Source organism: Chlamydotis macqueenii, chromosome 13 (assembly GCF_036417535.1).
Source record: "Chlamydotis macqueenii isolate bChlMac1 chromosome 13, bChlMac1.mat, whole genome shotgun sequence".
In the NCBI taxonomy this organism is placed as follows: domain Eukaryota; kingdom Metazoa; phylum Chordata; class Aves; order Otidiformes; family Otididae; genus Chlamydotis; species Chlamydotis macqueenii.
Window position 1 is genome coordinate 13,099,692 of NC_141568.1, and position 143,167 is coordinate 13,242,858.

The 143,167-nt window shown below is 44.0% G+C and overlaps 3 protein-coding genes and 1 long non-coding RNA gene across 18 annotated transcripts; 2 read left to right on the forward strand and 2 right to left on the reverse strand.

Moving 5' to 3' along the window:
- Window positions 1-39,397: 39,397 nt before the first annotated feature.
- On the reverse strand, window positions 39,398-52,085 carry CCNE1 (cyclin E1). Its single transcript, XM_086757964.1, has 11 exons — window positions 51,810-52,085; window positions 51,606-51,696; window positions 51,305-51,373; window positions 44,778-44,920; window positions 44,562-44,697; window positions 43,602-43,748; window positions 42,684-42,779; window positions 42,180-42,314; window positions 41,979-42,090; window positions 41,738-41,895; window positions 39,398-40,917 (listed from the first exon to the last, which is right to left on the reverse strand). The coding sequence occupies exons 1-11, from the start codon at window positions 51,821-51,823 to the stop codon at window positions 40,795-40,797; spliced, it is 1,224 nt and encodes a 407-aa protein (XP_086614090.1). The 5' UTR covers window positions 51,824-52,085; the 3' UTR covers window positions 39,398-40,794.
- Window positions 52,086-52,482: 397 nt separating this feature from the next.
- On the forward strand, window positions 52,483-108,983 carry C13H19orf12 (chromosome 13 C19orf12 homolog). 13 transcript variants are annotated; one of them, XM_086757968.1, is made up of 8 exons: window positions 52,483-52,553; window positions 52,722-52,797; window positions 53,919-54,001; window positions 61,097-61,277; window positions 68,822-68,972; window positions 71,113-71,240; window positions 77,316-77,411; window positions 77,687-78,245. In XM_086757968.1, the coding sequence occupies exons 2-8, from the start codon at window positions 52,725-52,727 to the stop codon at window positions 77,803-77,805; spliced, it is 831 nt and encodes a 276-aa protein (XP_086614094.1). In that variant the 5' UTR covers window positions 52,483-52,553; window positions 52,722-52,724; the 3' UTR covers window positions 77,806-78,245. The 13 variants fall into 13 exon arrangements, with proteins under 13 accessions (XP_086614094.1, XP_086614095.1, XP_086614101.1 ...); XM_086757969.1 differs by lacking the exon at window positions 52,483-52,553 and adding an exon at window positions 78,247-78,362 and having other exon boundaries at window positions 52,566-52,797; window positions 77,687-77,818; XM_086757971.1 differs by lacking the exons at window positions 52,483-52,553; window positions 77,687-78,245 and adding exons at window positions 78,247-78,362; window positions 103,572-103,702 and having other exon boundaries at window positions 52,567-52,797.
- A 12,879-nt stretch (window positions 108,984-121,862) lies between these two features.
- PLEKHF1 (pleckstrin homology and FYVE domain containing 1) lies at window positions 121,863-129,417 on the reverse strand. Of its 3 annotated transcripts, none has more exons than XM_086758458.1 (2): window positions 129,330-129,417; window positions 121,863-124,159 (listed from the first exon to the last, which is right to left on the reverse strand). In XM_086758458.1, the coding sequence occupies exon 2, from the start codon at window positions 124,145-124,147 to the stop codon at window positions 123,326-123,328; it is 822 nt and encodes a 273-aa protein (XP_086614584.1). In that variant the 5' UTR covers window positions 124,148-124,159; window positions 129,330-129,417; the 3' UTR covers window positions 121,863-123,325. The 3 variants fall into 3 exon arrangements, with proteins under 3 accessions (XP_086614584.1, XP_086614585.1, XP_086614587.1); XM_086758459.1 differs by lacking the exon at window positions 129,330-129,417 and adding an exon at window positions 124,459-124,520; XM_086758461.1 differs by lacking the exon at window positions 129,330-129,417 and adding an exon at window positions 124,290-124,434.
- Window positions 129,418-129,615: 198 nt separating this feature from the next.
- LOC147599102 (uncharacterized) lies at window positions 129,616-136,914 on the forward strand. The gene is made up of 5 exons (XR_015260030.1): window positions 129,616-130,002; window positions 131,233-131,317; window positions 132,614-132,735; window positions 133,362-133,440; window positions 134,835-136,914. It is a non-coding gene; the product is annotated as an uncharacterized LOC147599102 (long non-coding RNA).
- The last annotated feature ends 6,253 nt before the right edge of the window (window positions 136,915-143,167 follow it).

The window sequence follows — 143,167 nt, forward strand, 5'->3', positions numbered from 1 at the left end:
TGTGCATTTTGTGGTTGCCAAGTTATAAGTTTTAAATATAGAAACTTACTTTCATGTAGAAGTAATAATTATTAACAGAGCACAAATCTTAGGGAGCTCTACAGATCATTTTGACAATCCAGAATGAATGGGAGTTTTGCCACTCATTTCAATAGTCAGGCTTTTATTCTACTTTAACCCATGTGTCCCCAAAAGAGAGCGCACACAAATCTGTATAGCCCAGCCACATCTGCCCTGACCTGTATAGGCTGGAAACTTGTGTGTAAGCATCTGCTGATTCCCTGCTCTCGGAGGGAGGAAGAGTCATGGCACAGCTGTAAGCAGCAGCGTGCCAAGCAGCAAACCCTTCTCCAGCCCTCCTTTAAGGCCAAGCCTCCTAATTCACCTTGCTGTCCTCCAGAAGCAGGAGGCTCTTATGGAAGGGGAGTAGTTCCATCATACCTCACCTGCAATTCTGCAGAGCTTTTTTGAGATGAAAGGCACATGGAAACACAGCAGTACAGAACTGCTAGGTAAGAGCAGCCCATGTAGATGGCTGTGCAAAAAGCTTGCACCCGCTCCCGCACACCCCAGGAACCCCTATGCTGCACACCCCTGGCTCGCATGGGAAAAGGGATTTAAATCTGTCAGGCAGCAGCTTTCACTATTAACTTTCAGTTTTGAAACAGCTGAGAAGTGGAGGCTCTGAGGAAATCTGGGTCTGATTTTTATTTTTAGATAAACTGCCGGGGAAATAAATCACAGAATAATGATTTTCAGTAATTTTTATAGGAGAACTGACGACTCACTGTGGTGACTCAGTATTTGCAGAGTACTCTGCAATATTGTGTAAGCACTTAATTTCATCTGTGATTAAAAGAATTCAAGGGATCTGGGCTTTGTTCCTTTAGCACTTTGGAGGTGTTTCAGCACAAAATGGGAAGAAGATAGCAATGGACAGACTTTATCATTCTTGTTGCAATAGACATTTTACAGAATCATGCAAAGTTACCTGGAATTAATATTTTTCTAATATTTCAGAACTTATACCCCACCTGAGAGATACAAAATTCACTTATTACAGAGGTAGAAACTAACCTTAAAGTCACTGGTAAAGTTGGAGTAATACATGGGTTGGTCATGCTCTTGCCCAGGTTCAATGGATCTGTTGGAGAAAAAAAGCTTTCCAGAAAGGTTATCCTAGTAACAAAATACCTTTGTAGTACTAGCAAAGAAAAATCCCTAAAAAGTGAGGCTTTCTTCTCTTTGGGTTTTTTTTTTCTGTGTTTCCTCTGTTTTTTAACTTATCTGTCAAGAAAAAACAACATGTTGAAGTCAAAGAGGAGGGCATGACACCCATCTAAATGGAGGCACAGGCTCCACGGGCTCTGAGTAAAGAAACTGGCATTAGTTCAGTGACTTCAGCCCGGCTCCACGCTGTCTGAAAGGTCCATTCACAGGGAAGTTAATGCAATATCTTAGCCAGAATTACCTCCTTTTTATCACTACCTCCATCCTATTTAGATATAGATTTTTTTTTTTAGTTAAAGGTACATGTTAAATTTTAATGTTCTTTTGAAACACTGATGAATTCAAATACCACTATAGGCAGCTTGCTGGGTCCAAAGAGTCACACAGCAGGAGTAGAGCCACACTCAAGCCATGCTGAAATATTTTAGCTACAGCAGAGGATCTTTTTATTTTCAGTGTAGGCATGATGGAATAACCACCAAGCTAATAAGCTTGAACTAGTTAGCAGTGTCCCATTTTGTTCTTATTAAACACTAGAGTAAGCCATACTTGAAGCAGATCTTCCCCCAAGTTGCCCTACGCTATGGTTTGATTTTCTCCCTCTCACAAAGGCAGATCTTCAGCACCTACAGACACTCAGCTGCCTGCGTGGGACAGACATGCCCTCGTCCGAGGGACTGCACAGGCAGCCCAGTCCCTTTTGTAAAGGCAAGGCTGAAGGCAGCCACCACTGAGTACACACAGCTGCAGCGTATCTGCAATATTGCACAAACTCAGACCTTGAGAAAATTAACTCTTAATGTAGCAGTAATAGGAACAACCAGATTATTTGGAAATTAAAAAAAAAAAAAATATTGAATTCTTTAGTTGCAAGTGTTCTTTTGGTTGAGAAAAGGCTTTGTTCGTGCAACTGAAATGCTAGAAAAATCAAGGAACCAGTAAATTCCTCTTGCACTCACAAAACAGTACCAAATATTTGTTGAAGTTCAACTGTGATGGACAAGGAAGTGTAACACATAGGTCTGAAGATGTTAAGGCAAGAAAGGACTATTAGATCAGCTATCCCAACCCGCGCAGCAAAAGCTACTAGACCGCCAAAATACCTTTGCATTAAGTTTAATACTTATACTTTGATTAACAGCTTCTACGTAACTGAGAGTATCGTTCAGGCACATCTTGCGATGGTCTGAAGGCACCAAGACAGGTAGAACCCATCGCGAATCCCAGCAGAGGGAATCGGCGGGTACTTTGAAAAAGCTGCTTTGTTTCTAATTTCAGCTTCCATCTCCAGACATTGGTTTTTCTGACACATCTCCCTGCTCGGTGAAGAAGCTCCCTAGTACCCTGTATTTTCTTCCCATGAAGGTGCTTATACATTATAATTGAGTCACTTCTCAATCTTCTTTCTATAATGAAAGATAGCATAAAACAACCTGTGGCCTTCAGAGCATGGGCAGGTTTCCAGAAGAGTTTATGAAGGAGTAGAGGAAGTCTTAGTTTGCCTACTTACAATGCAGTATCAGTCATCTCCCTTTTCAAACTTGCCAGAAACTTTTGGTTCGTTTTGGGAAAAGCTATATACTCACATTAAAAAGCATGTAAGCATGTACCAGTTCAGACAGCCCTTGGTATCTCAGCCTGTTTTTGTGGACATGAGCACTATTTATGACAAACCAATTTGGAATTGCATAGCAGGTAGAAATTTAAATCTTGTCTGAACCTAAAGCTCTAGTGCTACTTCTAGCAGCAGCTTTTGTTTCACTGAAGTATTTGTTTTTCATAGAAGTGGATTTCAGCTAATCTTACAGTGATTTGAGAAAACCCTTTGTAGATCCCAGTGTCATTACAGACTGTTTGCAAGGGCTTGCCGTTGATTGTTGCCAACACAGTCATCGGCGGACAGGGCTGCTCCCCCCCACCAGCATCTTCTGGAGGAACTGCCTGGATCTCTGATACAGAGCTGTTTTCTGAACACAAGAGCCAGCGTGGTTTGGTTGCTGACTAGCACAAGTGCCTGTATATGATCTTGTGATTAGAGAAGGAATCGGTGTGGAAGAGCGAGTTGCACCCTCAGCAGCACGTGCAGCATCCCCCAAGCACCATGTCTTAGCCACCCCTCCTGGGAGCCAGCCGCTGCTGGGGCAGCGCAGCCCCACCGACCTGCTCCTGGGTGACCATTTGCCCCTCACTCAGCAACCTGCACCCTCCCACAGAGCCATGTGATGGTTATCCAGACCCATCCCCTGCCCTCACTGGTGCCCATCTGGGGCTCCAGGCCTTGGAGCTCCGTACAAAAGCCGTTCTTTCCCTTCCCACATTGCCGCCCATGACAGCAGCTCTCCCTGCTCATCACTCGAGACCCATTTCCTTGAAATCTAGCATGAGAGGCTTGCCAGTCCCTTTTTCCCCAGCGCCCTCGCTAGCCCTCAACACCTGGCCCGTGACAGCCCTGCGCGCAGCCGTGCAGCAGCGATGTGACTGAGCCACCGGTAATCACAGCTGGTCGGAGGAAAACGCTGCTCGGTCTCAACACACAGCACAACTACTGGCACCGACGGCATCACAAATCCTCTCAGGGCTTCCCTGTCTGGCACTAAAACCGTACCTACCATTTATGGATACCCCTTTTTAAAATTAGATGATTACAAATTAGAAAATACATGTCTTTAAATCTGAAAGTGCACAAAGGGGTTATAAATACGCCAAGTCATTCTTTTATGTGACCTGAATAATTATGGAGACTGTCAGAGTTGCAATTTAAAAGGATTTTCAAAACACATCATCCTTCAAAAGACACATCAGTGGAGGGTCATCTGTGACCCCTCCATTGTGTGGGTTTTTCGGATAGAGTATCTAGACCTAAAATATGATGACAGCTGCCCTTCCATAATTATCAAGTAGGAAGCTGAAACAAGCTGAAAGCCACCCAAAATATCAGTGTCAAAGTACACTCAAATGGACTCAGCATAGAGAGAAGCATTACACTTAAATCTCTACAAGATGCTGTATCTGAGCTTAAAAGAAGACACTGATTTTTTAATGCAGACACAATACATGTGTAGTTATTATATACAATTATATACAACAATTATTATAGCAGCATATGCAAATTGTGTACGTTGCAGTCTGAGACTAGACTGCTCACGCAGACAACTCGTTTGTGCGGTCACGGTAATCACAACGCAAGCAGGAGAGAAAAGCTGCACGTGCACGCCCGTCTCCCTGCGTTTGGGAGCCCGGGCGGATCTGCCCTTCTGTCCCATTAACCGTGCGCCCATCAACCTCCCGTCAGAGCTGCGTTTGTACATTCAAAAATCAGGAGTGTCAATTCTAATGCTAAGGGACAAGTCTCATTGTCTTCTGGTGTATCGCGTTTTCTTTGAAATGACTTGTCCTAGATTTTTAGATTAAAAATAGTGAGTATATAATTCATATATACCACATAAATTTTATATTAAAAAAAACTTAAAACCATACCTACAGTACTTTAGTACCTGACTTGTATATTTATGTGACTATTGTTAGAAGTGACTAATTGGGTTTGATTAGCTTCATCATTAATATTCTGTCCATAATTTAACATGCTTCAATAAAATACCCTAAAGCAGTATAATGATTAGATTTCAGGAATATGTGTTTTGCAATTAAGTTGCTCTTGATTTTGATATGCAGATTAAGAAATGGTGGTCTCATTTTAAAAAAAAAAAACTGCCCTTATTAACTCAGCAGTATACTCTGAAGATTAGGTAAGAAATCCAAGATTTTCTCTTTGTATATGCTAGTTAAAATGTATTTCAATCAAGCATATGTGGGCAAATCAGATTTGATTAGTTTAAGTTCACAGTCATTCTATCTAAATGAATAATGTGTCACCTAACATTGCAGAAATTTGATTAATAGTTTATCAGTTAATTAAAAATGGGGTTTAATTTTTCTTTTTTAGGAAAATGCAAGGTAGATATTCCTTGTCTTCATCATAAATGCAAATTATTTCAGCTTGAATCTATTGTTCCTTGTTCGCTTCTTAGCCAACTGGCAAGAAAATAAAGCTTTTAGAACGATCTCTTTTAGAGAGAAGTAGTAAAACTTTGTTTGCTTACACATATGGCTGCCAGTTGTCTAAGTTTGAGTGGGGTAATCCGTGCACATCCATATTCCTCTCCTTGCCTCTGCAGGGACTTATTGGAGAAGGCCTCGGGCCATCTTTGCTCCATCCCACCCCAGGTCCAGGAGGACCCTGCAAGTGAAGCAGCTGGGTAGGACCCGCTGAATAGTTCGGGGAGAACAGAGGAGGTGTCATCCACTGTGGGGAGTAAAGGGAAGAACCTTGGAGCGCAGGCGTTACCAGCGGCCTGGCTGGCCCCGCGAGCTGGGCGCAGCAGCTGGCAGCCTCGACATCTCCTCTGTCAGCCAGCAAGGGTGCCAGGCAGGTGGGAACCCAAACTGAGGGCTCCCAAGGAAGGAAGGTAATGGGCAGGGTGGGCACAGCTGCTGTGGGGTTGCACCTTGTGTGTTTTTATATATATATACACACATATATATGTGTGTATATATATATGTATACATATATGCACACACACACGTGTGCTCATTCTCACTAGCAAACCTCTGTCTTGCTTAGCCAGAGAGCAGGGTGAAGGTGGTGGCAGCGCCTGCGTTTGTCCGAGCGCTCTATATGTTGGGATCTGGGTTGCCAGCCGTGTGTATATACATTTGGGTGGTGTATGCAAGTGCCTACAGGGAATACATCTTCAGCTTCACTGCTGGTTGGACCTGGGAGCATGGAGCTGTGGCAGCCTCATCTCTCCGGCTGTCAAATCCCACTTGACAGATTTTCCTCCGACATTATCTATGCAGAGCAACTTGGAGAGGAAAGGAAGGGGAATTTCCTCCATCTAAAAAGCTTAGAAAGTTATTTACACTACAACATGACATAAATGATAGTGCTACCAAAAAAATCAAGCATGGAAATTTAAAAACTGGCAAAATTGAGGTTTCCTTCGAGACCTCAGTTCAGTTACTTGGTGCAGCCACATCGTATAGCTTTAATTATATCCTCCCATATTGCGCTTTCTACAGGATTTTACATTATCCAGCACCCAGCATGAATAGTGCTCTCTGAATTAGTAAGCATGAAGAATGTACATCTACACACGACGTATCCAAGTACACAATTTAAGACACTTAGCAGAGCCTCTTTTAAGGATGCTCTTATGAGTCCCCATCATACCCTAGGGAAAACAGCCAGAACTTTAGCAGGGAGCATAGGACAGTCCTCACACTGCAGATAACAGTCACGAGAGATGCCTCTCAGCACTCGGGCTGAGCCTGGGACTGCTGCGCGGAGCAGCCTGTGCGCTCCCTGTAAGCATCACCACCACTGCAGGTGAGACGGGCGGGATGGTGGTTTCTCTGGTAACCATTCAGCAACTACAAAGAACATTTACCTGCTTTTCTTCAAGAACTTGGTTCCTTTACCTTTGTATTTGAATGTTAATGTTAAAACCAGTCTGGAATATTAAGAATACCTTCTCCAATACAGCCAGCTGAGCTCCTCGTGCATCTGAGTTCCTTCCTCCTCCCCAAGGCTCATACACTGCCTCCACTGCTCACAGGATCCAGAGCATCCCACCCTTTTTTATACCACCCAAACATTTCAACATCCCATCTTTTTCAATCTCTCTGCAAATCAAACCTCTTATTTTAGTTCTTACAATTGACTCTTCTGTTCCCTTGTCACCTACACTTTCCATATTTTATATCTTTATTTTTCTCCTTATGGCAGCCTCCCAGAACTGATAGAGAAAACTATTACCCTTTCTCCTTCTCTCTATAGCCACTATTGCTGCCACATCAGGAAGAAATCAGCTACTTAATTACAGCGTATGAGAGAGATAAAATGCCAATTTCACCTCCTATTTATAATGATCACTTAATTCTGCAGGCATCCCACAAAGAGCAGAATTTGCATGCTAGTCCCTCATATTTTCATATTGTTATTAATAATCTGAGCATGAGGGGGGTGAAAGACAGAAGAGATTGTATTTGCTGCTGTACAGTTCTGCACTAGATACCATAACTGTAGCACAATAACCCTGTTTGTGAGCAACTAAATGTATCTACATTAATGGAACTCTGCAAAGCGTCATGCTTTCCTGCCATAAGCAATCCCTTCTGACTTTATGGGCCATTTTCTGATTGATTAAGTAGAAAGCTAAAAAAGGAAAGAAAAGCCTTATTTGATTATCCATTGGATAAAAATGGAAGAAAACAGTTAACAGTAATTAAACATTAAAATCTCCAACCACAACTGGAAATATATGATTACAGTGACACGCTCCCAGATTGTACTAGACAGAGGGCTACGAGTAACCCTGAATAATGGATCCGTCAAGAAACACAATTCACTTCAGTGGAAGCTAGGAATACTCAGACTTCTAAAAATCAGGCCCGTAAAGACTAACACCTAGATAACTGCGTCCCTAAGACAGACAGAAGCTAATTGGTCATGGATAATAATATAACATGCTTGCCCTCCGCCATTAATATGTGGCTATATTAATAGATCATGGCTTGGTAACGCGGTGTGACTGGGATCTATATCAAATGATTATGTCAATGGCCCATTAAGCAAATAGTATATTAAACCAGTAGAAGAGCATCGAGTGTTTGCTCCGTAAATGGGTGTATAACAGCAGGTTTAAGATTTAACTAGATTCTCCAATAAATGAAATACTATATAAGCTGCAGGTTAGCAACAAATTTGCTCTACCTCGTTGGTTTCTATACAGAACCAGACACGAGGAGGCATTTTCTATCCTAAGATTTGTGCTGTAGCCATTTAACATAAAATATTTTCCTATGAAAAGCCATACAAACATGACTATGTAATTCCCTTCTAACAGAAATGTTCCATTAACATTTCTGATGGAGGTCATCAATTCTTCATCATGTTATTTTTGCCATGTCCAGTAGTTATCTGCAACACTGAGGACACCAAACATGCCCTCCCATGCTTTTCCCTTCTCCAGTGTTTGAGTTCAGCTTGCCACAGAAGTTTAGTGAAGATGAAAACTCCCATATGTGAGCCTGGGTCAGCCTGGAAACAGGGCAAGTCTCCCTTTCCCGTATTGCCCCGATGTCGAAAGGCAATTTTCCAGATGAAAGCAGTTTGACTTCTGTGCCCATTCCCCCTGCAGCCTTGCTACGAGGAGTTCCAAACAGGAAAAAAAAAAAAAAAATCAAGTTGTAACGTGGATAGTTGTCCATCAAGGGATGTATTAAAATTGCAACATTTGCATAGGTCGCCGAGTGCTTGTCATCTGGCCACCAGTCCCCAGTCACGCCTGGTAGAAGCTGGGCTTGAACGGGTGTCAAGGTGACAATGGGAAAGTCACAGAAGGAGCCGCTTCCCTCTGACACCGAGCTCGGCCCCTGGGCACAGCACTAGCCCCAGAGCTGCTCCAGCTGCACGGGTTTTGCTGTATGGCCACTGCCAGTGACCGCCCACGCTTGCCTGGCTTCCCACCATGGCTTTCAGAAGGACTCTGTACCTGCACAGCCTTCCAGCCCTCAGCTTCAAACCAACTGCAGAGGAAACCCTTTCCACCTCAGAGGAAACACAGGGACATTTTTCAAACAAACGGAAAGAAACAACAGCTAAATTATAAAAGGCTTTAAGCAGGCCCCTGCGTACTGACCCCCCAGCAAAGCAGAGGGCTGACCCTTCAGCGTGCAGCTAAGTCACAGCCGCAATCGCTCCCTCGCCAGTGCCCGCCCAACCTGCTGATCCTGTATACAACATCAAGAGTCACCTTTTTTGGGTATCCTTTAACAAACCCATGTAAATAAAAACCATGTGGGATTGATAGAAACTATTAGTCTATAACAAAGACTTCAAAAAAAATGACATGGAGAGGAGATGCAGAATCCAAGGATCAGACCAGTTGTTATAAATGGAAAAGGAATTCAAAAATAAACTACCAGGTCATTTTCTACAAGCTGCAGCTGGGGGCCAGGGCCACATCTCCTCCCCCAAGGAGGAGCAGAGCTTTGAGCAGCCTCTGCATCCCAGGGCTTGCCTGCTAGTTTTAGTCCAGTTCAGACACCCAGTCCCAGTTTTGGGCAACTCAGCTGCGGGTTCGTGCCCTGGCCAGGAGGCAGGCAGGCTGCCTGTACTCATTGCCTTGCCGCCGCTCCCAGCCCTGCAGCAAGCTGCTGGTGTTCCCAGCCACAGGTCTCCCCACGTCCACCCACCGCTACCGCAGCCTTAGCTGTCAGGTTTCTGTGCACCTCTGCCGAAGCCTCCCTGCCTGCCCGTTCCCCCTCCTGGGATTTTTCCCAAGCTGACTCCTGCCAGGATGCACAAGTGGCTGCGGTTCTGGTTCTCACACGTTGAGCACAAATCAGTCCCCTCCACATGTGTTTCCTGTTCACCGATACGCAGATCTGGTGACAGTAATACTCTTTATTTTCAAAATGGTTAATGGATTCGGGCTCAATTCATCTCTGCTGCGAGTTCAGCTTGCTGGTCTCTATGAAGTGAGCATAAAACAGAGTTTTAGACAGGTCTGTTCACTGTGCACAAGAATAAAGTGCTTGAGAAGCTGTAAGATAGTGAAAAATCAGTGCAGTGTTTCAGCCTCACTCATGCCTGCCAATATCATTTTTTAAAAAATCAATAGATTGCAATTTGCATTCATTTCAATAAATTTGCATAAACCCAGGCAAATACATTGAAAGCTTTGTCCCTAACAATTTGAAAGTTATGCTGGAGCACAATGCCAGCATCAAGGGCTCATTGCAAGCAGTTGTCTGAGGGGCCGGTTACAGCGGGCAGGTGTTCCTGTCCCTCCACAGCACAACTGCCCTGCCCCTGCCCCACGCTTGGGAAGAACAGGCACATCCCCGTCCAGAGTGTGTGTGTTCAACGCACTACACACTGCTAGGTACCCAAAAATGTAACTTTATGCAATTAGAAATAAAGCAAACATTTGGTGGTAGTATAAGAGAGCCCAGACTTGTTTTGTGACTGCAGCAAAGCACTCACACTCAGATTTTTAAAGTAGCCTGTAATTATTATTTCACTCTCACTTTTTGGAGGCCATAATGAAGGTCCAAGGCACTGATCTGCCCCGTGCTACCTACAGTCATTGAGCAGTAGATAGTTCAGGGACACAGGCAAATGTGGTTTGACATGGGGAGATTTCAGCTTGTGCAGGCTAACACATCTTCCTTCCCTGGACCAAGCCTCTGGGTCAGATCTGCAAGTCCACCTACTCCAGGCTCCCTCAGCAACCTCCAAGCACATGTTTCTCTTTTCAATAAGGCATGTGTCTTGTCTCCCAAATCCAGAACTGGTCAGGTATAGAATTTCTTCCAGGACCATGGAATTGCTGTAAAAGCATCAGGTTTCCCAGCACTCCATTGTGTTCTTCAGCCAGAGACATGTTCCCTCAGCTCGTGGTATAAACTGCTGCATAGCAGGACCGTCCCCTGCAGAAGGGACCATCCTGCTGGTGCAAGGCACCAGGCGCTTACTGGCATGGACCAGGTAAAACCAAGCAGACAGGGCAGTGCGGTGTTGGCAGGGAAAGCCACAAACCACATCCCAACATTGGCACTTTGCGGCTTAGTCCTTCAGCTGGGCAAACAGACCATCACGCCATCCCCCATGAGCAGCCATGCCTCTTGCCTCTCAACATAGCAAGTCAGAGCAGAAACATGACTTCTCCAAGGTTTTTAAGCCATGTTGTTCTGCAAAAGCGATGTAGGTGACAGGCATAGCACACTGCCCTTACACCTCAGCAGTCAGCCACACGCAATGAGCTACCACACCAGAGCCCCTACCAAGATTTAGGAGGGGAAGAAAAATATTGCTGCTTACAGGCCTAAAATCAGAAATACAAGGGTAAAAGTGAAGTGAGTAACTGCTTTTCTGCAAAATGTGTAAAATACCATTGAGATAATAAAATCTGCAGTTGGCTGGAATATAAATAACAAAAGTCTCACAAATACACCAGGGCCTTCAACGTTGCAGCTCAACCAAAGAAGAGCAATGCATTGGAAAAAATTCTTTCAAATCCAGTTCAGAGAAACCAATTTCTGATGTTCTTCAAATCAGAGCTTAGAATGTTTTTTCCCCTGTAGGAACTTAAACAAAAATGGCAAAGAAGGAAAAATATATAAAAAGTCAAGAAATAATGACTTTTTAATCTTTGATGATATCTACTCAGAGGGTAACTATCTGTGAGGATTGCAAAATTTAAGCTATCATTTTCATAGTGACAACAGAATTTATAGATTAAAGATTTATAGATTTTAAACATTTGGAACAAAACCATCTGGCTCTGCGATAGCCAGCCCCAGACTCAGTGCTTCAATAGCTAGAGCACTTCTCACTGGACAAAAGCCAAACCTCAAGTCATCAACAGCATCTGGCTATGATAAAGCCTTGCTCCAACACCAGCTATTCAGCGACGCACTGATAAATTAGCAGGATGCACCCGAGAAGTTGAACTGCGTGAAGGTGAAGACTCAGCAGGGGTCCCCTGGGAAGGCTGGATAAGGTATTGAGCATGTGCCTTACTGGGCCGGGAAGAGGACAGTTAAAACTGTGTAGACAGCCTAAATTTTTTAAGTTACTCTTATAGGGGTCAAACGCTGTCTGGGTGCTTACAGATGCTTCCAGCTGGGGAGGAGGCAGTGGGACGGTGCCATGCCAGGGAGGGTACCAGCACAGCACCCAGCTCTATTCCCCCAGAGAAACCAACTCTGCAGCCATCTCCATCTTGGGGTTGGAGACCCAAAACATCCCGTTGCCCAAGCCAAGGCAGGGAAGCGGCGTCTCCAGGGCCAGGGTGTCCCAGAGGCTCGCGCCCCACCCACCCACAAGCCCATCACACTTGCTTTGAAGCCGTTTCTGTTCCTCAATGGTAAGGTAGAAATAAACTTGAGACAAATATCTGACATTTTATAACTGCGTTTGCACTAACAAATGTAGATGACACATTTATTGACATTATAACAACTCCTCCAGAACAACAACATTTTTTAAAAAGTGGAAGAGTAAAGATAAATCTCCCATAGATATTGCAATGAATCTTACACTGACATCCTAACAGCTCTGATTCAATCCTTGAATAGGGAAGAGCTCATTAAAAATATCTTCCCCCGTCGCTGCATGGGGCCGATGGCTCCTCCAGCCCAGCCCCAGCGACTCCCGCATGCAGCTGGTGATGCCAGACAGGAACAATTTATGGTTTCATGAATTTGATGAAGTGACATCTACACTCAGATTAGTATGTTTGTAAGGCCTGCGAAGGTTTCAGGCCCAGATTTTGTGAACTACAAGTTTAATTGGCCCACGATTACTATGACTGCATATGCAAATTAGAGCTGAACAATTTCACATGCAAATGGCCATCAATTGGGCACGCTGAGTCTGCTGCAGAATCACTGCCACTCTGTCCGTGCGGCTCATGAGCCAGGCCCGGAACGCTCCACACCTGCATCTCACTGGTGCAACCCTTGGGATTCTGTCTACGCAGCAACCACTTTACGTCACAATCCGTACCGCAGACTGCTGTAGAACGTGGCTGAAAGCTCAAGCTGTGGGGTAGGGAAAGCACAGAGCAACCCATGGCCAAGAAATGGGAGGTGAAAGCAGGGAGGGTACAACCGGAAGGGTGAGCCAGTACCTCTCCTCTCCAGGGGCTGCGTCTCTCACCGCCCAAAATCCTAACCCAGGTCTCTGCCAAGGGCCCGCCTGTGCTCATAACTCACCAGCAGCTAGAAGTGAACTTTATGCTAAAGTTTTTCTTATAGACTTGGCCCCTTTTCAGCATTTTCACAAGTTTCACAGACTTTAGCACCTTCCCCCCAGGACAGTCCCTCCCTCCTGGGTCTTTCTTCAAAGCAAGAAGTTCCCGCAGTTATTGGGAACCTCAAGCCGTAGGTACAGAAGTTGAGACAGCCCTCAGGACAATGCGTTTCTGTAGATCTCAGCCTAGAGTTTCCAAATGGCCTGGAGGAGATGAAAGACGAGTTTAAGGCCTGGCACATACATTCTGTCCAGGCAGAAGGTCCCCAGCAAGCTTTAGTTACATCATTAACACAAGCTTTGCTCCTGTGAGTGGGACAAAACCACACAGGGAAGAATGCCATCAACCACTGTGGCAAATCAAACAACGTAATTCAGACAAAACACCCTTCCTGTGGGTCCAGTTCGTAGCTTTGGTGGCAGAGGAGAGCAACTAGGGCACTGTGGGGCGGCACCTTGCCCTTTCTGCAGGGCCACATGCCCACCCGGGGGTGCTCAGCCCCAGGGCTGGGGGGGATGCTGCAGCAGCACCTGCGGACACTGCAGAAGAGCTGCTGGCTCGAGCCCCTGCCCCATTTCCCTCAATATCTCATTTGCACACTGTATTTGTTGTTGTTCTTTTTAATGAAGAAAGACTTTCAGATCTTTGGCTGTGGACTTGAAGCTTTTCAAAAACATGGAAAGGATAAAAGCCTAATATTAATGAAGAAAAACAGAGCTGTGCAAGCCTGAAACAAGTAATAACCTATGCAGAGCTCTACACTGATAAAGATTTGCTGGTCTCTAGTAAAAGTGAAGCACCAAGAGTTTTCATATAATATGCTCTTAAAGAAGACTCCAGCATTCAGTCTATTCCAACAAGATGCTTTAGGCTTAGTTTCCTGAAGACTTTTATGCCATTTATGGACCATTTCTGCATGTAAAACAGGAAATTAGTGCACTAAAAATGACTTATGCACCAAATTAGTCTGTTTTCATACCCACAAAATCCCAAAGCAGCTGTATTTAACTCTGACCCGAGTATTCACCTCAGGGGTGAATTACCTAGAGAAGCTGGAGTCAGATGGAAAAACATTTACAGCTTTAGGAGGCTTATTTTACACATTCACCAGTAACTTCAGTTTGTGGAAACAAGTGTGGATCTGACGCACACCATGCCACGGCCCAGTGTGGCAGGAGGCTTTCCCACAGCACCGGTTCCCCACAGTGCTGCTCCACCTGCCCGTTTCTGTTATTTTCATGTCTTTCTGTTTTAGATGAGTCCTAAAAATATATTTCAACTTAAAAAACAAATCCAAGGTACTCAACCTCAGTAAGCCGCATAGGTAACAGCGCCACGCTTCTCGTGCCCTGCTGCTGCTGGGCTGCAAACCTCACCCGGGGATGGGCACATCGGCCTTGGGATCCCACATCACCCTGCTTCCACGTCATCCCACGCCCAACAATAGGGGCTGAAAGGCACCTCGGAAGCAAAACTAAACCTGGGCCGTGTTGTACAACAGCCTCCCAAGCTGTGGGATATTTTCCTACCTGTTTTCTGGGCGTTTTCCAGAAAGGCGGAGATCCTCTCCGTTTCAGCAGGAGGAACGCCTCAAAACTTTCCTGTAGCTGTTGCTCAGCCTCAGGGTGCGTGTTCACCTTGCAGACATCACAAGCAAGAGCTGGAAGAGGAATTTGCTTCTTTCACTCCCTGTAACTCAATGCAGTCTCCTCTGTTTACATCTGCGAGCTAGACTCAGCAAAAACATCCTGCACAATGAACTCTACAAGTACATAATAAATAAATAATAACAATAACAGTTTGTGTTAATATAGCACCTCTAATCCAATTATCTGAAAGCTCTTTGCAAATACTAATTAATTAGGTCTTGCAACACCCCTGTGACGTAGGTTATTATTATCCCCATTTTACACATGATGAACAGGAGTCACCAGGATGCTGCTTCCCTGGAGCACACGGTTCAGAGCACGGCCAGAGCCCGCAGCCTGTGCTCCAGCACCAGCTGCACTTTGCGTGCAGCTGTAGTGTCACTGAAAAAAAAAAAAAAAAAAAAAAAAAAAAAAGAGTTTGGAGGGAAAGACTGCACACCACAACAACAAAAGGGTGGGAAATGTCCCAGTAATGACAGAGCGCTGGGCCCAGCCCTCACACACAGCAAGCGCCAGGCTCACACTCAATGTTTTCCTGCCCCAGAGGACCCCCAACAGGACTGCAGATCCAGAGGAAAGATGAGATCACACCTTACCTCTCCAGCACGGCGTGAAGCAATAATTGTTTGCCTTGCATCTACTCCAGGGGAGGGATTACAAAACAAATAGAGGCAGAGCAAGAGCTCAAACCCCAAAAGCACTCACATGAGCACGGGACTCTTATATGGGCATCTTTGGTTTCCTCCAGGTGCCATGGATTTAGGCATCCCCAGAAAAATCTGTAGTTGATGCCAGGTGGAGCCATTTGTGTTTAGCTAGGAAATGGCCCTTCCCAAAAGGGCAGGTGGATGGGGGCTGGAAGGCCATGAGTGTCCCCAAAGGGGTCCTGCTCTGGCCTTGCCCATGGCAGCCGGGGAGAATCGGATTCACCACCGGCTGCAGCAGCGCTCGCACAAACAATCTGCACTAATGCCTTTTACGTGTGTCAGCAATTTCAATATTCACTTTATTCATCAGTCCTTTAAAAGAGATTCTAACATCAAGAAAGCAAATCATTTTTTAACTTGCATTTTATGAAAAATTAATTCTTAAAAAGAAAGACAGTTGTTGCTCGCTCTCTGCTGAAAGCAGGTTGTGTTAGTTCCCAGGTCGGGAAAGTCAAGGCAAAAACACCTCTCAATATCACCCTTTTCTGCTCTCTCCTGACAGGGAAACACATTTGACGGGCTTTGCATTTGGTACAACTATTTTACACCCACACTGTTTTTAATTAACTGCTGCTGGCTGTCCAAGTCGGGAACGCTTTGGGCAGGAGCATGGTTGGAGCCATCCCTGACTTTGTTTCAACTTACCCCAACACCAACAAAATTATGCAAAAAAAAGGAAACATTTTACGTTCCTGTTGTACCTTTTTCAGGAATGTACTGGTTTTCTCCCCAGAAGAGCATTGCTGTCAAACCCATCCCCGCTGCGCACTGAGCCGTGGGCTGCTCGGTGGTGACGGGGGAAAATACCCTTTCGTTTGCAATGAAATCCATCTTCCCCATTTTTAACATCCAAGCAATAAAATTCACACAGCTAAATGAAAGATGTTGTTAATTATTTTACGGACTCGTTGCCAATTCATTCTCTCCCGTGTTATACCGAGGTCAGCTACGCGCCACAGCTAGTCCCACGCTTCCCCAGCAGCACCGTGCGTGCGACGCAGAGAAGAGCAGGCGAGAAGGTGTACTGCTTTCAGTCAAACAAGATAGGGTGTGTTTGCCCGTTGATTACTGAACCTAGGAACGATCAAATGGCTCCAGTGGAGGAGAACTGGGTACAGCAGCTCGTAGCAAGTGCTGTGGCTAATTCCAGACCAAAGGGGAAGCAGGATAAGAGGAAATTTATGAGTAAGCTCTTGAAGTAATGAAACGAAAGTAATGCTGATTGGCCTCATTTGCAGCAGTTCAAAAGCTGATCGGCATCGCTGAAGTGGTGAAGGATCAACTGACAATCATTTCCGCGGTGAGGGGTGGCGCTGACCCACAGGACACAGCACGGGGGGTGCAGGCACAGGGTGGGCACAGCTGCCAATCCCCGTGTCCCCTCCCAGCGTGGCCCAGAGGTCCCGCTGGCCCTGCCGGGGCACCAGCCCAGCTTCCTTGGGAAATGGGGTACACAGTGCTGAGTGGTGACCAGAGCAGCTCACTGGCTCAGTTTTTTTTCTCTGTAAGACACGGGGCGAGGCCGGAGAGCGGGTGAGTGCCCCAAAGATACCTGCTGGGAGATGAGCACTATGCGTGGAAAGCATGGTCTCAGTGCAGACAGAAGCCTGTAGCTGGCTGGGCTTCACAGGAGGAGGATGTTGGCTGAGGTCCCACCAAGCGCTTGCCCTGTCCGTGGACCTCACGAGGCCACCCGGAGCTGCGGCAGCCCAAGATGAGCGTGCGCCCTGCAGTACATGGTCCTCCCTGCTCACCCGGCATGGGCTGGGCTGTGCTCAATCACAGCAGACGGTAACCAGAAAATCGAAATAAAAGCCAGTGGATCTTCGATTATTCTGGAGCTTATTTTTAGAATTAAGATGGTTTCTCTCCAGCAGTTTGCAGTGGGCTCACCCAAAAATGGGGCAGGGGGAAAGAACAGCACATTTGTTACTAATATACCTTCGCTTCAAGACTGAATTTGACCCGTGTCTGGGTCAGAGTTGTATGGGAATACATTATTTGTGAACGTGGAGCCATCTGGAAAACACGTGATGCCACTGAATTTGGACAAAGCCATCTGCCCATAGGTTGCACCAATGCGCTGATGGAACACGCGGTTTATGGAAATGTTTGTCTCTTCCTGGCTGTGCTCTGCTATGACTAATTTTTGTAGGCCACATTGCATTAAGTCAGGATGTGCAGTGAAAACAACGTGCCTGATAAAATCTTATGGGAGACAGCGAAATGTAATGTACACATTTTGAAACTGTGGAGAGGAAAACGACCTTTTCCACCTACACATTGGTTTGGGTCTTGATGCAAGCGCAAACTCACTGCCCATAAACCTACAGAGCCAAAACCATGGTGTTTCCAGTAGGATTTCATGTACCTGAGGGAGAAAAAAAGGGTGAACCCCAAATGAGTGGAGCTTTGTGTTTTGATACTGCGCACAGCGCGTGAGTTTCATTTGGTCTCTGTAACGCGGGGAATCCTCATCCGCAGCTGGAGCGGCTGTTTCACAGGACACATCGGTTGCGCCTCTCTGAGTCGCTCCCACTCCATGGGGATAGAAACTCAAACTTTGTGTGGAAAACAAGATCCCATGGGATGACCAGGAGTCTCCTGGTGTCCGTGTGGAGGGCACGGCGGGACCGGGTGGCTTGGCCGGAGGCCAGTGAGGCTCTGCGGGGTGAGGCTGCTCAGCGAGGAAAAACTTATTTTGGGAGGGTGGGGGGGATGCAGCGGCGCGGGTGCAGGCGTGGGGCCGCGGGGGCGCTGGGGAGGACGCGGGGCCGCAGGGGGGAAGCAGGGCGGCGGGGATGCGGGGCCGCGGGGAGGATGCGAGGCCGCGGGGAGGATGCGGGGCCGCGGGGAGGATGCGAGGCCGCGGGGAGGATGCGGGGCCGTGGGGAGGATGCGGGGCCGGGCCCACGAGGTGGCAGCAGACCCTTTGCAATGCGGCGGCTGGGGCGGGCGAGGGCTCTGCCGGGACAGCCCGGTCCCGCGCGGGGCCGCCGCGGGTGGGTTGCCTTCCGCCGGGCTTTACGCGGCCGCGGGACAGGCCTGCCGCGGAATCTCCCCGCAGGGATGGGGCAGTCGGGGAGCCTTTCCAGGCGGTCGCTCGGGCTCCCTCCCAGGTATCCGGGAGGGACAGGTGGGCACCGAAAGGCTTTGGCTGCCGTCGGGACCGGTAACTGCCCCGCTAGCTGCGGCGGGTGCCGCGGTTCTGCGCACCGCGCTCTGCTTTGGCAGGGAACCCCCTCTCTGCAGAGCCCGGCTTTCTCGCTATCGCCGGTGCCTTTTCCCTCCCCTGCCCCGCTGGGAGCCTCTGGGCGCTGGCAGTGGGGACCAAGCCCAAAGCCCCGAGCATCTCACCATCCGCATCCTTCCCCTCTCTGCTCACGGTGACCACCTTTCCGTCTCCAACACATAGACCACTGCCCACTTTCAGTGAGTTCTGGGGATTTGCCTGTATACATGTGAGAAGAAAGTAAAAATTGATGAAAAGGTGTGACCAGCAAGTGTCTGTTACAAGAAATGAGGTGGGTGAGCCCTCCATCCTGCTCTGTTTTCACATTTATTTTTGAGGAAAGCATGGGCACAATGGCACTTTACTCCCACACTGGCTGGCAATATACCTTTGTTTAAAAGGCTGTAAGGAGCAGAGAAGTGAAAGGAGTGAATACAGTTTGAGGTTATTGCTTGGGTGGGAAGGAGAACATGAAAATTCATCTCAGCAGCCTATAGATGTAGGCAAACTCCTGGCTGTTCAGACAACTGGCTGTTCAATAAATGCAAACGGACAAAGCAGAGCATCACTGAACTGGAGAGATAAAGGTCCTAACAATAGAGGCTTTTTACAGTGTAAGTCCAATTTTTTTTGCCTGTTTATATAAGTAAAACCCAATTTGAGTAACTGGAGCATCAGCTCTTTACAGTGAAACAAAATTTGTCTGGAGTAACCAATAAGATTGTGTAAGATCCTCTAAAGAAAGCCTAAAATATGTATCCTCATTTCGTTAATAAATGACTTGAATCCAAGCGTAAAAATGGTGTGACTTTAATGGTTTCTCCAACTGGTAGCCACATTCCTTGCTAGCGAGAGATCTCGTATGGGAACGTTAAAATAAGACGTCCCCACACAGGCTGGGAGTGATGAAACACGACCTAGCAGTTTCAGCACGCATCAGAGGATGGAGCTTGGTAATAAAAAATTCAAATAAGCAGTTCAGCCCTAAATGTTTCTATACCTGCTGGGTGTCCAGATTTTGAAACTGGGATTTAAAGATCCTTATATTCCTAAGTGCCAAGTTTCCATAGGTAAATATGAAACCAAATGTCAAAAGCTGATAATTATGACCCAGTTTGTAGCTGGAAGTCTAACTGGATAATTTAAACTCATATTTTGGCTTAGTCCAGGAAACCCAGCAAAATCTAGCATCTCTTTGTGAATAAATCTTCGTGGAGTTGGCATGCCACAGGTAGGAATGGGATCATGTGATACAGCAGGTTCTCATTTTTTGCTTCAGTAGACTCATTTTTTATTGAATAGCAGAGTAAATATTTAAGCAAAACTAGTGTAAACTGCTGGCAGGTATGCCATGCTAAGTAGCAGTCATTTACTTTTAAATAATTAAAAGTCAATATACAAGCATAGCATTCTTGTTGCAGTGCCGCATACGGTACCACCGCTCTGCCTACGTGTCACTTCGGAGCCTGATTTACTAACAAAACGTTTAGCTTAGCTCATTTTGAAGAAAAAAAAAAAAACCCAACAAAAGCTACCAAGTTTTTAAAAACCAGCCCCGCCCTGTTGTGCAGGTATTTTGGCTACCCAGACACCAGCTATTCCTGGGTGAAGCTGACTCTGCCGTTACTTGTGGGGCTGATGAGGAAAGCCCTGATTTCCTTTCCATTATGCATAGCAGAAGTGTCAGGGTGGCTCTGATGGCGTTTAATTAAATATTTGGCAGTGTTTAATTAATTAAATATTTAAACATTAAATACTAAATAGGATGTGATATCTGCTTAGTGGACATTATGTCTCAATAGCCATTAGTCATTAAATAGGACTCAAATTGGCCCTAGAAGACTCCCCTTAGCTAAGCAAGGTCTTAAGTACATGCACTTTTGGATCTTCATTAATAAGTAATAGAGGCCAATTCAAACTATGTAGCAACACAGAGATCCCTATTAACGGAAATGTTAATGTCTCTGTTTGAGACCAAGCTCTCCAGTCCAGACAGCGGATGAGACGCTCAGAGCGGAGAGGTGGGATGCAGCCCTTTGGGTGATGTATGGGGCAGCGGCCGGGGCGGGAAGGCAGGGACCAGGGTGAGCCCCATCACGGCCACGGGACACCCACCAGCACCTTCGCAGGGAAAGGCAAAGGCACAGCGCTCACATGCCTGTGGTCTACTAGCCCCGCCATGTCTATATGGGAATATTTTGGGTTAACTTCAGGGGATTTTAAATTAATTACATGGGTTAGCATTCGTACACACTTACGCTCGCTGCAAGAGCCCCGCTCACCCAGGGAGCCGTGTACAGCCTCCTCGGCGTAAATGAGAATCAGGCTCTGCACACAACCCTCTGCCAGATTCCCACAGGCGTTTGCCACGGGCTGATCCCGCCAAACGTTACCACATGCCAGCGCTCTAGACGTGTGCTCTTCCCATAGCATCCGCAGAAGGGCTCGCACGCTGAAAACCAAGCATGGGCATAAGCGCCTGGATGAAGCAAGATCTATAAAAAAGTGGGGGACCAATGTTTTAAAGATTTTTCTGTAAGATATTTTTACCAGGGAAACAACATTTTACAGGCTCTTATGGTTTTGAACTTGCTATTTCATTACTCTCTATTCCCTAGACGACTTCCAGTGGCAAATGCTTCATACTTTTCATCTCAGTGATATTTTTGGTAAGATTTATCATTTTTACCGTTAAATCTGAATACTGCACTCAAGTACGCGTTCCCAGTTACTTTCAGCACCGCTTTACTCAGCAGCGGTTTCACAGCCGGCACATCAAATGATGCTAAAGCCAAATTAAAACCCAGCAAGGAGATCCGTGTATCAGCTCAAGGTTCCTTTTCTTTAGGGACTTGCTGTAGCGTGCCATCACTGGGACTGCTGGAGGGGCCGGCCAGCAGCACCACTGCACGGGGCTCGGCACACTCCTGCCCCACGCTTCTCCCCGGTTTCAGCGTCCATAGATCTTCCGCGCCTCCGAGACTGCGTACACGCCGATAATCAGATTGCGCTTCTGCCTAGTAGTTTTTACTTGAAATATCATTGAGTTAGCTCTTGAGGGATTTGTGTCTGGTGACATATATATTGGTACTGAAGTCAGAGGTCGCCTATTGCAAAGATCTTCTTGATAGGATGATTATGAAAAAAGCCGCGCTGGTTAGAAGACCCTCTAACTAGATTTGGTCTTCTTCCTTCAGCCTCACATTAGCGACTCCTGGTTTCTCTCTCAGTTTTAGTGATCCAATCTTTCTTCTTCTGAATATCTCCCTTGGGAGCTTTCTACACAGACATTTTAATATATCATGCTATTCTCTGCAGAAATAATTTGCTCAATATAGAGATGGGATTTTTTTTTTTTAATTGTAACATTAGCAGTGTTCAATAGCAGCCATGATACCTGCACCCACACCTGGCACAGGTTGAGAAGGGCTGATCCTGGATCAAAGCCATCATCGGAGCGGGCCAGGCCTTTCACCTTCATGTTTCCACTGCGCGCCGCTCCCGGGGCAGCAGCTGGGGCTGGCTTGGGAGGAGATGACGGAGCGGCCGGGAGCAGCGCTCTGCAGAAGATGTTCCTCCACCGTTTTGCTCTGGTGGAGGAAAAAAACCCCTCCAGCTGCACCTTCTGCGTGTTTTAAGAAATTGTTTGTGATGGGGTAGGCTCTATAAAGCAAGCAGCTGAACAAATATTAAGCAGCACCGTCCCTCACTGAATTACCAGCTACCTGCCAAACACAGGTTTATTTTTCAGTTTTCATGCTTCTTGCTGCTCAATGTCAAGTTGTCAGAAGACCCCGCCTGCAGAACACAAAACAAATACCAGTGCCCCACATCCTATTAATTCAGACACCCTGCTCAGCATCCCCTGCCCACCCCACCTTCCCAGGCCAGGCGAGGTGAGCCCGCCCCAGCCGGGCTGCTCTGCTCCCCGCTCTCCCAGTTATTCTTCCCGTAGCTTTGCATGCTTGTTGCATACTGTTAAAAGACTTTTCATTTCCTGACAATTTATAAATATGTATTGGGCCTGAAGGATGAGGGTAAAGCAACTGCTGTTTCTTTTTTTAAAGAAAATTAAACATGACAAACTTAGTTATTCATGCAAACCATCCGCCTGTTATCTCTGATTATGCAGGATCCAAATGGTGAAGCTGAGTGAATGAGTGCATTCATCAAAGTAAACTGTCAGAGGCAGGAACACCAGTTTTAACCTACCCCTACCTATTCTCTTTTGTACTTACGTTTCATCATCTTCAACAGTCAGTGCCGTTGCTTGGTACCAAAAGCACCTATTTCACTCCTATCTCTCTATTTTAAGGGGATTAATTATCCTCCAGAGAGCAGAGAAGAAACCCTGAGCAGAGCGCTCTCATGCTTTAAACCATCACTTTATTGGGATATTTTAAGCTCACAGGCCAGAACATATGGTATTTCAGGAAGAGAAGCTGGAAGCACAGTGCACGTGTATTCCTTCACGCAGCCAGCGCGGAAGGAGGTGAAGTGGTTTGTTCAGCCTCTGCATCTGTGCATTTGTACGTCTGCGTGGGAGAAACCAGCAGAAATAAACTTCACGCACCGAAAAGTGGCAGGTCTATTTTCACCCATCCACCAACCTGCCCCACAGCCACAGTGAAAACTTGGGATGCATAAACTTGAGAAAACAAGGAAGATTGTATCATACTGTCTGAAATTTGTGGCCGGTGCTTGTGGGCAGTTCGCTTGTCTGTTTGAGTCCAGAGATGCTGCCTCAGACATCCGGTCTTACCCAGGAACAGAACCCAGACCCCAGCCTGTGCCCACACTGAGAGGCCCACACTACCCTGGGTGTACACATCTAACTCTCAGGAATATTTTTTAATACCTTTTTATTTATCTCAGAGTGGGAAGTGCCGATTACTGTTTAATGTGGCACACTTGGACCAATTAATTGGTTACAAGTCTTCTTTCCCCCAAAAAAAGTTAACATTGTGTTGAACAGTACCTCCTGCCCGGGTGATGCTCAGGAGACCATGGAGGCCCCACCTCTGTCCTGCACTGCCGATCCCGCTCATGTTGGTGCAAGACGAGGACCAGAACGTTAAGCTTTTGGTGGCACTGACAGCAGCCACCAACCCTGTGGTGCTGTGCCGTGCCAGGGGGGTCAAACTGGCCAGGGACTTTTAGGGTGGGCTGGAGGACAAGAACTTGCAACTTGCAGTCCCTCCTGCAGCACAGCATGATGCTTTAGAACCAGGAAAAAGCCACAGCACTCTCTCCGCCGTGATTTACGCTCCGGTTGAGTCAGTATGACAGCAGGACTACTTAACGCTACCCTCCGCCCCCGCTGTTACAGAGTTATGACTTTAAACGCCGAATATGAATCAAGAATTTCCTTTCCATTCAGATCCTCCTTCTGCCCTTCTTATCTGACTCATTTCCAAGCTGCCCACTGACCTTCATGCTAATTGATCATTACTAATAGATAAGGGTAATGCAGCTTTTGAACTGTACTTACTGCCTGCTCTACACTGTTTGATTGGCACAGATTGCTTTTTTTTTTTTTTTTTTTTTGCCTGGACTAAGATCATCTGAAATTAAATCAGAAGCCAGTGGACAATACTTTGAGAACAGCACTGCACGCTGGGAGTGAGCTGCCGCACTGCTACACGCGTTACCCAGAACGACTGGAAAAGCCCAACTCCATCAGAGGTGGGGATTTGCAGGAAGGTGGGTGAGGGGGGCTCTTCTCTAACACCCCCACGTAGCATGCTCAGTGTCACCGAGTCCTCCTACTCACACCACCGCATCTCCCCAGAAGGTGCCTGCATTCGTTGCTTGCAGTGTAAGCGCTTGCTGGCTGCCCTTCCCCAAAGGCTGGGGTGCCACGCAGCACCCCGCGCTCCTGACGAGCTGAGCGATGTCTGCCTTTGGATACAGCGTGGTGCAAAGAATGTAAGTGACTTGTCAGGAGCTAACAGGAGAGCCCGAGGCGCAGCTCAGGACGCGGTTGCTGCCCGGAGCCTCCTCTGCAGCGATCCGATAATGCCAACCCTCCGCGCTGCGCTAATACTGAAGAGCACATTTCATACACAAATGGATTATTGCTGGAATCTTACAGATAAAGCCATTCATCTTCCGAGGCCCTTGGGAGTCTGAGTGGTTAATACAGCTCACAGCAGTAAGACGTATAAAGCACGCAGTACAAAGGCGCAGGGAGAAGCACATGTGGAAGTGTTGAAAAGGAGAGAAGAACCGGAGCAGAAAAGCGAATCTGCATGAGACTCTCAGTTCAGCAGATGTGTGTGCAAGCTGACCGAATAAACCAGATCTGCCAGGACTTCAGGGTGAGGTCTTCAATGTGAGCTAAAAACTTCAAGCTCCAAGTGTTTGGCCGTCAATTTTATCAGAAACGCTGTCAAGGATACAGCAACCATCAGCCCTTATCATCACATTTGGAGGTGCACAGGAACAATGGCACGTTGAAGCAGGTGCTGGTGACTCAGGCCTGGGCTCGCCTGGCCCAGGTGTTTGTGCATCCCCCTTTTATCTGACCCCCGTGACAAAAACAGGAGCAGAAATCCCGACGCCCCATTTTCACCAGAGCTCCTACCCTCATGAAGAGCGCTCTAAGAACCCATTTCAGGCAGAATAGAAAATTAATGAGGGAATAAAAGAGGTTGAGTCACACATCTTACATCTCAACTATGCCTCGCACAAATCGGCCGTGATGAATTGGTGTATGAAGTCTGGGTGAGGCTCCGTGCTGGTCAGAATACAGATAAAGCCTGTGTGGGCTTCTCACTTGTTAAACAGAGCTCATTAAGGGAAAGATGCTGCTTATCCTTTTAATTCTGACCACATCATTCACTCGTCATCTTATTTAGACCCTATTTTTCCCCAGGCTGGCAGGTGATATGATTGCACTGGCCTCCACACAATCACTGCTCACACTCTGCTCCACAGCCCAGCAGCGGTGACCAGAGCTTTTGTGCCGGTGCAGCTGGGAGAGCCGAGCGCCTGTGCGCGGAGATCCCACCCCAGCAAAACCACGCGGCCTGCATGAAAACAAAACCAGGCAACTTTCAGCCCATGAATATACATCTCGTTGGAAGCAAAAAGGAGGCTCTCCAGCAGCAGTGCCAAGCGCACAGATTAATGACAATGCTTTGCCTGTGAAAGTGGCCTTGCTGAGTCCAAACACGTTCCCCTGAGATGCCAGATTTTGTAAGTTAGCAAAAATGTTGAGCTGTCTGTTTGCTTTAAACAATTATGTCAGCTCTGCAAGTAAAATATGTTCCCTTGCCTGACCTCCCCATGCTGCTAGGTAGGGCAGCATGTGGCTGTCTCCCGCTTTAACACAGACATCAGGGGACGGCTGGAGAGCTTCCTCGGGAGAAGCAAGGCACAGCCAGCGAGGAAAGAGGCAGAGGTACTGGAAGCATGGACAGGATCACCTTGTCACCTGCTGCATCCCATCAAAGCCCTCATACCCCAACCTAGGTGCAAGCCCTGGTCAGGTGTGGGTTTAAGGCTTAAGTGCCAAGTGAAAACGGACCTGCTTGGTGAAGGCAGCCCTTTAAATAGATTATGTCTGGTGCCATGCTTGATTAAAAATATAGCCCTAAAGCGGACAAGACGAAGGGGGCTATTATAGCTGCTCCCACCTCTCTCCCCAAAAGGGGAGTTGCAGCAGAAGGAGAGATTAAAGGATTTATTGCAGGTCACAGTAGAAGTTTGTGGCAGAACTGGGAATTGCAGAGGCTCCCCTGGGTGCCTGCCCAGTACATTAAGCACAAACTCAACCTTCCTCTCCACAGCACCAAGTCAGGGGCCAGGTCAGACATCCTCCATACTGGAACAGCCTGTCAGTGCCTGGCACTGGGCTGCTGAGCTGAAAAACGCCCGCTGTCGATAGCGAGGGCAGAGCAGCAGTATTTATATCAGAGCTAATGGAGGCAAACACCAATTGCTTTCTTGTGATTTACACCAAACACGCCATAGCCAAGCTCAGCCAGAGTCCCTCTGTCACCTTTCCTAAGGATGCTCGGCCATGCCCAGGGAAGCTGCACCAGCACTCCGTACTGATGGGAGCAGGCTAGAGCCAGCTTGCCAGGATATTTTCTCATGCAAGCAAGCGCTCACTTGAATTTTTTTTCCCCAGTTCAGTAAAATGAATCACACATGTCATTTACCCTAGAGTTGATACTTGATGTGAGACCACACAAGGCTCCCAGCATGGAAGATGCACGGGGAGCACTGCTGGGACAAACCTGGGCTAGATGGCAACAGCCTGGAGTGACCTTCAGTGGAAATAAAGCTAGAGGGCAACCTCGTGCCAGTGCTAGCACATACACGTATCCCAAATATTTCATTGCCATTATCTCCGGACCCCATCGAGGCAGGCTGCTGGCATGTAGAAGATCGGTTTGGGAAAGCCAGAAACATACTGGGGGTTATACTAAAATGGTTGTTTACAGTACAAGCCCATTTTGAACAAATGGGGAAAAAAATAAAAGGGGGCGGGGGGGGGGGGGGGAGGGAAGAAAAGTAGTTCTTCAGTTTTGCCACTGCATTGGAGGGACTTTGAGATGGCACATCTGGGAATCCCCAGGCCACGCAGCTCCTGGACACGCTGGTATCTCGCCTCACGAAGGCTGAGCCTGCTCCACGGGTCTCTTTGCACAGAGTCTGTCCAGTAGCAGGGACTTCCTGCACCTTTCAACCACTCACCCACAGAAGTAGCTTCTCAGGACATAACTGCACATAAAGCCAGTAGCCATCTTGTCCCAAACACAGCAAAAAAAAATGTGTGCATGGGAATACACAGTGGTTGCAGACGGTATTTCCCACATTATACTCACATGAAGAGAGAGCATCTCTGTGTAACAAATCCAAAAGCTGTGACACTTTTGTCCCTGGTGTTTCCACTTCCAAGCGAGCAGCAGGTGAGAGGACAGCACAGCTTGCTCTTTCCAACATTCACATACAGTTTAGCATCAAAAAGTCTTTCCTAGTGATCACAGTCCAGGAGAATACATCTAATTCCCTCTAAAATAATTTGGAGCTTCACTGGGTAGAAAATTGCTATTTCTGCTCCAATGCCAGAGAATTCCATTTTTAATTATAGAAATTTCTGTTATGCACAATCATAATATTCTTTCATATTCCCTCTCACTCTTAGTTCAAATGTACTATTAGCTTTTTAAACGACAGCTCTGCATCGAGCAGACAGAGGTGACTCCTGCTGCAGAGGAACACTGGCATTCATGCCTCTTGAGTCAACTCAGAGCAAGTAACAAAGGATGGAGCATCTTTGTGTGTTCCAGGACAAGTTATCCTAACAGTCAATGACTATTTGGATGCAACCTTCAGTCAGATTAAATTATAACCAGAAGAATGTTGAATACCTTCTCCAGAGCACAGATAACACCTTGTGGAGTCACCACGAGCTAAGGACCAAATTCAGTGAGTAGGCTGAGAAACCCCACGTGAAGAGTGCGCTGCAGAGTCAGTGAAAAACAACCCTTTGCTACTGTTTGTGTTTGCAGGATCAGGAAATAAAGGCATAAATTCTCATGTCCCAAACCAATAAACAAAATGGCCTTTACACAATGATTAAGCATCCAGTAGAATTAATCAGCTGAACAAGAAAACCCCAAATGTTTCTGAGGAGCTAGCTATTCAAGGGCAGCAGTTGGAGATTCACAGCTCAAATCTGTCCCAGTTGGACAAGGTGAGAAGGCTACAAACACCTAGGAGTTGGTCCAGACCTGCATCCTAAGGATTAGTGAGTGAAGATACAAAGATGAATCAGTTGCTTTAATCTGCAGCTGCAGGTACTAAGTTTAGTACCTGCTTTTTCAGTTTCAACTGGAATTTAGTACTTTTGCTGATCAGAATTGATAACTTTAATTGGTAGTTTAGAGGTAGCTGCAAGGTGCATTAACACAAATGAAAATTAGTTGCTTAATTTGCTGGCCACACAAATTAAAGGGAATGTGCTAGGGCAGGTGTGGGAAAGCAGAGGAAGGCTGCTGCTCTCTGGGGCACAGAGAGATGGGACGGCATGGGACGGCATGCAGGCAACTGGCTGCGTGCGCCCAGAAGCGCAGGCAACGGCTGCATCACTGTGTGAGCAGACACAAGGGCAGAAGACACGGAGAAGTCACTCACCTGCGAGCGCAGGGAAGAGCCACATCCTGGCCCACTGCCCAGGAGGGTCAAGCACACAGCCAGGCTGCTCCGTAAGGATCGGGGCTCTAAATGCTCAACACAGGTCTCTTGCTCCTCGAGGAGGAAACTTGTCCTCCATACACATTCAACACAAGCCACAGCTCTGCAGGCAGGAGGAGGCAGGGCTGTGCCTGTCAGCAAGCTCCCTGCGTCGGGACACCCACCCCACTGCGCCAGAGACCACCCTCAGCCTCTGCTCCAACAGCGGCCGCAGCTCACCCAACTGAAGAGGCCGCACACAAACGCCCCAGTATCTTCCAAATAAGCTCTTTTGGTATGGATCAAAATTAAAACGCAGTCACCTTGCAGGCACATTTGAAGCCCTCGCTAGCCAGCAACGAAAGGGTCCGGGCTGGCCCCTTTTCCTTTGAAGCATGCCTGCTGGCTGCAGGTTTCTATAGTGCTCACTTGCAATTACAGTTCTTTTCAACTTCTCTTTGTCTTTTTCTTTTTTTTTTTTTAATTTAAAGAGATTGAGAGGAATTAAAAAACCCTCATCAATCAGATTTATCAAATAAAACTGTAGAGGTAGGGCCAGCTGCAGCTACACATGTCAAACTCAGCTGCAGATATGAAAGGAAATGCTGTAATTCACAGTTAGGGTGCTCAGCTTTTTGAGCGCTTAGCAGCAAAGATAATCCCGTGGCTATATTCCTACACCTATAGAGAGGCCCGACATCTGAGCTAGGCGAGGGCACCCCAGGATCGGTCCCTGCATAAACGGGTCAGGACTCTGCACCCGTGAAAGGGCATATCTGCACATGGGCACACTCCTTCACACACAGCTGCGATGTCCCCGTCCTCAGGACTCGCGAAGGACTTGAGTCTCATTTGGTTTCTTTCCGTGTCCTTGTACACCATGTGTGGCTGAGCAGCGTGGATACGTCATTTATTTAAGACAGTACGCACAGGTTACTCTGGTCACGAGAGTTCAAGGAAAGAAGAGAATAATGGCAAAACTTCTCACTGATTTACATGGGTCAGTATTTTATCAGCCTTATCAAGTTTGGCCTCACTGAGGTCTACTGTTGTTGAACGCTATTAGCTGAGCAACAATGCAGCCAAAAAAGTTCAAAAGCCAGTAACATTCCTCAGTGCTCACACAAGTATCTCCAGGCGTGGATGAGCAGTGCCCTGAGGGGGCAGGAGCCGAAAATTATGAGGAACAGATGTGATGGGAATAGGTAGAGTCAGAGGTGGAGCAGTTTTCCCTCTTCTGCCTGTAATTACTGTTATTAGAATGTAAACCCCCAAGTGCTGCAGTTCTGGGACAGGACTGGCCACTACTTTTTGCAAAGTCCCTGACCATGACGCTCCTTCTGCTATCGCAAAGTGTCAGAGGAGCACTCAGACCACAGGTATCCTCTCCTCTCCTCTTCTTTGCCACACTGCTGTCCAAATGGGCAGCTCCATGCAAAGAACACCCCAGCAATTGCTGATACTTGCAAACAACAATCCTCTTCCTGTTAAAGACCCCAGGAATTCAGGGAGAAAGACGTGTTTGTGCATGACGAGACACACTCGGTTGCAAAAGTGTGGAGGTGCTTCATGATTTTTGGGATAATGATTTAAAAAAACCCCAAAAAGTTGTAAAAACTAAGAAGAGAAAGGACGAGGAGTTTTCCCACCCCACCTGCTGCTCTGCACAATCACACACAGGCTCTGCCCTGCACTCTCCTGCACCTGAGCATCCACAGAGATGCTCTCCAACACAAAACATCACAGACTGCCTTTAGATAGATGTTATAGCGCTGAGAAGCATCTTGCGTGGAAAGATAAGAGCATGACATTCATTTTCCCTTCAGACCACCCCAGCAGATTTGCCCTGCAGTGTGACTGTGCCAGGGAGCGGCTCCCGGAGCCCTCCCGCATCCCCAAACCCCCGCCCCGCTGCACCAGGCCAGCGATGCTCACCCAGCGAGGCCACAGCTTCCGCAGGGCCCGGAGCAGCTGCTGCGTCGGAGCACACCTCCGGACATCCTTGCTCCTGTACTTCTGTGCTGTTGAATGCAAAGCCGCTAATGCTGAGGAATACCAGTTGGCTGTGCTGGCACCAAGGCCCATTGGTTTCCCACCACCCAGCAGTAAGTGGCAGCATTGGTATAAGCCGTCTTTGGCCGCTCACAGCTAAAGCTCTTCTACCAGTGGAAAAGAATCCCACATTGACTCACCTGGCTTCCCAGCAAAGCTGCTTTCCACAAATGCAGATACTTCAGCCTCAACCAAGTTCTTTAGCAGAGGTTTCCAGACTGCATCTCACATGGGAAGGGTTTTCAGTCATCGCTCGCTTATGAAATCGAGCTGGTTTCTCACGCTGCTGCCAGACCCTCACGTCCTCCAGCAGACTCCATCTGCTGGTTTTTCAGACAAGCAACGCCTGCAAGGACGAAGTATATAGAGTTAAAGAATGTATACTTCATCTCTTGTTTCTCTCAGTAAAACTGCACAGTTTTGGAGATATTTTGTAAATTCAGATTTACAATGATTATTTTTCATACTATGGCTACCACAGTGACCACAGAAAATTTATTGAGGTAATAATGTATTTAAATAGCCAATTTTCAAAAAAACGGAACCATTGCAATGGATTAACATTCAAACCATTAATATTCAAACATATTAAGTCCCTTAAAGGATTTTTGTGTGTGTACGCAGATTTTGGGGTATATTCTCATAACACATGAAGAGGAGATGTGCTTTACTGTTGACATTTAGCACATTTTCTTTATTGCTTTTCATTTCATTATCAGTAAAAGTGTTATTTGTCCACCCAGCCTTCCCTAGGACAAATGCCATCATTACTGTTTGCAGAGGCAACCAAAAATTAAAGGAAATATTTTAGATGTCAACATTAAATGTCAAAAACCAATTTTAAGTAATTACTAATACCCTGGCCCGTATGCATTTTATTCAGAAAATTCCTGTTAAAAATATTCATTGGGGAATATTCAAATTTATTATGTAGAACAACACAGCGTTAACGTGCTAGCTTCTATTTAATGCTTTGGTTCATAGCAACAAAGATACCAATGGGAAATCATTAAACAAATACGCGATTTTTGCAGCATAATAGGTCTGTGTTTGGTATCACTTGGAAAAAAAAAAACTCAGCAAGCTCAAACCGACAGAAAAAAATACAACAATCAGGCAAAGTACAGCAACATTATAGATGTTAACAGATCTCAGAAAGTGATTTTATGTTAATTCAAATGTTAATGCTGTCCGAGGCCGCTGAAAGGAGTGCGGGGCTGCGGGAGGAGATAGACGTCGCGGGCAGGGGAAGGCGCAGGGAACACAAAGGGCAGCCTCTTGGTGTGGGTGGGGGAGTTTTATTAATTATATTTCCTTTAGAGCCCTAACAATAACATGTCAGTAATCTACACATTCTGTACTTAATTGACATTAATGATTTGCCCCGTTCCTGGTCGTCTCTGGCGAGCCTCCCCACGCCGTGAGAATCCCAGCCATCTTGCGTTCCTCCGGCCCCGCGGTGCAGCCCCAATTAAGTCAATGAGTGCGGGGCCACTGAGCTGCTCCCGCCGTCTCCACGGCCCCTCTCCCAGCCAGGTCCCAGCCGAGCATCTTCCAGCCCTCCCTCTGCATCCCTGAAGGAGCACATGGCCCCCAGCGCTGCCCCGCACAAAGGGGTGCATTCATGCTCGTCCCCGCACCCCAGAAAGATGAACACCCAGCACCCGGCCACGGTGGGCAGAGGTGGAAGACATCCCTCTGGTTCCCCTCTGACACCAGCAGCTGGAGCAGAGTCAGGGATTCCTCTAATGCACGTGAGCAACTGGTACCAGAACACACACAGCCATCCCAAACCCAGCATCCCACCTGCCTGCTGCTGCCATCACGGTGATGACCCATCCGTACGCACGCAGCCGAGTCAGGTACGCAGTTATAAGCTATGAACTGATGCCTCTCAGAGCTACCCTCCGTCTGGGTTCCTCTGGTATCTCCACCCTTGGTGCCAGCCAGCAATGCGTCCCAGACTCCCATGATTTACCTTCTCCGGAGTCGGACCTTTCTGTTACATCAGCAGCAGGAAACAAGGTTTCTGCTCAGGTGGGCGGCTGGGGAGCAGAGTCCACTGGGCAGCAGGAGGGCCTGGACCCGCTGCAGCTGCCAGCATGCGCCAGCCCTCTTGCCACCAGTGGACAGCTCTCAAACTGCAGGAGAAAGCTGTAGTCTCACCCCACTTTAAGAGCACATGCATGTTGCAGCAGTGACAAAACCAGGTTGTTCTGGGCAGACTCACGGTGGCTGCTTGGTGCATTCAACCAATGCACTTCTTGCATCATCCCAGGGCAATGGTACCTACAGAAGCCAAGCAAATTTCTCCATGAGCACCAGACTAACAGACCTGCTCTTTTGTATGGTGTTTCTTTCCTCCTTGGAGCAACGCTTAGCCTCTGCTGAGCCCCTTCAATGCCAGATGCACATCACAGCAGCCACTGCTTCACCCTAGTTCCTTCTTCCCCTCTTACCTCTTGCTTCCCACCTTTCATCCTGCCAGTACTGAGTCCCTGCTGTGACTGGGGGCCAAGCACAGAGCACGGTGGCCAAGCCTGTGCCTCCCCTTCCCATGGAGGATCAGCAGCCTGACTCATTTTTCTTCTTACCTATATTAACAGAAGTCAGATCTTCTTGAAGTTGTTCAATGGAGGAAGCCAACAGACAGGGAAGGGGCAAAGGGAGGCGGGGAAACCACAAAAAAAAAAAACAAACCCATGAATTCAGTTTTGATAGGAAATCAGGCAAAAAAAAAAAAAAAAAAAAAAAAAAAGAAAAAAAACCTAGCACACTGTTACTGCAAGCAAATACCATCCTCAATGAGGTCTCCGGACCTGCCATCCAGCAGGAACACCTCTCCCGCTCCCAGCAGAACAGGGTGGCCCAGGCGGCCAAACATTCAACAAATTGTTCTGTTGCCCCTTCACAGGGGAAAACATTTGCTTAAAAACAGTCAGATGAATTTGGAGTGATCTGCAGGGCACTTTGTTATGTTAATGACTGTTACCAACTGTCTCTTCTTTATATTAAAGTGTTGACTCATTGTCAGTTGGGGCGAGACAAGACAGCTTGCTTGTGCCTTGCAGTCCTTTTGCACTCACCCAAGCTACTCATATGAAGACACTTTAATATGAAGAGACACTGTCTGTGGCCATTATTAATCTCCTGACTGAAGCCCAGAATACTAATAAAACCACGCAGGATCAGCTAACCTTTCCCCAGCGCATTTTTCATTCTGCAAGATTCTGACCAAAACTAAAACATTTTTCTTTCATCTTGTAAGCCTGTGGCTGACAACCAGACTTCCCAAACCAAGATGTAAAAAGGTTTTCACTTGCCCAGTAGGTAAGAGGGGGTGCCTCCTGTGAGCCCAGAAACATCAGCTTTACGAACAGCAGAAAGTAACCTTTTGTAGATCTGGACGGGATGAGAGAGCAACTTGTTTATTCTCAGACCAACCTCGAATTGAAGTGTAACAACCAAATCTCACTGCAAGCTGTACGGTCCAAACACTACAGTGACAGCTGGTAAGAACTTCGAAGGTGAATATTGGAGTGGAGTGAGGAAAAAAACCCCACCAAACAAAACCCAAATGTTTTCTTTTAATTCTTGTCACAGTCAATAATTCTTTAACATACAGAAAAACTGGGCTGAGGAGCTGAGCTGCAGAGGCTGGCATCTTGGTCGAGCATCCATACCCACCCACCCCCCTGCTAAAAAAAAAGTTTGAAGCACCTTACATGGAATTATAACAAAGCAGAACATCTTCTGTCTGATGTTGTGACTCTGGGATTCAGTCCAAGAACACTCCAACCATTTATCCTAGCAACACGCAGGGCACGCCGTAGGGAAGTTCATGTAAGTGGAGTCTGAACACGGTAACCTGGCAAATCACAGCTGTCCCTCCTCCTTCTTCTGCTTTGATGGGGGGGACACTCAAACCCTTTCCTACACAGCTTTGTCATCTTTACTGTCATTGCAGGGAGTGCCTAATTTCCAGCCAAGCCACTTATTTTTAGACCTATGGGAGGATTCTTCTATCCCTATTTAAGAAAACAAGCGACGATCCAAGATCCAGAGTGCAGCGGTGAGCTGCCTGCTCATGCTAACCCAGCAGCAGCCTCACCCTCTCAGCTTTAGTGGATTTTGCATCTTTATGCCATCAATGTTCAGAGTGGTTTCCTTCTGAAAGCTCACACCTGTACACAAGTTACTTTGGACCCCTGACCCTAGTGAAAATAAAATAATCTGCCTCCAATGGAAGAAAACACAACATACCAAGATCTGCATTTAGCACCACAAAAATCACATCTCTGGCACAGCCTTTAGCTGCATGATTTTCTAGAAATATTTAGGCTTGTTACTTTTCTCTGTCATGAAAATTGTTTAGCTCATGATTAAAACCAGTATCATTTCAGTTTCAGGGAACTTTGTTGTATACAGTGTGTAAAAAAACCAAGCATTTGCCTTTATAGCTTGAGTCCTTAACATATGTGGCTGAATACTTTTTTTTTTTAAACAAAGACCACCAGCTGGAATATTGTCAGAAATACATTTAATGCATTTATATTTAGAGAATCTTTTCTCCACCACAGCCACTGTCCATAAACGCACTAGCTCCTCCTCTTTCCAATGCTCATGGAAATTTAAGAGAGCAACTAAACCCTTATTTCTCTAGCCAAGCCCAAGGCAGAAACGTAACATTTGAGACTCGTAATCCGTCACTGGAAAACATGCTGATAAAGGGAATACTTCCCCATCAAACAGAGAGAAGGTCTTGTTGGGCAATGGCAGGCTCTTCTCCATCCCAGGAGCAGGGGCTGGTGCGCGTGTCCGGGAGTGCAGGCACCAGTCAGTGAAAGTAAGGCCTTAGTCTTTCAACTGAGGGGTAGGGGATTTTCACACCCCTTACGTGGCGGTGGCACTCTCTTCAGTTCAAACAAGCAGATATTTACCTGAAATTCCTGGAAAGAGGAAGAACAGGTCTACCCAGCCAGGGTCCACCAGCAAAGGAAGGTTGGGGTGAGGCTCTGCGCATCACTTTTCATTATATCCCAGGTGATCGCATATCCTAAGCCAAATAGAAATAGACCTTTCATATTTTTCTGCCTTGAAAATTATTGCAGCACTGCTGAAACGTCAAAAATTGCTATGCTAATCTTAAATTCACCATAAACAGCAATAAAAAGTTTCGTATACAGACTTGTGCTTCTGGGCTTGGCTTGAACTGATTATTTCAAGTGATTAAAAGGAGACAAATTAGATAGTATTGCAATATTCTGCAGTCTTAATTAAGTGTTTGATTAAGTATAAGTTGTGTCAACAGTGGACAATTCAAAACTTGAGAGAAACAGGTTTCGTACTTTAAAGGCAAGACATAATGTGACTTGTTTGCAGGTGGCACGGCAGAAAGAGCCCATCACCAAAACACTTACTGTTCAACAATCCAAGCCAAGTGACACTTCTGGACTCAAAGCACAGAAGTTTCACAAATTGGCTAGAAACCAAGTGCTGTAACGGCAAGAAATGGACATTAAAGTCTTCTCCCCATTTATACAGAGCCATCACCTCCTGCCATCTCACAGACACCAAAAAAAACCAAACCAAAAACCCCAGCCCCCAAAAACATCCAAAACCCTCCTCTCAGTTACTCCACCTTGACTGCCTACCCCACCCTTGACAGCGATGCTGGCAGGGGCAAGGGCAGGAGGAGAAGAGGAAGGAAGAGCCATGCTGCTTCCTGCCACAGGCATCACACCACGAAGCTGCACCCTGATCTACGCACCAAGTCTGAGCAGGAGATCTCCAGAGAGATTACAAAAGCCAAGATCAAGCTGATCTCAGTCTTGCGGGCAAGGAAGAGCTGTGCTTAACCGCCAACAAATTCAAGGCTGGGCGAAGTTTTTGTTAACCTATGTTATTTCATGGTATACGCTAGTGTCGGGTTTTTTTTTTTTGAGGTGAGAGGGTTGTTGGGGAGGAAGGTTTGAAGGATGAGGGTATGAGTAATCTGATGCTTTAAATGCATGTTGTTAAATACCTAGAGGAAGCACGTTCCAAAAATAAGAGAAGATTTATGCCAACAAACAAAGCAAAGTGGGTCCATCCAATGTCAACCTGTGCACTTGTCAATTCGCCCCCCGGACTATTTCCTAACACGCTTTACCCAGCCTTGCAGTGCCCTGACTGGGTGTCACTCCCATTAAAGTCTGGAGGAAAGCCAGGTGCAGGCTTTGGCAATTCCCAAGCTAGAGTTCGGATGCCCCGATGCCACCCCCTGAGAGGCAATGCTGCAGTAAGCCTCCTACACTCGCACCAAGGTCCGACTTCACAACCTGCTTGAAGGAAGAGCGTTTTACCCAGCCACCTGAATTCAGGCTGCTGCTGCAAGCCAGCTGTGCCGCACGTGAAGGAAATAGAAATTTGAGCCAGGCCACGAGAGCTTGCAGGGTCCGCGTCTCCCAGGGGAGACCTGGCTGAATATTTGTGCAAGCACTCCACTGAACTTGCGCCGGCTGCTTACCTCCACCTCATGCAAGCAGGGATGTAATAAAACCCCTCATGTTGTAATGCCTGAGCACCAAGAGGAGATGCTGGCCTGAGACTTGGAAACTCTAGACAGCCACAAGCAGACCTTCCTACTGCTTTACAGAAGACAAGCTATGCAGAACCTTTTCTATGAGCTACTGCTAGATAACTATAGCATTTTCAACAGCTTAGCATCCGGCAGGCTCACACTGCAGATCTCCGCATCTTCATCCTTTCTGCTCCCCAGTGCTCCTCCTCTCCAGCCCCAGCTCACAACTGCAGAGCCAGCTCACTCATTTGGGGCCATTTCCTTCAACACAGTCACAGCTGCGACAAACATTCAATTTTACAGTAGCAGTAATACAGAATCAGCACTGGATTCGTTTCTCTTGTTTTAGGTTTCTCCCATGCCCCCAGCTTTCAGACCAAGGTGAGGTTTGATACATAGTTATAACAAGCCTTTCAGGAGGAGGACTATAATTATATGCCACCAAGTTACTGCAGAATTCAATTTCCTTTGCAGCATGCTTTATGCTGGTCTGTAGCTATTAAAGACAAACAGTTTCCAGTTGAGGAGTGTGCTACACACAGCTAAATTGCTTTCTTGGGGTTCCCCAGTGCCACCGAGCCCCCTGCACTCCTGCACCAGAAAAACAGCCTCACACATGGCCCCAGGGCTGTCACTTCTCAGGGTAACATGCGTAGACTCAGACAGCTTGAGGGAAAACATTATTTTACATTAGCTCATCTTTGTTGCACAAACTTCAGCCCACTTGTAAACACACTAAACCTTTTTCTCTTACCTAGCCAGGCAGAACTGCCCACTTGCTTCTCCACGCCTGCCATGAATTTACCTCCAGATTGGTCTGGGACCAGGGAGAATTTAGGAGAACAGGATCCTCAAAGAAATACAGAGGGAACTCCCTCTTGTTTGGTTGGTTGCATGTGTCCCCCCAACAGGGACAGCTATCTTCCTTAAAATTGGCTGCACGGTTCCTCCCTAAAATAGTTTTCAGCCTGTGGCAACCAGCGCATCATTTTTCAAGCTACTCTAGAAAGACAGCACACTCGGACAGACGTAAGCATCCACATGTGTTGCAAGACAACCAGAAACAAAGATTCTTAAAGCATGAGGTAAAGATGAGAAAGTAAGAAAACAGCTCTTAAGGTAAGTCACCCCTCCTCAGAAGTACCACACCTCCAGCGCTATTGCGTTCCTACCTGGGAGGCTGCAAAGCTGTCATCTCCATGCCTCGGACAAACTGCTTCCCATCGGAATAAAGCAGGTTGACCTTCCAGGAGAGTGGGAGGAGTTATAAAATTACCATCTGAAGAGATCCAATTCAGGAAGAGGCCTGTTATCTGAACAGTTTAATTCACAGACATTTCTCTCTCAGATACAGGTTTCCCACACAGTCCGGAGAACACATGGAACACCTGCATCCACTCTTGAACAGAGATTAACCATAAAGTTATATTTAGCTTAGACTGAAAGTTAGAATTCATCATAACTGTAATGTTATTACTGAATATTTTCCTGAAGAGTTAGAAGTCATGAATAAAATGTAATCCCCATTTGTAAGAGGCTAGTTACAATTTGGGGTTTTTTAAATTTTTTTTTTTTTTTAAAGGAACAGATGAAGAACATACAAAGCACTGAAAAGTAACAGCAAAAGTAGTAACTGAAGCTTGGCTGGTTATTTAGGAATTAAGCCTAGAGACTGCCTTTCAGGAGTGTTATTGTTTCCCACCCCCTCATTTTGTGTTCTAAATTTAAGTTCAAAGTATCAAAAAGTGTCTGACAATTCCTCCAGTGTTACAGACCTTTCCAATAAGACAGACAGACACATACGACATCCTTTTGTCTGTAGTTCTCTGAGGAATTAAAACCTCTCTGAACTGGCACCAGCAAACTTACTCAGCTAACATCTACAATTGTTTTGTTAGCACAGAACCTATTACCATTCATTGCCATGAAAAAAAAGAAAAGCCAGCAGCACCAAATAATTTGCTTACCTTTAGTTACTGTAGGCATTTTTATTACATTAAAAGCTTTAACATTAATCAGAATACTGGGTCAGGGAAGAGCAAAAGGGAGAATAACTTAAACAAAATAATAAAAGCAGCCTTGCTGGGAACTAATGTTGAGAAAAATTAACAAACAGCAGACTAGGAACTTCCTGAAATCTAAGTGTTGTAGCATTTAAATTCTCTACAGGAAGACAAGATGAATCCTGGTAGTCTCACAAACATTTTCAGGGTTGTTGAACAGTCCTTGAAAGTGAACATCACGAGAAAAAGCAACCATTTTTTACATTTATTTCTCTATTCCCCTTTTCTCCAGAACCATGACTTTCCAGAAAATGTATTATGACTTTTCAGATTCTCAGACCTTGCAAAGCTCAAGGACAACTCTTCCTGTAAAAAGGCACATACCATTCCAGAATTCAATTTTGCACAGAACACAACTAGTCAAAGCCAACACAAAAATCCCAACATTTAAATGATTATGTTTTAAGGAAAGGTAGGCTTTTCCTACTGATCACTTCTTGCTATTAAGCATAACAATCCAGACAAGCTGATTCAAGAATTTCCCAATAGACTGATCATTAGAAAGTGTGGTGTGGAAGGATTCCCCAAATACTTGTCATGTTTATTATCCCCTCCCTAGCCACCTGCATCTGGCTAAGGGAAATCCAAGTAGCCCAACATGACAATTTTATCTTACTATCTAAAAAGGAAGCTTTAATTGATAAGCCAGTAGTGGTAAATAAATAGATAGTTACTACATTATTCATCCTCAACTCCCACACTACTAGTGGTCACAGTCTGAAAAAATCTTAGCTCACCATAGTTAAAAGAAAAATAGGAATATATATAAAACCAGCTGTCTTAGACAGCATTTTTATTAAAAATGGATACACAGAGACATAGCAGCATTTACAATAAAGAGTTTCTTTTAAAGGCATCAAGTTGTAAGCCAACCATTTGAAAAAGAGGCTTTGAAATGTTGTCTTCCACAGCACTTTTTGCCCATTTGTCAACAGGGGACAGTATGACTGCAGATCATCCAAAGGACAAACAGGCACAGTAACTAAAACTTCAAGCCCTTTTTCTGAACAGTTGGTCACATCAAGCATCACCCTCCGTAGCAGCATTTGGAGCACTCTTCGGTGTTCTTTTAAGTGGCTGGTGTACTTGATCCATTTCTTTAAAATATTTTAATGTTCAATAAAAATATTTCAAATAGAAAAATTCTTCTGTCAAGAAAAAAAGTAATGTTTCCTTTTCAGATTCCATAAAAGCTTATGAACTTCTTCACTGGCAGCATTTCCGTAATGGAGCAGGAGTCAGAACCAGCAGAACAGGCACTTCAGCAAAATTGTCAACAGTTTCTCAAGTCATACTTGCTTCAGTCCAGAAGACTGTTTCTTACTACTTTGTGGTGGTGTAAGGACACCAGTGGGGAAAGGTGAAGTCCTATTTTGCTCAGCCAATATGGCTTGTTTTGCTTGAGCTTTGTCCTGAAAACACAGGAGGAGAAAAAAAAAAAGTCTTTATTTTGGTATATCTACACACTAGATCAAGACAACTTAGTGCTTCATAATTTGATAGATTGCTCATCTGGGAATGCATCTCTGCACCTTGCATCTCTGAATGCATCATGCAGTACACAACAGATAGCAAATACAAACCCCAAGAGATCAGTAACTTTTGGAATCTGATGACCAGCATTATGGTACTTGTATCTTCAAGAAAGCAAAATTCAGAAGCAACTGAACAGGAAGAGCTTTAGCTTCTATTACAATAACCTAAATAGAAAAAACCCTAATAGCTTAGATTAACTACAATTTGTTGGACGGGATTTTGATCCTCTCCAAGTTTCTCATGCTAGAAACCACTCTTGCTCAGCTTCTTGTCAGTCAGTCACATAATAGTCCCAACAATAGTCCCAAGTGATCAGTCTTTACTTTCTCTTTTTCATCAGACAAGGTTGTATTCTCTGTATTTCCTACAGAGAAAGGTCTACTATACAGTGTTTGGAACATCCCAAAGGGTGGAGATATGCTTCCGATTTCTAGGCTAATTACTTGCTGTTTGAGACTAGAGGCTTAAGTCACAATCACCTTTTTAAACTAAATACTGAACAAGTCAGTCCCAATACAAGCCTCTGTCCTAGGAATGCTGGAACTGGACTACAACCTTATGCCCTTTATCATCAGAATACACTCAGTCTCAATCTGATACTGCTTCACTTAAGTTTACTGTGTGTTCCAACCAAAGAAGAAACAAGACTTAGGAGATCTTACAGAGAGATTTTGTCTTTGTTATGCATATACATACCAGCAAATCCAAGCTATTTATGTGCGTCTGTATATTGTGCAAGTCTTCAGGAGCTATACCTCTAAAGTGTTTGAGTTTGGAGCTTCCTACTTCCCTTATCGCCATCGCAAATGGAACCATCCATTTCACACATTCCTCTATCTCACACCATTCATAACCTGGAAGACAAGACACGCTTACCTGCCTGAATGAAGACTTAACGTTTGTAAACACATTAGACTCCGTTTATAAATGCCAATACCTGAAACTTTCTGCATCAACTCAGATGAGGAGAAGTGATACAAAGCAGAAGCTGCAAGTACTCCATATGTATATTCCAAGCAGCCAATATCCAGCACACAGAGATCCAAGAGCTACAAGACAACATATATTAAATAAGTCTATCACAAGAATAGTTCTTCCCCCAGGTGAAACAGCATTTGAAGGAAGAAATCAGCCTTACCTCTGCTATTTGTACAAATATTTGCTGTGGATATTGTGGCAACAACACTTCATAAAGCTCATTTAAATAAGCAACTTGCATGTAAATGTTTAGCCATGATACTACTGTCAGTGGATTTAAGTTCCAGTTAAGAGCCTGAAAAAGTAGACACACACAAGACTTCAGTATTAATAAAGAGTTCCTAACTTAAACCATGCAACTTTATTTACTCCAGATCAGAAGCTGTAGTTCTAGTTGGTCAAGACATCTTTGAAGTAAGCAAATCTAATCCTCTCCTGTACCTCTTCCTGCTGATAGGGTGGGGGAACTATTCATTTCCTTAATACACACATACCAGTGGATGCTTTAAATCACTTGTTACCTAGAGAACACTATTTTCTAATTAGAAAGAGAAATTGTGCCTCTTAGCAGCACACAGGATTAACTGAGGCGCTCTGCTTTTAGGCTGATTATGCTATACATTTTTAAAAACTAAAGTAGAAATAGTTCCACTTGAAATATTACCTTCATAATGATCAACTCCATACTGAGGATTTCATCTTCTGTACAAGCTCCATCTGTAACATAGGCAAACTGATGCAACTTTGGTGGATAAATTTCCTAGAAGATAGGAGATCAAGTATGTAATTTATGGAATAGGTTGTAACTAGTCCCATGTGCTTAAGAAAAAGAAAAAAAAGAGAACAACTCATCACTACTTCAGCATTTCAAGAAGGAGGGGAAAAAGAAAAAGAACCAACCCCTCCATCCTAAGTCACAGTGTTCTCCTCTGCCTTTAATATACACAGATTTCTTGTTCAACCTTCCTGCCCGTAGTCTTCACCTCTCACTTTTCACGGATCAGTACAACATGCATTATGTTTGACTACAGTACCACTGAGGCAGAATCATAACTGACATCAAGATTTTTTTAACACATCCTAAAGAAAAGGCCTTTTATCCCTTGCTTGAGGAGAACAGATTGAAGAATAATAGCCCTCTTGAAAGACAAACAGTAAGAACTTAAAAAGCACTATGTATTTTAATAGTTCAATTTGTTCCAGTAAATAAATAGCTCAGACTATCATCCAGTAGGCACTCCACTAACACTAGAATTGCAACAAGTAGTCTCTGTTTACAGCAGCCAGCCAAAACCTCATTTAGCAACTGCAATTAAAATTTTAGAATTATTCTAACACTGAAAAGACTATCCTTCTAAGATTAAAGAAATACACTGTGATGCTAGCTAGTCTTAATTTTAGCCACTTCTAAAGGAAAAAAAGAAGGAATTTTGACAAGAAAAAAAAAGGATCTTTTTTTCCTGTCTCTCAGCTAGAAAGTCACAGCAACAAACCCTATAAAGCCTGCTAAAATATGTCTAGGGTACAATAAGTGTGCTGTCCATTCATATTTTTATGTTAAAGTAAAGCTGGAGATACTTACCTCAAGCTTTGCTGCTATGAATAAAGAAGAGATACCAATAAGCTGCAATAGTGTTTTTACAACATTCTGTTGTGTTGCCATAAACCGATCAAAGAAATCTTGTGCTAAATAAAAAGTTTCTCTATGAAGCTTGTAGACTTCACAAACCTAGAGAGACATGAGAGATTACAAGGGTCAAGAAGAGTGTTATAGAGTCAAAACCAGATGCTACAGATGTATTCAAAAAAGAGCTAGACATAAAATTCATATTGGCTTTCTGCTTCACTGCTATTGTGAAGTAATATGTTAACTAAGAGCATAAGTTAAACAGTTTCCTTTGACACAGGATGACTGCCACTACAGTAATTCCCCCCACAAAAGAGATCAGAGTGAAAACCCTTTTAGGAAATGCAAGCACATGTTTTAACAATGTCAGAACATCAGTTCCTCATTTTTGCTAAGGTGCATCATTCCAACACCTCAAGAGATAAAATTCTCACAAATGCTTCAGAATTAAGAGCAGAGACAATGCCACCGAGTCATCCAAGCAGCAAGAAAGACTCACATACAGATAGAAGAGTTGTAGTACATTCTGTATGCCAACAACAGAGGGGCTGCGAGATGCATCTGATCTCTAAGCCACCACACCTTCCTTCTTACAGTGACTTTCACAACCATTTATTCAGCTTTTATCTGCAGTGTGACCTTAAAAAGCTTACATCATGGAGCTTTAGGGACAAATTGATTTATTATTGACTATCAATCTAAATGAATAACAGATTATTTTGTCAGTTTGTACACCATCAACTAAATTCTATTTTTTTTTTTTTTTAAGTTTGGTGCCATTCATTTACAAACTTTAAGACGAAGACAAGTGTCTAGCACTAAATGGGTTACGCAAAGCTCAGGACATGTACCCATGACAGTTACTAGTACACTTCAACAAAAGCATGCTTGAAATACAAGCATGGAAAAGCTTACCTCCATCAGCCAGTCTAGAAGGATTGTTCTCATTTTAGGTTGCAGAAGAGGGTGTCTTTGCATATAAAGTTTATCCCTCACATAGGTCTCTTCTTTGTTTATCATGTTTTTCCATACATCATCTCTGTTTGCCCAGCTAAGACAGATAGATATGTTTAGTCTCAAATAATAAGACAAAAGGAAGGCAGACAAGCAGCAGCAAAATGGCACACTTACCCTAAAACTGGTAATGGGGAAGCTCTAGTTGGAACAACACTCAGGTGTATAAAGTGAGAGTAATCAACACCAACTGGATCGTCATCTTTATCCGGAGTAGGAATCAGCATATGGGCATTTTTGTGAACATTATTCCAGGATGGCTATTAAATGAAATATAGGATTTTACACTGTGCCTTTTAAAATAATAATTTTAGTTGTAAATAGAAGACAACACATTGGCAAGAAACTATGATAAAAACTATGACAACCTCTTTAAACTGCACAGAATCACAGAATTGTTGAGATGGGAAGGGATCTCTGCAAATCATTTTGTCCAACCCCCCTGCTCAAGCAAGGCCACCTAGAGCCAGTGACCCAGGACCATGTCTGGATGGTTTTTGAGTATCTCTAAGGATGGAGGCTCCACAGCCTCACTGGGCAACATGTGCCAGTGCTTGGTCACCCTCACACACACACAAAAAAAAAAAGTGTTTCCTCATGTTCAGAGGGTATCTCCTGTGGTGTGGACTCACCAGTGCTGACTAGAGGGGTATTAGTTATTTGCACAGTAGAAAAAGCTTGCAACTAAAGCTGAAATACATTTACCCTGTGCTCCTTTTGAACGACCACAGCTGTTTATGGAAGAATACCCAAGTCATGTTGCATTTTGTTTTTACCGAGAACATGCTCGCCTTCATGTAAAGAATAAGCAGATGGAACTTTAAAAATCAAATACAAGGTCAGGATTTCTAGTAAGGAATATGTAGATGGAAAGCCTGAAGTCATGGTCCCATGCAAAGCAACCTTGACAATGAACATAGTTTATAGAATTTTTCTTACTTATTCATCTAGCAGCGCTAAGATGAAAAAACAAAGCACTTATGATGCAACTGTTTTCAGAATAAAGCAAATACATGTTAAGCAATTGCCACTAAAGTATCAAGTTGACCATTTCACATACACAATTTTGCCAAGATCCACAATCATCAGACATCCAACACTTCACTCGTCATATCCTTTTATTTTTATTTGGACCAGAACTTAAATTTAGGCTTACTTTCATCCTGCCTAATTCTGTTAAACAAGATCTTGGTGTATGCTTCACATAGTTCCCCCGGAAAACACTGCTTTTTTATTTTGTGGTAGAATACAAAGGCAGCCCCATGTCATCATGCCTAAGCAAATAAAAATTTGGCATTTCTGCCTAACAGTGAAATCAGCCATCTTACTGCAAACTGATCTGTTCTGCACCACTAAAGGGAGAGAACTTCCTAAAAAGACTCCTAATGTGCTTTAACATAAAAAAAAATAAACCAAAACAAAACAGAAGAATCATTAGGTGGTAACAAGTAGAATGCTCTATATGAAATTTTGCCTCTCACAAAGAAGCTTCCACACCTGATTTTTGCCCTGCCCTTGCCACAAATGACATCACTTTCCAGCAAAATGGCTACCTCTTTGCACCAGCTTCAGAAACAGAAACCACTGACTTGATGAAACAAAAACCACATTTCACAGTTCTCTCACAGCTATGACTGCTTTGCACTTTGAGTTACTGACACACAGATGCAGAGTTTTTCTTCTTGAAGTTCTACATGCAAATGTAGTGTAGCTACATACATGCCATACCCATACATGCCATGATTTAATTTGCGTGGAGGAAGGCAGAAAGAGGGTATAGTATCTTTATCTCAAAAATAACAGATTCTTTACAAACTGAAAGTTTGAATCAAACTGTCACATCAGCATTGCTTTAAGTTAACTTTTGTCCTCTGTCAAAAACACACTTTAGTCACAATTTGTCCTCCAAACTGCATGGCAAGCCCAGCTGCCAACAGTCTACGGAGAAATACTGTCTTATCAGTTAATCGGCAAACCAACAGAAAAGTAAAAGATTATATAATATCTCTTTAAAGGTGCCAAATACACCGGCAGCTTCTGAAGCACAAGGGATCTGCTCCACAGAGCTCTCAACCAAATTAGACACCTCGCATAGTACATGGCAGCAACAACAATTGACTTAAGAAATTTCACCACCCCCAGTCTTCTACAAGAAAATATAAATCAAGGGTCAAAAACCTCTTGGGGTGTTTTGAGAAGCGAAAATAAAAGCTTTGACTAGATAATGTCACTCATCAAGACAAGTGGGAAAAAGATGTAAGCAACAGAAAAAGCATATAGCTTAGCTATAGACAAGAGGAAACAAATGCGCGGGGCCCTCAAAAGAATTAAGTTATTGGGAAGGGAGAAAGGAGTCTGAATTAGCATAGGTGAGGGAACACCATAGCTCTGGCATGGATTTTTGTTGAGGGAATGAGTATATTGATCAGACTTGAGTCTTTAAAGCAGATTTAGCAAGACATTCAACCAATACTATGAAACAATATTAAGAAACTGCATTACATCACACTAACTCTAAGGAAATAGGAGCCACCACTAAAAAAAAAAGAAACAGTTTAAGGTGGGGACAGTGTGAAGAAACCATTAAGAGCTTCCTCTGGGCTTGCACAGAGCCAGCCTGAAAGCAGGGAGCTTCCAAAAAGGGACATGTTACAGAGAATCAGTGCAGCCTAATGGAGGAAATCCTGGAGTCCTGGTATTACTTCTGAGGCAAATAGGAGCTGAAGGAGGATGCAAGCCAAAAAATCAGTGGGGAAAATTACCTCTTCAGACCTGCATGGAGCCCAGCAAGAAAGTCTGGTGACACCCACAGTAATATTCCAGATACAGGAGCAGGAACAATTATCAGAGATACAGATCTGCATCTCAGACCTGAGAACTAGAGACAGATGGAGAAACTGATCTGAAGTTCAGGTTGGACGAGGCTCTAAGCTACCTGACCTAGTTGAAGATGTCCCTGGTCCTTGCAGGGGGGTTGGACTAGATGGCCTTTAAAGGTCCCTCCAACCCAAATGATTCTAAGACATGAGAAGGCTTGTTAGGAGAAGGAACACCAAGAAGGGCTGAAGATAGGTGACCAAAGTAGTCCATCAGAGACGTCACACCCATACATCTCCAAACAAAGAAAACCGAGGAGTTCAGAGGGTTTGTTTGTGGTTTTTTTTTAAAGCTGAAATGTTCCCATGCCTGAATTTTCTGCAGCACATCATCATTGACTGATATGTCAAACATTCATTTAAGCTGATCTTTTGGACACGCTTCATGCATACAGGCCAGACAAAATGGAGCAGGCAGCGACCATCTGGGTTATTGGTTACAGGCCACTCACAGCAGACCACCCCCCTTACTCCCCTGTAAGCAGCACCACACAAGCTGCTGAGACACTCATGGATCTCAACGTGAGCTGGGAGCCACCAGGACAAGCTTCCATAGATCCAGGGCAAGGAGGGCAGCAGAAAAGCAGAGGAAGAACTGCATTCAAACAGCAAGGTCAGAAGATTTTCAGCATGGAAATCAAAGGCAGAGGAACAGGTCGGGGGCAGGCCTGGTTGTTTCACTCTAAAAAGCAGCACCTCATAACAGAGAGACATCGATAGCAACTACCAGACTACAGCCTTAGTTTGCCCATCAGAAATAGTAGGATCTATAATTCTATCCATTTTTCATTCACAGGATGTGTTAGTTTGAAGTACAGGGTTTTTCTTTGCCATCAGAAAGGGATTCCAGAATTCATAAATAGGGAAGAGAAGAACAACTCACATTATTAACTTGTTCCTGTTTTTTCCAAATGGCCTAGGAGCTTCTACTACCTCTAATTTTCTAGAGTCTGAATATTGTCCTGCCCTAGATTAGCGCCAAGTCAAGCTCTCAACCTGGATATAGTTTATGCTCTTTATCTGAAGACTTGTAAGCTGATTTGGGGTGTTTTCTTTTGGTTTTTTTTTTGTTTGTTTTGTTTTTTTTTATTTTGTTTTTGGTTTTGTTTTTTTTTTTAATTTGGGTCTTCCAAATATAACCTAGACTTGTTAAAGAAACTTTTTGGAGGATATTTTCAAACCAGTTAGGTGGAACACTTTGACAACAGTAAGACCAGATTCTGGAAAGATGTCTAGTGAGAAATTGTTCAAAACTATTTCCTGAGAGTTTACTCCATCTCCTTTTCACCTGAAAACATTAGTTAGTTTCATCTAAAGAAACTAACTTCTAGATTCAGTTCGCCATTGTAGATGGAGATGGCCATGTAATTTCTATTACAATTGCACAGATGACGCCAATCTAGTCAGATAAATTTTGTTTTACACAGAGCCTTGGAAGTGTATGTGCCCACAGAAAGTAGCCAGACTTAACATGAGAATTGCTAGCAGAATTACAGCAGTGCCAGTTCTCTAAAATCAAACACAGAATTTATGCAGTATTCTGCTGTCACTAACCTGATGACATAGCCACCCTTTCACCACATAAACGGTAATGGCATCCTAATTAAGAACTCAGGCCTTATGTTCAACAGAAGCAAACTAATGAATTGACTATGAAGATGCCGTAAAGTGCGATGTGACTATGATATTTTGCCTTGTGTATAAGCTAGTGTCAGTAAACAATTTATTTAATGTAGAAGTCATGTGGTATAGGCTGCACTGGATTTATAGCTACTTGCATTTTAGAATTGCTGTGCCTCAACAGAATAACTATCTCACTGGCTATCATACAAGCCTGCTATACTGCTGCTGGAACCATAAACATATTCTCATTAGTGGCCCATGGCAATTTATATCAGAGAATAGCTTGTGTCACACCATAGACTGAAGAGCTGCTGCTGTGCAGCCAAATGTTAGCTTTTTTTAAACAGATCTGTAACAATCTGGCTACTTTGTCACAACAAAAAACCTTCTCTGTGTAAGCACAGACACACAGGTACCCATTTTATTTATGGTTTACAAAATCAAAGTGTCAAACCTACCAGTATCCTAAACTTAACTTGAAAAATGCCCAAGTAAATATTTTGGATGCCTACTACCTAAATTATTTAAGTTTTAATTTACCTATCATGCCTGAAGTTAACACTGAATGACTACCAGGCCAGGAACACAAACCAGAACACAAAACTGGAAGCATTTATCTACTTTCTAAGTTGAAGGTCAATGTATGCAAAATATATTTCAAGTTGCTTTCCCCTGTCTTTCTGGAAGAAGGTAAAATTGGGTCCCTGTTGAGGGTTTTTTAACAATACCTTATTATTATGCAATAAACATGCACAAGAAGCCCTTGCTCAGCTGAAACAGAATGAATCTTTTGGTGAAGGAGAGAGCTGTGGTGAAGGACAGGCAGCTCTTCCTTGTCATAAGTGAGAAATTAGTTTAATATACTGCACAAAAGAAAGACAGAAGGGAAGGAGAGATCCCCTCATTAAATGCTCACCATTTGAGCCCTGCTTAATATGTTGACTGATAACTAGTATACACAGTTGCAACAAGCAGAGGCCATTCCAAACAATGATGCCCATCTGTTATGGTAGCACTTTAGTCTTAGAACTTCCAGCTGCCACTTCTGGTTTGATGTGCCACATTATGCATAGCCTTGCGCACCAAATGGGTACGGTCTGTGCTCCCTGATCATGACTTTTGCAGCTTAAGCATCACTCTGCGTGTGCCTTAACAGGCTAAACGCCTAGCGACAGTGACTGAGTGAGCATGTGTGTGCAAAAAAAATAGGAGGGGAATAAACCTATTTCAGAAAACAGGCTACTCGCAGTTTTATTTAGAGCGGGCACCTCAATGTACGAAAGCATCATGATTTCAATACTGTATACCAATATAGCATCCAACAGAGATACCAATAGCATCTCAGGTTCAAAAATTATAGAAAGGCCACTAAGGGTGCTAGAGTACACTACCAAAGTCAGTTTTGACTTTGTAGCTCATATCAATCTAAATATCTTACTGAGAAAACTGGCAGTGGTCCCTCTAACCTTCACTACAGGCCTGATTTCCACAGGTAAGAGACTTTACAGACTTTACTTCTTTTTCCTGTGGAAAAAATGAAGCCTATTTTACTACTGCATTAGCATCTAGTATAAACTTTAACGTTCTAATCAGGAACCCCATTACTCTCTGTCAGTGTGATAATGACACCTGCCAATGGGAATGGAGCTGACAGTGGAAGGAAAACGGGATCTTTCCTCTCTCCCAGGCAACACACAAGTAGAGAGAACCACCTCAAGAGATGATTCTGTTCATCTGCTTAAGTGTCTCATGCTTTGGCCTGCAAAGTACAGCACATAAGCACATCACCGTACTCTTGCAACTCTCTAGAGAGGTCAATGCAGAGTTCCTCTGTGTAGGCCTAAATGCATAATAAGGCTTTTGTAAGGTGCACCCTTGCAATCTCAGGAGAGTTGGATATACTGAAGTATTAACATAATGTTTTAGACAAACACAGGCCTGATCTCTTGCAAAAGACTCCAAAGCAACTTGTATTAACTGAAGTGTTCTGTGTGCTTCATCAGCCAGGGTTGATAGTCCCCCTCGCTCACTGCTGTACATGTGGCAGCTGTGTATCTGTTCGACCATGTTTGTAATAATGAGGTACAGCAAAATAATAGGGTTAAATAAGATTACAGGAGTATGACCTGAAGTCAAATCAGTTACCTGGTTTTCATACTGCTTTTTTCTGGTCATCTCCGTTTTGGCAATTTCTTCATCAGGATCCTGCAAGAACTACAAAAAGCAATATATAATTTCTGGAGACCAACCATGGGACAAGCAACCACGGCCCATGGTGACATGCGCCTGGTCCCTGAGGACCACAGCCCCAAGGCAGACCACCGCATGGCCCCCCAGCAACTCAACAAAAGGAGGCGAGGGCCCGGAGGCCAAGCCCGGCGGCGGGGCAGGCGCGGGCCTGCGGGCACCAGGCGGGGCCGCCGGGCCGGCGCGGGCCCACACTCACCGTGCCCACATCGGCTTTCCTCTTGCGGGTTCGCATGGCGCACTCCGCACCCCCGTCCACCTTGGCGGGAGCCTTCTCCTCCACGCAGTCGCTGCCAAGAGAGGAGAAGCTGAGGGAGCCCCGGCCGCGGGCAGCCTCCTCAGGGGTGCCCGGCGGAGACCTCGGCCTACAGGGCCCGGCGCCCCGCGGGGCCGGCGGACTCACCTCTCCCGGCGCATGGTGCCCGGCTGGGCCGGGTCGGGGCGAGCGGAGCGCGGTGCCGGGGAGCGGCCGAGCAGGCCCGGGCCTCAGCCCCCACAAAGGGCCGCGGAGGCGCGGGCGCACGGCGCGGAAAGGGCGGCCGCAGCCCCGGGCCGGCCCCGCCGGCTCCCCCCGCCCCGCAGCCGGGCACCCCGGGAGGCGGCAGGGGCGCCCGCCGCCCCCTGCCCACACACCGGCTCACTCACCGCCGCGCCGGCCGCCCCGGACCTTCCCGGCCGAGAGCGCTGGGTGGGTGCCCGGGCGGCGTTGGCGGGGCGCTGGGGCAGGGCGGGAGCGCGGCGCGGGCGGGCTGCGCTGGGCACCTCCTGCCTCACGGCGCGGCCGCTCCCGTCCCTGCGCACAGCGCGGCCCGCGCCGAGCGGGACATTTAAACGCGCGGCGCGGGGCCGCCTTCTCCGCCCGCCCGCCCGCCCGCCCGCACACGTGGCCCCGCGCACAGCGCCGGGGGCCGGCGCCCGGCTGGGGCGGGGTCTGCGGGGGGCGCGGCGGGGCGCCGCCGGCGGGCCCGAGGGGAGCGGCGCGGGGCGCCGCGGGGCGCGGGATCCCCGCGCCGGGGCCGGCGGGGGAGGGCGGGGCCGGGGGCGGGGCTGCAAGCACCGACGCGGAAGCGGCAGCGGGCGCGCGCGGCCGCCGCAGGTGGAGAGCAGCGGGCTGACGGCGGCGGCGGCGGCGGCGGGGTGAGCTGAGGTGAGGGCAGCGCTGAAGGGAGGGGGCCGGGCCGCCCCGCCCCGCCCCGCCGCCCCGCCAGCGGGAACAGGAACGGGCCCGGCCCGTCCGCAGCGGGAGGCGGGCCGCCGCCATGGCCTGGCCGGGGCCTGCCCGCCCCTGATCCCCTCCGTGCTTTCCTCCCCGCAGGACATGCGGCCGCCCGGGCTCTTCGGGCGGCTGAAGGCGGCAGTGGTCGGGGTGGTGCACGTGGGAGCGCTGCCAGGTAAGCGGCGGCCGGCGGCCCTGCGCCCGCCCGGCCCCCAGGACCCGGCCCTGTTGCCCCCTCGTCGGCTCACCCGTTAGCCCGGCCTAGGCCCCCGAGGCAGAGCCCGCGCCCCGGGAAGCCTTTGCGTTCAGCCGCCGCTGCGGGCCCCTCAGGAAGCGCCAGGGTTTGGGCATCCCCCCTTGCTAGGGGTGAAAGAGGCAGGAGACACTTCGTGTGGGGAGCTAGGCTGGGAAAAAAAGGGTTTGGGGTTGGTGAGTTGCTGTGTTTTAAGAGGCAATATTGGCTAGAGCTCTTGCTGGTCCTGAGAGACAAGAAGAAACTCAGTCAACACACAGGGTTTGTTCCACCCTGACCTACTCATCCACCTTTCCCGGGGCTCAGGGTAAGCAGCCCAGATTACAGCAGCTGGCCTTCCCCTTGTCAGGCTGGTGCCCGGCCGTCACCATGCTCCACATTTCCCCAGAAGCAACCTCCAGGCGCTATGGCCAGGTTTGCCCATGCTGTGAATTCAGACCATCTAACAAAGTTGTCAGAGGGCTCTTCACAGTCCCCATTTCAGACTCTCAGTGCCTGGCTTTAGGAGCCCAAGTATCAGAAAAAACTTCGGAGCTGGGCTTAAGGGAAACGTGTTGAACTTCAACAAAATCCATGCATGTTCATTTCTGCTATGAAGCACTCATACTGAAGATCAGATAAACTCTAATCTGCAAGGCTGATTGTAAGATAGCTTTAAGTAATTTTAAATTGACTGGTGTTTAGCATAGGTGTTTTGCAGACCAAGAGGTCAGTCTTGCCATAGGTTGCATTGCGTGGAGCATCACTAATGCAGGATAAGCTATAGTAAGTACAGGAATAACAAGCTAAGAACAGATCTGGTGCAATAAGAGATTATAGCAGATATTCCTCAAGTTTATGAATTAATTTTAGGAGCTGAAGATCTATCAAGTTCAGCTAAGGAAAGAGATGCCACCGAGGCATGTCACAAGGAGATACAGCAGCCTCTTACAGCAAGCTTACCCTGTTTCTCCCTATTTCAGTGTGCCAGTGCCTACAGTTATCCTACCTGAAAGCCATTTTGGTTTGTGCATGCCCTGGGGTAAGCAACATTATTCTTGCAGGGACACCAAGAAGTTCTCTTCCATTAACCCGGATCATTGATCAAGCTTGTCAAGAGGCAGAAGCTTACAAGGATGCTGGAGTTGTAAGTTTTGGTTTCCTTCTTCCTATGGCAGCATTTACACAAAGCTGCTTCTGCATAGCCAGTATTTTAAATTGAGTCTATGATTCATCAAAAGCATCTTAAGCCACACAGTTTAGGAAGATATTTAAATCCACATATTTTATTTCAGTGTAGTAATTAGGCCTTCTAGATTACAAAACTTAAAATAAATATCATGTGCACCCAAAACAATTGAAGAAGCTTAGATTCAAATTGTTCAATTCAAATTGCTTAAGTTGGATTACCATCCATTTCTAAGAATCAAGTCAATTTAAGGAAGGGAATAAAAAAAAAGGAAAGTTGACTGCAACATGGATGGTTGCTGGCATTTTAGGTATCTGCCTGTAGAATGCTTCATCATCCAGTCTGACAAGCCACTGTATTTTTAGCTCTGTACAACACTGGTTTCATGAAGTCATGGAGGAATGCCATGTGCACAGCTGAGGCACTGCATGCGTACCTCAGTTCCTTGTAGGGTGCAGAATTGTCCCACATTTGTGTTTGTACCAAAAGAGCATAGATTATTCAAGGATTAAAAGAAAAAAAGCTTAGGCCCTTTTCTGCTCTCTTTAACCCTTCTATCCTAGCCCTCTGGCAGCAAGCGTGCCTGCTTTGCACATCTAGAAGAAGAGGCCCAAAAGGCCAGTCTCAGCCAGAGGCAAGAAGCAGCAGGTACTGCTGGCTGAATTGCTGTTGGCCCTAAAGTGGTGTAGTAATCTTCATAGGTCAGTAGATTTTAACGGGGTCTATGTCCTTTAGAAAGGTCAGATACGTTTTAAACATTTCATTGCGTCTTATATTCGGGTGTTGATGTGCTTTTTCTTTGACCTGCCTACAGTATTATGGACATTTTCTGGCATGGTAAGGTGGTGTCCTAATGTCCAAGGTTTGAAAATGCCTTAAATGAACAAGTGGTCACTGCTCTGAACTGCTGTTTTCTGCAAAACTTTAAGAACAAGCCAGTTGAAACCTTTTGGTGGCATAAATTGGAATGATACTTTACAGACCAAACAAAATTGAATATAAGAACTGTGTAAGTTATAGAAGACCAAGGTCAAAATGCAAGACAAGTCACACAAAGTAGGTTAGGGGCAGAGCACTAGTAAGGCTAAATTAGGAAAGAATCCCAAGAACAGAATTGTTGCAAGGATAGACAGCACTGTGGAAAAATGATGTTTACATAGGTGGGCTTCCGTGCCTGTGAACCAGAGGAGCATGTGCAAGATGTCCACCCAGTTAGAATAATCTCTTAAGTTGTACAGAATGAGTATGTTTTCTTTCTTTTCATGCCCGTTAGAACAGGTGTGCAACAGCTCTGTATTCTGTACTGTGACTTTATTTTGTCTTCACAGTTACAGTATCAACATGAGGTATAACGTGATCTACATCAGAGGAGTGGCAAGTACTAGTCTGTCTTCCTGCGTTAGAGGAAGCGGTTACACAAGTGATCTGTAAAGCCATTGCCCCACATTACAGTGCTTGTTTACCCATTTCACTTCCATACTAATTACACATTGAAACATTTAGCAGCAGGGAGAAAACACCAAGTGTACCTAAAGGTGAGGGAACATACAGAAGCAGTTAGTTTCACTGCTGATGTGCACAAAGATGGAACAGTTTTAAGGCAAGCTTTAAAATCAGTACTAACACAAAATTTTAATTTGTGTTTTATACTTAATTGTCTTTTCAGCAGCTGTAATAAATCCTGCTATTCCAGGTCTAAGTGGTTTACTTTTTCTTCTACTGCATTGCAGTCTCTTAACTTGAATGTGTTTTTAAACCTACTTCTCAGATAGATAGATGGCGTGAATGCAGTCATTTCTCTACACATTTGGACAAATTCAGGGCTTAAAGTTATGCTTAGCCCATTTCCTGTAGAAGTCACAAGAATGTCAGTATATGTTCCCCACCAGTCTTCATTTTAAAGGTCTGTACACAATAATGTTACAGCAGTATGACAAATAAATCCTTTATTAATGTCATAAAGGTCAGAGAGAATCAGGAGAGCTTCCATAAGTATCAGTATCATTGCCTAGCACTTTCTGCAATTCATGTTTATTTTTTCCTGGTACTCTAAGAGCAAGGGAAGTTTACATGACAGATTCTTAAGGAGCTTCCTGGCTTTTGCAGAGATCACCACTCTTCCAAACTAACTGTCCTGCTTCTGTAACGGGAATATATTTGGATATCCCCCTCAGTACTCTGCGTGAACTGTCAAATTGTCTTTTTTGTGGAAGAAAAGCAAGAAACTTAAAGGGTTTTTTTTCCCATGGATGTTTCTACTGACAGTATTTCCAAGAACTGCATACAGTAGCCTTTAAGAAGATATGTAACCATCTTGCTGCTACTAGATGTTTCCATACTGTCTCAAGTTGCTTGAATTGGTGTTAACATTTAAGAATAAATTATATTGTCTTACTCACTCAATATGCGTTGCATTTGGACATAAATCTCAGTATATGCAGAAAAAGGTGACTTGTCTGGCACATTAGCAGCCTAACATAATAAATATGAAAGATTTGTGATATTAGAGCACAGTAATGAAAACAACTGAGTGCTCAGTTAGGAAGCCATCTGCACTCAAAGTGTGTATGCTTTGTACTTCTGTGTTGCTAAACAATGAAATTCCCTAGACAAGATTTTATAAGCAGCAAGCCATGAGGTATTATGATCCCTCTAGTTTGTATCTGCTTTTGTTTAAGGAAAATGCAAAATATATAATCAAGTTAACTTTTATTCATTCCATTAAGCCTGGGTGACACTTTGTAGCCAGAAAATCCAGCACAAGTTCCCTCTCATTTCATTGCTGTAGATCAGTTTACTACTAGTTGCTGTTATCTAGCTGTAGCTACTTGAGTAGCTGATGTTAAAAGACAGTTAGAGATACCCAAGTAAGACTATTTAAAAAAAACAAACCCCAAATTATAAAGGTACATTAAGTTACAAATATTATGGTGCTTCTTACTACACAAAGTTTTAGGTTTGCTTCTTTTACCAGTGCTGTCTCTGGAGATGCCTTCGTTGCCATTCTGATCCTCCCGACCCTTCTTTTGTCTCTGTACCTGGAAAGAGAGTTGCTAATGCATGTTTTACAGTGATGGTTTTTAAAAAGAAAAAATTTCTAGCCTATTACTCTTAAAACCACAATGTTAGTTAGAAATCAAATTACTTAGAATTTACTAACAGTTGAGACAGAACACACTTAATATTTCTGCATAGAAAAATGTAGGTAGTTACCACTTGGATTATGGAAGTTAACATTTCAAGTTTTAGTTATATTACAGTAGAATAAAATGACTAACAAACCTCCCCACAGCTACCTCCTATGATATATGCATGAGAGCATAAGATATCTATTTGCCTCTATTAAGACAGTAATCTCTTGCTCTGGAGGTGGAGTTTTTAAAGGAACTGCCAGGAAGGTGTGCCTAGACACAGCTAATAAATGCTCTACAAAGGCACCTGATTTTCTTTATAAGGGGCACATGAGTAGGGTGGTGGGAAAGGCTGTAATTGTCTTAGTGTACAGCTGAGCCTGTGTAATAAGGGATGTGGTGTGAAAGCCTGCTTTCTTCCTGTAGGAAAGAGTAGTTGTTTTAAGCTTGCAAAGGTTTGTTTTAGTATGTATGTGTTTGTAGGTAAAGCCTTTCTGTTAGGGGGAACCCTGGGGTTAAATTTGCCCTAGGTAAAAGTTTCCTTGGGTGGATGCTGAGTTGAAGCTTGTGTGATTGTTATATCATATAGCATTTTGACTGTTTTTGAGGCTTTTCTGCTATGGTATGCCTGCTTGCAGCTGAAGTGTTTTAAGAGGTCATTCCTATAAGTGGAATAAAGCTAAGGAAACTATTTTTCTATATAATCAGAGAGCTTTTTAAATGACCTGGTTTTGAGTAGCTAACTGTGATACAAGAGGTGCTTTGTGCATACATAGCATTTCAGAAGTCATTCAAAGTAAAAAGGAAATATATTGTTTGATAATTACTTATAATAAGGCTATTATATGTAAGCAACACATTTTAATAATTGATGGAAAAGGAGCATAAAAGGTGTTTGCTAGAGTTTTATCTCATACTATCTAAATAAATTCTGCTTTGGAGGATGTAATACAGTAGCTATTCCCATAGACTTCTAAACTATAAGCTTAAGTTGCAAAAAACTTTAATTTAGCATAAATGTTTTCTTTCCACCATTTTAATTAGCTGTCTGATAGTACTGAAGTCTGTTTTATATACATATCAGTTCAGTAAACACAGAAATCTGTGGTGTTATATTTTTGTAGAAAATATGAAAGAAAGCTTTGAGTTAATGTATCTGTAATTCAGCTCTCTGTATTGCAGAACATATGTTGTTCTTTTTTAATTAAACAAAACATAATATGCGAAAGAACATAGTCTATCGGTTGGTACCAAAAGAATAACACATTATTAAAGTAATACCAAAAATAGTCACTGTAACTGTGGACCTTGAGGCCATGGGAAGAGACAGCTGCTGAAAAGTGAATATAGTAAGTTTAAGGCAGAAGAGAGAAATACTGTAATCCTCCCATATGCCTGCATTTTGAACTGTAATTCAGTCAGATACTTTTTATGCGCAGTAGTATGGCTAGGGTTTCTAATGAACTTTTAAAGGAATTAATTCATTAATGTATCTAATGGAATAATTTGCTTCATGCAAATCCTGAGCTGTTAAAGTAGTAGCAACTCTTGGAAAGCTCAGTTTCACTGCAGAATTTCTGTGGAATTGTGCCAGTCTGTTCTCCTGCTTTTTCGGGTACTAGCTTGATTCTTCAGGAGCTGAGCATCTCAAGCTTCATTCCCAGGTAGCTTTCTTCCTGTGTGTCTCATCGAGGTTGAGTCTTGACTGCCTGAAAGCCAGAGGCTTCTGTTTTGCAGATCCTAGCTCCTTGCTGTTACGATAAGCTTGTAGTTTCCCAGATATCCAGGTTTTGGTGAAGTCTGCCGGGTAGAGCATTCTTGAGCCAAGGACTTCCAGGTTTTGTGAACTCAAGGAGTTACCTGGTTTTGAGGGTTCATTGCATTTTTTGAGTTTGTTTTGTTTCGTTAAAATATTATCATTCTACATGAATCCTTTTGCCACATACTGCGGTGACCGACTTTGCATTCTTGCTTAGACTGGCCTAATATATGTATGTGTACAGAGGGCAAAAGGCAAAGGGATTTCTCTTGCTGTTGGTACTACAAAGGATTCCGTAGTTGTGCCTGAAGTATAAGACTATTTGGTTAGTTCAGGGTTGTTGGAACAGTCCTGACCTCATTCCAGGGAAACAGACTAAAAGTTTGTGATTTTTTTAATTCCTGAAAATGTTGTGGGTTTTCTGTGGACTGGTTGTCATCTTTGTCATATGGCTACCTCCTGTCACAGGTAGAAGTGCGTGGATCTTAAATTATATATTGAATTGGATGTAGAAGCAAAATCGAGGACAGATGTTTTGGTTAGTTGCCATATCGAGTTTTCCTTCACCTAGTTGAGGTTTTCCTGGACTGGAATTCTGTAATTAAATATGCTGATGAATGGCACCAAATATTGTGTAGGTCTAATGTTGGGTGCTCATAATATTAGATCACTTTTTCCATTAATAGGTCGTGTCCTTTTGTTTTTAAGATTCCATGTATTTTGTGTATTTAAATACTGAGCTGTAAGTCATTTGGTGAAGGCAGCTGTACCCCGGTGCACTGACGGTGTGTAGGTCGTGTGCTTGGACTGCCCATACTGATCCACTGGATTATTTCCATTCTCAGTTTTCCCCATCCTCCGTGTTCCATGTTCATTTGTGATGGCTGTGGCTTAGCCAGTAATTCAGCCATTATATGCTGACTGCATTTTATATACTGTCTTATCTTTTACTACCAAGAGGGCATCTATGCTACAACAAAGATTAAAGAAGCGTTACGTATGAAAGTTTTTTTAAAAAGGAAACCTTTTTTCCCCCTTCCTGATTCTCTACGTTATTATTAACCAAACTTTTTTGTCTAATCTCTAGTTGTAATTTTTTCCCCCAAATGTTCTTCTTTCTATTCTGGTTTAGTTAGAATATCTTTGAAATGTAAAGCTCTCATTTTAAAGGATTAAGATGTATGATGAAGCTAGAGAGAGTGGAATTTATACGCAATTATATATGTATATATACACACAATTAATTTGTCTATTAAACTTTTTATACTTTTAAATTGGAGCAGGTGAGAAATTTCTAGCTTATTTCAACATTCTTACTCTAAATGCAAAACGTTATGCTTGAAATTATGTTTCAAGGCTATACTTTTACTCTTGTTATTAGTCCTTGACAAAATTATATACGATTTGCAGTGGCTGAAAACTTTCTGGTGTATACTATACAATGATTGGAAAAGTACAAAGTACCAGATAATGTACGAATATTTTCAATAAATTGAGTAAATTATATCAGCAGAGTATTTTATCATCAGTCCATTGTTTGTTAAGAGTATGTGTGTGTGGAGTGAGAGACATAGTAGGTAATAAATAGCAATATCTTCCTTCAAGTAATTCTTCATCCAGAATGGGAGAGGTATCAATAGTTAATACTGTGGTATTAGACACACTGCAAATAGGCACAATGATAGTCAAACACAAAATTCTTTTATTTATCTAAAATAACACTTATTTTCTGACATGAATTGAATTGACAATGGCCTTGATTATCTCTAAATCGTCTGTTATCCAACCATACTCAATATCCTGTATTCCACTTGGATAATTGAGGTTTGACTCTATACTATTTTTAATGAGGTATAAGATTTAACTCATTTGCCTATAGTTCACATTTTAGGGTGGATCAAAGGAATCCTAATTGATGAATATATAAGTAAAATCCCATTTGTTTCTTTTCATTATTTCCCTGCAAATACCATGCTGTTGATGAAAGTTCTTTTATAAGTGGTTGTATGCGTCAATACAATTTGCTGTAGATAATCCTTCCTTTGAAGGAAAACCTTTAAACTACTGTGTCTTTTAATACAAACAGCATAATGGTGAACCAGCCATGTTTTTGAAGTTCCTTTTTTCCAGTTTAATCATATTTCTTTCTAATCATCTTCACAGGATGGCTTGATAGTAGAAAACATGCATGATCTTCCTTACACGGTGTGTCCTGGGCCTGAAGTAACAGCAGCAATGACAGTCATTAGTGCTGCGGTGAGACAAGCCTGCCCCCATCTCACGCTGGGTGTCCAGATCCTGTGTGCCGCAAATCAACAGGCGATAGCGGTTGCTCTTGCTGCAGGTAATAGAAATAACTCATCAGTTATTACTGTTGTTTGCTATGGCATTTACTCTCTGCAAATTGGGCATTGTACTAACATAGATACCATGAAAAATGAGACATGAAAAGCTCACTGTACCCTGAAAAGCAGAAATTAGATTTTGAGAAAGATGCCTGCTTGATTATAATAGATGATACTTGTGCACTGCTTCAGTAGGAGGCAGCTAAAAATCCCAAGGCCTTTGCTGCAGCTTTCTAGGTGAAACCTGTCTAAATATAATGATTAGTTTAAATCTACTCATGTCTAAAAGCCACCTTTGGTGTAACTCTGTTTACTTCAGTGAAATTGTATTTAAAGATCAATTTAACCCACTGTGGTTAGGCATCCTGTTTCAGCATCTAATTATATGTTGTTGCTACTACTGTTATCCATTAAAACTAAGTTTTCATTGCCTCTTTTGATGAATGGATGGAATGAAGCTTTTTATATAATAACAAAAAATTGAGTGTACAGCTAGCCAGACTACTTAAAATTAAATTGCATTTGAGGCAATTAAATAGAAATGAATCTATCTTTATTGCATGAATCCTGGACTTGCTAACCTTTCTGCTCCTACTGCTCACTGAAGCAGTTTTAGTTTTTCATCTGTAACCTTCCATAATTTAAAGATGGAGGCTGGTTTAATATGGAAGGCTTGTACTTCCTAAATACTTCATAAATTGAGGGTTAATGCCTGTTTTTGCCCAAATTGCATATGGATTACAACAAGGATGCACATTTTGGAATGTACAAATTCTATAAACAGGCAGAATTTTCGAAGAATGCAAAACTAAGATGCTGGTGTTCATTGAAAAACATACTTCAGATAGAATAATGTAGGCTAACTTGTCTGCAGTGGCAGCTTTAATTATGTTGATATGTTCTAAAAGTCTTAAATTCCTTTTTCTTGGGAGAATTCTTTTTGGTAGATGTGTTTTGAACTCAGATTTGGTTTGAATGCTTTAAAATCAGAAGTTGGCACTTTCAGTGTATCTAGCTACTTGACAAACTGACAAAACTCAGTTTTTATTGCTGCAGTGGAACCTATATGAAAACCTAAAATAAAAATGCTAACAGAATTCAATTTTATTTTTAGGGAATGTAGGATAATTGAGGTACGTAGGCATTTGCAGAAATATTTACACGTCTTATTTTTAAAAGCGATAGTCAAACTGTTAGTGAGTTATGCAGCCTTCTAGGAGTGAAATCGATCACTAAATAAGGGATATAGGGTGGGAACAATGTATTTCTCTTACTTCTTAGCAATTATTAATGAGGGAGAGAATTCCTAGAGGGCTCAGATTTTGCTCAGCTCTACTACCGTTCTGCACTATTTGCTCTGTAACTGGAGAATACCAGCTAGGAAAGGCTTGTCTTTAATGCATTTCATTGCACTTCTCTAAAAATTATGGTCTCTGAGTTCACTGAATAGGAAAGCAAAAAGAAAAGAAAATAACTTTAAGCAAAGCCATAGTAAAGTGAGTGCTGCTTTGTACATAGCAAGACTTTGAGTAGTTTTTCTGTAGCAAATTAGTAATGATTTTAATGTTGATATGATTTAAATAGGTGGATATTAATAAAGCAAGCCCTGTATGCTTTCACTACAAAAAATACTTGCTGGAGGTATTTTAGCTAAAAAGCATATGTAACATCTCCTGCTACTACGCAGTCATTTCATTTTCCCTGTGGAAACTCCTATCTTTGATAGAAATAACCATTCTGAAGAGAACTGAACAGGGAAATGGTAAGTGGTCTCTAGGTGTAGGTAATGATTTTGTTTTGTGAAGGGAGTAAACAGTCAGCAGGTTTACAGTGTGACTAGAAGGAGCTCAACAGCAGCAACACATGGTTGTGCTAATAAACATATTTTGGGTAGCTAAATACTAACAGATGAAATTACTGAATTTTCCTAGCATGTTGACAAGGTATTGGATAAATTTGAACATAACAGCAATAAATCAGGGAATAAGGCATCTAAGAAGGTTGAGATTTTTAAAAAAAAAAATTTTAATTCTTTAGGAAACATTTATTTATTCAATTGGGCACCTAAAGGAAGGAATGTCAGCTAAAACATGTTCATGCTGGGTGCTTCAGCTGAGGTATAGGGCAATGGTAGGAAAATAGTGGGGGATCTTGAGGAAGAAAAGGGAACCACTGTCTCTCCAATCTTCTGTCAGAAACAAGCAGTTCCTCACATTATCAAAAAACAACTATTGAGCCAAACAGTTGTTGCCAACATCCTCCACCTCCAAAACATTATTGCAGACGGTTACACCAGTGCTGAATGCTCTTGGTTTAGCGCACCGAGAGCTCCACCACAGCAGGTTGGGTGAGGTGGTTGCCCAAGGGCATTCATCCAGCAGGGCAGGGCATCCTTCTGCTGTGGGGCCTTGCTGCAGGGCCCACATTCCCCCGAACTGCCCCAAAAACCAGCATCACTGTGCCTGATCTTTTGCTTCTGCTTGTGACTTCAAGAGGTTATGTTGAAAGCTGCCAGATTTCCCTCTGTTCCTAAGGACAGAGGGCAATGTCAGCTCACTCAAAAATTAGTGTCATTATATAGCCAAGTAGTGGGGGAGATTCATGTTGCACCTTTCTTAATACTAAGTCCTCTGCTGCTCTACTTTTATACTCTTCTAATGTAGGCATTTTAATATGAAATACAGTCATGTCCCGAAGGAACTGTAGACCACAAAACCTAGAGACGATACAGAATAGTACAGTTTTGTATTTGTCTTTGACTGGAAGCCATCTTAATCTCAAATACTTATTCTCAGAAAAACACCCCTTCTTAATAGTTCATTTTAATGACATTCTCCAAAGACTGTATTATCTTCCTTCTTTCCTAAAATGCTCTTTGTGGAGAAGCAAGACAGAATTTGTTTGCTACGGTTACTTTTCAATGGTTCATTATTAACAGGTGTACCATGTGTTTTTGAGGTGTATAATTTCCTGTTTGTAGTTTCTGATTTAATTAACTACATCTGCTTGAAGTTGAAGCAGAATGATGTCTATAAGCAGGTTCTATGAGCATTTGTAGAGGAGATAAAAATACAAATGCTCCCTTACTTATTTTTGTTTAGCAAATATTACTGGTTATCATTTCTTAGTGCTCAGGAATGTCATATGTTCACTAAGCCGGGGTCAGTTTTTGGTATAGTGTTTGGTTTTTTTTATTTATGTATCAGTGTCTTGTTTCCTGAAGTTAACTATTGCATTAATTTCATATACTCATGTTTGTTGTTGATCTACTTCCAAATTACAGAGCTTTTCTTTTATTGAAAGCTTGCTAATTATGAAGCACTATTCATATTAGAGGGGACCGTTGTGTCAAAAAGAATTGTACAAAAGCTGCTATTTGTGCTTTTCCTTGCACCAGTGAGATGTTCTGCTTGGCTGTAATCTCTCAGTCCAGGTCTTTGCAGAGGAGATGCAGAGCTGTTATAATACAGGGAGTATATGCTGGTGAAACTCCCTTTATTATTTTGCACATTCTGCATGCTCTCTGTTACCAACATGTAGCAGTGATTGAGAAGAAATAAATAACTGGCCTGTCATTAACCTAATGGAGAGAAAGTTAATGGTGAGAAGAAGGATTTCAAGAAATATTGCTGGTGTGGAATGTTGGCCTGGCCATCAAGGCATAAAACAGTCCTCAAAGCTGTATCTCTCTAGTGATGCATGGGAATACTTCTGGTATTCCAGGTACCTCTCCCTGTTGTATCTTGACTCCATGGAGTCGAAAGCCCGGGCACATGGGCCAGAGGCAAGTTATGATCTTGTATTCTGACCAGAGCTTCAGTCTGGGTGCCGGGGAGCAAGGACTCTAGGGTCTACTGGAGAGTGCAGCTTCTCTACACCTAGGTGAGCCTGTATTACACTCGTGAACCAGGGCTCAGTTTTTAAGTTTGTCTTCTCTCATCTCAGATTTAGAATAGAATAGTTCAGCTGGAAAGGACTTAAAATAATCATCTAGTCCAACTGCACCTCCACCTGACTGTAAAACTGTCCTTTTTTTCCTTTAAGGATCATGTTACTGAAATCCTATTTCTGAATTAGTCTTCATCAATGATAATGACACAGTTGGTAGCTGATTAAGTGAGGCTTCATATCAGAAGATATCCCAGGTGCCCAGATATCTCCATGTCTTTTATAAATACAGCTCTGCTGTCTGAGACCATTCCCCTCCCTCACACACCAGCAGAGATATCCTCCGCAGGAATTCACTTGCTGCAGACTGTGTTACTGTTTAAGGTGGGATAGAACTGGGCAGAATTGTATACTGCTTTTTTTGCTTTTCTTTTTAACTGCCACTGTATTAATTCTGGGAGCAGGAGTGGGGGGAGGCGGCTAAGCTGAGTACTGCCGCAGAGGTGTGCATGCCTCGGGGAGCATCGGCAGGTGCTGTGGAGCAAGGCAGTGAGCGCTGTGAGCTCTGCTGCAGATGCTTCTCCCAGGCCTCCCATGCTGAGCATGGAAGGAGCTGCTGCAAGACAATGTCCTGAGTAGTAGAAGGTCTTTGCAGCATGGAGACTGCCTCTAGCATCAATAGCAGGTGAAGTTGATACTCCTCTGAGTTTCCATTTTCAGCACAAAATCAGTCTTTTAGATTCTTTTTGAGTTAGGAAGGCAAGAAGAGCTGGGAGCCAGGATTTACTGTGTGTGTAAAACAAGATATCAGCAGTGAAGTTACCTGCAGCATCTTGCCTTTGTGTAAAGGCAAAGATGTTTGCCTGTAGTCCAAAATTCAGCAGCAACCAGGAGCTGCTGCCTTACAGAGGCCAGATCCTATTTCTGTGAAAGCAGTAAATCCTAGCTCCCAGCTCCTTTTCACTTCGTAAGTGAAGGAAGGAACATGCCTGAGAAAGGGCTTCTCAATGTTTACATCCAATTCACTGTTTTTTGGTGTTAAAATGCAGTAATACACACATTTGCAGCATGTAAGATGGATAAAATAAAAGTACTATTTCCTCCATCAACTCAGTCTTGCAGTATTTTCTCAGCAGAAGCAATGTTTCAGTCTGTCATTGTTTTCCTTTTAATAATAAATTATCATGGGAAGGAAAGAAAAAAAAATAAAACTTTTCTCTACAAGCTGTTTAGGTAAAGCTGTTCAAATAGGATTAAAGTAAGTGGAGTAACACTCTTGAGAAAGAGACAAGCTCTGGTTCTTCAAACAGGCCATGCAGCATCTGGTTACTTGATTCTATATTCTTAATATAGTCTTGAAGTTCTCTTTATTAGGGTTCGTTGGAGATTTCCTGTTCTTGTTTTCCAGTGACATTACCAATTTTTTTTTTGTTCCCATGGAAGTCAGAAATGGGACTGCCTATTAACTATTCAACGGCTATTACTTTTCAACTATCCAAATGTGAAAGTAAGCAATAGTATCATTCTCACAATTTTATGAGCGTAAAAATGAATTCATTAGCAGAATCTGATTATGGCTTCATAAAACAGAAGGGTAATTATTTGGTCCCTGCACCTATTACAGTTGGATAAAATTTGTATTTTCATAGCCCCCAAAAACCCAGGTAGAGGGTGCAGCCTTGTTAAACTGAGTACAATCCTAATGTTTAGCAGAAAGTCTTAAATTATGAAGTTAAGGAAACACAAACGAAGCATCAATAAGCAGTGATTTCAATAAATGAAATTACTCAATGAATAGCCTCTGTCCTGAGTGAGACATTGTATGCTGTGAAAATGTAACATATCTCTGGACTCATTGATAGTCTTATGACTGGATGAGAAGTAATTTTTCTTATTTAACTCTGAATTGCACTGTAAACTCAGGTGATTTAAGTAGAACCTGTAGCTTTTGTTCCTAGATGCAGAAATCTCAGTCTAGTTATTTGCACTGTGTTTATTACCCAATATGTACTAGCACTTGTAACTGTACTTGTGGCATACTGTTGTCTGAATCCTGAGAATACTCCATGCTTTTCACCCGCGAATCTCAAGGCACAGGACAGCTCGTATTTGATTTGGCATCCATCTGTGATGTTTCTTGTTAGCTGGGATCTGTGTTGCTAAGCAATACAGGCTCTTCTCTATCAGGCATAAGCTTCTGTTTCTGCAACTTCAGGGCTTTTGGAATGAAACTGAAATTTTAAAATAAACAGACACCTTGTCATTTGGTAAATACATTGTAAAGATCGTTTATGTTTATATTTGAAATGTGCTGAGGTGAGGCCTCTGTTGCCGAAGCAGTTCTCTGCTGGGTGGGATTGCATCCTTGATGGCTGCGTTCACATGCGTTGGTTTCCTTGGGATGATGTCAGCTCTAATTGAATGTGCAGCTGATTCCAAAGCTGGAGCCACAGCAGAGCTTCAGAAGGGCTTGGAAAAGACCTCTAAAGCAAATGGGAAGAACAGCAAAAGCTGCACAAGATGAGTGCAGAGCTTTTACACGTATGTTAAGTGACAAGTGAAATAAACTTCAAGGCTATGAAAGACTGGAGAGAAGAGGGGAATACAACAAAGGAGTCAGAATTCAATCTTTTTCTTCACAAATGTGGTCTTATGGCCCAAGGCTTCAGTATTTCAATACAGAGATATTTCAAGGCTGTGTAGGGGGTCCATGAGAGTAGATTAATAGCCTTTGTGAACTCATTGCTACTTGTAGTCTTTCTCTTAAGTATCCATCCCACAAAACCTTCCAAGTGCAATAAAATGAATGAATGTGGTGGAAACCACGTTGCTAGGACATGGTGGAGTTGATGGTCAGATTAAGTCTGGGATAGAGTAGAAAATGTTCCCTTCTTCACAAACCTTATCTTTTTGTACCTTTGCCACAGGTCCAGAAGTAATTTGTTGAGGTGCTGCTGTGTAGAAAACACATGCTACATTCAGATGGAGAGTCAAACTGGTTGTATATAATGTGTTGCAGGCTGTTTTCTCTTGCCTCATTTCCTAAAAGATGAAGACTTAATGCTATTCCTCTGTCTGTGTCCTTGATCTTGATGCTTTTTTTGACCTGATGGCCAACTTTAGGCATATTTAACAGGGAAATAGAGGCTGGGAAAGAAGTAATACAACGAAAGAGTATCTGGAAAGATGGAAGACACCCAAGTTCATGGCCCTTTTTGGAGAGCAGGCACACCGTTTGGACAAAGGAGCTGTGTTTTGACCTACTTGCTCTTCTGTCAGCTCGTGCCTAGTGGCACGTCATGGCAAGAGGCAGGACAGGGTGTGCAACCACCCATTCTGGGGCACACAGGAACAAACTGATAGAGGCTGAGAAAGAGAAGGGAACCGTGGGGATAGGGAGAAAGCTGGCAGGCTCTATGGAAGAGACAGGAATTGAAGGTGGTAAAATGGAAATAAGTTGGAGAGAATATGGGTGAAAATAAAGAATGTAAAATTTAAATATGTGGAAAAGCAAGGCTGAGTAGTCCTAGAGCATATGGAACAACTTGTGTTGGGATCAAATAAGAGGGGCAGTAAGGTGGAGTTTTGTTTGGTTTTAGTGTTTCTGTTTTTCAGTCTTCAGTTTTAGCTAACAGATTGCTAATTTGGTTTTCAGGTCTTGATTTTATCCGGGCTGAAGGGTTTGTGTTTTCTCATGTCGCTGATGAAGGGATTATAAATGCCTGTGCAGGTAACCTGCTACGATACAGAAAACAAGTCGGAGCAGAGAACATTCAGATTTTTGCTGATATTAAAAAGAAACACAGGTAAGTACAAGCAATATTTTATGTAAAAATGAATTTCATGATCTTACATTTTTCTCCATTTTTCTAATTTTTTAAATGCCTGTTTAGTGTCAGGAAAGTTAATGATATAGGGAGAACTTTATTGTTCAAGCAAGGTCTTGCAGTGCTATTAGGGGAAATGTTTAAAAATAAATGTGCACCTGCAAGCTGCAGGTTGCTGCATCTGTGAAGTCTGCAGTTGTTTAACCTTCAGAATTTATAGATACAGACTGTAAAAGTTTTGTATCTGGTGTTAGGTGAGTTTTTCTATACTTGTGTATATGCCTATTATGTTTAAATAAATTTTGTTTCTGGAGGCTAGACATCAAGGTTATTTTTAGTTATGCAAGCAGCTGCTGTGTAAAAGCATCCAAATCATAATATTTTGGCACTTTTTAAAAGCTATTGTCTTTCTTCTCCTTCCTGCCAATAATACTGTTTTCTTCTACTTAAATCAATGCTGTCTATGTACAGATTATGTTCTATGACTATCAAACAGAAGGAACTTATGACAGATGAATCCAGTTTCTTTTCTACTGATTCTGTATCATTACTGTCACATGGTACTTTCAGCTATTTAGGTGTCACTCTTTGGGTTCTTTTTCCTCAGAAGAACTGCTCAAGTGTTATGTATTATACATGCTAAATAACCTAATTAAAATGTTTGTGTGTAGTATGTGGGTAATCATGAGAACAACCAAGTCAGGAAGATCTTAAATACCTAATAAACAGGTAATAAATTTCAAAATAGGAGCAAAACAATGCAGAGTGGTCAAATTAAGCTTTTAAGGTCCTTTCAGAGTGGTTTCTTTCTAATGATTTCTTTATATCTATATGTATGTATATATCTATAAAAATAGAAAGTACATTGTGTTAGACTTTTTTTTTGTTAAAAAAATGATTGCATCATGTGACTTTTTTTTCCTTTGTCTTGACAATTGATGAATTAATATTTGGATTGTACTTCCTATTGTTCAAAATATTTGCTTTTTAAGAAAGGAAAAGGGGTTTTTGTTCAGGCAGATTCATAAGCTGAGAAGGAAATGTTAAAGGACTTGTTGGTTGAGTTTTTTAGTGTAGAAAAACATGCCTGCCACTGAGAGCTGCTAGCCTCCTGTTCTTTAAATGGAGAGAAACTATTTTTGTCGTCTACTCGCTGTGTTACAGCTACCCTCCACACACTAGTTTTAGGGCGCGTACTACTCTTAAGCCCCATTTCAACCTCATTTTATGTATTAGGTACTTAGAGCTGCCTTTATCCAGCTGCAGAAAGGGCATTAGTGTGCTTCCTTTTGCCTCCATCGCCATGAGTGGAAGGCACTGCATGCACGTGCTACCTCTGAATGTGGCCAGAGTGTGCCCCCCTCTCAAGAGCGTTGTGCATCCAGGTCAATCCAGGAAAAGATCTGCTCCATCAGCACTCATCGGTACAACACATTGGAAATATAGAAACAACAAAGTCAGGTGTTGAACCAGCAATGGCTGGAATTCTTTCAAAGTTTAAAACTGATCAAATTAAAAGCTGCTGTTGGTATAGGCGTTAGACAAAGTGCATCACCCATATATCGAAGCCTGCTGTTGAAAAGCTATGTTGCAGATAATTGATGTTTGTAACTGCTGTGTAAGATGATTCCTGTGATTATATAGGTAATAACTATACTTTCTGTTAGCTGGACTTCGTGAAATGAAGTGTAGGGTGTTAATTCTGTTCTAGGCAACAGAATCTGATTTATGAATGACTGCACATCTACAGCTCCCACTTGAAGTCAAAGAGCTGTGTGTGCTCAACGTTTCTGAAATACAGGTGCTCGACATGTAAGCAGCTGTCTCAATTGACACTTGGTAGTTCACACTTAGCAATCACTCTTTAGAAACAGGAGACCCAGAGCAATAGACCGATCAATTATGGTTCCCTCATGGAAAAAGTTGCATTTTTTCCTCTTGTTCGTAATGGAATTTTACTTCCCATTTTAAAAGAGGACGCTTACCCGCTCTCACAAAGCCTGCCTTTCATTGTTCTGACAGCGGGGAAGATGAAGAAATGTAGTCTAAACATTCAACAAGATGGATAACAAATGTGTGTGCCGTCAGTAACCACAGGGTACGTTCCCACTGTTTACAGTGCTCACGCTCTGACGGCAGATGTCAGCGTGGCCGAGACCGCGTCGGCTGCCGAGCTCTTCCTCGCTGATGGGGTTGTACTGACTGGCACGGCTACCGGATTGCCTGCAGATCCTCGGGAGCTGAAAGGTGAGAGCTGTCACACGAAGGTCGGACAACAGGCAGTGAATCAGCTTCTGGATTAATGTAGAAAGAAATCTATATATGCACTGTTCCTTAAGGAAAAAAAAAAGAGGGAAGAAAAGACTCTCACTGTAGGGTTTGATTTGATGCAGCAGAACTAATGTGACTGAGGTGCTATTCAGATTGGCTGTCGTATGTTTCTAAACAACAATTTGGTGGGACAAAAATGAAAATTAATTCAAGCTTTTATAACTGAGTGATGCTGAGGCTTAAATGAAAAAAATGTATGTACAATTATATTAAAAAAATGACTGTTGCACTTCTAAAAAGTCCTAATATAAGAAAAAGATACTTTATAGCCTTATTAGGAAATGAACTAACTATAAATCTTTCCATTGAAGATTTCCATTTTTATCTTTCACAATGAAAATGGAAGTCCTGCAAGAAAAGGGGCATTTTGATAAGGCAACATTCCAAAGAGTAATAGCAGGGAGACTACTGCTTAAGAGATTTTCAGAAAGAATACGAGTTCACTGGTAGATAGAAAGGTATTACATCAAAATAATTTTTAAATTATGTGGACTTTTTATCAAGGGAGAATCATTTGAACCGTGAGTCCTGACCTTTGCAAATGTGCTGTATGATTCTTCATATTTTTACGTTGGCCTAAGTTTGGGCTGTTTTCATGAAACTGGATTGCTCCCATGCTAAGATTAAAGTTCTGTCATGGGGACGTTGAGGTTTCATCACTAATTTTAATTTAGATAATAGCTTGAATTTGAGGGTCTCACTACATAAAACAGAATGTATATTTTTTTAGGTTTTATTTTTGCTGGCGTACTTTAACTTAGCGTGTTTTGAGGTTCTAGTGTAGAGTGTATAGTTTTCAACTTACATTAGCTGATCATGGTGAAAGCCATACTTTTCTTGCCATAGGTATCTGAACCTCAAACATCTTTTGAAATAACATGAAATGATTCAGTGTTCCAAGGTTTTATCTATATCATATACGCTTAACAGCATTTAAAATTAATGTTGAACTTGTCAAAATGAGTTCCTATTTCATAGGTGTTAAACTTTTTCCCAAATAATAGATTATAAGTTACTATGCTTCAATTACCAATGTTTAAAAAGAATGATGGTTTGGTGTGAACACTGAGCTCTTGAATTAGTTGGGTCTTTTGGTACAGTAAACTGGAATGATACATGAAACAGGTGACCCTGAAAGTTAGGCATGTTTTAGAGACTGCAGAATTTCGTTAATCTAGAGCTCCATCCCTGCCTGCAATTAATGTCCCCATCACTCTTAATGCAGATTAAATAATTTTTTAAAGGATTTGACAAGTCTTAGGGCAAAATTCTATGTTAAATTCTGCTTTCATATATGCTTGTGCAACCTCCATTGATTGCCTGCATCAGAGAGCAAAACCTGACCTCTAGGCCCATAGGTTTTTGTTTTTTTTTATTACAGGACTCCAACCAGACAGCACCATGGCTTTTACTTCTCTTTCATGTGAACAAACATGTCAGTCTGTCTTGCTTTCTTTCTGAGTCCAAAGAACAAAATGAATCAGAGCTGGCAGCTGTAATGAAGTATGCATGTTACCTTTGTGTTTAGATTTGTGCTGTGAAAGCAACAGTCTGCAGATCATGGGTTTATTTTACTTAGGTCACAGTGTTTTGGGTGTTAGCAGACCCTCTCATGGGAAGGATGCTGTCTTAAAAGAAGAGAAGAACTTAAAAATCAATATTCCAGGGTATAAGGAAATGACAAATTAGGCATATCTGTGTCAGCGGATTCTTAAAAGGAATCAGATCTACAGTCTGCAAAGTTGGTGTTGATGTGAGTGAAATTTTGCATTTCACGAATTTATGCAGCCCTGGAAGTGCTGTATTACAATGACACACACAATTGGGCACCTTTCATCACACTGCAAAGCATCTCTTGAAAGCAGAACCAAGAGACAGATGAGATTTTTGTCATTTTTTTTCAGCTTTGTTGTGCAGTAATATAGAAGTGTTTTTGCCTTTGTGTTGAATTGACTGATTTGTGATGGGGTGCGGGAAATGAGTGTTTCCCTGTCAAGCTAGGGCACTGTGTTCAGTAGGGTTTTGCTTCTACTTTGTGTCGCTGCCTTCTTCTAGGCAATTGTCAACATCGCTCCTCACGGAGGCTGGCAGGCTTTGCTCTGGGGCGCTCTGGGCATCGCAGGGCAGTAGTGGTCAATGGAGAACAGGGTCCAAAAATCAGACTTCTTAATAAGGAGCAGGAATTATAGCTGAATTACAACTAATTAAACTATATTTTCATGTAAGCGGTTATAGAAGCTTGTTCCACTTTGCTACATTGTGAAACATTCTTTGGTTGGAGTGTGTGAATCTGTTGGGTTTTCTCTTTGCGTAGAACCACTGAAATACCTGCTTCACATCCACTCTGTGTTTTAAGTGACCAAAGCTTTGTATGACTGTTTGAACAAAGCAAATGGCCTCAACTGAGTAACCAGTGGAAAACAGGGTACATCATGAAACCCAACAGCTGGGTAGTTTTTGTTCATAAAAGGAGCATCAAGACTGGTTCAGCCTCTCACTTCTTGATGGTACATTTAGTTCAAAACAGAGGCTGCTGTGTTGATGTACCCTCAGAGACAAACGGGAGACATGAGTCTGATCAGTACTTCTTGTAAGCCCTAGATTTAATGACAGAGAAAAAGTCCTTTGAATTAAAAAACTAAAATGTGTTACAGTGGAGCATTACCATAAACATAGCGTTGTGTACGGTACAGTGATCACTGCATATGAAAAAGCTGTTAAAGAAAAGTAGTCGAGCAAGTTATTGGCACAGTGGTGCTTATTTTTACACTGCTCTTTGCCATTGTTTTCAAGCTAGGAGCATTTGGCCTTTATTTCATGTAACTTGTGCGTACCATAGTTCAAATGCTTTCATTGTGCTTTGCAACCAAGCACTATTTCATTGGATTTTATTAAAGACATGTCTGCAGATGTTCTGTCACAAGAAAGAGCACAGTGCCCTCTAGTTACAGCTTGTTGAAATAGAGAAATGTGCAGGTTGTGCAAACTTCAGGCTCTTGTTACTCTGACATCATAAAATTGTCTCCTTTTGTCTTTGTGTAAAATATATATCAAATAAGAACAAAAAAGTGAAGAAAGCTGAGAGGTTTAAAGCAAATCTCTTTGTTTAAAGACATCCCGACAATGACTGAACATTGCCACGCAAAAGCATCTCTCACTGCTGTTGCTTTATTTTCTTTTACAAGCTAGAATTTGTATTAATGGAGGCAATGGACAGATCACCTGCCACTAATCAACTTCAGGCCTTGATGTGCTTGGAAATGACTTACAAGTAGCCTCTGTGGCGTACTTAATTAGGTAAGCCAGTCTCATTGCAGACTGGGCACTCCCGTTGCCGTTCTTCACATTGTCAATAAGAATAAATCTCTAGCACAGGAGATGTGTGTGGACTCCATGTGTCATGTGTGGATCGTAGCAGGAGTTGGATACCTTGCTACTTTGGAAAGCTTTGGGTTTTTTTTTTTTACAGTTTCACAGCAGTCTCAGGCTTCACTGGTTTTTACTCTTAGCCTAGTAGGGCTGAGCTATTGTCTTACACCTATGTGATCATGCTTTGTTTAATTATTTGGCTCTTCATTTTTCCTGCTGATGTGAAATAATTATAAAACAACTACCTGCTAATGTGCCTTATGCACTTGTTGTAAAAACAAATATTGACTTGGAACGCAGTTCCTCTGGGAATACAGTGAAGTACTGTTGTGCAAGTCTGCGGTCAGCTGTAGCACCTTAATTATGCATTGGTATCTATGTGAAGCAGATATGATATTTCTATGAGCATGTAGATACTATATAAATAAAATTATGATTTTTTGAGAGCAGGATTTCAGTAATAATGCTATAAATAACTAAAAATTAATTATTTTGTTGCTTTAAGCAGCATAATGATAAGAATATCACGATATGCATAGAAATAACTAAAGTTTTAATCATATATGCATGATCCATCTGATTTGTTTGAAATTTTCGATAAAGACTGTGTGGAATGGTTTTATTTTTGTGTTTCAATGTTTATAAGAAGGAGCTATTGTTTCTAGATGGAAAAATAGTAGGGCATGTGACCTAAAAAGAGATTCAAGAGCATTTTAATCCCCTTTCTTCAGTGAAGTAGGAAGGTGATAAATAATTAGTTTTCCCTGAAGCATAATTAATAAGTTAGGCTTCTGATAAAACTTCACTTAAACAGTGTTTTGAAGCAGACTTTTATATGTTGCATATATGCTTTCCCTAGTCACCTCAAGCTCTAACCACCTTACATCAGTTTATCACTAATTAATATGTTTTTAAACATCAGAAATAATGGCTCACAACATTTCTCTAAGCAAGGGATGAAGCATCCAGTCCTATGAGTGACTCTTAAGGTGGTCAGTTTGAAGTGAAAGGATGAGAAGTATGCTTAGTAATACTTGAACTGGGATTTTTTTTTTTCCCAAAGCTAGTACTGACCCAAGTTCTGCAGAAAATATTCTAATAACCTTTTATTTATCTATAGGGAACCTTTCCATGGTCAAAACAGCTATCCCTTTTTGTTTTTGTTCTAAAAAATGTGAGCTACAGTAACTGAGCTGCAAATCAGTTTCCGCACAGTTGGGTCTGTCAGAATGCATGCGTTTCACAGTGAACGTGATCACCTGAACCATGGACTGAAATCCACCCCTGTGCGTGAGAGGTGAAGTGGATCTGTGATAATTTGAGCCCTCTTTTGATATTTTGTCTGTTTCTCCTTTCAGAGCCAGGTAAAGGGTCAGATAATCAAGTAACACATAGTGTATGTAGAAAAAATAATTGGCTTTTTTGTTCCATTGCCATTCACAGAAAGAGCAGTAGTCTTCATCAGTACTATCTTTTGCTTTCCAGTAAACTAGCTGGAGTATATGCTATCAATGGAGTCAGCTTGCTTTCCTACTTCTGAGTCACTGAAATTTATCAGGAAGTAGAGAGCACATTCAGTTTCCTGTGAATAAGGCCCTTCTTTCTTCACTGAAGATGTTCTACTAGTTGTCAACGTAGCATAAATTCAGCAAGCAGACCTGGCAGAAAAACACACCAGTCCAACTGCCATTATTGTGATTTTAAACTGATGACTGAAGAATTGTAATAAGTACAGCTCTGCTGTACAAAAGTTTTTCCACTGTAATGATCTCACCAGACTTACTAAAAAGCATCTGAGCTGACACAAAGAATGGAAACAAGAATGGTATCTTGTTTTTATAGCTGTATTTTGATTACTTCATGGAAAGATTTGGGGAGGTGATTATTCACGTCTTAAGGTGAGAGAAATTGAGAACACAGTGCGGCCCCCCCCCTCCCCCAAGGGGCCCAGCAGCCCACATGGTCACTCCAGCATCAATAAATCCTTTGTCATGGCAATGGACCTGGTTTGCCTGGAATCTATACTGGGTGCTACTGCAACACCGTATTAATAATAGCTCCTTTCCATGTGTGCATAGTACCTCAAGCACAACAGAGCCTCTAAGTGGGATGGTAACAGTCAGAGTAAGTACAAGGGTCTGGTCTTGCTGTGCAAGAATTTCCTGCATCTAGCATCTCTCTTTACCACAGATGTGGAAAAAAAATGAATTTATGAGAGAGTATAGTACAATGCAGTACATTCTCTGCCAGCCAATTCAGCTCAATCTTGCTTAAATCTTGTTCCTTGAGGATAAAGAGGGGTACAGGTATGGTACCAAGACCCAACTTTTGTATTTTCCATAGCACTGAAACCATCCTCTGATATGTGGCTAGGAATATTCTTCGGCAGCATTTCATACAACAGAATGCAAAGTTAAATAAAAGTGAGATTTTTCTTAACAGCTGTTCAGCGCTGAAGATGTTTTTTTTCTGGAGAAGTTGTTTAATTACATAGTAGAAGTAAGAAATACCATGATCATGAGTTTCTTGATACTCACCTTTATTGTTGAAAATGTACACAAATTAGAGTCTTGATAGAGTTTCAAAGATGGGACTTAACCCTAATTTTCCTTTTTTCTACAGAGGTTAAACATGCCGTGAAGATTCCTGTGCTGATTGGGTCTGGAGTGACTCTGGAGAACGTGAGGAACTACTTGGATGCAAACGCTCTAATAATTGGTTCGTATTTCAAGAAAGAAGGTTATTGGGCAAATGATGTTGATCCTGACCGAGTAAAGAAATTTATGGAACATATAAGTAAACTGAGAGAATGAGTTTGTCAGCAAACAGTATCTTTTTTAGTGTGTGTGTAAGTGCAGTATGACACATCATACAGAATTAAAGCACAAATGAATGGCTAATAACATTAAATGAAAACGTACATTGTCTCGATAACTAGGTGGGAAATGTGGTGACACTGTACAATAAACTAGTGCTCTGATGTTTATTTCTAGGCAGCACATTTCTGTGGCACTCAAAGCTATCGTCAATGCAAAACCAACACTCTGAAGGCTTGTGTAATATATTCTCTCCTATAAGTAAAATGCGTATGGAGTTTAAGAATTTGTGGTAAATATTCATCACAGGTGAGCTGAGGTTTGGTTTGCCTGTGAATATAATAGGATGCCCTAAGTTTACAGCTAAGAGTATTGTAATTGGACAAGTTAATTAGCCTTTCAGTTTCCCCATCTGTAAAATGATGATAATAGTACCTACATCACACAGGGGTTGTAAGACATAATAAATGAATGAATTTACAGCACTTTCATCTCCTCAAATGAAGGGCTCTATTAAAGTTCAAGATCATTATTTTTTCATTAGAATTGTGCATTTATTACAAAAATCTAGTAATTGTATACCATACAAAAAGTTAAGATAATTGGGAAATTGATTTACTTACAATACTTATTAGAGAATAAATGTAAATAATTACATATGAAGTACAGTTTGAATTTAGTCAAAATGTTTTTGCAAAAATTTGAAATTTTAATAAAGGTTTATTGTTATTTTTCAGCAAGCTCCTACAGCTTTGTACCTCTCCACACTAGTATTAGTGATGTTAAAAACTGTTGGTTCCTTCCAATACAGAAGGTGTAATTATGATGGAAACCTTTCTACCAAAGCTGACAGGTAAACACAGATTTTAATTTTTCCTGTAAAATGTAGAGGAAAAATATGACAGTCTCACTGTGTATGTTGTAACAGATTCTCTTTGACTTTGATATTTTAGCTCTAAGGAAGTTTAAAAGAACCCAAAGAATACCTGTTATGTCATGGCTGTATAAAATGTGGGCATGTTTTCATTCCGTCATACTGGGCGCTAAGTTTGTCCTCTGGGATCTCACTCTCTTCCCGTGACATCTATGCTTCGAGCTTCTGCTGATGCTAATGAATGGTATATATGGTAGATATCAAAGCAAGTATACAAACACATCTTTTGTGTCAGCTGGCAGAGTGCTGATGCTTCTCGGAACAAAAAGTGTATCCTCCTTCCAAAAGCAAAAAGATTTTAAAGAAATTTAGTTTCATTAACATAATGGTGATTCCAGAAGTTTTCTCCTCAGGTTTTTTTTTTCTGGGCTAGTCTATCTCCCACATGGCTCCCACCAAAAGCAGTGAAATGTCTTTGGTGTACTGACCTCCAGGCAAAGAGATTCTTTAGACCCTATGACAACCTTGGCATTGTTTTGCTTTTCTCCCTTTACCTCCTAAACACCCTGACAAAGTTTCAATGCATAGAAATCCTTTCAGATGCCTGTTTATTATGGCTGGCACTACTTTGTCAAAGTCCACATTTACACAGATGTTTTAATCTGCTGTGTGTTTGGACTTCCATCAAAACCAACAGTTCTGTCCCAACCACTTGTCCCCAGCAGGAGCATTCATGTGGCCTCATAGGGGTCAGGAAACTGGTTCTAGCTGAAAGCTAACTCAGTCTTGTACCAGTCACAATTAAGGGGGAGGAAAAAAAATTTAGGTCATCTTCCTCCTTCCTTGCATCTGCAGCTCTAAGTCCAAGCTGCTGGTATAGGCAGTGCAGAATTATTTGAGGATCATGAAGATGCTTTCTACATCTCTCTTCCACACAGTCATTCGCCCACAGTATATTTACCAGGTAAAGCATTGATCTGCTTTAGTCTTTAAGCTCTTAGCCTGAGTAATGAGTGCTGTCTTAGGTCCTCTTTATTGTGAAAAACACCACATTTTTTCATTAGAGTGAATTTAGTAGAGTGCATTTAGATATCAGTAATATCAGTGTGCTTAAATCAGTACATATTTTTCACCTTTGTGTATTTAGAACTGTTTTCAGGCCTTTCACAAGTTGTGTATATTTCCATACGTCATCACACGGAAGATCTAATGATGGTTGTCCCAACAAGTATTTTCTAATACAATTGTTACCAACTTTTAAAGTTATTTTCAGTAAATCTGTAAGCTAGAAAGTCTGACGTGTAAGCTATAAGCACTGGCCAGTGCTCTAGTGCCATAAGAAAAGTAAACATCTTCAAGTAGTCAGCTGAAAACTACAACTGAGACACCAAAGGGTTGCTCAGTGATTATAATTATTTTTAAAGAAACTGATTACAGTTGCCAAAAGTCACATTCATCACTGTGAGTGTGAAAATATAATGTGTTACCAGCATGTTTCTTGAATTGGTTTCTACTCATTCACATCTGAAGAACTCAGAAGTGACTGGAACTCAAATGGGTTTTCATCTGAATGAAGGGGGTGGTAAGTGAGAACTACTTCCATGCTGTATGCGAGGTCGAAATGAAGTAACGTCAGACACAGTAGTCTTTGTAAGACACAAACACTAATGAATTGGTGTGATATTCATAATGTGCAACGAGTACTGTAGACAGCACTTTCACTGTCAGGATTTCATTTAACATACCGCTGTGTAATGCTTATGGAAGGAACAGGCCATAATTTGGGTCTGTATTGTTACATATGTATGGTAGGTGCAGAATGTATGGTAGGAACAGAAGTAAAGGAAAGCTGATTTTAAAGCCTGGAAATGTGACTGATCACCAACTCTTTATCATTCTTTGTGCCAAAAATATTTGTCTAGCAGCATTAAGCATCTGCTTGTCTGTTTCACACAGATGCTGAAAGCAGAATTTGACCTTTTGTTCAGAAAGTGTTTGAATATTTAATGTAAAAATATTAAGTTATCAGAAAGGCTGTCTCTTTTGGGAAGAGTGTTCAATTTTTATACAGCCCAAGTTGTTAAAGTACTTTGGAGCATGAACAACTTCAGAGCAGAACAAAGCAGGCAGTGGTAATGTGTAGAAACTCCAGAAGTAAATAACAGCTGTTCAAGAAGACTTCTATTAAATATGTATTAATTAATTTGAAGTGCATCACTTAAATATGTGAAGAGATTATCTTGTGTTAATTTACATTAAAACACACAGCACTTGTTAGCCTCATTACAGTATTCTAAGTATATCCTAAGCTATCACCTCATCCTACATTGAGCATTTTGTTGGGTGTTGATTGCTTTCGATTTGCCCTTTTAAAATGTCAGATAGTGGCCTCCTTTTCTTGTTGGATCTCTTCTTTCTCTCAGGTTTTGCTCTTGCATAGTTACTGTACTTACTCATGTCTGTTCTGTGCTGAGCAGAAGAAAAATAGATTGTAGAAATGTAACAGTAATTGCCCACAGCTCAGTTCCATACTGTGCCCACCCAAACTTCATGCGTGGTTCCTGCTGTTAACTTAAGAACCAGCAGAGAGAAGGTAAGTGTCCGTTTGTGTAGCAAAATGAGTTTACATGAAGATTCAGTATCACCTTTAGTACAGGAAAGATACCTAGTAATATGGGGGTCTCTTTAGTGAAATAATTGATAAATAAAACTCATTCCTAGTAATGGATTTTGTGGTCTAAATCAATGTATAAATCTTAATAAACCCTCATTCAATTAATACAACTAAAGTGTTTTTATCTGGACCTAAAAAGACAAGTGGTTTTTTTTACCTATTTCAGTGCTGAAAATATGTAAGCTTGTGAGATTTATGGATAATTTTCAAAGATTTCTTTCCCTGTGTCATTTAGGCAGCTGATCCAGCTACTGGGTTGTTATTTCATCCCATTATTTTGACTCTGCAGACTCTCTGATTACAAGTTGGAATACAGTTCTTGTTTCCTGCACCTATTCCAACAAACGCCTCAGTGAGGGAAAACTGAGGAATATAAAGGACTTGAGGCAGGTCCTGGCAGAGCAGGAAGGGGAAGGAGACCAAAATATTTGGCTTTAGCAAAATTTCAAAGTCCTTTGAACCGTTGCTACATCGCACGGTTCTCTTTAGAGGAGTGCATTGGGGGTGTAGCTTCAGGTTGTTTGCAGGTTCTTCAGTTAAGACTTTGTGAGTTCACACCTAGGTTATGTTTCCAAGGTCATCTCTGCTGGTATGTGCTTAGCAAGACATTTTTTCTAAAGGAAAGCTGAAGTTTTGCAGGATAACTAATGAGTGATAACTATAGTAAAATCCAGGCTTGGAATTCACAGCTCCTTAGTTTAAGAGCAGATTTAGATGTAAATATCTTCAAAAAGAAACCATTAAATGTTTGTATTATAAAAACTTCACTTACTTCCTGCACCTTTTCCCTAACATCCAGTCAGTGTTTGCTGTGCTGAGGAACTTAAAAATTAAGTTTAGGATCAGAACTGTCTGTGGCTTTTTTCTTGCACATTTGCAGTACTTATCTATGTGACCTAAATGATATGTTGTGCAGAAAGGGTGGAGAATTGGACTGAGAAACTCTTTTTGTGACCTACCATGCCATGGTGTGTAGTAGAATTGACCCTTCATTCCACTGTATGGTCCCCGCTGCAGAAATACCATCAGAACTTAAAATCCTTTGGAGAGACAGAGCTGGACTCCTGCCTTAGAAGTGTCAGGGAAACCTACCCAGTTAGCTCCTGGCTTTTATAAGAACCGGTGCTTGTACTGGGGCTTGCAAGAAATTGTCCATATTTAGGCATTACAGAACTCTCATTTTTTTTTCCTTACTCTTAACCATTGTTTGACTTCCAGTGACAAGGGTTATTTCATCCTTTGAATGCTTGTTATAGGGATAAAAAGCCTGTTTCCCTTAGGATATCTGTTAAAGCCTGTGCTAGGACTCGTAACTTCAGTCATATTGTTCTCATCTGGTGACTGGTTAGGAATTGTTTATTGAAAAGTCCATAGTTGGTCAATGTGCAGTTGAAAATGTTGTGTAGTTTCCTGACTGCGTTCATATTCCTGACTTCATCTGTCAAAAAGACTTTAACACTCACTTAGGTCCAGACCTATTAAATACTTCCCTGGGATTATTATTCAGTTGGCAAAGTTGCTACTTGGCTGTGCACTCCTGTCTCAGACTGATGCCTTTGGAACACTGAAGTGTTCCAGCCTTCATAGATGGGTTCCTTTCTCCCGTCTGCTTCGCTCAGAGAGCCATCGCTCCTTCCCGTCAGCCTCTGTAGGTCTGCAGCAAAGAGAGGACACAGAGGCAGCGGCTGAACTAGAAAGTTTTGAGAATAATAGATGCTTTTTCACCCCAGTCTTTAAATGTACAGGTAATTTTAGGGAGAAAAGAGTCTTTCTGCAATGCAAATAGGAAAGCCTTTCACATGAGGCAAAAAGATGGCAACTCACAACATAGTCTGTTTCTTTGCTTACAGTTTGAAGCTTTAGAAGTAGTAAAGGTAAGGAGAGCCTAAGATGTTTCTTGTTAACACTTAAGAACAGGAAAAGATGTGTAAAGGTAGTTATCTTGATTAAAAATCTGTTGATCTTATTAACAGGTAGGTTTCTTTCAAGATGTCGAAGAGATTTTGCTGATTTGGGCCCAAACTGCTACTCTGTGTCTGTTTAACTTCTCTCTTTCCTGTCACTGTTAAATTCTCATTGTTTCACAAAGTAAATTCAGTGTCAGATAGCAAACATTAGTCTTTCATAATTTCTTTTTCCAGAGGACATCACTCTCCTTGAAATGAATGAGAGAGAGATGCTGTTTGGTTGCATGGATTGCTGGGGTTTTGGGTGTTCTGTATATTAAAATGCCACTTCTACTTCTGTCCTACTACCTGTGCAGAGGGAGCTGGAATATCCAGTGTCGGGGGTAGGAGCTGATGAGTGGGTGGGTATTTAGGATCTCTTTATTACTTAGTTGGCAACATTAAGTGTAAAACTCTAAGTTAAGTGTACAAGAAATTTTAAGTATCTAAATTTGCCAAATCTGATACAAAATTCCAGATGGTTAAATGCAAATTGTTTGACTTCATGCCGCAATCACTGTATCAGCTGTGCAATGTCATACTGCTGTCAGAATGAGGTCACAAAACAGAGGACATTCAAATCCTGTTTCATACAAATGTAGGAGGAATCTCAAATTCAGCAATAAGCTAGGATGAAAAGGAAGGCAGCACAGTAAGGGCAAGAAAAGATGCTCAAGTTTCCTGCAATTCCTGCCTCATTGTTTATTCCAGCTTCCTGCTTTTTCAGTTTGCCTCTCAAGCCTTTCTTGTGCATATACATAGATTATAGTGTGCAGAAGACTAAGAATAAGCTGAAGGCAGAAACTGAATTAATTAAGACATTCTTGTGATAGAGAAAAGATTTTGTTGTCCACAGATGCGCAAAGAAAAATAGAAAAGCAGCTGCCCTTAGAAATGGAGTAAAAGTAGAGATGAGCATCATGTCATGATGCTTTAGTCAAAATCCGATGTGTTGAAAGTCTGAGAGGTTCTATACTGTTGTGTAGGAATAGAACCAAGAGGAGAAACAATAAGCTTCTGCTGAAAAAATAGTACAAGTCTCATGTCTTACATACTGTCCTGAATAGTGTTGACTTTTTGTCAATTTTCAACTGGAGAATAAGGATAAAAGGAAATACCTTTCAACCATCCTGCTATGGATGACGATATTCATAATTAGTTTTGTGTCAAAAACTCCTGTTTCCTTAAGACCAAGCTACAGAGGCACAGTCGTGCACTGTCATCTTCCAGAGGAAGATTCTGAAGGGCAGAGGTCCTCATCTCATTAGTTTCCATCTCTCCTCTGCAGGTAGAGTTTATCTTTTTTGAAAGCCTTTGTGGGCAGAGACAGGATGAAGGTGATGGAAGAAATCTGTGGCAAATGAGTGGGTAGGTGAGATGAAGTGGAGCTGAGATACAGCAGTCAAGGGAAGGCTTCCTGGGTCACCTGGCCTGCAGAATTAAGAAAGTGGGGATGTAGTTGGTCGGTAACAAGTTATCTGCATTACACCCCTAAGATGGTGAGCACTGGAGTGGCTTGTTTACTCTTTGTACTGTCTGTTTGAAGTATCAGCTGAAGCATTCATGAGGCATTTGGGCCGTGGGAGTTACAGTTTGTAACACATTCCTAAGAGAAATTTGAGAGCTTAAAGAATTATATGACTGATATTTCAACTAAGTACTGAAAACCTTCAAGTTTCAGGATTTTTTTAAATTTTTTTTTTTTAACACAACTTTGATCAAATAGCCAAAAATATTATAGGATTCCTCTTAAGCACTAGCCATGGCTGCAGCAACATACCCAGTGAAATAGATCAGTGGTCCAATCTCTTCTGACAACTCCTGTGCAAATGAAAATAGGAGAAATAGAAGAGAAAATTTGTAGGGCTGGTAGTGGCTTATATTTTTCAATAATTTATCAAGATTCGAGAGCACAGATTTCCTTTGGGAAATATTAGTTCTTAGGTTTACAAAGTGCCTCAGTTGTAAATACCCATAAAAATGACAATTTGGTAGGTCGTATTTATTCTTAAGCGGGTCAAAGGACATTAGCGTATTCCTACTATATAAATCTGTCAAGTACAGAATTTCTTTATGCTCCCAAATCACAAAAGCGCCTCTTACAGTCAAGGAGAAAATGTCGCGTTATTGCCAATCAAGGACAACAAGCAAGCATATCGATCTCTACCCAATAACTTTTGCCCTGCTCTCTAAGTTTTTATCACTGCAACTGGACACATCAACAGATTGGATTTAATATATACAGATAGTGCTGATTTATTACAGGAGGAGAAATACAGTCTGGTCTTACTTCTAGCTCAATATTTTAACACTTATTTTATTCCTTGCATGGAAGCTTGCAAGGACTTTTTCTACAAAGTGTATAACTTTCAGATATCCCTGGGTGCCCATAAATCCCACATTGGTACATTGACTGTTAAATGTCTACACGCATCTTGCATTTGGTGGTCTTACAATCTTGAGTCTTGATTTTGAGAGTTTATGTAAGTGGAAGTGTGGAGCAGGATTGCTGTTGGTTTCAGAGAGGCATCACTAAAGATAAGCTTGGGGAGACTGGAGGGCATATAGGCACAAAAGGTCTGGATGCTGCTTGCTGAGTGGAGCTGTGTATGTAAAGCCTTATACATAAAGGTCACAGGTACTGGAATGCAGCAGAGGGCTAGCATTGTCCTTCCTCGGCTTTCTGCGTTCTCTTTCTTGTTGGTAAAACTTCATTTTTTGGTCTCCTTTTTTTTTTTTTTTTTTGTTATTGTTGATCACTGCAGAGGATTTGGCTTGCTCCACAAACGCAACATCTTTGAACTCTCTGTATACAGTGGTAACCATGGCTGTGGTAGAGGTATGATCTATTAATTACTTCTTGGAAGGCAAGTGCATCTACAAAACTGAAGGGAAAAGTCGCCATCACAGAATTACAGAACAGTGGAGGCTGGAAGGAGCATCATCTAGTCCAAACCCCTGCTCAAGTTAGGGTCAACTAGAACAGTTTGCTCAAGATCTTGTCCAGAGAGGTTTTGAATATCTGCAAGGATGGAGCTTCCACAGCCTCTCTTGCTAACATTGTTCTGGTAATTCAGTGTTCAAGGATAAGCTACAGAGTTAAAAACAGGAGCAGATCTCTGCTAATTTTGTTAGGGTGAGTGTATGAAGCAAGTATCTCAGAGCAGCCAGTGCTCTGTTATTGTGTAATTATAAGTCCTGCTGGGTTTTTTACCTATCTGGGCAGAAGACGTGAGTTTTAATTGCTCTTTTAAGAACTGAGCAACCCTTTCATACAATAAATGGATGCAGAAGTAGCTGATGAATTTGCTGATCATGTTCATAATGATGTGGAGAGAGCTGTAAAGGCCATATCCCACTCTGCATTATTTCCTGATGGAGTGGGCAGAGGAACATATATTGAATTTCTCCAGACGTGTCCTTCCCCAGCCGACATCTTGTCAGGAGGGTATATTCAAGGGTTCTGTATGTTTGTCAAGATTTCCAGATGTCTAGAAATCTCAACCTTTTCTCAGCACGTGAGTAAATCCTTTCTACCGTGCACATATAGCAAATCAGACACTGGAAATGCCCACTGCACATGATGTGCATATTCAGAGGAAGTCTGATGTGGCTGGGGCTCTTGTGCATGTGCCCACCTGTCGATTTTCACAAGCACAACAAATTGGATGTGTCCCACACACTTTGGATTTACTGTGAACGTCCAGAGCATCTGTGCAACATATGTACCACAGGTCTAGTGATGCTTTAAGGGCTGGACACAATGCATACACTCCATAGCTCGTGGTCGTGCATTTCAGTATGGGAGGAGTTCGGAACAGGATCATGGCACACTCCAAAATCATGCTTCTCATTAAGAACCTCCAGGAAGATTTCTGCCATAGGAAGAAGCTGATTTTTGGTTCTTCAGCCCTCCTGACTTGTCACAGAAAATTGTCCAGTAAGCTTTACCCTGCCTTCAGTGTGCTTTCCTATTGCACAGATTTCAAAAGGATCTGAGAAAGCAGTGGGTTTTGGTTTTGAGGGTGTGTGTGTGTGTCTTGACTGGAACATGTTATCTTCACCAACCTGAATTCAAGCAAAAAGAGAAGAGAAAAAGAGAGTGGACAACTTGGAGTTGAGAGGAAAATACGACGCAGAGTATGCATTATCCATTTTCAGTGTCAGATGGAAATGTTGAGCTTTGCCAGCAGCCTTCAAGTCACCTCTGAGAATCAGGCCCAGAATGAGAAAGTTACAACTACTTCCATGCCATTCTCACCTTTTCAGGTAAATACAGAAAGCTGTAGTTGCCAGAGAAGTGATGAATCATGACTTCCTTCCATTCAAAGAGCCGTGGGCTTTTTTCCCCCTCCAAACATTTAACTTGCAGGGCTGACAGAAAAGCAGTAGATTTTTTTTTTCCAAATGTCCATTTGCCTTTCCATTTATCTACTTTGATCTAAAATATAGAACCTGATGGATGCCCTAGGTAAATCAAACATTTTCTATCTGCCAAAACGGTTTTGCAAATGCTTATTTCATGCCATTACCATTTTTCTGTTTCTAGCAGTAAATCAAAAAGTATCAGCCATTCATCCACTTTAAAAGTAATGCCTTTCCTTTGCATAATTACACATACCCAGTGGAGATCTGTATGCACAGTAAATCTATTCCTTTAAAAGGTTTTGCCTTAAGTACCACAGTGACATAAATTGGTGTAGCACAAATTTATTTATTTAAAAGGTTTATTCTTTTAACTGATCGGGTAACTGTTATACTTCCATTGTTTGATTTGGGTGGGGAGGGCTTTTATTAAAGTATTGGATTTAATTCTGCAGCAGATGTTTATGTAGAAAGATCTCATTCTTTACAGGACTTGTAGCAATTGATATGTGTGCGTAATTTATTCTCATTACAAGTTTATTCTTAACTGGTGTCCAGGGGGTCTTCACTGTATCTCCAGTAGATCCATGAGAATTAAATAGTTTAACAAATGTAATGAGCAAACCTGAAAGAAGTACGTGGAGAGAGGCATATGTATCTGGACGTTACCTCTCTGAATTTGCAAATAACATAAGTATGGTATTAAAAGTGAGTGAGAAATTGCCAAAACCAAATGTCTTCCCATAATAAATACCCCAGACAGTATTTTGGCAAAGTAAAGATTTAAAAATTGATCTTTTCATCATTCTCATGTAAACTTGTTCATCTTTTATAAGTTGTGCTTGTAGCTCTCAAGGGTGTCAAACAGAAAGCAGACAAGCCCAGCTGGTGGAAGCCTGGGAGTGAAATTATGAATTTTTTAGCAGATCCAAGTTTATTTTTAGGCTTTATAGAATTATCTTTCATTTCCCTGTAAGTGAAATTGTAGGAAGTATGTTTAAAAAAAATTAAATTAAGAAACTTTACCAGAACAGGAAAAAGTAGAAAAATACTAGAACCTAACTACAGCCGAGTGCGTAAACATATCTCGATTGCATTTGAAATTGTGGCACAGTATAATCCTGCCAACGTTTACAGACATGTTCAGTTTAATGCCTGTGAGAATTCTTGAGATGTGCACCAAGTGTGAGGATACACCAGATCGCAGATTAGGTTAGGACATGAGTGATGTCATGGAGAACTGAAGAAAATTTCTAGTGTGAATGTGTTTCTGTGGATATATTTTCCATGGTACTGGATGTGAAAGTGAAATTCAAAGTGGCTGTATTTCATTAGGTTATGCAAGAAAAACATACAGAAACATTTTGGGGAGAGGATGTTTCATAAGAAAGTTCTGGGTCTTGAATCTCATTTGGTTAATGAAGGTAACTTCATTAATACAATCCAAATATTCAACCCTATAATTTCACACTATCCATTTCAAAATGTTGTCTGTCTTTGCTGGCATGACAGAGCTGTCGACACTCTTTCCTACAAATGGAAAGGGAAAACTGCTTTAGTATCCAGGACAAACCTGTGAAAATGCCATGGGCCTGGGGTGAGAAGATGCATATGATAATTACAGATGTAGCAAGGGCTGTGTATTGGAGGGAGGAAGTTTATTACATGCAGCTCCACATCTCATGTCCGTTAAGGTCCCTCTTCTGAGATTTCACTAAAAGTGGATCTGTCTCTTTTGGGTCTTTTTCTAATACATTAAGTAGATCAGAGGTTGCCAACCGTCCTTTTTGATCAGAATTGACGGTAGTGGTTGCAATCATACAGCTTCACAACAGCATTGTGAGAGAGTAACAAATGCTGGACAGAGGGGCTTGGAAAAGCAAGGGAAATACCCCATTCGGACATGAGGGAGCAGGTTCGGTACTGGTGTTTTGACTTGGGTTGATTTACATACTCTGAAAGTCTGACTCTGGTTCTTGTTTTACATCAGTTCTAGCCATTGAATTTCAGACTAATACAGGTCTGTGACAGTAAATAGCAGTCGTTCTTTAGTATTTAGGTTGATGCATAAAGATATAGAGTATAATCCCACAGTTTCAGCCAACCTGAGTAACATTTACAGAGATGAATGCCCTGAGTAGGAAGAAAAAGCACTCTTTGTAATGGTTCTTGGTAATTTTAAGGGCAGGATTGTGTGATGGAGTTGCCTGTTACAGAAATTGCGTTAGTAAGTGAAAGATGCCTCTTTCAATCCCATGAATGTGCTGATGGGAGCCGCTGTAACTGGGAGCGCTGGATAGTGCAGCCTTCCCCACGGAAACAGCCTCCCCTCTGTTCTGCAGTTGGGAGCCGGAGGAGCCACCTTAAAGGGTGAGAGAGTACCTCAGCTCCCAAACTGGCTCAATCTTTGTCTTCCCATGCTGTTTTCATCGATGCTAATCAATGTTAATTATGGTAGTGGGGCTTGTGATGTACTCATTATAAGAGCCATCCTATTTTTCTGTGCTTGTACAGTCTGTAACACAATAGAGCCCTGATTGGGGTTCCCTAGATGCTACAAATAGTAATACAAATTGTTATAATAATGAATGTGTGGCTCATGGTGTAAGACTAGTGAACTCGGTTCATACAGCCTGCTGAAGCAGCACTTAATTTTGTTTGCTGTTACCACTAACCACAGCATACTGGATATGTCTTGACAGTTGGGACCTCAGCACAGTAAACCATTTCAGCATTTGTTTGTGTTTAAATTGGTGCTTTTTTAAAATTTGCATTTGAGTCTGGTGGTTAGTGTAAATGTATGCTTAAAATTAAGGTTGTTCTTAAAAACTCTTCTGATTCAGCATCCTTATTTTGCGGGGTTCGTTATCCCACCACCATTCTGATGCCCATGCTGGGAGCTGACGGGCGCTGAAGGACAGTGTGCCAGGATGTATGTCTCTTTGCTAGGCTAAAGGCTGTAAGAGCGGGAAGATGCTTCTGCCCAAGAGCTGAGCAGCTGGTTGGCTGTAGGTTCCCAAGGGTTCCCACCTCCTGCAGGGGCTGGAAGTGGGTGGAAGCCCAAGCAGGGAGCTGACACTTTCCTTCCAGAAGAGGTTGTGGTCCCCTTCCCAGTGTCACTGTGCTGGACACCCTTGTACCAAGAGCTGATATCTGGCAGGTGCGGTCTCCTGTGATGAATTTGGTTCAATTGTACTGTTATCCTCACTGGGAATTTCAGCACCATTGTTTAAGTGCATTAATTGGTACAAATAATTACTGTTCAGCCTTGACTCTCTATCCCCAGGCCTTACACTTGTGAGTTCCAGCGACTTAAATAGTCTTCTAATTTTTTTTCAAAGAAAGTTTTCCACAAAGAGTCTTTTATTGTTTGTTACCTGGTTTGTTGTGGATATTGGTTCTAGTAAAACTTTTTCAATTCCCACCAGACTGCATGCCTGGATTTTAGTTATCTATGTGCAGTTTGGGCGTGTGATTACCTGTCTGACGCTAGTTAGTTCTCTGTTGTGTACCACACTGCTTACCAAGCCTGTGTAACAAAAATGTTTTCAATTGTTAGCCTGTTGTATTACCTCTCTTGAGTGTGTATGTTGTTTTAAAAGGAACTTGAGTCAGTGTTGAGTTGCTTCTATGTTTGTAATTAATTTAAAATATTTAGTATAGCAGCTAGATTTTTCCCTGTTAACTGTGCTTTACTCACATTTCATGACCTACAGCACACTCTAGTGATACCTGGAAGTCATGAAGTTAGACCCAGTCAATTTTGCTTCCTTTGTGGTGCAGCAAAACTTAGGACTTCACTAAGCAAAGTCCAGGAAAGTAAATGCCTTTGTGTCCAAGATGGGAAGTGGGTTGAATCCTTTGGTTTAGGGGGGAAAAAAAAAAAAAAAAAGCCTTAGAAATTGAGACTACAGGATATTCTTCTATGAAAACAACACCCTTTTTCTGGACTTCTGTATTTCAGTCATTAGATTTCTTTATAATTGTCTGAATGCACAGAAAGTTGAGGGTTCTGAATTGGTTGCTGTTGACCCCCTGATGGGGTGAGAGGAGAAAGGCTTGAGAAGGACTCTGAGAAAGAAATGTAATTAAACAGTGCAGGAAGGCAGGCAAGTATTTGTTGGAGGTGAAATCACTCTGGTGACGTGTGGGTAACACTGAATGGAAGTGAAAACAGTATGAGCATTAGAAAAGAGTGTAGGCCTCTAAGTTATGATGGCTGAAGTTAACCCTCATATGAGTTCTTAAAAAGAAACAGAATTCATCAGAGAAGCACGAGTTAACAGTGTCCTAGCCTCCCAGCGTGCGAAAGCTGTACCGAGTATCTGCTGCAGACGCTGTTGAGCACTCGGGCAGCTTGTGCCTGTTCAGTATGCCTGCAGAGTTGTTTACTGTGTGTGCTTAAGCTGCAAACAGCTAAGCTATCCCAGAAAAAGCAGGTTTGGCCAGCAGAGAAGCAGTGCTGAGGCTGTTATTATTTTCATGAAGGGCTATGAAGCCCTGACAAGTGCAAGGCAGCCTATACCAGTACCCTTGACCAGTTTGCAGCTCCATCTTGGTTCAACTGGAAGATCTGATCCTGTGTCTCTGTTACACGTACAGAGCATTAATCGCCTATGTAAGGCAAAGCTAAAGGTGGAGTCCTGCTTTCTGGCTCACTCACACGTGAGAAATCTGTAATATCTTGGGGAGAGACACGTTTCCTCTCAGACCTCTGCATTTCACTCTTGTCAGGTAATCCAGAGAATAATGGAAATGAGCATTTTGTTTTATGTAAATAAAACCAGAAAGTTTGCAATAATTTATGGTATTTATTTAAATGACATGCAAATTACTTTGTGAAACTTAGGGGGGAAAGCAGCACAACTGAAACAGCACAATTGTTTCCAAGAACATTCATTTCAAATCCACATACAATATTTCATTCATGCTTAATTATTTCCCCAATGCTAGTCTAAGCATTACTAGTTTCCTTTGTCTTTCTGCTTTTGCATGCAGTGTGATTAGCAAAACTGCTTGTGCTCTACCAACTCCTGCACATATGGGGTTTAGCCTCATTGTTCAAGGGGTGGAGCAACAAGCAATATGAACACTCATGCTGCCAAATTTGGCACATGTGAGCCCTCCAAAGTATACAGATATCACCCGTTTCATTTAAATCCCTGTCCATATTTTGCATTGCTACCGTGATGGCAGCTCCATTGTCTGGGTGAATTATTTGAGGCGGCTTTTCTCCCATTGTTTGTGCACTGTAATCCTTGAGGTTTCTGTAGTCATCGTGAGCAGCTTAGTTGAAAGAAATCACTTAGCTCTCACAGATCACTCTCTGAACCTGCTGGCAAAGGAACGGGCCATGACTAAAGCATGAGACCTGTGATCTTTCTGAAGAAAATCTCTTCAGTAGAGTTTACAATTTGTTGCTTTCATGGGGCTCTGTTCTCAGGGTTTGGACTCGGTGTTATCTTCTGTCCCCCATGGATTTTTCTACAAGGCATGATGGGAATGTAGGCTGAAAAATAAAGTGTGATAATGCTGGCTGTGGATGTGTACCCTAACAACATTGCACATGTTTCAAATACTGGCAAAGGGAGACATCTACTGTTTGACAGAAATTAAGGACAGTTGTTTATTCTAATTGCAGCAAAATCTTAGTCTTTTATTGTTGTGTGGTAGAGAGATTGGCAGATCCTGCTGTGAGTCTTTTCAGCAGACTTTTGAGAACTTAATGCTTGTATACTTAGGGCAGAATGAAAGATCCCCTGGATCTTGTCATAGAGAAGGGGCTGCCCAGTTCTTTCTCTTTCTATTCATCTGCTTGGTCAATGCCCTCTACTCCAGCAGCACTTGCCTCTCGTGATTGTGTATGTGCACGCTGCTGTAGGTAAAGCCATTTGGCATTTGCTGTTCTTTATAAATTATACCCATTACTGGTCTTGAATGCACGTCATTTTACTCCTGAGGCGGCCATTTATGACATTAAGGTAGTGGTTCCCAAACTGAGGGCTGCAGAAAACCAGCAAAGAACCTCTTTGTAGTTTGCAAAGAGTTTCCTGTTCTTTTTGTTTTCAAAGTCTAGGTCATGTTACAGGACGACTATAAATATGGTATAAACACTGCCCTGCTTTTCATGTAGGTTAGCTCTTCAGAGACTCTGTTGTAGCCACATAGGCATTATGTGGTCCCAAATGGTGACACCTGTGTGACTGCAAGTGAGGCAGAGGGATGGCCCAGGAGGCAGTGTTAAAATATAACATGTTAAACTCTAAGTCTGAAAATCCCACTAAAACACACTTGAGTGTTTGCAGTGACTTCTGGAAGCTCTGAATCTGGTGTCCATCATTGTAGAGAGTGATTCAAATTCACCTTTCCATCTTCTTGCCTCCAGCCTATCACATGAGAAAATAGAATCAGGCAGTGCAATCACACAAGCTGGCCTCTTCCCTTCCAGCCTACTAGCTAGTTGACCGCGAGCTCCCTTCTTGCTTGCCACATTATCAGAACTCAGACCCAGGAAGGCTGGAGAGAATTAATCTGATTTCCTAGAAGAACAGGAAACTTAGACTAACAGCCGTGTAAAATTTGGGCTCTCATTCAGCACCCGTGAGGTCAGCCAAGGACCTTTGACTCTGATAGGACTTAAGTCAGGTTGTTTGTGCTTGCTCTGTGTCTCCAAAGTACTGTATGTTTGGGGCCAGGATTATACGTAGCTGTACATGTACTGTTCTCAGACTCCATAAGTACCAGGTTCTGGTACAGATTTCTCACACCACTGAATAGTATCGAGCATGGAAATTGATCACTGATATTATTCCAGACACCTTCAGATGTTATCCTTCCATCCTTGAGACTAGAATGCTTTGTTCCTTAACTAAATATACAATATGCATTTCAGATCTGATTTTGGACTTTGAGTACTTTATGTATGCCATTTAATTAGAGGTTTGAAGAAACCTCAGATGGACTTTTCTTAGATACATTCTGCACTGTGATGAGTGGAGGAAGTGGTTGTAGGAGATTCTCTTTTTTTTTTTTTTCATTTTTTTTAACTAGGATTTTATTCAGTGTTCATACATGCTATAACATATAAACACGTAAGCTAATTTCTGGACACCAACTTTTACATTCAGATTTGCTGTAGCTTTTTCTGAAAAGGTCATAAAATGGCTTCTCTGTACCAGTAAACACAATTGCTGAATTAGGCTGCTGAAGAAGTAGAAAACCAGTGTAAATGACTACCATAATAAGAGTCTAAAAGAGCCAAAAATAGGTATACCATTTGCGGTTAGGCATATGTCTTAAATATCTTTAGCAGCTGGCTTGGATAGTGCTAGCTAGCAATGTGTGCTTTATTCCAAAGCGCCAGCCTATATTTTTGGATCATCTTTCAAGACTGAGATGATATAAGGCAATTAATAGTGTTTCATGACCTTCTGCACCAGTAGTCCATCTTTTTGGCATTGAAACTGATTTTGCCCAACTTGGCATTTTATCACCTGAGAGTGTGCAGGGAGACCAAAGAAGCACCTTTTACAGCAGCAGTGGAATGATTTAATTCAGTCACACCATTCTTCAAATTCACAGTTTCCTACAAGCTGATGAGGCAAACCTCTTCTTTGCTTAATGTCACATAAGGTACATTGAAAGGCTGTGAAGAGACAGATGTTCTATATCTTCACTTCATATGCAAAAACCTGTTATATCCTTTATTTGCATTCAATTAGAAGTCAGACCCTGATGAATATCTAATGTAGGAAATGGGGAAAAGATTTGCCATCAAGCATATGCTTTGCTTGTAGTGGATCTCTGTAACCTGCTATTGCGTCTTCCTGTAGCAATTTGGTCATTTTTACTGTATTATTTATGCCTGCATGCACAGAGGTGAAAAGTGTTAACAGGTGAAAACTGGAGTTAGGTTCCTGGTTTTCAAAATGTTACTTACTGCACAGAGTACTGGAGAAAGTCCTGTTCCTTTTAAACAGCCATTCTGCATAAAAATATTCCTCACAAAGTGGCTCTGTTTAAGGACTTAAATGCTATAGCATTACTTGTATATTAATTTTCTCTTTTGATATAGGTTGTGCCTTGTTTGATCTTGTGAAGCTCACCGTTTTCTTGGTAATCCAGAGTATAATATCAGGAACTCAGAAGTTATAAAACTGTATTGTTGTCAGGGAGAGGAGGTTTAAATTATATGTATAATATGAAGCAGAAGTGGCAGACTTTCAGAGCAGATGCTGTTATTCCTGTGACCCTCTAAGAGCATGCATACCAGGGTTTTATAGTATCCAGGGAGAGAGATATGTTGTCTAGAGCCCTAGATGTTACACAGGGATAAGCAAAGCAGCTTTGCTTCACTGCAGCATAGGGTTTCCCAGACTTCTTGGGGAACTAATAGAAATCTCTTACCCTCCTAAACTTGGATATGATTAGAAACCTGCTTTGGATATGATTAACCTGCTTTGTTACATCTTCCATCCCCTTCCTTCTCTGTGGACCACTCCCATCACATGTTCTGGGGAACACATGACATTTCTTCCTTTTTCCTCTTTTGTGCTTGCTTTGATGTAACATTGTAAATTAAACCATCCTTTCCCATATCCGAGCTAACACATTGACACAAAAGGGAAATCTCAAGAGTATTCTTAGGCTCTTTGCAAACTTAGACAAATGGATCTGCATTACTTGCACATGCCTCAAGCTTTGAATGTTTTTTCCTGCCTTTGTGATAGTAAGAAATTTAAATATTTTAACAGAAAAACAAAAAAGTGCAACTAAGTGAAATGATTAAACTAAGTCTGTCACATACAGTTGCCTAGTCCTCATGTTTTCTCTGGGAATCTCTGGCCCAGAAGAAAATTTAGAGAAACAGCTTTTTTTTTTTTCTGTCCAACAAGATTAAGGGCCTTGTCTTAAACAAAAGATTAAAAAAAAAAAACAACTGTCATGGTTTCCTTTGAAGGTAATAGGTATTTCAGATAATGGCATCAGGTACGTCTGGACAGTTCTTCCAGACTGAGCCTGCTTCTGATGGGCGTTTTCTCGAGACCCCGTAAGGAGCAGGCTGAAAGCCAGAGTGAGTCATTCCGTTGGAAGCTACAGCCCATCTCCAGCTGAAATCATTCTGGTGCCCCTTGGCCTGACTCCTAGAAAGTCAAAAGCTGTGAAAATATGCAGTGAACCCAGCACGCTGAGGACATGCTGGATGACGGGCTTGTGATTATTTTGGGTTCTGCTGTATGCTAGCCAAGGACTTGACAGAAATCTGCCCAGTGGCTCACCAAACCAGAATTCTGATGCACAGTGCTGTAGTTCATTTCTGATGCTTGCTTTTGAGAGATGACTGGAGGATTTGGGGAGTGAAAGGGAATATTTTTTTTTTCTCTAGATTTTTAAAAGTAGAGAGTAGTCTGAAGAGGAAAAACATGCTGATAAAGGAAATTAAACAGTGAATCAATGCTGATAAAAGGGACAAAGAGAACTGTGCTGCAGGAATAGCAGTAACATGCAGTACTTAGAAGCGCCCAGCGTAGTACGGCGAATACAGTGAGACTATTGGCAGGGTCGGATTTGCAGCAGGACCACCGTGAGCTGCTCCCACTCCCGCAGCTCTGAGACCTTAAAAAGCACGTGAACGTTTATCTCGGTACCGGTTATTTAAGAGCGGGTGTCGAATGCAGAGCTAGGCGCTAGACTTACAGCGGCGGATCCAGCTGCCATACGCAGCGCTGTAGGACCGAACACAGCCAGCAGAGCTGTCCCTTGTCGCCCTTGGGGTGGCTCCTTCTCGCGGGGTGCGGGTGGCCGGCAGCTGGAGCACGGCGGGCGGGGAGATCTCCCGGGGCCTGTGGGAGCGGGCGGAGGCCGGTGCGGGGGTGTTTGGTGGAGCGCTTCGGGTACCGATTCACGTATGCTGGTTAACGCTCGCCGAGGAGAGCAGCAGGCATGGCACCGGATACCAGCTGGTGGCCACGGACAGAATAAAATCCCAGCCCAGCCCATTGCAGTGACCAGATTCCCCTTGGCCTCAGCACAGTCACATTTCTCTGAGAGTGCAGGATGACACACAGCAGTGTGTACATCCTTAAAGGATACGCTCTGCGCTGTTACCTCATGTTCTCATTTTAGTAACTTCTACCATAGAAAAAAAAGAGACCTCATAAATCTAAAAGGCTGAGAGAGCTGGGGCTGTTCAGCCTGGAGAACAGGCTCCAGGGAGACCTTATAGCGGCCTTCCAGTACCTCAAGGGGGCTTATAAGAAAAACAGGGAGAAACTCTTTAGCAGGACCTGTTGTGATAGGACATGGGGTAATGGCTTTAAAATAAGAAGAGATTGATTTAGATTAGATATAAGGAAGACATTTTTGACAATTAAGGTGGTGGAACACTGGCACAGGTTGCCCAGAGAGGTGGTGGATGCCCCATCCCTGGAAACATTCAAGGCCAGGTTGGAGGGGGCTCTGAGCAACCTGATCTGGTTGGAGATGTCCCTGCTCCTTGCAGGGGGGTTGGACTGGATGGGCTTTAAAGGTCCCTTCCACCCCAAACTATTCTGTGATTCTATGAATACCTGCTGATGTAGCCCTAATAACAGGTGTTTATTCTGAACCAGAGTAGTGAAGTACTTATTCAGTTTGGGATAGAGTGATAAAAATTGCCCCCTTCAATGGTTGGCAGACTTCATTGCTTTTAATTTTGCTCCTTGGAAAGCTGCTTACAGCTGGAATTTGGGGTGTTACTTTTTAAAATGCACATGGCATTTTGGTTCTTCGCTCATTTTAGGAATTACATTTGCTTTTTACATCCAAATCGTAAAAATCAAGAGCACCAGTAGACCTGTAACATTTTGGGTTGTTATACAGAGAGTTATTTTATGTGATCATATAAAGCATGGGGAGGTTAAGAAGTCCCCAGTGCAGCCATAGGAAAGGGACAAAAACTGTGAGTTATATTCCTCCTTTTTTCCTTCATCCTGCTTTTTCATCTTCTCAACAAGGAACTGAGGGGAGATGGTTTACCTTAAATCAGAACTGAAATCATAATAAAGGCGGCTTAGTTGACAAAACCAAAAACCTCTGTTAATAATCTGTTCTTGGGAAACAGCAGCGTTTTTAACATTAGGCAGTAACTTTTCCAGGCTTGTACTGGTGTTAAGAAACAGTGTGATATTTCAGGAGCCATATGTGACACAGCTGTTTAACGCTGTTTAGTGCACAGCTTGTTTGATTACATATGGTGCTTTATCAGACGAGCAGGCTGCACTTTGCCGAGCTGGTGACTGAAATAAACCAGGACGAGGAGTATGCAGAAATATTCTCAGATTAGGGCCAGGGATGCTTTGACAGTATTCTGTGGCGGGCTGTCCTTCCTCCTCCTCCCCGGCTCACAGGGATCGGGAGGTGCCGCTGGGGAGCGGCGCACCTGAAAGGCCGGCACTGTCCCTCGCAAAGGCCCGTGCCGCGCACCGGAGCTCCCCGGGCCGCCTTGGGCCGTTCCAAAACGAGCGCGCAGCGGTTACCCCGCCGGGGCCGGCTTTTCTGTCGGTGCCGCCGCGGGGGCAGGCGGGAGGCGGCGGCACACCCACCCGCACCCGCCGCCGCTGCGGGCGACGTGCTTTCCCCATGGAGCAGGCGCGGCAGCCGCCGTAGAGGCCGGGTGCAGTGGAGGCAGCCGGGCCCGCTCTCTGCCGCCGCCCCGCTCCCCGGGCGACCCGGCCGCAGCCGGCGCCGGAGGTGAGGGCGGGCTGCCGCGGGCCCTGGGCTGGGCCGCGCTCCTCCCCCGGTGCCGGCGGCGCCGCGGCTGTTTCCTGCCCGGCCTCCCGTAAGCGCTGCCGGTTGAGGTAGGCGGCCGGGAGAAGGCGGGAGGGAGGGAAGGAAGGGCCGTGGCCGGGCTCGGCGCCGACCCTGCCCGAAGGGGCCCGGGGCCGCGGCGGTGCGTGCCGCTCGCCGGGAAGGCCCCGCTCTCCTCCGCATCCCGGGGAGCTGTCGGCGGGGTTTGCTTTCGCGGTGGCCGGGAAGATTCCAGAAGAAGCCGGCTGCGGCAGCCAGGCGCTGTGGGGAGCGGGGCTGGGGCTGCCCCTGGGGCGCGGCGTGGGGCGGGAGGGCTGCAGGGAGGCTCTGCCCGGGCCGCCCCGGGGTGTGGGGGCGTCGTTCGGAGCCGTCAGCGCTCCCGATGGGGCTGAGCTCCCCGCTGGCTTCTCATTCCTTTCCGTCCCGGCTCACGTTGCGGGTGGGCCATCGTTCCAGCAATAACAAACCTGGAACTGGCGTTGGAGGAAAACGAATAAAAAATAGCTGAAGTGCCATTAAACTTCGGCTGTTTGAGTTTATAATTACATTTTATGCTCAGCCTATTTCAGTCATAAAAATTTTAAGAAATTTTAAAACATTCAGAACGCGTTGATTAATGAGGTGAAGTTTATGTTTTTGTAGTGAGTCAGGGAAGGCATCTTTAATTTTCCAGCTTTCGAAGACACCGCTGCGGTGTGCTGCGCCAGGTACCTCTCAGGGGAACAACCTCTGCTGTTTCTGTTTTCCAAGTGTCAGCTCTTTTTTTTTGTCTTAACTGAAAGTCTCATTGTTTTGGCTTCAGTATCAGCTAGCTGATGCAAGTGACCTGTAATTTTCTGGAATACTGCGTTCAAAATGGAGAAGCTGGCTAGAAGCTGGTAAAAAAAAAAATGACCCTTAATGTATAAATTAGAAAGTCACTGTGTAGATTTTTAAAAATTTAAGGGCTGAAGGAGTTGAGGCAAGTCTTTCACAGATACTTTGTAATTTAGTTGTCCAGGTATATTGGGTTTGTGTGGCTAAACCATGACACCAGGTAAGCAGGATATCCTCAGTGCCTAGACAGGGTAGGTGCCAAACAAATTCCCTCTCATCTCAGTGGAAGGAGATAATCCCCACTGAATATTTACCTGCATTTTTAGATATCCAAGAGCCTTGTAGAATTAGCTTCTAGGTTCCTAGAAGTAGTTTGTTCATATAATGAGTAAACTTGTTACCTCTTCTGTTAAATAAACCAATTAAATGCTTTGATAAATATACATGCTTTGATAAATACACAAGAAAGTAAGCAACATTCTTCAGGTCACAGTTCTTATAAAACAATATTAAAATGCTCTTTTAGGCATTTCAGTTTAGTTCACATTGTCTAGCAAATATATGAGTTTCTTACCATCTTCTAATATAATTGAAACTCAAAAAAAAAAAAAAAGAGCATTTAATTAAAAGTCTAGTCAGCAACATAATTATATTATTATCATAAATATTTGTAGATGTTGTGAATCCTGGTGGTTGGGAGAGAAGAGTGCCAAATACAGGGATAAGGAGTGGCAATCAGCATGGTTTACTCTTTACACCAATAAGTAAGAATGAGCCTTGCCTTAGGAACACAACTGAAAATTACAAATGCAGAGCAGGGTTAAAACTGGTCTATTTAAACCAAGTTTTACTGGCTGCTGATGCCAATCATGACTTAAATCAAGCCACCTGCTTTACAGATTTTAACTGTTAAGCTGGGCTCTAAAGGTAGGATTTTCAGAAAGACATGATTTAGGAGTACAAAAGCCAACAGTTTGCATCTGGACCAGCGATGAGACAGTCCTTTGCAGGTAGGGATATCTTGATTCCCTGCCCCACCACCAGCTATTGCTGAGATAGTTAACGGACTTCTAGCTTGTTTAATCATCAAGTCAGATCTTTGTGTGTCCTGTTGTTTGTCAAATGGTGTTCTTTACTCTGCCTCAGTTGCTGAATACTTTGCATTTGATTTTGCTGTAGTGCTGCTCTCATATTTATTATACAAACAGAACAGATAGAGCTGTTGCTGTACACTTGAGTCAGAGGAAATTGTCCTGGGTTATCTCCTGGGCATCTCTGCTTGCATAAATATTTGCTATTGTCTTGAAGTTTCAGTTCACTTGTCTGCTTTCTAGCAGTTGTATGGAGATTCTCACCCCACGGTTTTGCTCACTGCCGTATGGTGTCCACCAAGACAAAGTTAGCTCCTGGTAAGAGGACTTGAAGCTAGGTATTCATTGCTTGATAGATTTGGAATTTATCCTGTAGGTGACTTTTGCTGTATGTCTGGGTGGTTTCTGTAGAAAAAGAATTCTGTGCTAGAATCAAATTGCATTTTTGTTTACTTGCCAGTTACACAACCAAAGTTTATAAATATTTTTGGCTGTCTTCTGGTTCTGCCTCTGACACATAAAACTTAGAGCTTCTTTTGATCTGGGGTCGGATTTCTGCTCTCTTGTATTTCACTGACTTATCTTCCGATTCTGCTCGCCCAGTGGTTCTGATCATTAGGCTGATGTCAACTGCAACTTTGTGCTCTTGCAGTTCGCTTCTTACAGACCTTACCAGTCTGTGAGGTGTTAGAGGTTTGCAGCTGGCAGAGCTTTATAAGCCTTTTGTTTGATTTCCTCAGCCTAAAGCTAGCTGTCTATCTGCTGACTTTTTTTTGGGGGGGGGGAGAAGGATGAGGAAATTGGGCAGGTTTTTCAGTTTTGTTTGGGGTTTTCTTTTTTTGTGGCTGCTTATCCTAGTAGCAGGTTAAACTCTTGGTGGAGTCTCTGTGCTGCAACTTGCTTATGTATTGTTAAAATATCCACTTTCATGCCCTGTAGCGTATGTTCATGGAAAAATGTGTGATTGAGCACCTTGATTCTTCATCAGAACCTGATATTGTCAAAGAAATTTGTAATGGTGTCACTTACTAAAAGATCTTTGGAGTGCTGGTCATCTGTGTCTTTGCGCTGAATATAGGAATCTCTGGGGTTACTCTGTGTGTGTATGTTGCAATAAGTGGTTTGTGTTTTAATGGCTCCCACTAGTGCGCTACATGTACAGTTTAAAAAAAAAAAACAAACCCAAATTGTATGTGCTGTGCATCAGCTACTTTATTCACAAAAATTCACTACAAGACTTAAAATATCGTGAATATGCTAAGAGATCATAGAAATACTTGTAAGAGTTGAGAGAAAATGAGTGCTCCTTGTAACATATTTGAGAATTGAGTGACACTCACATTTGGAATTAAGCTGGAATGGCTCTGCTGTGCCAAGGACCTTCATCAGTCAAGCCAAAAAACCCCAAATAAGCATTCATTTTGCAAGTGGAAATTCCCTCTGGGGAAGTCCTGAGGAGAGTAAAGCAGTAAAATAATGTACTATGTAAAAAATGCTTAAACTTGCTTGAGTTCCAGTATGTTTCTGCTTTACCATACTTGAAACTAATATGTGATTACGAATTGGTGTGTTCACCACACTGTACACCACCAGATAGCAGTGCGATTCCCCTTTTCGTTATGATCTGTGTTTTTTCGGTCTGAAGTCAATTGCACTTTGAAACTAGTTGTGAAAGAGGTTTTTTTGTTTATTCAGACAAACTTCAGAGTTACCAATCATGTTTGCACTGCTCGAGATGCCGCGTGACTGTAAGGAGACTGTGTGGTGGATGGAGTAATGTGGTGCCGTTCTGTGGAGAGCCGGCTTCTGCGCCATGCAGGACCCTGATTTCCTGTGTGTTACAATTCTAGTGGTTTAGGAAATGGTGAAGGTCAGTTGGTTTGATTGGGGAAGAGCAGACGATATTACTCTCGGTGAGAGCCGTGTTGTCTTGTCAGCTCTCCAACTCATGTTCTCCCGCCTGTGCTGCGGAGCGTTCACACTGAAGAGCTTTGCGTGAGATGTTTGCTGGATTTAGCCCAAAGAGAAGAAGCAAATTCCTTCCAGCGCTCAGGTGACTGGGTTACTCTGAGGCCACGCTATGGAGATCTAGGACAAGCAAGAATCAGTTCCCCTCTCACTGAGGGGAGGAACTGAATCCTGCAGCCCTTAAGATGTGAATGTTACTCTGAGGGGCAATCTGCTCACTTTTTCTTAGGAAAGTATAAACAAGTAGTTAACCTTCTCACTTTCCAACATCACCAGGCTTGATAGTGTGAGCTGTATCGTTGTATATTTTGGGGTTGTTAAAGTGAAACAGATTTTCCTAGTAGGCTTGGTTTTCCCAGAAATGAAAGAGAAAGCTTTTTTCCTTTTTCTTTTTTTTTTTTTTCCTCCTTCCTGTATTGACTGTGGCTCTGTTCTTTCAGTCTCACAGACTCCTGAACTCTGTTTTTTCCTCAGATTAATTTAGCAGCAAGATTAGCCCCTGTTGCGGCAATCAAAAGATAACTTAAAACGTCTTTTCCAGGATCGTAACTTGCCAAGATGCCCATCAGTGTTGATGATGTGGTGCAACTGTTCTGCCATCTCTCTCAGGAGAAGGGCATGAAAGCTGCTGTCAAACACTCTGGTCGAGGAGCACTGCTGGCAGGTGCAACAGCGTTTATTGGGGGTCTGGTGGGAGGTCCACCTGGAATCGCTGTAGGTAAGTCTGTTTTTCTTTTGGAAGAAGAAGTGTGGTTAACTGCTTGCGTGAAGAAAATAGTAAGTCTGTGTAGTAGGTATGGGTTGAAGGGAAGGGGCGTGCAGCACTGAGATTTCGTGGAACTAGCTTTTAACAAGATGCCGGCTTTCTAGAGATGTGCATCAGGAAGGCATGTGTCTGTTTCCTTCAGGGTGATAGTGACCTTGCTGACTTTGACTCCTAGGCTGCAAATGGGAAGCCATCCAGAGGTCTGAGGCTGAGACAGTGGTGCCTTTGAAAGCTTTTCAACAAGCTATTAAATCCTTTGCTTTTGCTGGGCAGAGCCCTAGTTCCCATCTGCTGAGGTACACCAGTGTCCCAGGTGTGGGATGAAACAGAGCAAACTAACAGGCTTTGAGCTCCTTAATGTGGGTTCCGCTCTGTTGTGGTTTTGTTTAGTGAGGGGGGGCCTAAGGTGGCAGCTTCTGTAGGAACTGCTAGAAGTCGCTCCCCTTTGTTCAGTGGACTCGGCCGGGCCTAGGGCGGACCCGCTGCTGGCCAAGGCCGAGCCGATTGGTAGCAGAATGTTCCATGATAACACCTCTGCGGTAACGTATTTAAGAAGGGGAAAACAGAACAAAAAAGAGAAGATGTGAAGAAGCTGAGCGGGGCAGAGGTGCAGAGTGGGAGGCGCAGGCCTCACCCTCTGGCCTCTCGCCAGGTGGCCGTCTGGGCCCGACTCTTCCCGGCCTGGCTGCAAGAAGTGGAGAGAGAAGAGATTCTGAGAGGTGTCTGCCAGCCTGTTGTGAAGAAGTTTTCTTGTGAGAGGAACAGGTGCAGACGCCAAGGTCAGTTCAGAAGGAGGGGGAGGAGTAATGCGGCTCCTGGCCAAGATTCCCCTGCAGCCTGTGGTGACGACCATGGTGGAGCAGGTTGTCCCCCTGCCGCCCATGGAGGTCCACGGAGGAGCAGAGATTCACCTGCAGCCCGTGGAGGACCCCATGTTGGGGCAGGTGGATGCCTGAAGGAGGCTGTGGCCCGTGGAGGGCCCGCTGGGGCAGCTGTTCTGGAGAGACTGCACCCTGCGGAAGAGATGACCCACGCCGGAGCAGTTTCACGAAGGACTGTGACGTATGGGTGGGACCCCACAACAGAGCAGGGGAGGAAGGTGAGGAGTTCTTCCCCTGACCGTGAAGCAGCGGCATAAAACAACGAGTGATGAACTGACCGCAACCCCCATTCCCTCTCCCCCTCTGTACCGCTCGAGGGGGAAGGTGGTAGAGATAATGTTAAGCCCGGGAAGAGGGAGGGGTGGGGGGAGGTTATCTAGTTCTCTGTCTTATTCTCCTGCTACTTTTAGTAATAAATGACTAGTTTTCCCCAAGTCGAGTCTGTTTTGCCCATAACGGTAACTTTAAGGATTTTTCTCCCTGTCCTTATCTCAAACCTCGAGCCGTTTTTCTTATATCATCTCCCCCTGTTCTCTCGGAGGGTGGGGAGAGTGAGAGAGAGACTGCGTAGTCTGGTCCCGATCCAGGCTGAACTATGACACGCTCCAGCGCTGCGGTGGGGGAGTGAAGAGGAGGCAGGTGAGGCAGGGGGAAAAGAGCACAAGAGGCGGTGGTAGCAGTCAGAGGGGATCTTGGTACCTGGTAGCACAGGAGAAGGAAAATTGGGGTGTAAAGCAGGGCTGAAAAGGTGTTCTTAGTCAGCCTTAGTGAGGGACAGGATCATCTTCCTAATGATCTTGTTATAAATCATGTTTATTTCTGTATTTTAAAAGTACCTGCCATCCACTTCTTGCTGAACTTGGTTTTTTGCTTCTGGAATTTGTTATTCCTTGTCACTTTGCTTTTTTTTCCTTGTATGGAAAATTACAGGAAGGCCAGAGTCCAGTAGTAGAGTTCTCTCTCCTTTGTATCTCTTGAATTAAGAGTTGTCTAGTTTGAAAGCTGCCTTGTCACTGAAGTCCTGTGGGCCTTGGTCCTGCGAGCAGTTCCAGCAATTTCACAGGCTTATTGGTGTTCAAGTGGCTTGCAGTATGTCTGCATGAGGGTTAGCGAGGTTGAGTTACAAGAAATAAGCATATAATATGTGAGGAGCGATAACAGAAAATGCAAAATGAAGCTGTGTATTTACTTCTGTTACAAGTACAGAGCCAAAGATATTTTGACAAATGTATGACTGAAGTTATCAGGAGCAAAGAAATGAAATTAAGCTTTTGTAAGAAATTTGTAAGCTGTAAATCACAAGTAAAAGTAAAAATATAAGTGGCCTCATTCTCGAGTGAGATGATGAGAAATACTGAAGTTATTATTGGATATGTTTTCTCATTTTGTTTAAGTGTTTGTTTAAGCTTTCATAATGTCTCCCAGTGAGGCTCAGTGTTCTTCAGCCCCCAATGAAGGCAGTGGAACAGGTATACCTGTTACTGTATACCAAAAGTAAAGTACGCAATGCAAAGTATAATAAGTATATATGGCAAGTGCTAAGTATACCAAAAGCTGTGACCTGAGTACAGTGCAACCAAATCAAGAGACTCTCGCTGAACTTTTAAAATGGCAAAATCAAAGACTTTGATTCTTCAGTGGGTTTTAGGGCAGTTACAGGGACGTTTGCAGTCAAGTGCACTTACTCAAGCAGCCTGGATAGATGTGGGACTGGATGGCAGGGATTATCCTTATTGCTGCCTTGAACTAGAGGCTGAATTACCTTCCATCTGCACTGGCCACTGGAGAAACTTGCAGCGTATCGTGCTTTCTAAGGACTGCTTGCTCTGAGAAGAATGGATTGTGGATGTGTTGCTTGGAGGGAAAAAGTGTGATCATGTAGCAAATCTTGTCTCAATAAACTGGGAACTTAAATGTCAATACTTCTAGTGGCTTTTGCATTAAGTGCCTGTAAATCAGATATTGATGTTCTCATAAAAGTTCCTTGAAGATGAACTCAGCCATTGTAGGCTTTCAAGTATTTCTGTGGTATCATGGGAAAAATTGCCAACTGAGTAAAATGTGCAAATTGTGGAATTTTGAGTGGATAAATGAATTTTTAGGAGCAGTCACTGGGGTGGGAGTTTTGGAGGCAGAGTTGGTTCTGACGTCCCTCTGTTGTGAGGGTTCTCCTTCCACCAGTGTATCTGTGTCTCTGGGCCGCGGTGTCACTGGTGTGAATTCCTGCCAGAGAGCACTGTGTTGCAGTTAGATGGTAACTCTTTGAAAGAGAAAACTGTGTGTTAACACTGGTTTCTCAGCAGCAGCCACAATTAAATCAGCTGTAGAGGATCCCTCTGCTGTTATCTTGATGACCTGGAACCACTCTAATTAACAGAGCATTTCTAGGCCTGCTGTGGTGGGCAGTGCGGATGGGGTGTTGACTTCATAGATGAAAGGGTCTAACCACACGAAGCTGATGGCTTTGGTCTCTGTGAGCACTTTCTGAAGGGTGGACATCGGAAGCAGAAAGCTTGAATGATTCTGGGAATCTCTAGTAGGAGATGATGTGTTAATGGCACTGATAAGGCAATTGTTGGTCAGATGTTTTCCTTGGGTACTGTTTTACTTAGGAGTAGGGCTTGTCCTGAAGAGACCAGTGCCCTGAGGAGTGTTATTTGTTTCTGATTTCTAGCTTGAAGCTATTAGCTTTGATTGTGTAAAGAGTTCCTTTGTGATTGCTGTGGATGTAAAAAGCTTTAAAGAGCCTTCTTGGTGCTTTGAACATCATGTATAAACCTGTTTAAAGTAGACTTACACAACTCTGTACTGACTTCTAGTAAAGGTGGGAACATTGTTGATGAAGGCTGTGGATAGAATTTCAGATTTTAACATTAACTGGTAAAGAGTAACATTTCTCTCTCTCTTCTAGGAGGAGCATTTGGTGGGTTGCTTGGTGCCTGGATGACAACTGGACAGTTCAGGCCGGTTCCTCAGATTTTACTGGAATTGCCTCCTGCTGAGCAGCGGAAACTCTATGATGAAGCCATTGTTATTCTCAGGCGCTTAGACTGGACTGATATTGCTCAGCTGATGACTCTTGTAATGGGAAATGCTGGTCTCCAGCAGAAGTTGACAGCAGTGCTGATAAATTACCTCTCCAAAGAGCTAAGAGCAGAGATACAATATAGAGAATAAACCTTTCCAGAGCAGGCTTTTTACAGTGTAATGAATTTTCCTCTGGCAGTTGTGATTCTTCAACATAGCAATTACTAGTTATCTGTACTAATTATGAATGTAGGCAGATCTAAGTATTGTTTTGGGGTTGGTTTGTTTTGTTTTGTAAGGGTAGTATAAGATTACTGTGTTATCCTGACACTGACTTGCTATGTAATTTTGAATTACTTTGCACTAGGACTGCATTCAAAATCACTAAAGGGAATTATGCTTCTCTGATACTAATGTTATCACTGGTTAAAATTTTCAAAGTTGTTGTGTTTTATTTAGGAATGTAATCCTGTTTGTGTAAGTGCTTTAATTTTCTTCTGTGAATGACACATAGGTGCCAAAGTAGCTAGGGGACTTTGAAGAATCTTACCTACTGTCTGTTTCAGTCCTGCAAAAGAAGGTTATAAGAAAGTACGTTATTCTACTGTGAACTCAAAGATCTCAATCCTTACTTTATTATTTGTTGTATTTTTATTGTAATTCTTGAGTTATTTATTCCTTTCTGTAAGAAGTGAAGCCAGTGCCTAAACAAAATTTAAAGCAACAAGTAAACAGACTGCACAATTAGTAGTCCCTGGTGTTCTAGAATGGGAAGGCATGGCAAGAATACACTTCTGAAAAATTAAAAAATGGGAAGCTGAATCTGACATTTTGGTACTATGCCTAGGATTAGGGTTGTCATTTCAGCATTGGTTTCGTGACTGAATCTGAACAGCTGGTCCTCTGTTTTCATTAAAATATTCATAAGAAGCATCATAGTGGCCTGTGTTTTGCTCTAAAGTAAATGAACTCTTTAAGAACTGGGTACTGAAATTTGAGGAAGAAGGAAGCCTTGTACTGGTCAGCCAGCAGTTGGCAGCCGTGGAGGTGGTGGTGGTGCTGTGGGATGACATGCTGCTGCAGTTAACACTGTAAGCTCCAAATGCAACATTGCCAGATATCCCAGCCGGTTGTTCAACATTTATCTCAGGGCGCTTGAAAGACGAGTTCGTAAGTAGAAAAATGTGCAGGTATGCCTTATTTTTTATGTGAAAACAGGTGAAACTGCTCTGATAATTTAATTTTTCCCTAAAATAAAGGTTTATATCCGTGTGTGTCATGAGGTTTCTAGAAGTTGAGTTTTAAATGGTGAAAACTTTAAACTCAGAAGTTCCTATTGTATATATTTGATTGATTTATTTCTGCAGGTACAATTTGCCATTAATTAATTCAGTGTACTTCCCTGCCTAGAGTGCAGGGCAGTGATTGTTCTTCTTATAATTTGAAAACACTTTCAGTGATGTGAAAGAGAAACGTAAGTGAATGGTAAGTGGGCACGCCTTACCTTGTCACAGTTATATAATGCCAAGCCTGAAACCAGTGTTTGTTCAGTTTTAATGAGAGATTACACACGCTGCAACTGGCTTTTTAAGGCATTAAATACTCTGTATATCCATTTTAAAATACTATTTTTATGAAGGCAGTTAGTTTTATTTGCAATTTTCTGGTTATTTCGCAAATCAAATTCAGTCTTTCCAAAACAACACAGTGCTAACAGCAGCAGATGATTGAATGATACAGTAGGATGGATCCTGCCATCTTACCATCAGCTCTTTGAACCCAGACGTGAAAAAATTTGACATCTGATTGTAAAGCAGGCCACAGGAAAGATGTTGGTTTCAATTAATTTATAATAGTATCCAGTATTTAAACAGATCATTAGCAGATTTCAGAATGGTTTCAGACATCTATCGTGACTCCCATTGTACAGGTATTCATAAACTGGAGCCCAAACGTAGGTAGTGAATTGATTTTTAATGTTGGTATAGGTGTCATAGCCACAAATGGAGCTTAAACTGTGGGAGTCCTAGTCCTGCCCTCTGTTACTCTGTTTCTTAGGGTAGTCTTTCAAATGCTTTTTATTATACACTTAGAAATGATAAACTGGTTTTAATTATGATCTTTCAGCCTTCAGTGTTGTGTGAAGGGTGCTTGTGTCATATGGGTACCGATAGAAGTTTGGTCCATGCAGTTCAGCGTTCTGCATGGGTCAGTCTAGCTTGTGTTAAACCCCGCTGCCCCTGAGCTCCTGAGAAGCTTTAGACTTTGTGCCACAGAGTAGCATACTCTTAGTTATTATAATAAATTTAACTTCCATAGGTTTGCAGATGACTGAAGTAGAATCAGGAAGAAGTGAATTGAATTCTGTTTGTTCTCTGTATCATTATTTAACAGGTCTGGTGCTCGTGAAGCTTCATGGAAGGTGGCAGGTACCTGTTCTCAGAGTGTTGGTAGTAGGTTAGCAGTTTGGTCTGAAACATTTCACTGCTGGTAATGAAGAGCAGAATTCAGCTGAAATGTTCATCTGAAGTGAGTCTGGGCATACGAGAATTAGGAAATAACTTCTGATTGTGGAGATGCTGACACGTAACTATCAAGGGTGAATGAGCATGGTACACCATAATGGTTGTGCTGTTTGTATTTTAGTAGTTTATGACAGTTCACACTGTTGAATATTTGAAAGATCAAATTCTACCTTTATTGCTGTTAATACAGCCCTATGCTATCTTATTGATGTCACCATGATATTTGGTACGTAGCCTTCTGCGGGGATTTCAGCAAGTTAAAAGAGCTCTGAGGAAAAGACCAGCTGCACAACAATATATTAATATCCATCTGTTGCTGTTCTTGGGTAGAGACACGGCTGTCCACCACTGCATCCCTTGTTGGTATTGGAAACAGAGACAGGCAGGGGACGGCATCTTCTGAAATCCGTTCCAGCTGCATGATGTCCAGTCTGAGTGTAAGGCACAGCTATTGCCTAGGAAACGAGGTAAGGCAGTGCCAGCAGTTTCGGGAAGCAGCTGAAGGAGTCACTGTGGGGAGATGTACATATTTATATAAAGAAACCATCTGTGATGCTGGTTATTAACCTGGTTTAGTTGTAGATCTGACAGAATCAAGGAAGATTTTCACTGACAGATGGTGTATTTTCAGTTAAAAATTCCTTTTTTTCTATGTGCTTTTTTAAAGCTGTCTGATTTAAAAATAGAATGCAAGCATGATTATAAAGTGTTATGTTAGCAAAGAGAGGGAATAGCTTTTTTTTTTTTAAAAAAAAAAAAGCAATCCTGAATTCAAACATAGATCTGTAATTGAGATGTGCCATCTAGTGGCAATTAGATTATTTCTTAAATTCAGCCTATCAAGGCTGCCTTAGTATGTAGCTAACACAGTTATCTTTTTCTGTGAAAAGTAGGGTTAACTTCTTGTTCTACTCTTAACAAGTATCAGCCCAGCTACAGACTAGACTAGAATTCATATTCGTTCCCTGCTGAAGTTGGTTTTTTGGTGATTATAATATGTGAGATGTGACTGCACAAATATTTACTGCAGCTGCATGTCACATATAATTACAGGGAGAAAATACACAATCAGGCAGAGGAGGGTGGTTTCATCCTCATGATTGCTGAAGAAGTGGATTTTGTGAGCTGAGCAGCAGCCAGTTAATATAGACTGATTGCCCACAGGTGAATATGCAAGCCCGTAAAGAATAATTGCTTGGGTTTTGGGAGGTTCCGTTTCGTTGTTCAGTTTTACCACCTTCTGCACCTGTAGCAGCTCTACCTGCGCAGCCTTTGGAGTGGTGCTCGCCTCTCACCTGTGACTGGTCTGTGTGTAACTGCTGCTCACATGGACCCTGCAGGACCAAGGAGTAATTTGGCTGTGAAAATTCTGTTGCTAGATGACTGTTGACTCAACTGGCTAATGCTGAGTTTACAGCAGGCAGCGGGAACCTCGCCAGCAGCAGTAATCTGCCCAAAAGGTCATCAAGCAGAGAGCTGCCTCTCCTTCCAGGGCTGCGCACCCGCGCATAAGGAGGGCTTTGCTGGGGAAGAACGCTCCCCAGAGAGATAGCCTCCACCTCTCTCAGGTCTCCCTGCGCTGCTGGCAGGAGGGGGTGCTGTGCAGCTCTCTCTGAGGGGTCCTTGGGCGCTGGGGAAGCCGGTGGCTGGGGTTCCTCTGCAGCCTGCTGCTCCCCTGCCTACGCCTGCTGCCTCTGCAGAGCAGGGTGGTCTGGAGAGGTGCTGTGCTGGCTGACTCAGGGCAGTTTGTTTAAGGAAGCCGACTGATCTCCTGCAGCAATAGTTTGCTGGATGACTTTGGGCAGTCACCCAGCTTCCCCATTCAGCTGCTTTTGTGTGAGGTGGGGATAACACCCAGCTAGTGACGGAGGGCTGTGCGAGGTGATCACTACTGACTGATGGCAACAGTGGGGTGTGACACTACCAGCATGTTGTTGTTGTTATTTGATTTCTCACCATATTACTTGAGATTATTCCAGCAGTGCAGTGTGTTGTACTGTCCAGCGTAGCCTGATTACAGGCGACTGTGCCCTGGCAGAACTGCGTTCCCCTCTCACAGGCCACGGTTTGTAACTCCTGCTACATGTGCTTCAGTGCGTGGGGCACGAGTGGGATGGGATGGCTGCAGTCACCTGCTCCTGGTAACACTCACTTCTTTAGGGAGCAGAGCTCATGCTACAAATGACTCGGGTGGGCCAGGACAGCTGCTCTTTTGCGGCAAAATTCTGTTTAGCACACACAGAATAAAGCTACTGAGTCCCAGTGTGTCCAGATTTATTTCAGATGACAGCAGTTTCATGATGCAATCCACCAGTAGTTTGCCTGCCTTTTCTCCCTTTCACTTGGTGTATAGGAAATTAGTGTTACAAAACTCTCTGAAAGAGCTTATGGAAGGGGAAGGGGATTGTATTATTCAGAGTCATTAAGCAAATTGATTTTACACAGCCATACTCTCATGGTATACCTGCTCAAATGGTCCAAACTCTGCAGATTCATGTGGAAATTCTATTTTTCCATTTTTTCCCCTCACAGTGTCGCAGCAGCTCTATTAGTGCTCACCAGTGAAATACAGGCAGGCTCGGGGGTTTAATCCCACACAGCTGCAGTGGTAGGACCGGCTGAGCTCAGTCTCCACCAGCGGTGTAGCAGCAGCAGTGCAGGCAGAGGATGTAAAAGTGATGCATTTTTATTTATTTTTTTTTTCCCCAGAGTAAAACCTTTTATGGAGAAAGCACTAGCTTCTTAGAAAGGCTGTCATTGCTTGACCAGCTGATGTATAACTCCAGACTAATTGAATAGCAGACTTTTAGCTGGGTTGAAAAGCTTTTAAAAAACCAAGGGCCTTTGCATTGGAGTGAACTGAAGCTATTAACCCCTAATTAAAACATGAGGTTTCATCTTTACCTTTCTAGAGATCACGGAAATCCATGTATTTTTCAGGCTGTAAGCCAGAAATCAAGCATTCATCATGTAATTGCAGTAAGTGTGTGCTAATACTTCTCATTAAATGTGATTTATGGATTCCAGAAGAGCCTAAGAGGTAAATATATAAAATTATTCTGAAGTCTGCAAAAATGAAGGCATTCATTTCTTTGGATGACTGTTCAGCAGGAAGGATTTAGGCAAACATGAACATTATGGCTTTCAACATCCAATAAAGACACTGCGTCTGAACATCTGTACCTCTGCAATTCCCTCAGAATGGTGTGGTTTCATCTAGCGTCACTGCTGATCTTCCAACAAAGACAATGCTTCAGCTGTCAGCAGGTACAGCGCCGTGGCTTAGTGGAAAGCCCATTTTGTGGGCCTCGGAAGAGGTATCGCCTTCGCTGGCTCTTCTGCTTGTGTGCTGGGTGACCTTGAGTAACTTCCCATCTCGTTCCCGAATGTGTTTTTTGTTAAACACTTTGCAATCTATCCATAGGAAATGGTGTGTTACAAAAATGAATAGCACTATTATGCAGCTAACCGCTCTCTGGTCCTGCAGTCAGGACATGAGCATGGAAGGAGGAGGGATGTAATAAATGTTAGTAGAGACTCATAGCAATGGGGATGGAGGAACTGTTAGGTTGTGAAATGTAGCTACTCTCTTTGTTGCAGGAGAATAAAAGATTTTACACTAGTGTTTGACCTTAACTAATTATACCCCACACAGAAGTGTCTAAGAGGATGCAAATGTTTTGTATTCCTTATTTACTGCTCAGCCTTTGCAGGCAGAAGTGATTTAGGGTAAAATTAATTATTTCCCATGCTCTGGCATGCTGCTTTGGAGTAGAGCACTCTCAGATACTCCCTTGTACGTGTAATCTGAACACAGCATGAAGGGTTTGTTATTTCTGTATCAGTCAATAAGATATGATGAATAATCATGTAATTTGGGGTCAAAACTGATCTAACAAAATTTTTGACGGTTTTATTTTTACCTTGCCCTGCTGCAGCTGCCTGACCAGCTCCACGTGTTGAGATGTTATGGCAAATTAATTGGAGAATCACCCAGCTGAGTCAGAATCAGCCCCTGAACACTTACAGAGATTGGAGGGTTCCTGATCAGAGAGATCACGGAGCCGGGGCAGGGCTGTGTGTACCCAGGCACCGGCATTCACCTGGAGCTGGAGGAGATCCGCGTCTCCCGCTGAAGCGTGTGAGCCAGTGGGTGAAGCCTGTCCTGGGTGCAGAATTGTAGGTAAGCGCGTTCTCCTTATATTTGTATGCATTTTCAATATGATTTTTTTTTTTTTTGTTATTGCCTGGATGATTGTGCCAACAGATAGTTTTCTGCCCTCTCCCTGGCAGGTAATTCTGTTTGACACTAATGGAAGCTTTCTGCAAGAACAAAGGTAGGCCCGGGCAGCTCTGAGTTTAAACTGCTGTCTGCATTTACTCAAACTTCTCTGACTCTGAGTCCTACTCTATCAGGCCAAAATGAGGGGAGCATGTAACTGCTCTACCTTGTCGTTCCAGGTTAATTTTAAGCCCTACATAACCAGATTTTCCAAAATCCTAAATTAAAGACTCATTCCCTTTAGAGCAGCGAAGGACACAAAAGATGCAAGGCTTGGGAGAGATGCAGTGCAAGAGCAAATGCTTCACATCACTCAAGAAGGCAGGGGACAGGGCAAAACAGTTCACCAAATACTGCGTTAAAGCAAGAGACTTGCTGAAATATCAGTAGAAATCAGCTGCCTGCTCTGTGCCTGTCTGCAAGCTCAAGTTCATGCAGCAGAATTTTGACCAAACTGCAGTTTATGAATAGCTTATGCAGGAACAAAGTCAGTAACATGCTAAATAGGGTGCTGGCGAGGCAGGCTCTTGGCTCTGATTTTGTTGGTTTCCGTAAAAGGGGCTTGCTTGCTTTTTCCCAGCCATTCTCTTCAGGAATCTGTATATAAAAATATTTGTTCCATAACCACAGCGAACAGCCTCCCATTGCCTGGCAGCCGCCTGCATACTTGAGGCTTTCTGCTGTCTCTGAAGTTTAGCTCTGCAGAAAGCTGTGCTGCCACTGAGTCTAATCCTAATTTTGGGCTTTGATGTCCCCAGGCTGACTGGTGGTTCTGGGGCTGCTGACAATGGCAGCAGCACATCCCCTGTGAGTGCAGGGTGCAGATTAGCCTTCGCATTGATGATAAGTAGCCGTGAGGATGATAAGGAGCACTCCTGTAGTGCTGTATGTTTCCAAAGTGCTCTGCTGATTCTAACTAATTAAGCTGCCACACAGCCTTATGACATAGGTATGTATTTCTACTGTGCATAACTTAACTGTACTGTATTGTTATGCAATAAACCAAAACTGGATGGTGTCTTCAGACAGCAATCAGGAAATCAATTAACCAACTACTGGCTGCTCACAGCCCAACAACTGAGGCAGCTTCAGAGCTGCCCCATGTCTTTTGGTTAGCCTTGGCGCATCTTTGGGAACCTCAAAACATTCGTGCAAAGCAGCGTGATGCCAAGTGTTTGACAAAGTGGCTCCAGTGTTTTGCAGCAGCTCAGTTTCCATCCACGTGTTCGGCCTCCACATCTCTTAACCCTGCCCAGAGGATGTGGTCCCAGTTAAACCCAGGTGCTGCTGTGCTGCACTGCAGACCCCCAGTTTCTGTGTTGCTGGTGCCGTGTTGCGGTTACTGTATTGTACTGGTGTGTACTGGTCACAAAGGAAAACAAGGTCATGCTGGGTGTGCATGTGCTCTGTCAAGGAAGAGAGTGAATGCTCTACTTTAATGGCAAGATTTCAAAGTCCTTCTGGGCACCGAAGCCACCTGGCCACAGCACTGCAGTGCCGGCCATCAGCCGCCAGCAGTGACGTGAGCCAGCGGTCGAATGGTAGCTATTGGTTAGTGTTGGTAAATGCCCCCAGAAGAAAGATAACCCTGATTATATGGTCACAGTGCTGGGCTCCAAGTGACCTGTTTTCTCTCAGGGAAGAGCTTGAGGTCGCTGTGGACAGATGTCTGAAACTACAAGCTCAGTGCTGAGCAGCAGGTCAGAAGGAAACTGAAGAAGGCAGTAAACGTTGTTATGTCACTGAATCCAGGTCACAGCCACATGTTGAATAGTCTGTTCAGCCTGCTTGATCCACTCTGCTTAGTCCTTTTGGAGCCAAAAAGGGCACTGTAGAGCTGGGAAGGATAACATGGTCTGGTAGTGTCTCTGTGTAGAGAGGTAGGCTAATTTAAAACTTTTCAATCTGGAAAAGACACCAATGGAGACAGCTCTGGTCGAGGCTGCGACTGGCACAGACCAGCAGGAGGAACAATACGGTGGCAGACAAGGCAGGGTGCCCCCCCTGAACTGGCAGAGGTGAAGGTGCTTGTTCACACAGCGTAACAGTGAATTGTGGAGCTGATTGGCACAGGATGCTCTAAGTGCCAAAACAAAAATGTGCTCAGAAAGCGATTAGGCAGATGGATGGCAGCAAGGACAATTAAACACACTAGCCCAGAACCAACCAGTGCCTCCAGAAGCTTCTCACCACAGGCTTACAAGAGACTAAAGCAGCAGAAGTATTGCTCTGGAGGTGCCTCTTACACGCCGTCCCTCGTGATTTTGGGGTAGGTGAACTCTGCCTTGGTTTATTAAAACTGCTTTCGTATGCTACCCAACCGCACAATTTCTGCAGTGTTGTGCCAACATATGCGCTACTGCGAGTAAAACACGACCTACGTGCTGCAATCGCGTTCTGAGAACAGCGCGGCACGCTTTTTGTTGTACAAAGGGTTTTCCTGTGATAGGGGAAGACCTGCCCGTTTGCCTTTGTGCCTCTTTCCCCTCCCAGGAGTGGAGCCTTCCTCCCCGAATGCTTTCCCGTGTACAAACAAGTCATTAAGCAGAGGTAGGAAACCCTAACCTTTCCTGGTCCACCAGCTGTAATCAATTATTTCATGTTCTCAAAACTACAATATCAGCTTAAAAATTAAACCAAATGTCTTTATCGCTTGCACCAAGCAGAACATGTCTGCGTGCCACCAGAATCCAAATCACTAGACAGTGTTTTTAAAGAAGGAAATCTCCTTTAGTCACACACACATACAGTGGAAGTTGTATTAAGATATGGTCGTACTATTGCTTTGTTTTGCAGAAGGAAGTGCCTGCTGGGACCCAGCACAGGCACGGGGGCTTGCTGCGGGTGCTGTGTCTGCCTGGACAGGGTGCTAGTGGAATGAACAAATGGGGCTGCAGCCTGATACTCACTGCTCCTTCTGCTCCGCTGGAGTGATTCAGTAACGTCAGCAGTTCAGGGAGAGCAGCTAGATCCTGCCAAGCCAGTGAAAAACAGCCTCTCCTGAGAGAGGAGACACCCCTGCAAGCGCTGTGAGGCTCCCTCCCGTTCTAGAGCCATGTGGGGGGAAGATGCTCCAGGAGCTCCCAGGCTGCTGCGGCCCCAGCCATAGAGGCTGTACTGGAGCTCTGGGTACCGCTGGGGAGCTGGGCTGGGCTGCAACCGGCGTGCAAAGTCTTACTGGAATGTACAAAAGACCTTTGGACTAAGAAAGCCATGCACAGTAAAACTTTGCTGGGCTGCCTGGCTCTTGGAGGCTGATCAGTAAACGAGTGTGCTCAAGGCCATTTTTTGGAAGGAGCTAGAGACTCTGGTTGGTTTGCCTGAAACTTGCTGCTGAGCAAGCACTCAACAAGTCAGACTTTGATGGCAACCAGGTAGTTGTGACCTGGGTGCTGGTGGCTGTGGTTTGTGGGTTTGGTTCTGTCTGCGCCGTTGAGGCCACGTGAGAACGGCTGTAAGGGGCGCTCCCGTAAGCGCTGCTCTGCTGCGCGCTCCTGGGCACGGGGCTCGGTGCAGAGCCAGCAATGCCGCTCACGGGGTGACGTGCAGCACAGGCAGGCTGCCCAGAGGGTCCCCCAGCACACGCGCTCGCCCGTGCTGCCCTCTGGCAGCTGGGCTGTGCTGTGTGAGGCGGTCATCGCAGGCTGGTGGCTACATAGGGATGTGATGTGTATTAGGGGACGTGACTCCTGCAGGTTTCGACAGGAGGGGGAACAAATCCACAGAGAGGCCTTGGTGTCAGACTTTTCCCTCTGGTGTCTCTGGAAGAGCCTTTGTATATGAAACCACTAACGGTCTGGTTTTACCCTATGTGTAACTCTTCTGATAAAATCCACTTATGAATATTTTTTCTTTTTGCTGTCTGTTACAGGAAAAGAGACCTGTCTGGTTTTCAGTTAATGCTCTTCCCGTCTCAGATCTGGGGTTTTTTTTCCGAAGGATCTCACCAGAACACATTGTTTTTAGGACAAAAAAGGAGAGGCTAGACAAAGCTCAAATGGGCACAGCACTCCCCTGCTGCGTGGGGCAGCCAGGGCAGCGGGATCGCTGCCGACAGCGGATGCTCTGCCCCAGGGTGGTTCAGCCATGCAAGAGAGAACGCTGCACGAGAGCGCTCTGCTAAAGCAAAACCTCACATCTAGCTCCCCTCCTCCTTTTTTCTCAGCCCTTCCGACAGTAGCAAACTGAGGCGGTTGTGTAACCTGCTCTTGGCCATGAACCTCTCGATAAGAGGTTTACAGAAAACCTACTTAGGGCTCATTTGCATTTCTGGGCCTTACTGGAAATGAAGTCAAATGCCAACTTCAAAGGGAGTCGCTCGGTGTTTGTCAGCACTCGGTACTGCCTCCCTGCCCGCCTCGCCTCCTGCTGCCCTCTCGGGACCGCAGCACTGTCTGCTGTCTGTCTGGAGGTTTTATGAACGAATGCGCGGGCAGGAGAGGCTCCTTCCCATACACGTGTGTGGCACTGGTGTTTCTCCTGCCTGTGACATGCGACATAGAGCAGAACTGGCTGTGTGTTGTCCCTCCAGCGCTCTACACCATGGCGTGCAGCCCATGCCTCCGCGGAGCCCAGCGCTCCTCCCCAGCTGCTCTGGAGAGCATCTCCAGTGCTCAGGTCTTGGGCAAGGGTTTCTCGGAGCTGTTTTGCCCTATCCTGTCCACCATGGAAGTGACAGTAGTGTAACATGTTCTTACTGCCATCACCTTTCATAAAGATCCACAGCCTGGAGTAGAAAGAGTCAGAAACAGAAGCCTGTATTTTTCATTGGAGACGTACTGCTTTACAGCTCAGCAGTAGCTGGGACCATCTGTGCTCCTCAGTTCCTTCTGCTCACCAAAAATCTCAGGCTGAGCAACATAAGAAACTGCAGCAGTAGTGAATTGGCAGAGGCTGTCCTGGCTGTGGCAGAGCCAGAACTCCTGCTTGGATAAAAACTGAGCGTTTGAGGAAGAGAGAGAAAGAATCTGACCGTGAAGCTGGCTCGCTTCACCCTGCTGCCTCCAAATGCTTGTGAACTGCTGAGTCAGCGCCATGCTCTGAGTTGGTGTGCCTTGGCTGTGCCTCGGGGCGGCCGAGCACGTGTGTTTCACTGAACCTCTTTGATCCTTGCTTTTCACTTTATTTACAGAGCAGATCTCCCTGTTACCTTTCCTTCTGCTTTTGTGACTGGATGCTACGGCAGCACTGTCCTCTTCCTTCCGGCTTTGGAGAGCAGAAGAGGATTGCTTCACTGCATGGTCCCCAGCTCTGTTTTCCTGTCTCTTTGCTGGACAAGCCCCAGCAGTTTCAGCAGGTCTGATGCTAACACTCAAGTTTTGTTTTCTGTGCTCAGTGCACTAGTCTTGCTCCTGACAGCTTCAGGGACTCTCCAGCTGAAAAGCAACCATTTTGCTGAGGGCAAAAAAAACCCTTGCATTTTTCTAAAAGCGCCTGGGCTCCAGTTTCTGCTCGAGGGAGCAGAAGGAGCAGTTTTCAGCCAGCCTGATTTCCTGAACCAGGGTGGGGCAGTACCAAGGCTGGCGGGCAGCAGAGATGGGACGGCTGCAGGGTGCTCTGCCCTTTGGGCCGTGATGCCTTCAGGCAGGGGCTGAGCAAGGAACCCCTTCTGGCAGCTGATCCCCACGCACCATGTCTGGGAGCCTTTCAGGAGGATGTGACCCCACAACGTCCCCAGCCTGCAGATGTTTTTCCAAAGTGAGCATTCAAGCTACCGCTATTCCTAGTCACATGGGTTTGCAATCTTTAACGAATCCCTGGTAAGGCATTTATTTAGCTCAAAAAAGAAAAAACCCAAGCCATCAGGAAATGCCCCATTAACGCGCTAGAGATAGAATCCGTCTGGAAAACTCCAGGCTGGACTGTAACAGCACAGCCCGTGATGTAAAACCCATGTGTTCAGCAGGCCAGGAGCCCCGGGCTGCAATCCCAGCGCTGAGCTCCCCGGCCTGGCTAATAAAACTACAGGAGGAGGGGGAGGAGGCTTTGTTTAAATTTCTCCGTGTTTTCCTGGGCAGGCTCCTTTTACCGTATGCATTAACAGTTTAAGAGTCACTAGGTTATTTGGGGCTTCCATGTGAAATGTCTTCAACCTGTGGCAGCCCCAGCCTTTCCGGGTCTCCCTGCTCGGCAGCAGCTGCGGCGCGAAACCCCAACACTGCCAGCATGGCTGAGAGCAACACGGAGCGACTGGGTGGCGAACGGGAATGCTCTGGGAGAAGGCAGTGACACGCACAAGGCAGTGTGCATGTAAGAAGCCTCTGGAAGTGCAAGAGCTCATGTGCACGGCCTCAGCTCCAAAACGCCACGTTTCAAAACGGCAGTATCTGTGTATGTGATGCAAGTCGTCCTTATTCTGAATTATTCACAACGAGCATCGCAGCTTTTCCACCCTTGGCTCTTCTCTGCATCTCCCTCCTGTAGGGAACACAGACGTACGGGTTGCTGGAAGGTGCGTGCACTTCCAGAAAGGGCATCAGCTACAGCATGCACAGAAAAAAGGGGCTTGGTTGTTTTTGTTGGAGTTTGTTTGGTTTTTTTGTGGTGGTTTTTTTCCTGCTGTGATTAAGAAAAGCTCTTGCTCAACAAGAAGGCATTTATTAGAGGCGAGCCTGTCCTTCACTAGTGGATAAAAACAGTTCATTGCTCCTTCAGGGCTGATAATACTAAGACCTTTGGGCATATTAGATAAAGAAAAGCTGATCTCTAAAGGAACTAATGAGTAGATTCAAAGCTGGAATACATTTCTGGAGCCAGTTACTTGGAAGAAACCGGGAGTTTCGCCTCAGGAGCAGGGAACTGGAACGCCAGCTATGGACGCAGATTCAGCAGCTGGGCTATTTTTGGCTTGTGAACTGTTCTAATGGCTGTTTATTTTTAAGGTCATTTTCTGTTTGCATAGTGTGTCCACCCTTCTGGTGGGTGGGAGGCATTGTAAAAACAGTCACTGCTGTGCAGAGTGATGAACTAAGCTTGGAGAGGGAATGGAAAAAACAGAACTCGGTGTACTTACTGCTTTAAAACCCAAAAACATCTGCTTAAGTCATAAGGTTTGTTGACCCACCCTAAGCTGTGCCCCCACTGGAAAAATACCGCTTCAATTAATACGGACTACTGCAGGGGATTGCAAAAGACTCGGGAAAACTCGGTCAGATGATAACATGGTATAAATAGAAAGGAAGCAGCAGGTTGGGTAGGTTTTTTTTTTTTCACTTGTGCTTACCTTCAAGCAATAAATAGATCCCCAGAGTATTCACTCCGTGGCTGAGGAGTCAGAATTTGTGCTGGCCAGCCCAGCCTGAATCCCAGCTCGTGTTTAAGACTTGTTAAATAACAACACGCTTTACTGTCATATTTTCCTGGCTTCTTCCTGTTGGCCATATCTTTATTCACACACAGTCAAGTGATACAAATTCATTGTAACAGTGGCAGTTTACAAAAGACAGTAAGAATGATTACTTTGAACTGAAATTTAAAAATCCCTAAGTCTGGCAGACAATGCACTGTTTGGAACAGGTCATGGTAAGGAAAGTTGATAACATTGGCAGTGTACTCCCAGCCATGTTCCTTTTCCAGAGCATAAAATACACAATACAAAAATATACTAAAAGTTATAACGGAGTTTGTAGAAATCTCTGCTGCAAAACAATTGCTGTTGTCTGATTTTCAGTATATTTACTCCCACGCTACATTATGATAGAATACTTGAATAAACAAGGTTTATTTCAAACTTAAATTGAACTTGATCTCAAGTTAATGGTAAAGTCTTGTGCTCCAATCCTGAAAGTACATACAGGACCTTAACTTTGGACTCGCTGACGGATAGACACGAGGTGAGCCCACAAGTGACCATTCAATGCCTTGGGCTCCTGCTTGGGAGGGAGGTGGAAGTTGAAATACTATATACTTCATAGGATCTAAATTTGGGGCATTTTCCTGGATTTTTTTTTTTTTTTTTTTTTACCTGAGAGGTTTGAGTTCATCAAGTTGCTGGTAATCTGGTGAAAACACCTGTTTTTGAGATTTGGGGCTCTGCACTTACTTAAGTCAATCTCAGTAAGTCTCTCCCTCCTTAACTCACTCCTCTGTATAATTTTACCTGTCCCCCTTCCCTTCTCCTTCCTCCTCCCTTGCCCAGTACCACCAAAACAACCTCTTCCTATGCAAGAGTGTCAAGTGCTCTGGTGCTTTGCTAAGGCTGCTCACGCTGAGCCTCAGACAAGCTCCCTGCAATTGGAGCACCATTTCCTTAGTGTTTCCAAAGCTGAGACCCAGGTGCAGAAATGGCAGCCTGTGCCGACCTCACCATGCAAGGAGGAGTGACTTTTCCCTCAGGCTGGCACGTGTGCACTGAGAATCTCTGATGCAGATGCAAAGCTCCTGGAAAACGGCATCCAGAGTGCCCCTCGCCATGACAGAGGAACATACCACTAGCAGGCAAGCCTGTTTAACTCCAGGATTTCTTGCTCCTTTTCCTCCCAAGAGCCGATCTCAAGGCATTTGAGAAAATAAGTTAGTATTGCTCTGTTTTTGCAGACAGGAAGACTAAGGCACCGAAGGGTGAGCTCGTTTGGCCAAGGCTGATCTGCAGGTCTCTGCCCCAGCCCGTGCTCTTCACTGAGCTGTTGCTCTTTGTGCTCGCATCGTATGAGAGACGTTCTCATCGGGGTAACCCCATCTCTGCTCCCCACACGCACAAGGGCCAAGATCCACCTTCCTAGGCACAGCCTCCAGAGAAAACATTAAGGAGGACATGCATGGGAGGCTGAAGAAGTTGGCTTCCCCATCTCTAAATGCCACTAACTCCCGAGGAGGTCAGCTATGGAAGGATGACCAGGATACTTCTGAGGTATAAAACTCTGCGTCTGCTGGCCACTGATCAGCTTTGTCATCATCAGACTTGTCGCTGTCATCACCACTGGAGGGCTCATAGCCCGGGACGGCAGAGCGGACTGGCTCTGACTGCCTGCGATCTGCCTCTGCCTCCTCCTTCTTTTCTGCCAGCAGCTGCCTGTAGCACAGGTTGCAGACCCTCAGGGGCTTGGGCGACAGCCGCGGCATCAGGAACCTCTGCCTGGAGCAGTCTGCGCAGACGACAAAGCCGCACTTGCGGCAGTGGTGCCTTCGGGTGAGCGTGGAGAACTTGGTCTGCGTGCAGCGCATGCAGATGTCCGTGGCCTTGTCTGGGATCCAGGGGGCCGCGTGCTCCGTGGAGGGCTGCCGGCCCGTCTTTGTGAGCAGGTGCCTGATGCACTCCTCCAGATGGCTGATCCACTCCTTCCGCTCCGTGAGGGAGGCGGCGGAGACCACAAAGGACTTCTTGGAGGTTTTAATCATCCAGCGGTTCTTCATCTGCAAGGTGTCTGGCAGCGTCTCCAAAGTGACATCTTCAAGGGGAATGATGTGCTGGGAATTGTACTTCCTTTTGTTGATGACTATGCTGCCGTAGACAAGGATGTCGTTGAAAAGGAAGAATATGCGAGGCTTTGGTTTCTTGCGGCATTCTTTGGTTAAAATCCCTTCTCCCAGAAGGACCCTTCCTGGCACGGCTAAGGGCTGTCCAGAAGCCCCAAAGCAATTTTCCACAGCAGCAATGCGCTGGCTGTTGATCTCTGTGTTTGCAAGATGGTCCACCATCTCCAGCTCGCTCTGAAGAGAGGAAAATAAAGAGGGAAGTGATGAAGATGCAAATATCTGCACCGGGGTCAGGCCCAGTAGCAAACATATGCACAGGTGAGCTGCTCCTAATGCAGCCTGAGGTTATGAGTGATCTCCTTACCACTCCTCACCAGGGTACCAGCCCCCCGCCCCCTTCTGTCCCGCTTGGTGCTGGGAGCTACTTGATTCTGGGCTGGACGCAGGCCCAGGGAGATCTGTGTCCTGGGAGCAAGCCTTTCGTTTCTGACCACACACCTGCTTTCTTGAGGACTAGTTACAGACACACGCACCCCACAACACCATTTTGGGCCAGAGGTGCAGCAGGAACAAAATGGAGTGCGGTACTGCTTGTTTCCACTGCTCCTCCCTGTGTGACAAAAATGGGGGGAAAAAAAAAAAGAAGAAAAGAAAAAAGCACCCGTTATGTGAACAAACCCACACGAGCCAAGCCCTTGCTCCATCACCCCAGCTATGCCGGGGCTGCCGGTGCTTCCAGTTACAAGACACGTCATTCTGAAAACAATCTGATCTCTGCTGAAGGGGAAGTGGAAGGCAGCATGCTCACCCTTCCCACACCTCCACGCTCTCCTTCTCATACATGCTGGAGTTTCGATAGCCTGTTGGGTTTTTTTTTTTTTTGTTATAGGAAAACCTAGATAATGGTAATACTGTAGTGAAAGCAAAAGTTTTGCTATTGGTAGTGTGCAGTAAGGAACTTTCTCAGCTCTGAGCTGAAAGTTCAATTTCTCATTGCACCTAGCCCCTCCTGAGCTGAAGGCTGGCGCCCCGAGGCTGACCAGCCACGGGAACGTGAGTCATTTCCTCCTCCAGTGAGGTAGCTCAGCCATCACGAGGTGGCTCCGAGATCACAGGGATGTGTGTCGCCCTGGTTTCTGTTAGCGCTTCATTGAATCACTGACGCAGAGCCGCTCTCCACCATTTTCTGCATCCTCTTTGTCCAGAGTCCTTACGGCCATGAAGGCTGGAGGGGAAAGGCAGGAGGAGGAGAACATGCCTGGTCCTCTGTGTTTGGGACAATGATGATTTACATTCTTCCCTTGCCCTGCACCCCAAATCATCCCTTTGGTATGCTAGAAGGGAAACCACAGAGCCACTGCTCAAGGCTGCTGCATGCCATCTACCTCTCACCATAACTATTTGACAAAAACTGGTCAATTCCTCTAAGTTCCCAGAATTTTCTAATATAGAGCAGGCTGGGGTGTCCTGCGCAAAGCTAAGGTGCTGGTTTAGCCCTGGGAGACCTGAATGAAGCGACCTACCCTGCAGAAATAGCTTTCCCCAATAAGTGTTGTGTGGCCAGCGCTCCTGAAGAACTGGCTTCTTTGGAGTCTCCCTCGAACTACAGGGAAGATCCCAAGGTGTCCAACTTGCTTCTGGAAGGACGTGTATCTTCAGGGCCTGAAGGACCAGGACAGATTTGATGGAGTTGAGCAGCGTTAAGCGTATGCAGTCATGTACGTGTTCTCCAGCGTGGAGGGCAATTTACAATGAACGGCAACGCTCTGACCAGGGGCCGTGCTGCAGCCAGATGGGGTGTGATGCCATGAGCAGCGGCTGAAGCAATGCCCCAGCTAACCCACTGTTTTCATAAGGACACACAGAAGCTGTGTGAAGGGATTTGTTACTTGGGAGAGGAGAAAGGGGAGAAAGGCTCTGTCTCCATCCCCCTCCTGGATCTGCCAGCCTGTGTGGACCTGCGCACCCATGGAGCTGCTCTGCTGCAGGACACACATTCCAAACTATCCTGAATGACATCAGGGCAGCATGTGTTTTTTCTCCCTCTTAAATATACAAATCAGAAGAACAAACAAGCAGGGCGAACTACAGTCCACAACTGAACACCAAACTCCTGGACTTTGAATTCTGGGAGTTATACCTATCCTGGGATGTGGTCTCTTGGGGTTTCTTACAAACAAATCCTTGGATGAGGAGCTTTTAAGGGAAACAGCAAGATGAGCATACAAAATAATAAAGGAAGAAAGAAAAACTAAAATTACAGCTTGGGAAGTTTGATGTGGAAAGACCATGAATGCAACAAAATACTGTCAGGAATTTTTGGCACCAGCAACACCAAGTGGAATAAACCAAAGCAGTTAATCCTGCTCCCAGCAGTCTCGCTGCCTCGTGTTTCTGGGTTAAGGAGCACCAGCTCTTAGCTTGTGTCTCTTACTTTTATTTTATGTATTTTAGAAGCAAATATGGTACTTGAGACAACTCTGTTTCTAGGGATCTTGGTGTACCGGATCCCAGTGGAAATGAAAACGTTTTGTCAGATATGAAGACTGTGCCAACAAAGAGCCTGGAAACACAAGGACATTTTCAGAGGAGTTCAAGCCCCGCTGCCATGAAAGCTGTAGCTGTTGTATTGATCTGGGCTCCCACACAGGCCAGAACGCTCTTGGACTTGCTGCATGGAGCAAAGGAGAAGGGGCTGGACAGGGGCAGTCCTGCAACGTGAAAGAAATGAAAGTGAGCTCCCATTACGCAGCACACTTCCACCTGCAGGGTATGTCCTTATTCCTCCAGCCTCTGGTTTGTTACCTACTTAAAATGCCATCAGTTAACCAAAGAAAAGCTCACTCTGTTCTGGGAAAATCTTCCCTGCTAAGACTAGAAGTGTCAGCTGCTGCTTTAGCGCTGGGTACTTCCCGAAGGAGCTTTCCCAAGGAAGCAGAAGCAGAGCATTTTCCTTCCATCTCTCTCCCCTCAGGCATAAATGACTTGAGAAGAGCACATACATGTACTGTGCGGTAAAAAACACAGGAGGAGTGGGATTCACTCCCTTTAGACTCGGACAACTAACTCTCTCCCTCTACGTGCGCCCTTTTCCGTCAGCGGGGAGAAACAGCCATCTGCAGAGGGTGACTCGCCTCATCCCACATGCGAGATCAACCCTGCCCCGAGCTCTAGATAGCGCTCAGCTTGAGTAACCCCGTACAAACCAATTTCACGTGAATATTGTGACTCACTGCAAATAATACGCAACTTTGGCTTTGGAATGGAAGTACTATGTGAATTTGATAAATAAAGATAGCTGCTGAGTGCTAATGTGGTCTCCTTTACTGGGAGCCTCTCCCTTTGGAATAAGTGGTGAGATATAAAAATGAGGATATAGATTCTAATCTTTGGTTAATTTTGGTAATTTTTTTCCCCGTTTGTTCAAATTTGTCCTGTCAGATCAGCAGGGTCACAGTGCTTATTACCAAGTGATATGTATGCACGTGCACCACGTGCAGCAAAAGCTTGCACAATTGAAACGAGGGTGGGAAGATGCACTTTACTGGCATGCTACTTTTCACATGAGTTTTTGGCACAGCAAATTTTGGGGTTGTTTTTTCATCAAGATCTGTTGGCTTTCCATGTGATCAAATATGATGCAAGGACTATGTAACTCAGTTAATATGACGGATATTCAAAGGAAAAAAAAAATACTATTTGGCACTCGATTCCAGAAGTAAGCAAGCCACGTCTTTTAACAATGAGCACTTGTTCACTTGTGATTACAAACAGCCATGTTGATGCATGCCAGGCAGCGCATTTCCACTTAAGCTCCTGGGTCAGCGAGTCTGGGGTATGTTTTTCAAGTCGGTGTGTATCTAAGGCTTAAGCACAGCAATGCGGTGAGCTGTTCTACCCGATTCTTCAGCTCTTGATGTCAACAGAACGGACAGTCTTGCTATCCATTGCATACCTCACACACAGCACGTGGACGGGACGCTCCATGAGTATCAGCATGCTGAGGGCAGGTCTGACTGCTGGGGTCTGCCAGCACAAAATGCCCTGAGCCTCATCTCTCTGCAGTTCTCCCTTACTCCCTCTTTCGGCTTTGCTCAGCTGGAGTTAGGGCTGGTGTAAGCTCTACCTTATCGAGTGTGGTAAGCAGGATGCAGACATCTTTTATCCAGAGCAGGCATTCAGAGCATGAAAAACATAATTTCTCTCCTTTTCGCTGCCTGAGGGGATTTCAGCTTGCCTCTCCCTCCTTCCCAGCATGCTGTAACTACTGGGCAACTTGAGGCAAGGGGGGCAGGCTCTGGCAACCCCCTCCCAGCTGTGCATTAGGCCTTTGATTGAGAACCATGGGACATGGATTAGCCACGTTACTGAGCTGCTTGCCACTGTTGCTTGGTGTGCCCAGGGCTCTTGGCATGTAGGGCCAGAGCGAAGGACAGCTGAGTGGTGGCTTTTGAGGAGCTCAGACTGGTGCTACCAAAACCAGCAGCTGGTAGCACAAGCTCAGTTGTGGCTCTTCCACGTGCCACCCAGGCTCAGAGGCATCCAAGCAGTTTTGTATGGGAGGAAGGAAGGAAAATCTGAAACTCAAGGAAGGGCCTGGCCCCCTCCTTCTCCCCTGCTCTCCATCCTTAGGGGGTACAGCAGGTACTCCTGCTCCCCACTCTGCTGCTCACCCGTGTCAACCGGGATGAGCCATAAGGAAGAGATCTCCGTGAGGAACTCTCGGGCATTGGAGCTGGAGGCAACAGGAGAATCATAAGGGCATTTGGTCGGGCCACCCGTTATAAGCTCAGGCCAGATAAGGGCTCACGACAGATGACACAGACAGGCTTGCCGCCGCGGGTGGGTCACCCGGGGAATGGACGGGATGAATCCTCCTCTCCCAGTGCCTGGAAGCCCAGGCGCCTCCCAGGCGAAGGGAGGTACGGCCCGAGGCGGGGGATTCCTCCTACAGCCCCGCACCGGGATCAGTCTCTGCGGTTTCGGTACATGGGCAAACTTGGTAACTTGAGAGTCCCTTCTAAAAAAACCAAACAAGCCGTCGGTCTAACCGGCGCGCAGGTCGGACACCGGGGTGCGGAGGAGCGGCGGGCGGTGATTCGGCACCGACCGGCTCCCCCTGAGCAGCGCCCAGCACGCGCGTGACGGGACACCCGGGAGCGGGCGCAGACCCCAGGCGGGCCGGGCACTCGACGGGCCCCGCGGGACCGAGCCCTCCCGGCGGCGAGCACGGCCCCCCCCACCCCTATCTCCGACAGCGGGCGGAGCGGAGCCGCGGCACCGCTCCCCTCCCTCCGCACCGACCCGGCGGCGGAAACCCTCCACTCTCCCCAAACTCTCCCCTCCCGCACAAGCCAGCCGCCCGCCCAGCCAAGCCCCCCCGTATCCCCGCCCGGCCTCGTACCTCCGCGGAAGGGCCTCGGCCACCCCCGCCGAGCGCTCCCCGGCCGCCCCGCGCCAGGCGGCTCCGCTCCGCCGCCCGCCCGGGCTGCGCTCCCGCGGCCCCGCCCCCGCTGGGCGGTAGCCAATGGCGGAGCGGAGCAGGCGGCTGAGGGCGGGGTGGGGCGGGGCGCCGCCAGGGGGCGCCAAAGCGCCGTCTCCCCGTCGACTGAGGAAGGGGGGCGCGGGCGGCGTTTGCCGTTGTCCCTGCACCGTTCCCCGTCAGCCGTGCCTCGGGGAAGCCTCGCAGCCCCCGCGGCCTTCAGCGTTTGCGAGCGGGCCCGGCCGTGCAGCCCTTCAGGCGCCTTAGGGCCTGTCCTGCCGCCCCGCCCCCGGCGATGCCCCGTCAGCCCGGCGCCCCGGGTTAGCCCCCCCGGGCATCACTCGCCGTGGCGGTACCTCCCCGGTGGCTGCCTGTGCCGGGAGCCACCCAGCGCCCCGTCCCGCCTGTCGCTGCCGTGAGGGTGGTGGGGCGGGTGGGCAGAGGCCGTGGGCACCGCAGGCCCAGCCCTGGTCCTCGCCCGGCGCTGTAGAACCACCCCGAGCTACCCGGGTCTGCTCTGATCTATAATTCAGCTGCTTTCTCACTTTCTGTAATAGCTTTTCCATTTTTAATGTGAACTGATGGACCTGTCAAGGTATTAGAAATGTTTTTTTTTTTCCCCAGGTTTTCGTTTTCTTTGGTAATAATGTGGGCTGGGAAGCTCGCGCTGCACTTCAGATCTAAAGTGCTTGGGCAGTCAGGAGAGTTTCCACAAGAACTTATTTCTTCACACTTCGAGTTTGTGTCAGATGAACCGATGAACGAGGACATGGACGAAGTTAATTGCCGTACGTGGCTCCCTGCCAGTGCATGGGGTGGGTTATGGAGAGGGCTGTCAGGCCGTCAGCAGGCTTCTGAGAACCTGGGAGAAGAGAGCTCGCCATGGAGGGCAGGCTGCTGGGCTGAGCAGTGATTTCAGTTTATTGCTATGGCTTCAGTGTGGGGTCTTCTCTGTCCTTGTGGGACAGCAGACAGAGTGGTCTGTCAGCGGAAGCAGGGGCAGAGCCTTTGCGGATGAGTTCTCGCAAATGGGAGCTGTTTTATGTTGAGCCCGGACGCCAGCCCTCTCCGTTCTGGCTGCCTTGCAAACAGTCTGGGGAGATCTGCCCAGCTTAGAAAGTAATGCTCGACAAAATGCTTTTTTACATAAAGCTAGCTGTAAATATACAAAGTGCTGAACGAAATATGTCAGAGTTTGTCTTAGCTGTCAGAATAATTCCAATCTAACCAGATTATTACTCTTAAACTGTTTTTTTTCCCTATGTGCTAAAATTATTCTGAATTTGCTCTCATGTTATCCCAATCATAGTCTTTATCACTGAGGTGTAATACTTTGATTTATTTTTCTTGGTTTTTTTTTTGGTAATCATTAAGTGTCGGCCAAACATAGCAATTGTGTTAGTCAAACAGCCTAGGATTTGGAAGTTGATTCTCCTTTCTCCAGCCAGAAGTGGAGGTGTGTTCAGGCAGCTGCTGCGCAAGGCGAGGGAAGCCTCGAGGTACACCCTGGGCATGCAGTCAGTATTAACCAGCTGCACTTGAGAACTGACTTTCTGTGGTTGGTTGATTGGTTTGGAAGCTGTTACATCCTTGTTTGAATGCCTTATTGAGATACAAACTCAGAGTTTAACCGGTAATCTTAAGAGCTGTTTGACAGGCAGGCACAGGAGCTCTTTTTTCCTGGCTGTAAAAGCGAAACATTTGTGGGACCACTTGAAAAAGCTGCAGCGCAAATTACCAGCTTTTAAAGTCTCTTTACCTTGCTCCAGTTGCATTATTTGATCTATTGCCTCTGGCATTTTCTCCAAAACCACTTGTTTCTCAGTACCAGAAATACTGCATCCCAGTTGGGCAAGATAATTTCAAAGCAAGTAAAGGAAACTGCAGCTGCTCAGCTGAGTCAGCCAAAGGTAAGCTCTGCAGGGGAGAAAATGGCTTTTTATTATCTTGTAGTGGCAAAATTACTGCAACAGCCTGCAGGAAAAGATTAGATTATAATAGTAACAAAAACATCTGTTAAATTCTGAGCTCAGTGTATGTTTAGTGCATGTTAAAAAAAACCCAAAACAACAGGCATTTGATAAAATTATTTTGAATAAAACTCAATATTGAGATTCAGTTTGGGATGTTGGGAACCCACCGTGATCATAGGATATACAGTTGTTTTAACTAATTGACTACATGGGGTATTTCATCAGTGGCCAAGACAGCTTTTAGCTATGGAGATTTTATTGAATTGAGCTTGGACTACTCCTATTGCTTAATGAGTCAATAAGTCATCGCGTGTTCATTATACAGGTTACTTGTGAGCATGAATAACCTCTGTCCTATGCTCTGTGAGAGCGTGGTGTGTACGGAGGGATGCATGTTTGTCTGATCTGGCTCCAGGCGGATTCAGCTAACCAGCCTGTTTTAGAAACCTGTGAATTACTGCGATTGATTTGTGTCCCTGAAGCCCTACCAGCATCGTTTGCATGCTTTAGAAATGAGGTGCTTCCAAGTCTCACGGTGCAGAAATCAGAGCCCTGCTTGGCTCTGTCAGTACAGACTGAAACTTCAGAACGTCAGTTCCCAAAATATCACTGGACCACATGTGCAGAAACAGCCGCCAGACAAACCTGTTTCAGAGGGTCATTGCATCCTCAGGGCTTCTCTCGGGCAGGAAGTCACCCACTTTTTGAGTTCTTCCCTGGCCACAAAATGATTGCCAGAATGATGAAAGTATTCCTGAAAGCAGCCTTGAGACCTGCCTTCTCCTCTGCCTTTTGCATAAGGAAGCGATACACAATCAATGTGCTTTTGTTTTTACAACGGCATCGCTGTGCTTTGCATGTGTGCAGCACTTTATTCTAAGGATCTTGAAGTGCAGCATAAATGCTACTAACCACGAGGGTTTGTACCCTCCTCTCAGAGAGTAAAACTGAAACTCGGAGAGTTACATCTGGCCATACACAGCTTGATCACTGAAGCAGGGATAGTGGGTTATTCGCTATTGTTTTCAGCAGCAATGGGCTCTGGCTCAGAGTGAATCACTTGGGAGGCCGAGGAACATCCCCCCAGCGCTCCTGACTCACGGCCCCATGTGCCTCACCACAGGGTCAAGCCCCAGCTCAGAAATCTGAGTGATTGTTGCAAAAGCTGTCGTATGCAAGGAGCATGAAACCACTTGCACTTACAGATTCTAAAGTTGCAAGTTTGCATCACAGAGCCTTTGTGTTTGCTGTGCCTTGCCCTTCCCTGCTCAGACCTTCAGCCCTGTTCTCCTGATCCCTGTTCTCCTGTCCTGAGTTGGAACTGAAGTCTTGAACAACCGATAATGACCAAACAGGTAAACAGCAGAGGGTAAATTTAAATGCTGTGTATAAAGATACAGTAATTATTTGCTCCAGCAAAAAAAAAAATAGGAGAGTGTGTTCTCCCCGGTAAAATGACATACGTGGTTGTCAGCACTATGAGAAGGGTTTCAAACCCATGTTGTCTTTAGGCTGTATGCTAGTATTTGTGTTAAGCTTTGGCAGTTGTCTGTGGACGTCAGTGCTGTGAGGACATAAGTTATTTTGCTTGTTCCTTCTTAATTTTCAGTGATAAATAGCAGTGGTGAAACATACAGTGGGAGAGAGGAATGTTGGGGCTTTCTTTGTTAGGCCAATTTCAGTTTTAATAGCTTATTCTCTTCACAGCGATCTGTAACTGTAATCACAGAAGCAGTTAGAAGATCTGATCCAAAGCTCAGTAAGAGTTTTAATTTCTGTTTTGGATCAGCATGTAATATGTAGTTCCATTTCCCTCCCCCTTCTTGACTATATTCAGAGTATTTTGTCACTGAAATGTTCTTTATATGATGTCATCAGTGGGTACCATTCTGCATAATAGAGTATACTGTGAGCAGGAGACGTGATAAAACTCGAAACTTAAACCCATAAATAAACCAGATATACTGATTTACACTCATAGAGTCCAGCAGAGAGTGCGCAGGGGTGTGGCGGATGTCAGGAGGGCAGCACTGGACCACTGGCACTGGGCATGCGAAGCGGTGAGTGGGAAGCTGCTGCCGCCGGGACTGCGGATGGGCCTCGCCTTGCGGTGCAGGAACGCCCACGCTGTCCCACACTGGCGGCCCTTTCCCTGCCTCCCGGAGCACCAACGCCACGTGCCCTGTGACAGTTCTGTGGCTTCTCCCATGTCGCTGCTGGGTTGAAGGTAGCAGGGGCATTTTGTAGCTGAAAAGTGAGCAGGTCCAAGCAAGGAAGGAGTTGCATTATTTCAGTAGAAAAGGGGTTTTTTTTGTCCAGGTTACCTCATCTTTGTTTTTTTTCAGATTGTCTCACTAACCCATGCTTTCTTTCATCCTTAACACCATGAGCTCTGTGTTCATTTTCTGAGTGGATTGATCAAGTGAGTTGGTTGCCGTGAGTCTCCAGGTTGCACCCAAGAGCTGCCCAGTACAGGGACACACAACAGGGAAATCTCAGAAGTTTGTTCTCTGGAGAGGAGCGGGTGAGTATGCACTGACAAACAAGCGATAGGTTTGGCCTGCTGCCAGCCCACTATAGCTGAGTAGTGCTTCCCAGTAACGGGAGCAAGTTCTAGTCAAAATATGAAAGGGGAAGGTGAGAAAGAGGTGAGGTAAGAGAGTATAAAATGCCAGAACTATGACAAGGTACAGGTATTCAGTGCAGAGAGGGGTGTAATATTACAGGAAAAACGTATGAAATTAATGTGGAAAAAAGAGGTGTGTCTAAAAAGGCTGCTGAAAGCATTTTGCAGCATGCTGTAAGAGAGTACTGCATCTTTTGGGCTCAGCCTTCCTTCCAGAGTAACATATTGTGCATATTCTTCATCTGAACTCTTTTCCTACCATTGCTATTCTATTTAAACAGCAATCTCATATTCAGAGTGTGCTTTTATTGCACAAGATAAATAACGGTGAACAATTAGGTATTTCAAACACTGAACTTAGGTAGATTAGGCATTTCAAATATTAAAGTGGGCAAAAAGCACAGGGAACAAGAGTGTGATAATCATCAGTTAATTTAAAAAGATGTAAATGTGTTCACCTATGATTGACTGATTAGTCAAAGGCACATAAAAGAGTTTCATTCATAAATCCTGCTTTGCCCATGGACATAGCTTCTGTTTATGTGGAGAACATGCTTTGGTCTCTTTCCTTTGGAAATGCTGCCCAGGCTGTGTGTGTGTTGCTCAGAAAGGAAAAATAATCTCTTTGTAAGGGACTCATGCCTTACCCCACATCAATGCCTTTTGTGCAGGAAGGCATTGCTGCGATTGCCTGGGGAAGTTTTGTGCATTGAGTGCATTTTGCAGAGAGCTTTGTGAAAGGGAAAGGGAAAAAAAGAAATCCTTATTTCCTTTAGTGTTCTTCAAATATAAGGAAAAACAGAAAGGCCATGTGGTTTTTTTTCCAAGGTGTTCTGCAGATATCCTGGAAACCAAGACAGCAAACCTCAGCTTGGCGGGGATCCCCATCCATTGGCATGCCGGATCTTCAAATGGAGAAGTACTGAGCTGAAGGAGGAACCATGGAGATTTCTTACCAGGTGGAAGAGGCTTATTGGCTTTTAGAGACTGTATTGCTGCCTGGGATGTGCAGAGTATAAGATGTGACATAGGCTAGGGCGCAGAGGATGTGTGAAGGACCACACGTTAATTTGTGAAGTGTAAAAGTTGTTGCCTGCTTGAGAAACCAGAGGGATTTTGTGTAAGAGGAGGTGTGCGGTGGGCTGTTGAGGGACATCTGAAGGAAGAGTTGAGGATTCTACTCTGTACTTCAGCTCAAGCTGTGCAAAAATTGTCCACGTCCATGTGCTACCATCCTGCCTTTTTGGGAGTGGAAGGAACCTGCAAGAGTTCATGTTTCCCTGAGCTTTCTCTTTTACTGGTGTACTGACATCTGCAGGAAGCTTTGGTTTTTGTTTTCAATTTGCAGGGGGTTTTTTTGAGGGGGGAGTCTTTTCTCCGAATGAGATATTTCTTCTCAAACCTCAACCCTGAAGAGCGGTTGGGGGAGGCAGGGAAGAGCACGGCCGTTTGGCTCTGTACCATTTGGGCTGTTCAAATTCATTAGCTTGGGAGCCCCTACAAATGCCTCAGGCCACGCACCTCCTCCTGCACCCAACTTGGGAGAATCTCTTATGGCTTCTGCATGCATTAGCCTTCATTAATACAATTAGCATAATAGCAATTAGGATTCATTATTCCCTACAAAAAGATAAAGCCAGTAATACATATCTCAGAATCAAATTCCTTAATGCCATGTCTTGGGACTGCTTTATTTTGGAGTTGTTTGCTCTTTATATCCTTCCATCTCCTAGAAAAAAAAGAAAGCCACTTAATTGTGAAACTGTTTAGGTCAAAGAAATGCGCTGAGATGATCTTTCACGCATGCTAAATAGATGAATTGATCTATGGGACCCACGCAGCTCAGACAGCCACTCAACAGTCGAAACTGCGAACTTCATCTTCTTCAAGCACAAAAGCTACTTAGTTTCCCCACGTTGAAGACTTTTTATAATAGCAATAAGACAACTCTAGAGAGAACCATCTAATATTAACTCCAGGGAGTAATCATCTAATCACAATCTGGGGGTGATTTGAAGCACTCATCTGGACCAAATGCCTCACAACACCCCAGGAGTGGTTTTATTGCATGATAGCAGTACCCCATTGAGCCTTATTGCTTAATTAAAAGCAAATTCCCAAGTAATTTTTTCGCCTTTCCATAAAAACACAGTAGTACATAGCATGTATAAAACATCCATTAAATGATGGTAGATGCAAATTTACGTTGTGAGATACAATCCGTTTCTTTACCACTTGGGGTTGAAGTTAAATGTAAAACCATTTCCTATAATCTGTGCACTGCTGTGTTTAGAGAGGAATAAATATGGGAAAGAGAGGTTCATTGTAGGATGCCTTGTTTTTATTAAGTGATATGTTTGGTCTCCTTACAAAGGAGTTCAAATTCTCATCCATCTTGCAGACACAATAGTCAATCAACAGTGTGGCCTTTTCTGCCTCTTCTTGGAGGTTTCCTCAGCTTGCCGACATCTCAGGGCAGATCTTCAATGGGAATCCTGTATTTTTGTCTAGGATTTCCCTTTCTGAGCATTGAGAGCACGAGCAGTGCAAGTGATGTGTTTGGGATACATCTCACATGCTATACAAGTGCTGCCTGGGTGTTCGTTGTGGGTCTAATGAGGATTAAGCCTGCGGTACAGCCACTTTTGGTGGTTTTGCTGCACAGCTGACCTCTGCCTATGCTCAGTGCATGGCTGAGATGTCTCCACCTCCTGCAGTTTGACTGGGACCCCTGCTACAGCTGTGGCTGCTCCACAAGGGACCCAGAGTGCAGATGGGAAGAGCATCAGAGTCCTTTTTGTTCATATTGAGGGGTTGTCCTGCCTCAGCATCCAAACCCACAGCTCCCTTACACCTTTACAGAGTGCTTTCATATAGCCCCAAAGCGATTCTCAAATGTAGTGCTCCCCTGAGGACTTTGAGTGTTGTCCATGTATTACAGGCAAAGGAAACAAATCCAAGTTTTTAAGTGATGGTCCAAAAATCATACAGGGAGTGCTAGAGACACTGCTCAGGAATCCTATCAGCTGAAGCTGTAATTGGTCGTTCAGCCACAGCACTGAGGTAAATGAGGGCAAGAAGGGTTGGTTTGACATTTTCTTCAGATTTATTGCTTGGCGTGCCTTTAATTAATTGGTGGAGATAAGCTTGCAAGTACAATTTTTTAAATAAAAGCTGAGAATCACTAGTCACTGTTACTCTAGTTGTTTCACATGCCGAAGCCTTCCTGTGGTACCTACAAGCTCTGGATAGAGGCTGACACTTGTGTCAGTCTCACCTGCTGTGGGCTCCACACTGGAGCTTGTGGTTCCCCAAGGACCGGTGGGAGCTGAAGCCATGTGTGAATATCTGCCGCTGATAGCAGGTTGTGGCATGCAGGGTTATAGAGGCAGCATGCTTTGTCCCATATTTAGATTTTGTAAAAAGTAAATTATTTTTTTTGTTTGGTGAGCCACTTTGCTAGAATGTGTTGCTGACTTCTTTTTTAATATCCCGTTAGAGAGGTGTTAAGTGTTGTGGTGGTGGAGGATTTGTTATAAAGAAGTTAAGGCATTGTACTGAGGAAATGAATGAAAGTAAAACGAGTCACCTCCTTCTGCTGCCTGAGGTCAGTCTGAAAGAGTGGCAAAAAGAATAATTAAGTCTGTGTATTTAAAACAGTTCAGTAGGAACTTGGGATGTTGCCAGGTCAGGAAAGGACATGAAAGGACCTGACAGTGTTCTTGAACAATAAACGTTTTTACGTGAAAGATCTCTGCTGGTTCTATTAGGAATGCCATTATCTTGCTTTGATCTGGCTCTCTAGGTCTGGCCGCTCATACAGGTGACGTGGAGCAAGCAGCCAACAAAGGAGAGCCCTAGCAGCCTTTAATACGGTTAGTGATGAGTTTCTCTCCCCTCAGATGTCTGTCATTTTACAAAGGCTCTTTTCATCTTTCTGTACCATGGAGGTGGCTGTGTGCAGTAGGACAAGCACACACTGCTGCCTAAGGGGCAGCGGTTAGCAGGGTCCCTGTCAGACTTGACCGGCCCTGTCCCACCCCCCCAGCGTGGAGCTGCGGGGGGTGGGGCAGCGGTTAGCAGGGTCCCTGTCAGACTTGACCGGCCCTGTCCCACCCCCCCAGCGTGGAGCTGCGGGGGGGTCAGCAATGCTCCGTGCTGCCCTGCCTGGGGGGCAGCCGCTGGCACTGCTGCAGCCTGGATGTGTCTGCAGGGTGGCAGCTGTGCAGAGCAGGGCCTGAGGGAGCAGCTGTGGCAGAGCATCTCCCACTGTTAAGGCTGGGTTGTTGTTTTTTTTTTTCTTTTTTTTTTTTTGGCAAGTAGGTTTTGACGCAGAGCAGGTGGTTTATTTGCCTTCGGCAGAGTGAGAAAAACCCACTGTGCCCTACGTTGTGGCAGCTAGTCGCGCTGGGCAGCGGCGTGCTGCTGGACGGGCAAAGGCATGCCTCAGTTGCGTCAAACGCCTGGCTTACTCTGAGTGACCACAGCAGTGCTGAAGGGTTTGCAGGGTACAAACCTAGCGTATTCTCTCATCTGAGCACATATTGTTTAGCTTTAGGACACAGAGTAAACATGATATTATATCTGCATTTATTTGGCCTTTTAACAAGATGAGGAGTTAACTCTTACATTGATAGTTCTGGGACATATATGACTTCCCTTAAGAGTATATCCTTTCATGAGGGAAATGAAGAGTGTGACATTTTAGCGGTTGGAAATGCCTGGCTTAATTTGGTTCTGTTTCCTGATTTCATTTTGACACAGTAGGCAGTTCCAAAAATATATCTGGAGTAAGGAAGATTCAGTTGTTATGGAAACATCTGAGAAAGGCAGCAGACACAGGGTAAGGCGTGCACCAGATTAGCAGTACACACAGACGCAGTAAAAAGGCAAGTTCATGTAAGGTAAGGGAGCAGTTTCTAGACACTGTCTGTTCCATGGGAGTTTTTTCTGTCAGAACACGGGGAAAAAAAAATCACTTTAGAACTGTGAGCATGTGGCTCCATCTTCTGGTACCAAAGCAAAATGTGTTGCTCTGGGCATAGAAGGAAGAAAGATTTCTGTAGCATTTTTACATTAGCTGCAACGAAAGCAACAACGAAACCAAGAGTAACAATAATAATACATTAAAATACTTGTGCCTCAGAGCCAAGTCAACAAGTTACTAATGTAGTTATCCTGAAGCTACAAACCATTCTGCTTCATGGGAAGAAAACTGTCTTTTGAAATATTCTTGTAAGTGTGTACCCCTAAAAGTGGCATGTCTTCCAAAGCAGGACACCACTCTCCTACACAAAAACAATGTTTGATCAGAGCGTGGACTGTACTAGTGAAGCTTGATGCTTGTGTAGGTGCTAATATTGTCTCCTGCTTGTAGCAGTAGGATGTTTTTCTTTGTTTCCTCCTCCCCAACAATATCGTTGGCAAACTAGCTAAAATTCATGATACATCTTCATGGAAATGCTAGCTGGGTAGCAGTAGGAATGCCAGAAGTCAAAAGAAAATAAAGCTGTTTTATCGCTTCACCAAACAGTAACGTTGTTGCAGTGCATATTGCGCATGCTTAATTGAGCTTAATTACTCAGTCTGTTCACCTTAGTAACTCGTTTTGTTTTAAACATAGGTAAGTCATTGTTCAAAACCAGAAGATGTTATCATTCTCTGGGTAAGCTTTGGGTTTTCAAAGTAATCCCAAAGAATTGCCCCAACTTTGTTGCTTTAAAAAAAAGCAAACAAACCAGCAGTGCAACAAACCAGAAACAAAGGTAATTATCTTGAGCAGTTGTTTGCAAGTCATTGCAAATAGAAGGTATTGCACTGTAAATGCAAAATTAAAAATTTGGATCATGTGTTTTACTTACTTTACTTCTATGTACATATGTAAGTATGTATCTTTATTTCCCCCCCTGGATATTGAGGCTAGGAGGTAAGGGACCCTGTATTCTTTGTATGAAGCATTAGTTTTCAGTCCAAACTACTGCATGGCAGAACTGTGAGAATGACGGTGAGGGAACAAAAATTTAATGGTCCCACTGCTTCTGCCTGTACTTGTGCCACTCTTCCACTCACATGAGTGGTGAGTTGTGTGCAGCACTTATCCATGGGGAGGGTTGTGTGGAGACCTCCTTGGAAAAAGTGCATTTCTGTCAGTCCACTCCTGTATGGCAGAGAATCGGGTCACAAAAATAATCCCTAAATAATCACTAGCCAGGGTTTCTCATCATAGCCTCAGCAGCAAGGCTGTGGATCAAATCCAGGGATAGAACTAGCCTTTACTCATCAGTGTGGTGCTTTTAAGGCCCTGCACAGAGGGAAACGTTTTAAATGCCCATAGGCTGTGTTGCTATGATAAGATTGCATCCTGCGTGGCTTGCGTTTAGTGTTTAGTCTAACCTGTCCCTGCAGCTAGGATGCATTGGACTTCCCCTTGGCACTAGCTGAGGTTTCCTCTTGAGGCTACCTCCAATTCCTATAATCTTTTTTCCCCCCTCCCTATATTTAACCTTCAGCTTCATCCTGTTTAATTTCATTGGCGATTCCCAGCTTTGATTTCTAGGGTCTGTGGCTCTCTCTGTATCCTGTGGATTATTGTTATAGGGATCTACTCACCTTTCTGAAAGGTCTCACAAGGGTAGCACCTTTCACTGGCACTAACAGTAAATAAATACTACAGACCTCTTTTATTAGGAAGTACAAACCCACAACAAATCCTGCCTGGAGTGTGTTTGATACATCAGATCTTTTGCAGACATCTGGAGATTGTGTTTGCAAATCCCCAGCCAGCTTGTTTTGTAGTCATTGTTACCATAATTCAGGTTAATGTTGTTGCCACTTTTTACTTGCTAAAACACATGTGGTGCTTTATGACTGAAAAAAAAAAAAAAGTGGCTGCCTTGGAACAGAAGTTCTTTTAAAACCCTTCTTGGAAGTTTGCTGTTTGGAGAAAGAAATGTCAAATCAATTGTCCTAGCTCCGAACTGCCGTTCTGCAAAGGCAGCTCTGAAAAGAGATTACCTGGGTACTGCGATGGGGCGCACGTAAGAATCTAGATGGAGAATTAGGTAGCAATAGAGACCTAAAATAACAAGTGGAACAGGTAAACTTTTAGCTTTTCCTGCAAAGATTTGCTTAAAAAATACTGGATCCCAAGCGAGAATGCTCATGCCAAGTTCTAAATCTCATTTGAATTTTTATAGCTGTTATAATCTCTGATATATAACCTTGGAAATAGGGTCTCGTAACAGAAATGCCGAGTCCCTTGACTATTGCCTCGCAAAAAAGAGTTGCTGTAATAGGCTACAATTCTGAGACAAGTTTGCAAGGCTGGCTTATGTCTGTGTATCATCACTCAAATGGGTCTAAGCTGGGCTCTTCACATTATTTGAGGGTATTTGTGTGTATGTGATTAGAAGTATGCAGCTGTTTCAGTAATGTCAGCCTTCTAAGTGTAACAGGCACAATCCAGCATACCCTTATCCACTGAAACCTTGCCACAGGGAGAAGCTTGGAGCTTGGGCACAGTGTCATGAAAATTAGAGCTTATTTTCTTTTTTTTTCTGTCCTTATTCTTCTATATTTCTGTGCAGAGGAAATGGAAGTTCCCAAGGAGCCTGGGATGCAAAAGGATTCCACATGCCAGTGCTCTTTTCCCTCTCATTATCATATGCTTGCAATCAATAATTTTTGAAATAAAAAACCTGCAGGATTCTTTATTGGGACTATTAAACCTTCAATCTTCATTATTTAGGACGGCTACTTACCTTTTACTCAATGAAGCCATAATGCAACTGCTCCTATAAAAACTATCGAAATGGCTACTGTGGCAGTGAGTAGATTTTCCTCCGTGTAAAATAATCCTCTGTGAGTGAGACATAACTATCATTTACATTAATTAGGCAGCCATATAATGGGGTGTTCAATAGCTATTACATCATTTAAATTCTTCAGTGAGCACCTCAGCCACCCAAGAACTACCCAGCTGAACATTTCTGAGTCCATAATTTTGAAATAATCCTTTAGAGGAAGAATATGCATGGCAGAGTGTTGCAGACAATTTCACAAAAAAAAAAAATTAATTCAGATTTATAGAATTATTTTAACACTTACAAGAAGTGCATAATCCTGTTTCTACTTTCCTCCTGGAATTGCGGTGCTATTAAGTCCATTTTGGGGCTGATGCTGTGTGTACACTAGAGCATGGCCAAGGAGCTTGGACTCGGAGGTCCGTGTTGGCAGCTGGGGTCACACACTCACTCCGTAAGCCTCTGTCATAATCCTGGGCCTTTGGAGCTGCGTGGCTCAGCCGAGCAGCCCTGACTCACAGGCTAGTGAGTGCGGTCATGCTTGAGGTTTTGGTTTTGACTTTAACAAGCATATGTGGCCTTTAGTATTTCTATTCAATTTTGGTTATTGATTTAAAATTTGTGAGGTCAAGCCAAAGCCCTTTGGCATTTCTGGTAATATCATACTTCCTAGAAACTATTATATGAATGTTATAATGAATGTTCTAACTATATTATTGTATATTTTTTGTATATTTTAAGATTAGTGTCTCAGCCAAAGGTATGCACGTATGTCATGAGGCTAGGAGCTCATTCTGAGAGCTGGAAGAAATAAGACTGAATTTGTTAACTAATACACTAGGAAGAGATTTCTGTTACCAACCCTGTACTGCAAATCTTTAACATGCTGTTCAGCTGCCTATAGAAGGTGATGGTTATTACAAGATTGGTCAGTGCCTGGAAGTGTACGAACATGGTTTAAATCAGTCTTGTCTGGCAATAGTTAGGTGCTATAAGAATAGTTCCTAGCAGAATGAAAAAAGTAATAGCCTAAAAATAGGCTGGGGAGCAGGCCAGGATAGACTGTAAGGATTAGGTTGTGCCTTTGTATTCAGCATCCTGGTTCAAAGCTGTCAGGTATGTTATTTTAGTCAATTGTATACTCATTTTTTTCTCTTCTTAATGGTTATAAGGTGCTGTACCTTTTCTGACTAACACAACAATACAAAGCAGCAGAGAGCTCTCTTAACAGGGAGAGCTCTTAACTCAGTGTTAAATGTAGCTGGGTTCCCAACAGGCAGAGTGCAGAGCTGGGTGTCACAACCGGTCTGCAGGTAGAGCGCCAGGTACTGTTTGTTCTGCAGCCCAGGAGGTTTTTGT

Coding starts and splice junctions, on each gene's coding strand:
- CCNE1 (XM_086757964.1), bottom strand. Junction 44,921..51,304: donor AAAAGCAGTATGAAAACCAG/GTAACTGATTTG, acceptor TTCATTTAATAG/CCATCCTGGAATAATGTTCA. Junction 42,780..43,601: donor TCATAGCAGCAAAGCTTGAG/GTAAGTATCTCC, acceptor CCTATCTTCTAG/GAAATTTATCCACCAAAGTT.
- C13H19orf12 (XM_086757968.1), top strand. CDS start 52,725: ATGCGGCCGCCCGGGCTCTTCGGGCGGCTGAAGGCGGCAGTGGTCGGG. Junction 52,798..53,918: donor GCACGTGGGAGCGCTGCCAG/GTAAGCGGCGGC, acceptor TTATTCTTGCAG/GGACACCAAGAAGTTCTCTT. Junction 77,412..77,686: donor TGCAAACGCTCTAATAATTG/GTTCGTATTTCA, acceptor GTTTATTTCTAG/GCAGCACATTTCTGTGGCAC.
- PLEKHF1 (XM_086758458.1), bottom strand. CDS start 124,147: ATGGTGGACCATCTTGCAAACACAGAGATCAACAGCCAGCGCATTGCT.